A 106117-nucleotide genomic window follows, 5' to 3' on the forward strand; every position below is an offset into this window, starting at 1 on the left:
GGACAAATTTCTTGAAAAATACAAATTATGAAAATTGACTCAAGAAGGAAAGGAAAATCGAAATAGCCCCATACTTAATAATGAAATTATATTTGTTATCAGACTATTTCCTCAAAGAAAACTCCAAGGTCAGAGGGATCCAATGGTACATTCTACCAAATATTTATTGGAAGAAGAAAAAATAGCAATTATACAAATTCTTTTAGAACAGAGAAGGAGGGAACACTTGCCAATTCATTTTATGAGGTCAGCAGAACCCTGATACCGACTTGAAAAGATTACAAGAAAAGAAAATTATAGACTAATATCCCACATGAACACAGGTACAAAAATCTGGATACCCTTTGAATCAGCAATTCCACATCTACGAATCTATTCTAAAGAAGCCCTCCTAGAGCTGTACAAAGATAGAGCCACAGGTTTCTATCACATTATGATTTTTTTTCACATCATGATTTTTAATAGCAAAAATTGGAAACTTAAATGTTCCATAAAATTTAATCCGTTAAATAAACCACGGTACATTTATATTATGAGTATGTAGCCATTAAAATAAGGTACAAGTGTTTATTGACATGGGAAAATTCATGATATATTATTTACTTGAAAAACAGATTACAAAATAGTATTATCACATGACCTACTTTTTAAAAAAGACTGAAAGGAAATAAGTCAAAAGTGGTTAATCTTCGGATGATGAGAATATGGGTAATTTTTATTTAATTCTTTTTGTTTAATTTCACCCCCAATCTCAAACATACCCTCCCTAGAGACATTTTTTCCCAATTTCGACTCCTGGATCCACGATGGCCTTGTCCAATCTTCTGTACTCCAATAGATGAAGCAGTATGAGCTTTCTCATTGACCTATGTGACTTTTGGCAAGATCCTTCCCTAAGTAGGGCCCCAGTTTTCTACTCTTCAAATTCAGGAGTTAGAATCAATGATCTTCAAGGTCGCTTCCTGATGAAGAGGAAAGAAGAGAGACTTAGAACCAGAGAATCTTTTAGGAAAATATACCTTATCAATCTGTGTTTCTCCAGCCAGATAAGCACCTCCGAGCATTGGCCTGGTGTTGCATCTCATTCTGGTTCTGGTCTAGGACTGGGCACAGAATATACTCAGAACATATGCTTCCGTCTCCTAAAAAACCCACAATAGGTTTTCTAGTCTTTTTAAATCAGTGGGTACCGCTGATTGCGATATGAAGCACAAGGTCGTTTTTAAGTACCGGAGCACAATATAAACTTCTTTTTCGGAGGTTATCGGTGCAGTGCTCTATTCTAACAATTTACCAAGCAGAGTGAACTCTGAGAGCCTCTCCTACGGCAGCTACGTTCGAGTTCTGGGTGGGGACGGCCAAAGTCTGGGCTGCCAGGTTTAGGAAACTCATTCCCGCAGGTGCCCAGGTTTCCGGAACGGGATCTGACCTTATGTGTCATTTCAGGGAAGGACCCACACTGCCGCAGAGTAACCGTGTGACCTTGGACAAGTCCCTTCCATTTTCAGACACGTTGTAATGGGCCTGTCTCCTCCCAGGACTGCTATGCGGACGGTCAAGGGATCTGGAAAACACTGACTTTTAAAAGTTTATTTATCTCCAGTGACAAGCGCGTGGGAACCCCTCAGGATAAGGGATTCAAGAGTTGCGGCGCGGGAGCTTCCAACACTGACCCTCAGCTGTCGCGAGATCTCCACCCTGCGCTTCGCGGCGTCATTCTCTCAGCGGCCGTGGCTGCGACGGCGACGGGGCGTAAGAACCTCACTGGGACGGCCCGTATCCCTCCGCCGCCAGCGCGGCCCGGCCCTCCCACCCCTGGCCCGCCAATCCCAGCGTCTCCCGACCTGCCCCTCGGTCTGGGACCACCCCGCGCTCCCGCGGCCCCACCCCGGCGGCGCCGCCCGCGCGCCCGCCCGCCCGCCCGCGCCTTCCTCGGTCCACCTGCAGCGGGCAGGAAGGCAGGCAGTTTCTCCGGCTGTCCGACTGAGAGGCGTTGGCCGAGCCTGCGGCTTGCTCTTGCTCTCCGGCGGAGGGATCCGCAGTGGCTGAGGGGGCGGCGGTGAACCTTGGAGGAAGAGGCAGCTACGGCGGCGGCGGCGGCGGCACGGAGGGCAGCACATAAAGAGGCCGCCGCGGGGTGATGCGGTGACCGCTGCGGCAGGCCCAGGAGCCGAGTGGGCCCCGGCCCTCAGCCCGTCCCGCCGGGCCTTCGCTGCCGAACACTCCGTCTTCTCCGGCCGATCCGCAATCGCCAAGGCGACCTCGTGTCCCCTCGCCCCTTCCCCGTCCCTCCCCCACCCCTGTCCCCGCCCCGGGGGCCGCCGCCACCCGCCTCCCACGATGGCTCTGAAGAGAATCCACAAGGTAAGCGGCCGGAGGTAGGCTGCAGGGACGCGCCGCAGGGTGGGAGGGGGGAGGGTCGGCCGAGCAGACCTGGGCCTGTTCTTCCCGCCGTGGCCTCCGCTGTTCTCGCGGCCCCTTTGGATCCTTCTGCCGGCGATACCCGCGCCGGGCAGCCTTCATACCCCACTCCCAGTGATGGCGCCCGAGAAGGCCCCGGCACGCAGCCTGCTCCTAGGCCGGAGATGCAGAGTCTCCCTCTCAGCCTTCTTTGGTTGCCTTGCTAGGCCCCGCATGATTTGGCCTCTTCCCGGCCTGGGAGTTGAGGGCTATTGTCCGACCAGGTCGGGGAGGGGGAGCCGGGGCTTTGGGCGGTTTCATTGGTAAAGGTCAGAAAAGCTCCTCGCCCCGTATCTTTGCCCCCACTCTGGGCATACACTGGTTCTCTCCCCATCCCTTTGAGTTTGGGGCCCATATTTCGGGCCGAGGAAGCAGTTTTGGGCCGTCCACAAGTGTTTCATGAGTTATATGAAACCTGCATGGTTAGGGTTTACCTTGGTCGTCCAGAAACTGGGTAGCAAGTTCAGAAGGAAAAACACTGACCCTTCTGAGGGGCAAGGGGGGAGTAGAGGAGAAACGTTTTATTCATTGAAGATGCCCTGTTAGTCAGAAATTAACACTAACGTTTTGCAGGAATGGATCTAGTAGAAAAGCTGTTAAATTGACACTGGTAGAAATAGAAACATGAACATTGAAAACCACTGGACAAATTATGTAAAGCCTTATTTCATAGTCCTTTCAACTAGATTTTAACGCTAAAATTAGGTGATATGTTCTGGGAGACGCTTTTAATTTAGAAGGAGTTTTGCTAGGTTATTTGTAAGAAACAGTTTTTTGGCTCTTTAAAATTGAGGGCTTTTCTTTTAGCTTTTGAAGAAGTTTTCCTAATACTACCATCTAGAGTATGGGCTTGGTTTAAAATTTAGGTTTTTTCCCCTCTAATATTGTAACCTCTAGGTTCCACGTACTAGCATGATTTTTCATAGAAATGGGAAAGCATTATTGGTGATTTTGTTTGGTGTCTTTCTTGGCCACGCAGAGAGGTTGTATAAATCTCTAGCTACTTAGTAAGAAGTAGGGCCTGGGATTATCATCCTGAAGGAAAAGTTGAAATTCAAGAAGAGATACAGTTTTCACCTTGCCTTAAACTTGGTCAAAATTCAGATTGTTGAATGCTTTAAACTCTTCAACACAGCAGCTGGTCCTCATTTCATTCTTGATCAAAGACCTTTAATGTGTAAATAATCACAACGGTTACTGTAAATTAAGTTAGATAATTTTCCAAGTTGGACTTGATTTCTAACAAATGAAATTTGTACTAAAATAATGCAGTATATTTGTTAAAAGAAGCTTGAACCATAAGCAGAGGAAGGAACCGTTTAAAGGACAGAAGCATACTGTGGAATAGCCATCAAAGTAAAATATACATGTATTTTAAGGCTTTCAGGAGCTACTAGTTCTTTAAAAATCTCATTGGGAAGTTATTAACTTGACAGTGCCACTTTTTCCTATAGAAGATCGTGCTCTTATTTTTACAGAGGCGAGAGTGAGTATAATGTGTGATGACTAATAATAGATCAAGAAATCTGCTGTTTAATCTCTACATCTATATGTGTATTATAGAGACTTCTGAGAAGAAATAGCACTTTGACTCAAAACGTACATTTTAATCTTCTAATGACACTTGACCCTATAGTAAGGTTTCTTATGAATTGTTACGTGAATTGTTCGTAGAATATAATTTCTTTAAAATATATTTTAAGAAGTTAGTAAGGAAAATCTAGTTTAGACAATGATAATTTGAACTTTTAAAAGTTCAATATTAAATTCTTTTTTTCTGGGTTTGTAACCCCTAGGCTTCTGCAACTTATGAGACTGCCAGTGATTAGAAAAATGAGATTATTTTTGGTATGCCAGACAATAAGATTGTGAAAACAAAATAGAGATCAGATTTTTTTTCAAACTTCATGTTGTATGACACCGATTTAAAATTGAATGGCAAACCTACTTTAGGTATGGGTAAGACCAGATGAATCATTATCCTCAGCCCTAGTAATTTATCTATAATGGGATCCCCAAAAAACTTTGTTAGTGTATATAATTGATCTTGGTCTTGAACTTTCCCAACTATCATTACTTTGTAAATGCAACTTTAGATACCATGAAATACAGCATCGGGTTCTAATAGAATTTTACTAAGAACAGACATTTACATTGGACACTGTGGCATCTTCAAGAATTCATTATCTTGTTTCTTGGACAGAGGAATATAATGTTCTATGAATTTAGCAGTCCTTTAAATGCCATGTTTTTTTTTGTTACATATGTGTTTTTTAAAGTTTTTGATGTATTTCATTTTGAAATGCATCTCAAGAGTCTCCTGACCTATACTTTAAGCAGAATGTACTAAAGAGGGTCATTATGAGCACCAAGTGTAAGTTCTGGACAGGATTGGAGGTTATCCTCTGGGATTGTTTGTATCTATATCAAATGGCCCCAATCTCCTATACTTTGAGGTTTTCTGCTACTTTTATAGGATTTCAGATTTGATTGTGATGCTTTGAGTGCCTACTGCCTCTGCAGCACCATCCCCAACCCCTTTCCAGCTGGCTGCCGTCTAATTTGTTGTGGGCTGGGAAACCAGATCACTAAGCCTGTTAAATTGTGTTTAAAATAAGATCCACTAGGCTCTCACCAGAGAAGCTTCAGGTGTTCTGTGAACTGTGTAGCCTCTTTGGCTGATAAGAGACTTATTTTGACTTCCTGTTAGTCTTTACTTTTGTTACACAGTTGCAACAGACTCTTGTGTTTTTAGGGTGCCACAATATAGAAATACAGGGTTAATTTGTGTATTGGGAGGGGTGAAAGGCTGAATATTTTGATTCCTTGAGGAGTTGAAGACAGACCAAAGTTTTAGGATGCTGAAAACTCCTTTCTTAACAGTAATAGCTAGCACTTTGTCTTTTATTTTTATTTATTTATTTATTTATTTATTTACTTTTTTTACATGGGCAGGCACCGGGAATCGAACCCGGGTTCTCGGGCTTGGCAGGCAAGCATTCTTACCTGCTGAGCCACCGTGGCCTGCCCACCTTGTCTATTTTAATGGATTTCTTCTTGTGTACATACATAGTTTTAAAACAAAGCAATGTTAGGATTATCACTTGACCAGTTCTTTGATATTTTTATGGCTAACTTCTTTTGAGGGGCTTCAAGACACCAAAACAAAATAAAAATCTCAGTAAGATAAACTCTTAATGGCTACAGAGGTCAGACAGGTAACCAAAGTGAGTGAAGAGAATTAGGGCAACTAGAAAATGCATGTCCTCTTAGAAGAGGGCAAGTACTATCCAGCTCCCTCCACATATTGCCACTATGTGTGGGCCCAGTGTTGTCAGATCTTTTTTTTTTTTAAGGAAACTATCAATCCAGATTTTTGGCAACCAATTCAAATGAAAATACACACACTTTGGAAGGTTAAGTAGCCACCACTGTAATGTGTGAATTAAAAATAATAGAAGATTCAGGATTCAGTAAATAGGCAGGAGAATAAGAAAATTAAATGATCATTTTTTTAAGTATAAAAATATCACTTTATATTAATGAGCAGGATTAAGTAGTTTTTGGTAAAATTCTAATTAACTTCCTTGATGAGGTTTTATATGCTTATGTGTGAAGTCATAAGGAAAATTACTTTGATACACTGATCCCATAGTGGAAGTTAGCATCTCTTAACTTCAACATGATCTGATTTATGTTATGAATCGTATTTCTGTAGACTATACACTTTCAAAATTTACAAGATTGGGAGGTTACCAAAGGTTACTTAAGGTTAAGGGAAGCAATTGTAACTCTGTGATAGTACAAAATTTTTAAAAAATTTTGTTTTAAATGTGTAGTATCTTATCTTAAAGATACTACCAGGTGGCTAGCTATTAGATGTAAGGACTGAGTGAATTATTCCTGTCAAAATGATGAAATCTATTAGCAAATAATCCTGTGCAGTACTGGCGAATTTAATATAAGTGGTTGGCTGAAGGAGGTTAAATAATTTCTATCTCGGAAGACAGGCATACCTTCATATTTAAAAAGATAAGCTTGAAATAGGTATCTGGGAGGATTTGGGTGGGGGTGGGGGTGGGGGCATTAGAAAGGTATTCTTTGCTTTACAAAGTTTCATTAAACTGAGTAACTTTCTTTGGCTTTACCAGGTGGCTAGCTATTTAAGTGTAATTTAAACAGCCATCGTTGAGGGCTAACGTGTTAATAATAAATCTAAATTTTTCTTGAAAATCTCCCAGTGTGTAGAAGTGTACTACAGATTGACGAAGTCCATTTCTGGGTATTTTGGTCCTGAGAGAGATGGTTGCTTAAATAACCTCGGCAGTTTCCAGGATGGGAATACCTGACTCATGCCTGATGCTGGCAGGAATCTCTGCAACCTCATCCCAGAAATGCAAGAGTGCACTTGCTTTTTCTTTCGAAATAAAGTTTTGGTGGTTATGTTCCCAGACTAACCTTCAAAATCATATTGATCTATAACAGGGAAATAAAGTACCATTTGTTCTGTGTCCAGATTCAAGTGAGATTTCAAGTAAAAGAATCACAAAATGTTAGCTTTGCAGCCTGTCTTAAAGCTGCTATATGAAATGGCCTTGTGACTTGCCAGCTAAGACTAGGGCTGTATTAAGAACGCAGATTTCTTGACTGTGTCCAGCATTTCTGGCAGGCCCTCTGTTACCCTTACATGGCTGGTAGGTATCTAAGTCCAGAGGATGCGGTTCTTTTCATTTATTGAAACTATTGTGGTTTTAAATTATGCCCTGGAACCTGAAGATCTTTTCCTTAATGTCCCTTTATATTGTTAGGGGAGTGTCTATGAACCACATGAAGCTGTATGCAAATTTTTGGATATTCTCCTCCATATATCACTAATAAAAATTTTTAATAGCTTTATTGAGATATAATTCACAAACCATACATTTCAACAGATTTGGGGGGGGAGGGGAAGGGGGATACATGGTCCGAGAATCGAACCCGAGTCTCCCGCATGAAAGGCGAGCATTCTACCGCTAAACCACCCATGCACCAAACAAATGGGTTTTTAATCTTCACAGTATTAAGAACCACTGTCCTACCTCCTTAAACCTCAGTTTTAATCTCGGCAGATGACCCTGTTGCCCATTCTACAGAGAAAATAGGAATCTTATCTGTGAGTTCTTTCAGATTTACTGAGGCATTAAAAAACAACCAAAAAACCCCCAGCAACCATTTTTATAGTATTCACTGTGTTAGACATTATTGAATCTTTTCAAAATTCTTGTGAGAATTCTCTTCTCCCTAGGTTAGATGAGAAAATGGAGACTTGAAAGATGTAAACATGCCTGCCCAAGATTATATGGTTAGGATAGGAAAAACCAGGATTTAGATGCAGGCAGTCTTGGCTATAGAGGCAGTGCTTCTCCGAGTTTACTTGCCTTAGTTCTCCCTCTCCTTTCTTGTCTCTGGAGAAACTGTACTTTTCCCATTGCCAAGCTAACTTGCTTTCCTACCTTTTCTTTCCTTTTGCCACATCTTTGCTTTTTAATAATTGTCCCTGCTCTCAAGAACCTGAATTTTCTTCTCTAACAACTTCTTTACCAACTACCTTCAGCATCTAAACTTACCCTAAGTTTTCCCCTATCCAAAACAAACAAAAACTTTTTAACTTGCTCTCTTTCCCCCACTAGAGCTTTACTTCCTTCCTCTTCTTTATCCCTACCATCTCTGACATTTCAGTGTCAAAATTCTTGAAAGAATATTCTATTTACTGTTGTGGGTCTGTTTAGGAAGGTCACATTGATGATTACTTAATTGCTAGATCCCCTGCATCCCTGTTTTGGGTTAACTTGTAAGGTTTACTTGGTTGAGCTCTCTTTTCCCTTTATTTCTGATGTGCTTTCTGTTCTTCATAGCTAGTTTTCCCCAACTTTATTTAAAACACTTTTCAAGCTAATATTATGGAAAGCAAACAAGCTCGCGAAATGCACGCTTGGATTAAAATTGACAGCACAAATGGTCTCAGATAATTTAAGTATATATAATCAAAATGTAACTCCTGTGTTTTTTACATATCACAAGCAGAAAAAAATATTTTAAACAGTAAATCAAGGTGAAACTTGTTTCATTTTCATTTTGTAATAAAATAACATCTTAAGAAGAGTGTTTCTTACATAATAAAGATTGGTCCTCATAAGATGTTGCATTAAATGTGTTAATGTATATTGTTTTTACTATAGTATAATACTAAAATGTTTTTCAGAACAGTTGCCTTGTATCAAAAGAAAGAATACAAACTGTATTTTACAATATCCATGTTTGCAATATTAAGGCGGTTAGGCTACTGCCAACCTTATTAATTATTTTGTCATGGTCAGGTCCCTAATTTTTTTTTTTTTTTTTTACATGGGCAGGCAAGCGTTCTTGCCTGCTGAGCCACCGTGGCCCACCCAGGTCCCTAATTTTTTAAAAACAGAAGTCTGTGCTTCCTGTTTACTTTAGAATATATTGACTTCTTGGCTTAAGAATCAAAGGATTCTGCTTTCATTTTAAATTTCCTTATTTTAGCCATAGGTTCACTTGGGATGGTTTAGTATAGCAAAAATATTTAATATACAATAAACTTCGACTACATAACTTCAAATATGCATTGAATTGTGAGAAGATACAGGATAGGTCAGTGATGGTCAAATAGACAGTAATGCCTATCGTTAAATGCTGTTTGTATCTCAGAATACAAATGGAAAATCACGTGTGGGCATCATTTGCTGTTGGTGTGCAAGTTTTGTTTTTGGCAGGGGTGCGGGTGTGTGTGGGGGGGGTGTTGCATGGTCCTGGAATCCAGCCTGGGTCTCCTGCAGGGCAGGTGAGCATTCTACCACTGAACCACCTATGTACCCTTAGTGTGCAAGTTTCTTGAGACAAATTATTGCATTAAAACTGCAATATATGTATTAAAACGTATTAAAATTTTTAAAAATATTAAAAGTGGATAAAATTTTTAAAACAAAAAATATTTCCACCTTTTTTCCTATAATACATATTAGTATCTCATGGGAAGTACTGTGGTAATTAAAATAATTCTAGTTGATCCTTCTCAGAATCTTTTTCTTTTGGCTCTGAGTGCTTTTCCTTAAACAGAGCAGAGAATGTCTTCCCATGTATAGTAGTAGGTTCAGGTGTCAACTTGGCCAGGTGATGGTACCCACTTCTGGTGCTGTGACTTAAATCATCAGCATATGAAATTCATCTGTGGCTGATTGCATTGCAGTCAGCTAAGGAGAGTGCCTTCCTCAATGAGTGATGTTTAGTTTAATTAGCTGGAGGGCTAACAGGAGAAGTCAGAAGAGAGTTCAGCAGCTCACAGCCCATCACACCTCAGCTCAGAGCTTAGAGCCAGCTCAAAGTGGCCTCAGAACCAGACGTCTGGAGAAGCAGAAAAGACGTATGTTGGGGAAAGCTGTTTGAACCCAGAAGCCGAGAGAGAGGTCCAGTGTACATTGCTGTGTACCTTACCATATGATAGAGAAAGCCAGAGGGAAGTTACCTGCCTTTCCTCTGAGGAACAGTAGATTTGTCACTAAATAAATCCCCTTTATAAAAACAGATCCATATATGGTGTATTGCATTCTGGCAGCCTTAGCAAACTAAAGCACCGTCCCACCCCCACCTCCTACGTTCTTTATTCATTTTTGGAGACCTAACAGAAATGGTTTCTCTGAGAAGCATCCCCAGGCATGCAGATTGTCTGGGTTCCATTATAGAACTTTTTCTTATTATGTAGATATGACTGATCATTCCTCTGTTTAGACTGAGCTTCCCAGGGCGAAGTCCCTGTCTTATTCCTTGTGTGTACCTGACACATAGTAGGCATTTAGCATTCAGATGCATGCCAACAGCAAATGGTGTGATAGAATATTGTAGCAGCATGTCTGTTAAGTCCTGTTCTAACCCTCAAGCAAATCACTTTGTGGTAGTTAGATTCAGTTGTCAACTTGATCAGGTGAAGATGCCTAGTTATATTGCTGTGGACATGAGCCAGTGGTACATGAACCTCTACTGTTACTCATTACATCTGCAGTCAGCTAAGAGGTGTGCCTGCTGTAATGAATGATGTTTGATTTAATTGGTTGGTGCTTAAAGAGAGTTCAAAGGTAGCACAGCTCAGGTACCTCAGCATACCTCGTCTCAGCACTCACACCTCAGCCCAGGCCTTTGGAGATGTAGAAAGAAATCACCCTGGGGAAAGTTGTTGGAACCCAGAGGCCTGGAGAGAAGGCCAGCAGAGATCACCCTGTGCCTTCCCACTTAAGAAAGAACCTCAGTTGAAGGTTAGCTAGCTGCCTTTCCTCTGAAGAACTAACAAAATTAATTCCCTTTTATTAAAAGCCAATCCATCTCTGGTGTGTTGCATTCCGGCAGCTAGCAAACTAAATACACTTCATTAATTTTCTTGAGCCTCAGGTTCCTTTTCTATAGAATGGATATAGTGTCAAATACCCCACAAGCCTGTGGGAGAGGATTAGAAAGAACGGATTTGAAATGCTTGATACTTGTAGATGACAGAAAAGTTTTAAATATTAACACTGTGACTTGCTAATAATAATGTTGGTTCTTGGAATTGCTAAAATCTTGAAATCTTAGAATTAATTGTTTAGCATTTCACTTCTTTGCTCCCCCAACTGAAAAAGGAAGAAAATACAACAAAAATCTTGTTGTTATGAAGAATAATGAAGTTTTAAATATTTCTAAGCTGAAAAAGGAACCAAATCCCATATTTCTTCAACAGATTTCAAAATGCTGTCACCTTAATATGTTTCTAATAAATTGTAGTGGTGTTTTTGTAGCTCTAGAAGTGAGAACATTTCTCTTAGCATTATCTTGTAACAGGGTTTTCTGCTGCTGTTCTTTGAGCACTTTCCCTTACCACCTTTACCACTTTGTGCCAATATAAGTGATAGCATTCTCTGCCAGTTTCTTAAAAACTTGTATCAGGTAAACTTTTTGAAATCAAAGTTGAGTTCTATAGAAGCCTCAGTGACATCAGTTTAAGAATGATTTTCTTAAAATAATAGTAAATTAATGGGAGCGGGTGATTTTCTGTAGATGAAATGTCCTCTACTGTATACTGTCTGTTAGTTTCCTAAAGTGACTCTCACTTCTGGAGAACAGAAGTCTTAAAGTCAATGCCATATTCTCTTTGGAGGCTCTGGAGGGAGAATCCGTCCTTGGCTTGTGGTCACATCACTCCAGTTTTGCCTCCATCTTCATTCCTCTCTGCCTTCTCCTCTGTGTGTATTTTCTCTCTTTAAGGGCACTTGTCACTAGGTTTAGGGCCTGTCTGGGTAATCCAGGATGATCTCATCTTGAGATCCTTAACTTAATTATTCACAAACGCAAAGACTGTTTTTCCAAACAAGGTAACATTCACAGGCTTCAGGAATTAGGATGTGGAGTAATCTGTTTTTTGGGGGGTGGGGTGGGGGGAAGCATTCAACCCACACATCATATATATATAATCACCAAATTCTAATAAAGTGACTGCTGGAATAGCATTTGGGTTTTTTCAGTTATTATTTTTATTTTCTAAAATTTTGAAACTAAGTAAAATTTTGGAACAATCTCACACCTACAAAAAAGTTGCAAGTGAGTACCAGGAACATTTTTAATTGTTTGAGTAGAGGTTGCCAACATGAGGTTATAAAAACCCCTAATTAATGTGTATTTCTTATGATATTATCCTATAAAATGACAATACAACCATCCAAATTAGAAAATTTCTATTGATGTATTACTGCTATCTAACCCTCAGACCACATTCTATGAAGTTTTGCTAATTTTCCTAATAATGTCCTTGATGGTGAGGGATCCAGTTCAGAGTTATTCAAGACTTACTCATTTTACTTAGTTATGCCTCTTTAGTCTCCTTCCATCTGGAATAGTTCTTGTCTTTCCTTTATGTCGTGGTCTTGACACTTGTGAAGATTACAATCCAGTTATTTTGTAGAATGCCTTTCAGTTTGGGCTTGTTTGTTGTTTCCATGTGGTTAGATTTAGAATATACATCTTTGAAGGGAATATCTATCAGGTGATATGCAGTTTCAGTTTGACTCATTGTGAGAATTTTCACTTTGATAACTGGATTAAGGTGATATATGCCAGACTTCTCTAGTATAGAGTTATTCAATTTTCCTTTACAATTAAATAATTAGTTGAGAGACAGTCTGAGAATATGTACTTAATCCTGTTTGTATTAGTTACCTAATGCTGCATTAGAAGGTATTCTGAAATTTAGCAGCATAAAACAACATTTATTATATCACACAGTTTCTGAAGGTCAGGAATCTGAGTATGGCTTATAACCAAGTGGTTCTGACTTGGGGACTATTGAAGTTGTAGCTCAGCTGTCACCATGGCTGTGGTCGTCTGAAAGCTGGAGGATCTTTTACCAAGTTCACCCATATGATTGTTGTCAGGCCTCCATTCCTTGCTGGTTGTTGGACTAAGGGCATCACTTCTTCACCACGTGGGTCTCTCCAAAGGGCTACTTCAGTGTGTGCAAGATGTGTCAGCTGGCTTTGCTCAGAGTGGGTGACCCAAGAGAGAGAAACCAAGTAGAATGCTACAGTGTTTTTTATAACTTAATCTCCAAAGTGATATGCCATCACTTCTACCATATTCTGTTGGTCTCACAGACTAACCTTGGTACACTGTGGGAGAGTAGGACCATATAAGGGAACAGTAGGAGGTAGGAATCTTTAGGGGCCATCTTGGAGGCTGATCACTCATTTAAAATTTTATGTTTTTATGGACTCATAACTTTCTGTTTTATTCAATGGGTTATAATCCATTTATTCAATGGGTTATTAATTTATTATAATCACTGTTTTTGATGCTCAAATTGTCCCAGATTTGTACTTTTTAATAATTTTTTTATTAATTAAAAAAATTAACAAACAAAACATTAAGATATCATTCCATTCTACATATACAGTCAGTAATTCTTAATATCATCACATAGTTGCATATTCATCATTTCTTAGAACATTTGCATCGATTTAGAAAAAGAAATAAAAAGACAACAGAAAAAGAAATAAAACCATAACAGAAAAAAAAGATTATACATACCATACTCCTTACTCCTCGCTTTCATTTACCACCAGCATTTCAAACTAAATTTATTTTAACATTTGTTCCCCCTATTATTTATTTTTATTCCATATGTTCTACTCTTCTGTTGATATAGTAGCTAAAAGGAGCATCAGACGCAAGGTTTTCACAATCACAGAGTCTCATTGTGAAAGCTATATCATTGTTCAGTCGTCATCAAGAAACATGGCTACTCAAACACAGCTCTACATTTTCAGGCAGTTCCCTCCAGCCTCTCCGCTACAGCTTGAACAACAAGGTGATAGCTACTTAATGCATAAGAATAACCTCCAGGATAACCTCTCAACTCTGTTTGGAATCTCTCAGCCATTGACACTTAGTCTCATTTCACTCTTCCGCCTTTGGTCGAGAAGGTTCTCAATCCCTTGATGATAATTCTCAGCTCATTCTAGGATTTTTCTCAGTCCCTTGATGCTGAGTCTCAGCTCATTCCAGGATCTCTGTCCCACATTGCCAGGAAGGTCCACACCCCTGGGAGTCATGTCCCATGCAGAGAGAGGGAGGGTGGTGAGACTGCTTGTCATGATGGCTGGAGAGAGAGGCCACATCTGAGCAACAAAAGAGGCTCTCTTGGGGGTGACTCTTAGGCCTAAATTTTAAGTAGACACGACCTATCCTTTGTGGGGTTAAGGTTCATATGAACAAACCCTAAGACTGGGGGGCTCAGCCTATAGCTTTGGTTGTCCACACTGCTTGTGAGAATATCAAGAATTCAACTTGAGAAAGTTGGATTTCTCCCCACACTCACCATTCCCCGAAGGGGGTTTGCAAATAATTTTCCAGTCACTGATCAAATCACTCTGGAATTCATCGGGGCATCACTCTGGACAAACCAACAAACAGATTTGTACTTTTGTCCCTGTTATTTGAACACTTCCTTACTTTCTGACATAAAATGATTTCTTTTCTACTTCTCCTGTTCCATCTTTTTTTCCAAGGAGACCTGGTTTCTTTTAGTGGGGAATGATATTTAGAAACCCAACATCTGTATGCTGGGTGTGCTTACTGCCCCCAAGTGCTTTGTCAATGTAATAGTGGATGTAGCTAGGAAATATGAATATGTATTTGTATATATTTTTCCATCTGTACTTTTATCTCTGTATTGGAAACAGTGAGATCACAGTGCTACTTCCAATTCTAGTCCAGTACCATAGAATTCATTCATTATTTCTTGACTCTTTCTCCCCTGAAGATGCCCTTCTCACTCTACCCTGTCTTGGACATCCCTGCACGAACTCGTGCCCCTTCCCTCATGGATACCCTCCTCACTGTACTTAGGCTCAGACAGCTTGTGCCTGGATAGTAGATGCCCTCATTATTTTAAAAAAAAGAAAAAAAGTAATAAAGGACAATTTGACAAATACTTAGATACAAACTATTTAAAATAATAGCACTAGCCATGTAAAACATTAGTTAAAATAGATTTAAGAAGTCCAATCCAATTGTTGTGTCCATGTAATACTTTTTCCCAGGATGTATGGCATATTCTATAGCCCATTTTATTGGAGTGTTGTTATTTTGAGACAATATATTTTTTATTTAATAACTCTAGTAACCTGAATAAACTAGACCCCATTCTTTGAAATAGTTGGAAACAACTATAATTAAGAATTCTGAAATTTGTCTTTTATTATGAAATATTTTACATAGAAACAAAGTTTTAAACACTGATATGACCAATATCTGCACTCACTACCTGGCTTAAGATTCAGACTTTGACTTTAGTGTTTAAGTTTAGTTGAGATCAATAGCTTTTGTTGGTGTTTTATGAACTCTTTGCCTCTTTGCATATTTAGAAATATTACTCTTGTTTTGTTAGGGGCATTTTGTTGTCAACGATGGAAAATGATTTATGAAACTCCTCCCCTACTTCTGTAGGAGCATATGTTGTCACTGTGTTTAGTAGTGGGCCAGATTCTATCCATTGAAAAATTGTGTCTTTAAGTCTTGTGCTTCACTATTGTTAACTAGAAATGGTAATAAATTCTACTTTGAAGTGCTGAACTTTCCAGAAGCAGTAGTATACATAGTTGCAAGCTCTTTTTTAACATTGTGAATTGCTGTGATATTTAATAGATTATTTCAAAGGTTGGCTTATAATTATTTCCCACACGTTTAAAATATTCTTTAAATTGATTAGAAAGTACTTTAATTTGTTTTCAGAAGGAAAATAGTTATACCTTTTATTTTCATCACTACAGGACAGATCTCCTCTGTTTAATATCTGTTTAACTCACAATGGCAATCCAAAATATGCTCATATAGTAAATTTTTTTTAAGTATATGTCTTATTTTTGTTCCTCCAGTGTTGAACCTGTAATTTGATGTGGAAATTAAGTTGTTTAGGATCACAATGCAACATTATTTCAAGGTTAAAATATTGTTCAGAACTACCATAAAGGAACAGCTTTAAGTTAACAGTGTTTATTGTCATTTGGAAAGGAGCTTGTAATTTCTTAGGCAAGCTAAGAAGACCTTGAAGATGATAGAGCCTGTGGTAGGACCCACCAATTATGGAACTCTTTCCACTTGTGTGTTAAATATTCTCATCTTCTACCCTCTAGAACTGCTGTTGATTAAGTTGGAAACTATTTTGATTACATATGTATGTGGCCAGTTTTCTTTCTAAAAACTTGTAATTATTTTTTGTCTTCAGTGTTGTGAAATTTCCTGATGGGTGGGGGTGGCAATAAATCTTCATCTATTTTGCTACATAATTGGTTGATCTTCCTAAGCCAGAAATTCATTCCTTAAGTTCTGGGAAATCTTGTATCATTTTATTCATTTTGTTGATAGTTTCGTTACCTCCGTTTTCTCTTTTTTAATATTTATTATTGTATGTTGGGCTTCATGAACTGATCCTCTGTATTTCCCCCTTAGTCAAATAAAATTCCTCATTAGTCAGATTATATCAGACTTGCCTATTGCTTCATCTTCAGTTCCTTAAGCTCTTGAAGAGCACAGCTATTAAATATTTTCACTTATCACATTCCTCAGAGCAGATATTCTAGGTCCCCCCCCACTCTTGAGTCCCCCCATCCTCCTCACTCCTACCTGTTCCTCCTTAGTGATCATCCTCAGTAAGTGTCTAACTTTCTGAGAAGTTGGTTGCATCTAAGTAATTGTCCCAACTTCTTTTTTTCCTACCTTCGTATCTTTCTGTATTTTTCCTTGTCTTTGCTTTGACTTGATCCTATTCCCTCCAACTTTTTCCATGATCTTGCTCTTCAGTGATCTTCTTTGTCAACAGTTTATCCCAATCCACCCAAAACTTAGGTCCCTCCCATCCTAATATCCATTCAGTTGCATCAGCTACCATTTTCCCTCTCTTTCATCCTTAATGGCTTGTGGTTTGCTATCACACTGTCAGCCCTCAGTTTGTATATGTCCCATAAGATTTCTAAAACTCTCCAACAGTTTCCAGTGAATTCTTTTTTTTTTCATTTTCTCCCAAATTAAAAAAAAATTGTGGTAACATATATAACTCAAATTTGTCATTTTGACTATTTTTAAGTGTACAATTTAGTGGCAATAATTATATTTAAAATGTTGTTAATTACCATCATCCATTACTAAACCTTTTTTGTCACCACAAAAAAAAACTATACCCATTACCCATTAAGCAATAATTCCCCATTTCCCCCTCCTCTAGCCCTTGATAACCTCTAATCTATTTATTCCCTGAGTTGCTTATTCTGTGCATTTTATGTAAGTGGAATCATAATATTTGTCCTTTTGTTTCAGCTTTATTTCACTTAACATATTTTCAAGGTTCATCTATGTTGTGACATGTAGCAGAACTTCATTTCTTTTTTTTTTCATTCCTTTTTATGACTAATACTTCATTATATACAGATTACATTTTGCTTATCCATTCATCTGTTGATAGACACTTGGGTTACTTCCACCTTTTGCCTATTGTGATTAATGCTGCGATGAATATTGGTGTAATTGGTATATACAAGTATCTGAGTCTGTCTTCGGTTCTTTGGAATATATATACCTAGAAGTGGAGTTGCCTGTGTTTAACTTTTTGAGGAACCACCAAGCTGTTTTCCAAAGCAGTTGTACCATTTTTATATCCCCATTAGCAATTTTAATTTCTCTAACCCTTGATGTTTACCTTTTTTGTTCTTGTATTTTTTTATTTTTTGTTTTTTTAAACATAACATACAAAACTGACCATTTTTACCATATGATCATTCCATTCTTGATATATAATCAATAATTCACAATATCATCACATAGTTGTATATTCATCACCATGATCATTTCTTAAAACATTTGCATCAATTCAGAAAAAGAAATGAAAAAAGGAAAAAACCTCATATACCATACTCCTTACCCCTTCCTCTCACTGATTGCTAGTATTTCTATCTACCCAATATATTTTAGCCTTTGTTTCTCCTATTTTTTTCCTATACCCCTTATCACTCCCTTTCGTTGATCACTAACATTTCGGTTCACTAGAATTTAACATTTGTTCCCCCATTGTTTATTTTTGATTGTTTTACTCATCTGTCCATACTGTAGATAAAAGGAGCATCAGACACAAAGTTTTCACAATCACACAGTCATTGTGAAAGCTGTATCATTATACAATCATCTTCAAAGGAACATGGCTACTGGAACACAGCTGTACCGTTTCAGGCAGTTCCCTCCAGCTTTTCCAGTATACCTTAACTAAAAAGGTGTTATCTATGAAAGGTGTATATGACCTCCAGGATAACCTCTCGACTCTGAAATCTCTCAGCCATTGACACTTCATTTTATCTCATTTCTCTCTTCCCCCTTTTGGTCTAGAAGATTTTCTCAATCCCTTGATGCTGAGTCCCAGCTCATTCTAGGATTTCTGTCCCATGTTGCCAGGAAGATTTATACCCCTGAGAGTCATGATGTCTCATGTTTACCTTTTTTAAATCATAGTCATCCTAGTGAATGTGAAGTGGTGTCGTGATTTTTTAAAATTTTTTAAAAATTTTGTATTTTGTAATAATTTCAAACTTAAGACAGTGACAAAAATACCCATACCTAGAATTCCAACTTACCTCCATCCAGATGCCTGGATTTGTCACGTTTGTGACATCATTCTGTCTTTTCGTCTTTTTGTTCATTCATCTATTTCATTGTGGTGTGATTTGCATTTCCCTGACTAGTGATGTTGAACTTATTTTCATGTGTTTATTGCCATTTGTATATCTTCTTTGGAGAAATGTCTGTTCAAGGTCTTTGCTCGTTTTTTTATTGAATTTGTCTTGTTGAATTGTAAGATTTCTTTTATGTATTCTGGATACTAAATCCTTATCAGATACATGATTTACAAAATTTTTCTCCCATTCTGTAGGTCATCTTTTTCCCTTTTCTTGAGCTAGTATTGAGGTTTGTGATCTATTTTTTTTACAGAAATTTTATTGAGATATAATCACAAACTATACACAATCCATCCGAGGTCTATACTCAGTGACTCACAGTATCATCATTATGCATTCATCACCATGATCAATTTTCAGACATTTTTATTACTACAGAAAACGAATAACAATAAAAAAAAAAACTCAAAACATTCCATGTCCCTTATCCCACCCTATTATTGACCCGTAGTAATGGTGTGGTATATTTATTACTATTGATGAAAAAATATTAAGATATTACTGTTAGCTACAGTCCATAGTTTACAATAGTAGATTTTTTCCGTATGTTCCTCTTATTAACTCTTTGTGATGTCATGCATTTCTTCTACTTCATGGAAGAATTTTTAAATATTTCTACAGTTAGTCACACTCAATGTCTACCACACAAGTTAGTGTGTTACATATTCCCATGCTTTAACCTCACATGACTCTAAACTTCCCCTTTCTGCATTCACTCACAGTTCAGCGCTGTTAATTATACCAGTAATGTGCTGCTGTCACTGATATCCATTTCCAAATGTTTAAGTTTGCCCTAGTTAAAGATTGTCTATACGTACTTAGCAACTGCTCCCCATTCTCCAGCCTCACTCTATATCCTGGTAACCTATTCTAGATTATATGTCTATGAGTTTACATTTTATAATTAATGAGTTCATAGTATTGAGCTCAAATAATATTTTTCCTTTTTTATCTGGTTTATTTCACTTAGCATACTGCCCTCAAAGTTCTTTTTGATAAATTTTTAGTATGTGGTGTGAGGTAGGCATCCATGTTCCTTCTTTTGCATGTGAGTATCCAATTGAAAAGATAGTTCTTTCCCCCACTGAATGGTCTTAGCAATTGTGTCAGAAATAAATTGACTGTAGAGATATGGGTTTATTTCTAGACTCTTAAATTCTAGTCTGTTAATCTATAGAGGTCTCTTCTTATGCCAGTACCACACTGTCTTGAATATGGTAACTTTGCAGTAAGTTTTGCAGTTGGGAAGTGTGAGTCCAACTTTGTTCTTTATTTTCTGGATTGTTGTCTACTCAGAGTCCCTTGCATTTCCATGGGAATTTTTAGGATCAGATTGTCCATTTCTGCAAAAAAAAAAAAAGAAAAGAAAAGGCATTGAGAAACTTGATAGATTGCATTGAATCTGTAGATCAGTTTGGAAAGTATCTGGGGGCTGTTGTTCTTATGTTGTTATCTTTTCTATTTTCTTTGTCTTTTTGCTCTGCCCTCTGGAAGATTTTCTCAACTTTGTCTTCCAACTTTTAAGTTGAGCTCTTCTTTCTTGGAATATTCTGCTTGTTTGTTTTAAGCATCCTGCATTTGTTTTATGGAAACAGCAGTTTCTTTTACCTTTAAGGATAGACATGATAGTTTTTCTTTTTCTATGATTTTTTTCTTCTCTCTGCATAATCTTTGTTTTCTCCTGATTGCTTTTTTTTCCTTCAGAATATTTTAGTCTTTTGCCTTTCATGTTGAAGATAAATAAATCATTAGGTGGCCATTTTCATTGTCAGTTGTCTATCCTTTTTTAAGAGCAGGGCACTTAAAAAGCCAGGTGAAAGTTCTGAACATGTGGTGTAAGGTATGTGTGTGTGTGTGTATATATATACATATATATATATATATATATCAGTGTGAACCACTGATATTAGTATGTTATATAGCTGTTTATTGTGTGTTGGTCAAATTTCCCTGAGAAGGATCCTCAAATCTCCTTTTTGGATGGTCCGAGCCAAACTACCCATGTTTTCTGGGAACAAAGTATGTATGTAAATGTTTACTTAATCTTCCTTTTCCATATATTCATGCTCTTAACTGTTCCTTAATTTCTTTTTCAGTACAGAGAACTTCTGTTTTATCCTCTGTAGAAAACAAACCTTACGCCTCTTCCTTGGGTGGGGAGGAGCATTCACTGGTGGAGTCCAGAGAAGGGGGAAGGGGAAGGTATCTGTGGCATGAAATTAATTAATTTTAAAAGACTTTATCATAACCAGCATTGTTTTGGATGTTGTCGAAATTTACATAAGTGTTACAAAAATGTATACAGTTTATTAACAGCCATTTAATTCAGTACAAACATACCAATATTAATTCATTCTGTGATGGACTTTTGTTTGCAGTTATTTGCTACTATAAATTCTGAAGGATCAGTAACCATATATGTGTATCTTGATCCACATAGGTGAGGGTTTCTTCTAATAATATGGAATTAATTGGTATAGAGGGTGAACCGTTTTAGTTTTAGAAGATATTGCCAAATTGATTTCCAAAATTGTTAAGCTAAATTTAGAATTCCGACAGGATATGAGTTTCTAGCTAACTTTTTATTTTGTCAAAGAACTACTTTCCCATTTGCTGTCTCCTCTGTGTTGATCTTAAAAATGTTCTCAGAATCCTCAAGTAGCACCACTGTAATGATTGTATGAATTAAACATTCCCTGTAGGTTAATTGATCAGATCTCCTGTATTAACAACTGCCAAGGAGCTATATTATACTTTGTTTTGATATCAGGAATTATAAAATTTTGGGGGATAGATAATACTTGTTGGTACTAAACCTTTCCTCAGTTTAGCTATGAACTTGAATTTTCTCTATGACCCTCCTTCAATCCTTGCTGCATATAAAATGGAAGTCCTTTTAGGTTGTAAATTCCATCATAGGAAAACAGAAACTGTTCATTTTTCTTATTGTTGTGATACTGTAATATCTTCCCCTAAGGCAGTAATAAATGCCTCTATTGCAGTATAGGAGATACTTGATTAGATGGCATCTCAAGTGCTTTCAATGTGGACAAAAGGCCTCCCATCTCTAAGCTTACATAAAATGTAATTTTAAAAAGACAATTCTTCAGAAGTATCTATTCATTAATATTGTGTAGTTATAGAGGCTGGACTGTGCAGGGAGATACAAAAATCTTTCTGTCAGTTGGTGTTTTGAATAATTGTTCTAAAATATAATTCCAGGCTTGACACTTGGTCCTGGCCTCCATTTTTTTTAAACTTGGATCATATTTACTGCTCTTTGTTTCATGGCATGAGATAGCTTTGTAAATATGTGGCCAATCTGACAGCAAAGTAAAAATGAACAGCTTGACTGTTGGTCTACCCACCATATATTATAGAGATTATCATTCTGTTAAAAGACTGACTTAATCATTTCAGGTTGTCTTTTTTAATCTCTCTAGATCAGTGTTGGAAAATTTGTGAAACTGAAACTAACCTTACTGTTCTTTGGAACAATGAAGAGATTCTGCATTACTTTAAGTTATAAGGATTTACAGTTCTAGGTTAACAGTTTTTTTATATTTTTAAACACTGACATACTAACTTGCACATATACTGCTTACTTAAAATAGTGTATGCAGGTATTTTTGGGCGGTGGTAGGCATAGTTGTACAGGTTATAATGTAATACCTGTAGGGTGTCATTTTTACCTCATTTTTAAGTCCCTATTATCCTGCCACTTTAAGCAGAAAACAATAATACTAGTTATGTGTTCCCCGCCCCCCCTCAAGTTTAGAACTGTGGTACATGGTGATTAGTGTTATAGAGGAGTATGTCAGTGACCGCTGATGAAATAAATTCTTTAGTTTTTTAAGTTTTCTGTGTAGTTGTTGTTAACTAAGTTGAAATTCAGCTGGTGGAGGCCTGTCACCCAAATGCATTTTAGTGAGTGGTGACATTTTTTGGCATAGAAGCTTCACCAAGCTTCGCCTGGCTTTGCGCTACCTTCACTGTATATGTAGAGCAATGCAGCACAGAGATACTGCTTCGTTCACTGAAAGTAAAGCGAATTTCAGATCTAGACAGGGAGCAGGTTATTAAACTTGCTCTGACCACTCAGCTCACTGCTGCTGCTCACGAACAGCTGACTGCCTACTTTGCTTTTGTTACCATGTGTACTTCCTAAACTTTTGTCTTCCTCATTACTGCATAAATTTAGTCTTAACTGGAAGAGTTATGATTTTTCATATCCTGTCTGTCGTCTACTTCTACTTTGGCCCTGGTTGCCAGAAATTCTAAACTTGTATTTTATGCAGTATACGATCTGGTGACTGTAGTATCTAGGAATGAGAAGGTTATTGCCTAAGTACTTTACTTCATTACTCTAAGATCTCATTGACTGAAAGATGACACAAAGTACATCACAGAGGACTATGTACCACAAAGATGCACATAAGACATACTACAAGTAGAGAAAAATACGTTCAACTAACCTAACATACTGTTGACTGTAATAGTGCAGTCTGATTTCAGTTAAGTTAAAATGTGAAAAAAGTAATGTCTTACAATGAATGGAAGATAGTATTACCTTTTTCTAGGTACTTATAGTTACTGTACACTTACAGTTACAGTACAGTTACTATCTGTTCTTCAACATGTATTTACTGGGTACTTCCCATCGACCAGGCACTGTGCTAAAAGCTGGAGGTCATATCCCTGTTTGTCACTGAGTTGAGAGTCATTAAATAGTTACACAGATAAATATGAACTATGCTAAATTGTTAAAACAACTACCATTTTTCCACCATATATTTAACAGGAAATTGAATGGAAATGGAGGAGAGGGGCTTCTGGGAGCAATATTGTGAAGTGAAGTCCAAAGGTGCCTGGAGGGCTGGGGGTAAGGAGAGTATTCCAGGCAGAGTGTTACTGGAGACCTGGAGGTTGAAATTAAAAGGCTGACGAACTAAGGGGAAAAAAAGTTTTGAGATGAGTAAATGGTAGTTCAAATAGGTAAAATAACATTTAGGAAAGTTTCTTGATCTTCGTAATGAACAGAGAATATTGTCTTTCATTATAACAGAACATTTCCGTCTAAATGGTTTCTGCTAAAGCTTGTGTTCTGGTCTTACCCATTTTCACTGAAAAGCACCTTTCCCATTCAGGTTCAGTAATTAAATCTAATACATTTTCACTGCAGACTGACTTGCAGCTTCCTGACATGCTAGGTGACTGGGCTGAATGGACTGGACTTCCTCTTGGAAATTGTGTAGGTACTTTTGTTTAATTTACCATGTGCAAATGTTTGAGCACCAAGTCTTCTTGGTACTCTGTTAAGCATTCATCCACTCAGATACTTGAGTGCCTTTTATCTTATATTATAGGTTCTGGGGATGCAGTAAGGAATATGGTATATCTTGCTCTCACTCAAGGAGTTTTTAGTTAAGCATTCAAGGGGTGGTGGTGAGGATGTACAAAAGTTAACTTTCGATAGTTGGTGTGTTAATAAGCTGCTGGAATGTGATATACCAGAAACGGAGTGACTTTTAAGAAGGAGAATTTATTAAGATGCAAGTTTGCAGTTCTAAGGCTGTGAAAATGTCCAAATTAAGGCATCCAGGAAAAGATACCTTGGTTCAAGAAGGCTGATAATTTTCAGGGTTTCTCTCTCAGCTGGAAAGGCACATGGTGAAGTTTGCTAGCTTTCTCCACATTTCATAAGTCTTCTGCAGGGGCATTTTCCTTTTGCTCTAAAGGTCTCTGACTCTGTGGGTTCTATTGGTTCTAGTGGCTCTAAAGCTTTTTCCAAAATGGTTCCCTCTTAAAGGGTTCCAGTAAGCAACTCCAACTTGAATGGGTAGGGATGCATCTCCATAGAAGCTGTCTAATCAAAAGCCACCACCCACAATTGAGTGGGTCATATCTCCAGGGAAACAGTTAAAAAAGATTCTGCCCAGCAATATTGAATGAGGATTAAAGGACGTGGCTTTTCTGGAGTACCTAATAGCTTCACACTGGCTCAGTTGGTAATAAAAACTTCAACATGAATCATAACTTTATGGTATCATATAAGATATTATGAATCATATAGGTACTTGGAGAAAGAAGAAGGTCCATGAAAAAGTTAAGGTTTTTTTCATTCTTAAAAGTGGTTGTGAACACTAATCTTTTTGGTTTGAAATATTTGGTGTTGATGTGTTTTAAAACCATTAACACTGCTATTGGGAAATATACTGTTGTAAAAGTGAACTTGAGTCTAGCCTTTCAAAAAAAATTTTTTTTAACTTCAGTTCCATAATTGGGTTTATTACATGAATTGTGAAAGTTTTATATTGCTTTCTCCTTTGTGAAGCATAACACATACCAAGACGTATTATAACTCAAATGCAATTTATTTTATATAAATATTGAAGGTTTACAGAAATAAAAGCTCACTGAGGCCACCTTTTTTTTGTTTTTATTTTAGAATAATTTCAAACTTATAAGACAGTTGTAAAAATCATACAAAACCCAGAAAACGCCAACATACCCTCTACCCGGTTACCCAACTTTTAACGTTTTATCGCTTTTGCCATGTCATTCTATCTTATTCGTCTATTCATTTACTTTCTAAAGATTCAAAAGTAGGTTGTTTTGGTTTGCTTAAGCTCTACTATGCAATATACCAGAAATGGGTTGACTTTTTCAAAGAGGAATTGTTAGGTTACAAATTTATAGTTCTGAGGTCATAAAAATCTCCAAACTAAGGTATTAACAAGATGACACTTTCACTGAAGAAAGACTGAGGGCATCTGTGGTTCCTCTTTCACATGGGTAGGCACATGATGATGTTTGCTGGCTCTTCTCTCAGATTGGTTTTAGAATGGCTCTCTCAGCTTCTGTGGGTGCTTCTGGCTTTTCCTGGGGCGTTTTTAAAAATTAGCTTCTCAAAGGACCCTAGCAAATGGATTGAGATCCACCTTGAATGGGCGGCGTCATGTATCCTTGGAAACAACCTAATCAAAAGGTCCCACCCAACAATTGGTCTGTCCTCTACAAGATTGGATTAAAAGAACATAGGCTTTTCTGGGGTACATAACAGATTCAGAGCAGCACAGTTGTGAAGACAACACTCCTTGAACAATGTATTTCCATGTGCTTAAAAAAAAACTTTATTGTAGTAACATATACAACATAAAATTTCCCATTTTACCCACTTTGAAGTATATAATTTGTTCTCTCAACATTTGAGAGTAGGTTGCTGTTTTGGTTTGCTGAAGCTGCCAAATATAATATACCAGAAATGGGTTAGCTTTTTCTAGTATATCCATTACCCAGATACAGAAACTCTGTACCCATTCAGCAATAATTCCTCCCCACCCCCAGTAATCTATAGTTTACTATGTGTCCCTATGAAAATGCTTCTTCTAGATCTTTCATAAACACAAGATCATAAAATATTTGTCTTTTATATCTGGTTTATTTTACTCAGTATGTTCATACATGTTGTAATATGCATCAGAACTTTATTCCTTATTGATGAATACTATTCAGTTTGTCAGTGGATGAATAATACTCCGTTGTGTGTATATGCCACATTTGGTATGTTCTTTCATTTGTTGGTGGACACTTGTGCTCACTCTACCTTTTGGCTATTGTGAATTATGCTGCTGTCTACATTATTGTACAGATATGTTTGAGTTCTTGCTTTTAATTCTTTGGGGGTGTATATCAAGAACTGGAATTGCCAGAGGTTGTATGGTAATTCAATTTTCAACTTTTGTTAGTAACTGCTAAACTGATTTCTGCAGTGGCTGAACCAGTTTACAACACCACCAGCAATGTATAAGGATTCTTACTTCTCTGCATCCTTGTCAACACTTATTTTCTGTGGGTTTTTTTTTTTAATAGCCATTCTAATAGGTATGAAGTGGTAATTGTTGAGCATTTTTTCATGTTCTTTATTGGCCATTTGTACATCTTCTTTGGTGACATGACATTTTTATTCAAGTCCTTTGCCCATTTTTTAATTGGCTTATTTGTCTTTTTTATTGTTGAGTTGTAGCAGTCCTTTATATATTATGGTTATTAAGCCTTTATCGTATATGGTTAGTAGTTATTTTCTCATATTCTGTGGGTTGTTATTGCACTTTCTTGGTAATATCCTTTGATGTGCAAATATTTTTAACTTTGATGAAGTCCAAATTATCTAGTTTTTCCTTTGTTGCTTGTGCTTTTGGTGTCATAGCTAAGAAAGAGCTATCAATTCCGAGGTTATGAAGGTCTCCCCCTGTGCTTTCTACTAGTTTTATTGTTGTAACTCTTATATTTAGGTCCTTGGACCATTCTGAGTTGATTTTCATAGCTAATGTTAGATAGAGGTCCACCTTCATTCTTTTGGAAGTGGGTATCCAGTTTTCCCAGCGCATTTGTTGAAGTTACTGTTCTTTCCCCACTTAATGTATTTGGGACCCTTGTCCAAAATCAGTTGGCCTGTTAATGAATCGGAATACTAAATGTTAAGATGTCAGTTCTACACAAAGTGATACAACATTTCAGTGCAATTCCAATCAAAATTCTAAACCCACAGAGATGGAAAAACAAAATTATCAAATTCATATGGAAGGGCAAATGACCCAGAATAGCCAGTCCATCTTGAAAAAGAACAAATTTGGAGGACTCATACCCCTCCTGATTTTAAAGCTACAATGGGCAAAATAACATGGTACTGGCACAAGGATAAATATATAGACCACTGGAATCCAATTGAGAACTTAGAAATAGACCCTTATATCTTTGGCCGGTAGATCTTTTTTTTATTTTAAACTTTTTTTTATTGTGTAGTATAACATATATACAAAGCAAAGAAAGAAAAAAGCAATAGTTTTCAAAGCACTCTTCAACAAATGGTTACAGGACAGATCTCAGAGTTTGTTGCGGGCTACCATACCATCACCTCAGATTTTTCTTCTAGGCGCTCCAGAACATTGAAGGCTAGAAGGGATATTTTTTTTATTATCACAATCAACTTTTTTTTTCTTTTTTTGTGAAAAATAACATATATACAAAAAAATAAATTTCAAAGCACAGCATAACAATTAGTTGTAGAAAATATTCAGAGTTTGATATGGGTTACAGTTCCACAGTTTTAGGTTTTTATTTCTAGCTGCTCTGATACTGGAGACTAAAAGAAATACCAGTTTAATGATTCAGCAATCATATTCGTTTGTAATAAACCCTGCCTTCTCCGTATAACTCCACCATCACCTTTGATCTTTCTGTCCCACTCTTTAGGGGTCTTTGGGCTATGGCCAGTCTAACTTTTTCATGTTGGAAGTTGTTGTCAGTAATATGGGATAGGGAGATGAAACTAGCTGGTATTCTGGAGAGGCTGGGCCTTCTAGGTTTCAGGACTTACCTGGTCCAGGGACCCATCTGGAGGTTGTAGATTTCTGGAAAATTACCCTAGTGCATGGAACTTTTGTAGGATCTCATATGTTGCCCTAGGTGTTCTTTAGGATTGGCTGGGATGGTCTTGGTTAGGGTTTGGCATGTTATGATAGGTAGCAATGTCTAACTGAAGCTTATTTGAGAGTGACCTCCATAGTAGCCTCTTGATTCTATTTGAACTCTCTCTGCCACTGTGGTAGTTAGGTTCAGGTCTCAACTTGGTCAAGTGAAGGTGCCTAGTTCTGTGGCTGTGGACATAAGCCAATGGTGTGTGAACCTCATGTGTTGCTCGTTACATCTGCAGTCGTCTAGGAGGCGTGCCTGCTGCAATGAATGATGTTTGATTTAATTGGCTGGTGCCTAAATGAGAGAGCTCAACATAGCACAGACCAGGCAGCTCAGCATACCTCATCTCAGCACTCACAGCTCAGCCCAGGCCTTTGAAGATGCAGAAGGAAATCACCCTGGGGAGAGTTGTTGGAACCCAGAGGCCTGGAGAGAAGGCCAGCAGAGATCACCCTGTGCCTTTCCACATAAGAAAGAATCTCAGTTGAAAGTTAGCTGCCTTTCCTCTGAGGTACTATACATTAAATAAATCCCCTTTTGTTAAAAGCCAGTCTGTCTCTGGTGTGTTGCATTCCGGCAGCCAGCACACTGAAACAGCCACTGATAGCTTATTTGTTGTACTTCTTTTCCCCCTTTTGGTTAGGATGGAACTGTTGATCCCACTGTGCCAGACTCATCCTTGGGAGTCATCTCCCATGCTGCCTGGGAGACTTTCACCCCTGGATGTCATGCCCTGCGTAGGGGAGAGGGCAATGATTTCACTTACAGAGTTGAGATTAGAGAGATTGAGGCCACATCTGAGCAACAAAAGAGGTCCTTCAGAAGTATCTCTTAGGCTAAGCCTCTCCGCTACCTACAAAATGTGGTATATACGTACGATGGAATATGATGCAGCAGTAAGACGAAATGACATTTTGAAGCACATGAAGGGATGAATGAGCCTTGAGGACATAATGCTGAATGAAATAAGCCAGACACAAAAGGATACATACTGTATGATTCTACTTCATGACCATGGTAAAGGTAAAATCAGAGGCTTATAATAATAATACAGGAAATTTAGAGATACATAGAAGCTGGAGATGGGTGAATGGACCTTGTGTTAGGCAGTGCTTTCTTACTTTACATGAAAAGCAAAAGCAGCAGAAAAGAAAGATTGATAAATGAGGTTTCATCATTTAAAAACTTCAGTATGGAAAAGAATTTTTTTATTAATTAAAAAAATTAACAACAAACAAAACATTAAGATATCATTCCATTCTACATATACAATCAGTAATTCTTATTATATCACGTTGCATATTCATCATTTCCTAGAACATTTGTGTCGATTTAGAAAAAGAAATAAAAAGACAACAGAAAAAGCAATAAAACAATAACAGAGAAAAAAAGATTACACATACCATATCCCTTACCCCTTGCTTTCATTTACCACTAGCATTTCAAACTATATTTATTTTAACATTTGTTCCCCCTATTATTTATTTTGATTCCTATTTATCCCCCTATTATTTATTTATATATTATATATTAAATATAATATATTTATTATATGTTCTACTCTTCTGTTGATAAAGTAGATAAAAGGAGCATCAGACACAAGGTTTTCACATTCACAGAGTCTCATTGTGAAAGCTGTATCATTGTTCAATCATCCTCAAGAAACATGGCTACTGGAACACAACTCTACATCTTCAGGCAGTTCCCTCCAGCCTCTCCACTACATCTTGAATAACAAGGTGATATCTACTTAACGCGTAAGAATAACCTCCAGGATAACCTCTCGAATCTGTTTGGAATCTCTCAGCCATTGATGCTTAGTCTCATTTCACTCTTCCCCCTTTGGTCGAGAAGGTTCTCTCAGTCCCTTGATGCTGAGTCTCAACACATTCCAGGATCTCTGTCCCATTTTGCCAGGAAGGTCCACACCCCTGGGAGTCATATCCACGCAGAGAGGGGGAGGGTGGTGAGACTGCTCGTCGTGTTGGCTGGAGAGAGAGGCCACATCTGAGCAACAAAAGAGTCTCTCTTGGGGGTGACTCTTAGGCCTAAATTTTTATTTTTTTATATTTAATTACTTTTATTATAAATATTGTATAACTAAATTCCCTTCTAAAAAATTTAAACATTACTATGGGTGCATGAGTAGGTCCGGTGGTAGAATGCTTGCCTGGCATGAGGGAGACCTGGGTTTGATTCCTGACCCTGTTTCTAACTCCTGCTGGACTCTGTTACCAGTGACATATTGCAAGTTTATTCTCGAATGTTGGTTCACATCAGTGAGACCATACAATATTTGTCCTTTAGTTTTTAGCTAGACTCACTCAGCATAATGTTCTCTAGTTCCATCCATGTTACTACATGCTTCATAAGTTTATCCTGTCTTAAAGCTGCATAATATTCCATTGTATGTATATACCACAGTTTGTTTAGCCACTCGTCTGTTGATGGACATTTTGGCTGTTTCCATCTCTTTGCAATTGTAATTAGCGCTGCTATAAACATTGGTGTGCAAATGTCCGTTTGTGTCTTTGCCCTTAAGTCCTTTGAGTAGATATCCAGCAATGGTATTGCTGGGTCATGTGGCAATTGTATATTCAGCTTTTTGAGGAACCGCCAAACTGCCTTCCACAGTGGTTGCACCATTTGACATTCCCACCAACAGTGGATAAGTGTGCCTCTTTCTCTGCATCCTCTCCAGCACTGGTCATTTTCTGTTTTGTTGATAATGGCCATTCTGGTGGGTGTGAGATGATATCTCATTGTGGTTTTGATTTGCATTTCTCTAATGGCCAGGGACATTGAGCATCTGTTCATGTGCCTTTTGGCCATTTGTATTTCCTCTTCTGGTAGGTGTCTGTTCAAGTCTTTTTCCCATTTTGTAATTGGGTTGGATGTCTTTTTGTTGTTGAGTTGGACAATCTCTTCATAAATTCTGGATACTAGGCCTTTATCTGATATGTCATTTCCAAATATTGTCTCCCATTGTGTAGGCTGTCTTTCTACTTTCTTGATGAAGTTCCTTGATGCACAAAAGTGTTTAATTTTGAGGAGCTCCCATTTATTTATTTCCTTCTTCAGTGCTCTTGCTTTAGGTTTAAGGTCCATAAAACCGCCTCCAATTGTAAGTTTCATAAGATATCTCCCTACATTTTCCTCTAACTGTTTTATGGTCTTAGACCTAATGTTTAGATCTTTGATCCATTTTGAGTTAACTTTTGTATAGGGTGTGAGATATGGGTCTTCTTTCATTCTTTTGCATATGGATATCCAGTTCTCTAGGCAGCATTTATTGAAGAGACTGTTCTGTCCCAGGTGAGTTGGCTTGACTGCCTTATCAAAGATCAAATGCCCATAGATGAGAGGGTCTGTATCTGAGCACTCTGTTCGATTCCATTGGTCGATATATCTCTATCTTTATGCCAATACCATGCTGTTTTGACCACTGTGGCTTCATAATATGCCTTAAAGTCAGGCAGTGCAAGACCTCCAGCTTCGTTTTTTTTCCTCAAGATGTTTTTGGCAATTCGGGGCACCCTGCCCTTCCAGATAAATTTGCTTATTGATTTTTCTATTTCTGAAAAATAAGTTGTTGGGATTTTGATTGGTATTGCATTGAATATGTAAATCAATTTAGGTAGGATTGACATCTTAACTATATTTAGTCTTCCAATCCATGAACACGGTATGCCCTTCCATCTATTTAGGTCTTCTGTGATTTGTTTTAACAGTTTTTTGTAGTTTTCTTTGTATAGGTTTTTTGTCTCTTTAGTTAAATTTATTCCTAGGTATTTTATTCTTTTAGTTGCAATTGTAAATGGGATTCGTTTCTTGATTTCCCCCTCCGCTTGTTCATTACTAGTGTATAGAAATGCTACAGATTTTTGAATGTTGATCTTGTAACCTGCTACTTTGCTGTACTCATTTATTAGCTCTAGTAGTTTTGTTGTGGATTTTTCCGGGTTTTTGATGTATAGTATCATATTATCTGCAAACAGTGATAGTTTTACTTCTTTCTTTCCAATTTTGATTCCTTGTATTTCTTTTTCTTCTCTAATTGCTCTGGCTAGAACTTCTAACACAGTGTTGAATAATAGTGGTGATAGTGGACATCCTTGTCTTGTTCCTGATCTTAGGGGGAAAGTTTTCAATTTTTCCCCATTGAGGATGATATTAGCTGTGGGTTTTTCATATATTCCCTCTATCATTTTAAGGAAGTTCCCTTGTATTCCTATCTTTTGAAGTGTTTTCAACAGGAAAGGATGTTGAATCTTGTCAGATGCCTTCTCTGCATCAATTGAGATGATCATGTGGTTTTTCTGCTTTGATTTGTTGATGTGGTATATTACATTAATTGATTTTCTTATGTTGAACCATCCTTGCATACCTGGGATGAATCCTACTTGGTCATGATGTATAATTCTTTTAATGTGTTGTTGGATACGATTTGCTAGAATTTTATTGAGGATTTTTGCATCTATATTCATTAGAGAGATTGGTCTGTAGTTTTCTTTTTTTGTAATATCTTTGCCTGGTTTCGGTATGAGGGTGATGTTGGCTTCATAGAATGAATTAGGTAGTTTTCCCTCCACTTCGATTTTTTTGAAGAGTTTGAGGAGAGTTGGTACTAATTCTTTCTGGAATGTTTGATAGAATTCACCTGTGAAGCCGTCTGGTCCTGGACTTTTCTTTTTAGGAAGCTTTTGAATGACTGATTCAATTTCTTTACTTGTGATTGGTTTGTTGAGGTCATCTATGTCTTCTTGAGTCAAAGTTGGTTGTTCATGTCTTTCCAGGAACCCGTCCATTTCATCTAAATTGTTGTATTTATTAGCGTAAAGTTGTTCATAGTATCCTGTTATTACCTCCTTTATTTCTGTGAGGTCAGTAGTTACGTCTCCTCTTCCATTTCTGATCTTATTTATTTGCATCCTCACTCTTCTTCTTTTTGTCAGTCTTGATAAGGGCCCATCAATCTTATTGATTTTCTCATAGAACCAACTTCTGGTGTTATTGATTTTCTCTATTGTTTTCAATTTCATTTATTTCTGCTCTAATCTTTGTTATTTCTTTCCTTTTGCTTGCTTTGGGATTAGTTTGCTGTTCTTTCTCCAGTTCTTCCAAGTGGACAGTTAATTCCTGCGTTTTTGCCTTTTCTTCTTTTCTGATATAGGCATTTAGGGCAATAAATTTCCCTCTTAGCACTGCCTTTGCTACGTCCCATAAGTTTTGATATGTTGTGTTTTCGTTTTCATTCTCCTCGAGGTATTTGCTAATTTCTCTAGCAATTTCTTCTTTGACCCACTCGTTGTTTAAGAGTGTGTTGTTGAGCCTCCATGTATTTGTGAATTTTCTGGCACTCCGCCTATTATTGATTTCCAACTCCATTCCTTTATGATCCGAGAAAGTGTTGTGTATGATTTCAATCTTTTTAAATTTGTTAAGACTTACTTTGTGACCCAGCATATGGTCTGTCTTTGAGAATGATCCATGAGCACTTGAAAAAAAGGTGTATCCTGCTGTTGTGGGATGTAATGTCCTATAGATGTCTGTTAAGTCTAGCTCATTTATAGTAATATTCAGATTCTCTATTTCTTTATTGATCCTCTGTCTAGATGTTCTGTCCATTGATGAGAGTGGTGAATTGAAGTCTCCAACTATTATGGTATATGTGTCTATTTCCCTTTTCAGTGTTTGCAGTGTATTTCTCACGTATTTTGGGGCATTCTGGTTCGGTGCGTGAATATTTATGTTTGTTATGTCTTCTTGTTTAATTGTTCCTTTTATTAGTATATAGTATCCTTCTTTGTCTCTTTTAACTGTTTTACATTTGAAGTCTAATTTGTTGGATATTAGTATAGCCACTCCTGCTCTTTTCTGGTTGTTATTTGCATGAAATATCTTTTCCCAACCTTTCACTTTCAACCTATGTTTATCTTTGGGTCTAAGATGTGTTTCCTCTAGACAGCATATAGAAGGATCCTGTTTTTAAATCCCTTTTGCCAGTCTATGTCTTTTGATTGGGGAATTCAGTCCATTAACATTTAGTGTTATTACTGTTTGGATAATATTTTCCTCTACCATTTTGCCTTTTGTATTATATGTATCATATCTGATTTTCCTTCTTTCTATACTCTTCTCCATACCTCTCTGTTCTGTCTTTTCGTACCTGACTCTAGTGTTTCCTTTAGTGTTTCTTGCAGAGCTGGTCTCTTGGTCACAAATTCTCTCAGTGACTTTTTGTCTGAGAATGTTTTAATTTCTCCCTCATTTTTGAAGGACAATTTTGCTGGATATAGGAGTCTTGGTTGGCAGTTTTTCTCTTTTAGTAACTTAAATATATCATCCCACTGTCTTCTAGCTTCCATGGTTTCTGCTGAGAAATCTACACATAGTCTTATTGGGTTTCCCTTGTATGTGATGGATTGCTTCTCTCTCGCTGCTTTCAAGATCCTCTCTTTCTCTTTGACCTCTGACATTCTAACTAATAAGTGTCTTGGGAAACGCCTATTTGGGTCTAATCGCTTTGGGGTGCGCTGCACTTCTTGGATCTGTAATTTTAGGTCTTTCATAAGAGTTGGGAAATTTTCAGTGATAATTTCTTCCATTAGTTTTTCTCCTCCTTTTCCCTTCTCTTTTCCTTCTGGGATATGTCTTCTTCATGTCCTCCCTCAATTTATGGATTTCGCTTTTGAAGAGGTTTTCCATTTCTGTTCGTATGTTCAGCATTAGTTGTTTCAGCTCCTGTATCTCATTTGAACTATTGGTTTGTTCCTTTGACTGGGCCATATTTTCAAATTTCTGAGCGTGATCCGTGATCTTCTGCTGGCGTCTGGGCATTTAGTCAGATTTCCCTGGGTGTTGGATCCCACAGGTTTCAAGATTTTTCTGTGAAATCTGTGGGTTCTGTTTTTCTTATCCTGCCCATTAGGTGGCGCTCGTGGCACACGTTTGTCTGCGGGTCCCACCAGTAAAAGGACCTGTGGGTCCTTTAACTTTGGAAAACTCTCGCTGTGGGGGAGGTTCGCCAGCCGAAGCGGCTTGAAAGAGTGCCAGCCAGCCCGGGGTTCCGAACGCGGGGAGGGTCGCCGGCCATCGCCGCCCGTGAGAGCCCCCGTCCGAATTTCCTAGTTGGCCCGGGACACCAAGCGTGGCAGGAGGGAGCCAGCCACCGCGACCAGGGAGAGTGCACCGTTCCCAGCCAGACCGGGGAGTCACGTGTTTGGAAGGGACCATCCCGGTCATCGTTCTCCGCGGCCTGGGGATTTCTGATCCAATTCTCTCAGGTGTTTCGGGGGTCCGCGCATGGTGGGGGCGCCAGCCGCCGCGGTTTGAGGGGACCGCCTGCCCAGTTCTCCCAGGTGGCCCGAGAAGGAGGAAGGGAGGAACTCCAGCTGCTTGCTACCCCGCCCGGGGAAGCCTGCACCCCTCGGCGATTTCACTGGAGCGGGTTCTCTCAGCCAGTCAGCCATTCCAGGGGGGGTACGCTGTCTTCTTCATCTCTGTCGTGGCTCCGGGAGCTGTTCTGTATCGTTTCTACTCCCCTAGTAGCTGTTCTGGAGGAGGAACTAAGATCCGCGCATCTTACTAAGCCGCCATCTTCCTGTGAAACGTTTAAAACTTCATCGCTTCCCGCCGCGTTCTCGCGCTCGGGGCCGCTATCTCTTAGGCTTAAATTTTAAGTAAACTTGACCTATCCTTTGTGGGTTAAGTTTCATATGAACAAACCCCAAGACTGGGGGCTCAGCCTATAGCTTTAGTTGTCCACACTGCTTGTGAGAATATCAAGAATTCAATTTGGGGAAGTTGAATTTCTCCCCACTCTCACCATTCCCCGAGAGGGGCTTGCAAATATTTTTCCACTCACTGATCAAATCACTCTGGGATTCATCGGGGCATCACTCTGGACAAACCAACAAAATCTCATGTCATACCTGAGATTCCAAGTACTTATGCTGTTCAGTCAAACTGTCTACATGAGTTGTATTAGGAAATGTTCTAGTGAAAATATAAATTTTGTAGCAAACATTTTTTGCGTTAGTCTCACACATAAGGTGACATTTTAAAATATTAATTACCATCTATTTTCAGTATGCAAAAGAATTTTGTCAGGAAAATAAAAAGTCTGGAAATGGGAGTATTTGGAAACCATGTGACCAAGTGGGATTTATTTCAGGAATATAAGGATGATGCTCTAGTTGCCGGAATGCAATTCCCCTTTTAAAAGGGGGAATTTAATAAGTTCCAAGTTTACAGTTCTGAGTCGAAGAAAATGTCCCAATTAAAACAAGTCTATAGAAATGTTCAATCTAAAGCATCCAGGGAAAGATAGCTTGGTTCAAGAAGGCTGATGAAGCTCAAAGTTTCTCTCCCAAGTAAGGCACGTGGAAAACACAGTCAGGGTTTTTCTCTCATCTGGAAAGGCATGTGGCAAACATGGAGCTATCTGCTAGCTTTCTCTCCTGGCTTCCTATTTCCTGAAGCTCCCTGGGAGGTGTTTTCCTTCTTCATCTCCAAAGGTTGCTGACTGGGGGACTCTCTGCGTCCGTCTTGTGGCTGTGTCGTTCTCTGCTCTCTCAGAATCTCTCCTTTTCTCCAAAATGTTCCTCTTATAGAATTCCGGTGAACTAATCAGACCCACCTGAAATGGGTGGTGACACATCTCCACCTAATTCAGCTTAACAACCACTCTTGATTGAGTCACATCTCGAGGGAGGTGATCTAATTAAAGTGTCAAACATACAGTACTGAATAGGGATTAGAAAAAATGGCTACCTTTATACAAGGAGATTAGGATTAAAACATGGCTTTTCTAGGGTACATACATCCTTTCAAACTGACACAGATAGTTCAACATAAAATCAATTAAAGTAGTACATCACATTAATAGGTAGAAGGGATAAAACACAATTATCTGGATTGATGCAAAAAAAAGTATTTGACAAAATCCAACATTCTTTTATGATAAAAACACCCATAAAACTAGGAGTAGAAGGAAACTTTTTTCACATGATAAAAGGCATTTATTTAGAAAACCCATGACACCTCTCTCTCTAAGCCAACTCTGCAAAGAAAATTACCACCCCTCCATACATGACTTACAGGGGTGGAAATCTCCCTGGTAGCATGGGATAAGCCTGGCCCTGGCATGATAGAGAATTCTACCACTGAACTACCCATGTACCTCCTTGCCAATACTTTCTGATTTTCTACTTAATATACTCTGAGTTGTATCCAGGCATTTCGTTAAGCTGTACAGGATTGAAGGCCCTTATACTTATTCTGGGCTCACTGTGTTTGAGTTTTTTAATGCTCTATCCCAGACAAGTTGAATTAGATTATGTTACACAAAAGTTCCTGTAGTCGGTACAGAAGTCTACCTGCCCTTTATGCCATATTTATTCTCTTTGTTACATGTGTTTTCTTCAGTCATTCCACATTTTATTTCCTTAACAATTTGGATACATTGCTTTCAGAAAAAATTGAGTAGGGCGAAAGTGAGTAATTTGTGGTCACATTAAAAACTTACTAAGGGCGCGGCACCCACGCCCCGCAGCAGCCGACCCGCCCGCCCTCCTTCTCCCGCCTCTTTCTCCGCTGGCCCGCCGCGCGGCGCCCACGCCCCGCAGCAGCCGAACCGCCCGCCCTCCTTCTCCCCTCTCTTCCCCCTCCTGCTCCGACGGCTCTCCAACCACCACGGTGCCCTCTTCCCCCACCTTCACCAGATCCTCCGCCACCAGCCTCAATAACCTTGCCGCCCTCACCTTTCCTCCTCCAGAACAGCTACTGGGGGAGTGGAGACAATACAGAGCAGCTCTCGGAGCCACGACAGAGATCAAAGGGACAGCGTACCCCATCCTGGAACGGCTGACTGTCTGGGAGAACCAGCTCCGGTGAGAACACCGAGGGACACGGGCTTTCCTGGGCGGGACGGCAAGCGGCCGGAGTCCCTCCCTTCCTCCTTCCCAGGCCAGCTGGCAGAATTGGGCAGGCGGTCCCCTCAGGCCACGGCGGCTGGCGTCCCCACCACGCAAGGCCCCCGGACCAACTGAAAGAGTTGGGTCAGAAATCCCCAGACTGCGGAGAACGGTGACCAGGGGGTCCCTTCCAAACACGTGACTCCCCGGTCCGGCTGGGAACAGTGCACTCTCCTGGGCTGCAACAGCTGGCGCCCTTCCGCCACGCTTGGCGCCCCGGCCGACTAGGAAATTTGGTCGGGCGCTCTCACGTGCTGCGGCGGCCGGCACCCTCCCTGCGTTCGGACCCCGGGCTGGCTGAAACTCTTCCAAGACGCTTCGGCTGCCAAACCTCCCCTACGGCGAGAGTTTTCCAGAGTTAAAGGACCCACAGCAACTTTTACTGGTGGATCCCATAGACAAACATGTGCCACGAGCGCCACCTACTGGGCAGGATAAGAAAAACAGAACCCAGAGATTTCAAGAAAAATCTTACAACCTGTGGGGTCCAACAGTCAGGGAAATCTGACTAAATGCCCAGACGCCAGCAGAAGATAACGGATCACGCTCAGAAAATTGAAAATATGGCCCACTCAAAGGAACAAACCAATAGTTCAAATGAGATACAGGAGCTGAAACAACTAATGCTGAATATACGAACAGAAATGGAAAACCTCTTCAAAAACGAAATCGATAAATTGAGGGAGGACATGAAGAAGACATGGGCTGAACATGAAGAAATAGAAAAACTGAAAAAACAAATCACAGAGCTTATGGAAGTGAAGGATAAAGTAGAAAAGATGGAAAAAACAATGGATACCTACAATGATAGATTTAAAGAGACAGAAGATAGAATTAGTGATTTGGAGGATACAACATCTGAATTCCAAAAAGAAACAGAAACTATCCGGAAAAGAATGGAAAAATTTGAACAGGGTATCAGGGAACTCAAGGACAATATGAACCGCACAAATATACGTGTTGTGGGTGTCCCAGAAGGAGAAGAGAAGGGAAAAGGAGGAGAAAAACTAATGGAAGAAATTATCACTGAAAATTTCCCAACTCTTATGAAAGACCTAAAATTACAGATCCAAGATGTGCAGTGCACCCCAAAGAGATTAGACCCAAATAGGCGTTCCCCAAGACACTTATTGGTTAGAATGTCAGAGGTCAAAGAGAAAGAGAGGATCTTGAAAGCGGCGAGAGAGAAGCAATCCATCACATACAAGGGAAACCCTATAAGACTACGTGTAGATTTCTCAGCAGAAACCATGGAAGCTAGAAGACAGTGGGATGATATATTTAAGTTACTAAAAGAGAAAAACTGCCAACCAAGACTCCTATATCCAGCAAAATTGTCCTTCAAAAATGAGGGAGAAATTAAAACATTCTCAGACAAAAAGTCACTGAGAGAATTTGTGACCAAGAGACCAGCTCTGCAAGAAATACTAAAGGAAGCACTAGAGTCAGATACAAAAAGACAGAAGAGAGAGATATGGAGAAGAGTGTAGAAAGAAGGAAAGTTAGATATGATATATATAATACAAAAGACAAAATGGTAGAGGAAAATATTATCCAAACAGTAATAACTCTAAATGTTAATGGACTGAATTCCCCAATCAAAAGACATAGACTGGCAGAATGGATTAAAAAACAGGATCCTTCTATATGCTGTCTACAGGAAACACATCTTAGACCCAAAGATAAATATAGGTTGAAAGTGAGAGGTTGGGAAAAGATATTTCATGCAAATAACACCCAGAAAAGAGCAGGAGTGGCTATACTAATATCCAACAAATTAGACTTCAAATGTAAAACAGTTAAAAGAGACAAAGAAGGACACTATATACTAATAAAAGGAACAATTAAACAAGAAGACATAACAATCATAAATATTTATGCACCGAACCAGAATGCCCCAAAATACGTGAGGAATACACTGCAAACACTGAAAAGGGAAATAGACACATATACCATAATAGTTGGAGACTTCAATTCACCACTCTCATCAATGGACAGAACATCTAGACAGAGGATCAATAAAGAAATAGAGAATCTGAATATTACTATAAATGAGCTAGACTTAACAGACATCTATAGGACATTACATCCCACAACAGCAGGATACACCTTTTTTTCAAGTGCTCATGGATCATTCTCAAAGATAGACCATATGCTGGGTCACAAAACAATTTTTAACAAATTTAAAAAGATTGAAATCATACACAACACTTTCTCGGATCATAAAGGAATGAAGTTGGAAATCAATAATAGGCGGAGTGCCAGAAAATTCACAAATACATGGAGGCTCAACAACACACTCTTAAACAACAAGTGGGTCAAAGAAGAAATTGCAAGAGAAATTAGTAAATACCTAGAGGCGAATGAAAATGAAAACACAACATATCAAAACTTATGGGACGCAGCAAAGGCAGTGCTAAGAGGGAAATTTATTGCCCTAAATGCCTTTATCAGAAAAGAAGAAAAGGCAAAAATTCAGGCAAAAATTCAGGAATTAACTGTCCACTTGGAAGAACTGGAGAAAGAACAGCAAACTAATCCCAAAGCAAGCAAAAGGAAAGAAATAACAAAGATTAGAGCAGAAATAAATGAAATTGAAAACAATAGAGAAAATCAATAAGACCAGAAGTTGGTTCTATGAGAAAATCAATAAGATTGATGGGCCCTTAGCAAGATTGACAAAAAGAAGAAGAGAGAGGATGCAAATAAGATCAGAAATGGAAGAGGAGACATAACTATTGACCTCACAGAAATAAAGGAGGTAATAACAGGATACTATGAACAACTTTACGCTAATAAATACAACAATTTAGATGAAATGGACGGGTTCCTGGAAAGACATGAACAACCAACTTTGACTCAAGAAGAAATAGATGACCTCAACAAACCAATCACACGTAAAGAGATTGAATTAGTCATTCAAAAGCTCCCTAAAAAGAAAAGTCCAGGACCAGATGGCTTCACATGTGAATTCTATCAAACATTCCAGAAGGAATTAGTACCAACTCTCCTCAAACTCTTCAAAAAAATCGAAGTGGAGGGAAAACTACCTAATTCATTCTATGAAGTCAATATCACCCTCATACCAAAACCAGGCAAAGATATTACAAAAAAAGAAAACTACAGACCAATCTCTCTAATGAATATAGATGCAAAAATCCTCAATAAAATTCTAGCAAATCGTATCCAACAACACATTAAAAGAATTATACATCATGACCAAGTAGGATCATCCCAGGTATGCAAGGATGGTTCAACATAAGAAAATCAATTAATGTAATATACCACATCAACAAATCAAAGCAGAAAAATCAATGATCATCTCAATTGATGCAGAGAAGGCATTTGACAAGATTCAACATCCTTTCCTGTTGAAAACACTTCAAAAGATAGGAATACAAGGGAACTTCCTTAAAATGATAGAGGGAATATATGAAAAACCCACAGCTAATATCATCCTCAATGGGGAAAAATTGAAAACTTTCCCCCTAAGATCAGGAACAAGACAAGGATGTCCACTATCACCACTATTATTCAACATTGTGTTAGAAGTTCTAGCCCGAGCAGTTAGACAAGAAAGAGAAATACAAGGCATCAAAATTGGAAAGGAAGAAGTAAAACTATCACTGTTTGCAGACGATATACTATACGTCGAAAACCCGGAAAAATCCACAACAAAACTACTAGAGCTAATAAATGAGTACAGCAAAGTAGCAGGCTACAAGATCAACATTCAAAAATCTGTAACTTTTCTATACACTAGTAATGAACAAGCGGAGGGGGAAATCAAGAAACGAATCCCATTTACAATCGCAACTAAAAGAATAAAATACCTAGGAATAAATTTAACCAAAGAGACAAAGAACCTATATAAAGAAAACTACAAAAAACTGTTAAAAGAAATCACAGAAGACCTAAATAGATGGAAGGGCATACCGTGTTCATGGATTGGAAGACTAAATATAATTAAGATGTCAATCCTACCTAAACTGATCTACAGATTCAATGCAATACCAATCAAAATCCCAACAACTTATTTTTCAGAAATAGAAAAACCAATAAGCAAATTTGTCTGGAAGGGAAGGGTGCCCCGAATTGCTTAAAACATCTTGAGGGAAAAAAAACGAAGCTGGAGGTCTCGCGATGCCGGACTTTAAGGCATATTATGAAGCCACAGTGGTCAAAACAGCATGGTATTGGCATAAAGATAAATATATCGACCAATGGAATTGAATAGAGTGCTCAGATATAGACCCTCTCATCTATGGACATTTGATCTTTGATAAGGCAGTCAAGCCAACTCACCTGGGACAGAACAGTCTCTTCAATAAATGCTGCCTAGAGAACTGGATATCTATATGTAAAAGAATGAAAGAAGACCCGCATCTCACACCTTATACAAAAGTTAACTCAAAATGGATCAAAGATCTAAACATTAAGTCTAAGACCATAAAACAGTTAGAGGAAAATGTAGGGAGATATCTTATGAATCTTACAACTGGATATGGTTTTATGGACCTTAAACCTAAAACAAGAGCACTGTAGAAAGAAATAAATGGAGCTCCTCAAAATTAAACACTTTTGTGCATCAAAGAACTTCATCAAGAAAATAGAAAGACAGCCTACACAATGGGAGATAATATTTGGAAATGACATATCAGAGAAAGGTCTAGTATCCAGAATATATAAAGGAATTGTTCAACTCAACAACAAAAAGACAGCCAACCCAATTACAAAATGGGAAAAAGACTTGAACAGACACCTACCAGAAGAGGAAATACGGATGGCCAAGAGGCACATGAAGAAATGCTCAATGTCCCTGGCCATTAGAGAAATGCAAATCAAAACCACAATGAGATATCATCTCACACCCACCAGAATGGCCATTATTAACAAAACAGAAAATGACAAGTGCTGGAGAGGATGCGGAGAAAGAGGCACACTTATCCACTGTTGGTGGGAATGTCAAATGGTGCAACCACTGTGGAAGGCAGTTTGGCGGTTCCTCAAAAAGCTGAATATAGAATTACCATACGACCCAGCAATACCATTGCTAGGTATCTACTCAAAGGACTTAAGGACAAAGACACAAACAGACATTTGCACACCAATGTTTATAGCAGCGTTATTTACAGTTGCAAAGAGATGGAAACAGCCAAAATGTCCATCAACAGAATAATGGCTAAATCAACAGAATAATGGCTAAATAAACTGGTGTATACGTACGATGGAATATTATGCAGCTTTAAAACAAGATAAACTTATGAGGCGTGTAATAACATGGATGGACCTAGAGAATATTATGCTGAGTGAGTCCAGCCAAAAAGTTAGGGACAAGTACTGTATGGTCCCACTGCTGTGAACGGACATTCGAGAATAAACTTGAAATATGTCATTGGTAACAGAGTCCAGCAGGAGTTAGAAACAGGGTAAGATAATGGGTAATTGGAGCGGAAGGGATACAGACTGTGCAACAGGACTAGATACAAAAACTCAAAAATGGACAGCACAATAATACGTAATTGTAAAGTAATCATGTTAAAACACTGAATGAAGCTGCATCTGAGCTATAGGATTTTTTTGTTGTTGTTTTTTACTATCATTACTGCTTTTATTTCTTTTCTCTATATTAACATTTTATATCTTTTTCTGTTGTGTTGCTAGTTCCTCTAAACCGATGCAAATGTACTAAGAAACGATGATCATGCATCTGTGTGATGATGTTAAGAATTACTGAGTGCATATGTAGAACGGTATGATTTCTAAATGTTGTGTTAATTTCTTTTTTTATTTTTATTTTTTTTCTTTCCGTTAATAAAAAAATAAAAAATAAAAATAAAAATAAAAAAGGCTCTAGTTCTATTCTCTGTCCAGAAAAAGAAAACAACAACAAAAGTAAAAAAAAAAAAAAAAAAAAAACTTACTAAGGATGAAAAGGAGATGAGAAATTCCTTTATTTTGGTAGTTTTGAGCAAAAACACTTTTCAGTTGCTTAGACCTGTGCTTATTTTTCTTGGGAAAAGAAAAGAAAAATACATTTTTTTCTAAGGAATTTTGTTTTTATTTTGAAATAGTGAACTGCTGAGCTGAATATTGTACTGTAAAATAGGAAAACTTAATATTTATAAATGAACTGACTTGCAGACTAAAATTTCACAGGTAACATTGTGAGAATGGCATGAGAAGGTGAGATTTAAAAGTTTTTGCCATTATTCACCAGGTCAACTCCTGAGCGTTTGCTACAGAGCCAGAGCTCTGCACGCTTCAGTCTCAGACCCCTGAAAGGAGAAGCCAGGGAGAAACCAAGGGCCTTCATGGTGGTACTGACGTCTCAGTTCACAGATACGTGTCCCAGGCAGCCTTTCCTCTGAAGAACCAACAAAATAAATCCCCTTTTATTAAAAGCCAATCTGTCTCTGGTGTGTTGCATTCTGGCAGCTAGCAAACTAGAACATTATCCTTATCAGAAACATTAATATGATCTCATGACACTGTCTTTCTAAATTGTACTTAATGCATTATCAAACTTTTAAGGCTTTAGTGATAAATTGTTGTTATAAAACAATTGAAGTATGCATTCATTTACTTTATAATTACAGCAGTAATAATTCTGGTATGTTTTGCTTTTCTCTCCCAATAAATACTTCAGCTTTTTTTGTGTATGTGTGTGCCATCTTACCCCGGAATTGGTTTTGGATTTACTTGTTTGTTGATTTTTGGGGGGATTAAAATTTTTAAATGAAATATATATATATATATATATATATATATATATATATATATATATATATATATATGTTTGGCTCAATAATGTTTGATTAAAAATATCTAGTAACTGATCTCCAAAGAACCTAAGTAGAAAAGGAAATGGTAGTGAATGTTTAATCTGTTTATGGTTTTATTGCTAGGACTAATTTCAAGGACGTATTGTTCCTAAAATAAAGCTAATTCTTTGAAGGAAGTACATAAAAATTTAAGTACTTATAATTTTAATCAAAGATAACTGATAGTCTTTATAGACCCTTCTCTGTACATTTTTAACTGAAACCGTAATCTTTTTTTAAAAAAATAGTCTTTTTTTAATGGTAGTAAAATATACATACGTAACATAAAAATCATTTTAACCGTTTTAAGTGGACAATTCATTGATATTATATGTAACTTTTACCCTATCTATTTCCAGATGATTTTTATCACCCCAAACCAAAACTCATTCATTTAGCATCCCTTCCACCACCCCCATTAACCACTGTTTGCTTTCTGTTTCAGTGAATTTGCTTATTCTAAGTATTTCATATCGGAGAACTCATACAATATTTGTCTTTGTGTTTGGCTTATTTCACTTAACATAATGTCTTCAAGTTTCATCCATGTTGTAGCATGTGCCAACGTTTCACTTCTTATGGTCAAATAATATTCCATTGCATAGAAATAGCATATTTTGTTTTATCCATTCATCTGATGGACCCTTGGTATCTACTGGTCTAACCACTTTTTCTTTTACAGTTCAGTAATCATAAAAGAACTTCAACTTAATTCCTGGGCAACATGTATGTAGATTCCTGAGCATTTTTAAATTGTACGTTTTCATTATTTTAATTCTGGACTAAAGTTGCCAAGTCCTTATGCTGTTGTTTACTCACCGCATACCCTTGAGTTAGGTACTCTGTATCCTGTTTTGTTTTCTTTTAAATAAAACTGCAAAATAGGTCTAGGTGATCTCAACTGACTATGAAATTATAATTGTTAATCATATCCCTTTTTAAATCTTGTCTTATGCTGGTTATCATCACTAAAGACCTTGATTTGTATAGCAGTATTCAAAACTATTAAAACTTGATTTTAGAGCAGCTTTTCTAGAAAGGTGGTTATAATCTCTCACAGTTTCCCATCTTGTTCGTTTCACCTTATACATAGGGCGAAGACCCAAAATAGTGAAACAAATCTCTATTCCATGCCTTCTTTATTTTGTTTCAATTGTTAAGTTGGGGAGGGAAGGTCATTTAAAAAAAAAAAGGGCAAAGGAAGCATTAATTCTAACCACCTAATGACAAAACTTGAGTACTTCGGATACAGTGAAAGGAAATATACATAACCCTTGCAGAATTCCTCCCCCCCCCCCCCCCAAAAGTAGGAAGATTCCTTTTGTTGTGGTGTTGTAATACAGAAACATCTGAGGCTTTTGGACGTTTTGATGTTCTATTTTATTTAATGGTGATCCATTTTAAATAAGGGCTAATGCTTTGGAAAATTTGCTGTTCTTTTTTCTTTTTTTAAATTTATTTTATTAAACATACCAACATACACAAACATTCTTTTTTTTTTCAGTAAACTTCAGTCCTTTACAGTATATTTCATATTTACATCATTTTGAAAAGATACAAGAGAAGGAAAGAATGATAATGCAGAGAAGCACATTTTATTTCAAGAAACATTAACCTACTGAGCTGTCACTGATAACCAGTCCAGGCTGTCAGTTGCTGGTGGATTCTCTGGGGGTTCTTGTAGGTGGGAGGATCCGCAGTAACTGGGCCAAGTCCTGTAGAGGCCAGAGTGCCATGGAGGGAGTTAGCCTCTGTGGAGCTTGTGTTTTCCATGATCTTTGGAATCCTTTGAGTGTGTGTTATGGAGCTCCTGTACAATGACATCAGTCCAGCCCTCACATTTCACAGTCTCCAGTGACAGTCAAGAGTATGTCCACCTTTCATCAGCATTTGGGTGGGTCTCTTATTATTTAAACTCATGCAGTCTCCAAGATGATGACTTTATTTAAGACCTGAAAAGTAGCTTACAGACACAATGGGCGCCACAGAGTCTGACTCCTGTGTGCTGGCATTCTTCTGTCTTCACATCCTGGTCACTCAGCACATGTCTTGCATTGACAGTTTTACTTTTAATCACAGAATATTGGCCTTAAAGTGATTTATCCAGAAATGTGGGGCACTCTCTCTACAGAAAGTGAATAGTTCCTTTGTCTAAACCAAGGCTCTGCTACTTAAGAACTTATTGATATAACTATGAGACTACTTTAGGGCATGTTAAGTTCATAGATGTTTGCATTTATTTGTTTATGTATTCATATGTTCATATTTTTGTCCTCATCTGTTATATATACACACACACACACACACACACACACACTGGAAATAGTATATATTCCCAGTACATAAATAAATATAACTATTTACTGAAATACATATCATTTGAAGAATTTAAGAAAAAATTCATAGCTGGGAATCCAGATCTTTTTCTGAGGTACATTATACTTATAGAGAACTCTATATGATTTAATGTTTCATTTTAAGAATAAAAAGTACGGAAATTTAATTGATAAGTTCAAATGGAGGTGCTTTTATCACAGTTCCAGAATCCTATAATAGGAGTTTTCTCAGAATTAAGAAACCCTCTTGGACATATCAGGAAATGTCCACCACCCCAACCTCATCCTTTTTTAACTGACCAAGGGACAACCCTTACAGTAAAGCTGAGGAAACAGCAAGGATGTTATCTCCCAGGGGAGTATTAGACATCCCTAATATCCTAATATAAGTAAGCTGAGGAAAAAAAAAATGTCTCTGGTAGAGACCACAAACCAGAGATTACTCATGATGATGGGGGAAAGCAGAAATTCACACTCTGAGTATCGGTAGGTTCCACATAAGATGAAAGACTGACAAAGTAACATGATTTCTCCTCAAAACAGAAAAAGAACATAGGGTTTGGGCATTTGATATACCAGTGATGATGAGAAAGTCTGTGTCTGTGGAAAGCAGATGTTCTGAGGAGAAAAGATGAAAAGAAATGAAATTTGTACTATGTCAGGAGATGGCAGGGGTGATAAAATGTGCATTTTTTAACGCAAATATTCGTAAATTTTGATCATTCTGTTCTACGTGTATAATCAGTAATTCACAATATCATCACATAGTTGCATATTCATGGTCATGATCATTTCTTGGAACATTTGCTTCTATTCAGAAAAAGAAAAAGAAAACAAAAAAATTCATACATACCATATCTCCACCCCTCCCCCTCACTGATCACCAGCATTTCACTCTAAATTTACTTTAACATTTGTTCCCCCATTATTATTCATCTTTATTCCATATGTTTTACTCATCTGTTGATAAGGTAGATAAAAGGAGCATCAGACACAAGGTTTTCAATCACACAGTCACATTGTGAAAGTTATTATCATTATACAGTCATCTTCAAGAAACATGGCTACTGGAACACAGCTCCGCATTTTCAGGCAGTTCCCTCCAGCTTCACTACATCTTGACTAACAAGGTGATATCTATTTAATGCATAAGAATAACCTCCAGGATAATCCCTAGACTCTGTTTGGAATCTCTCAGCCACTGACACTTTATTTTGTCTCATTTCACTCTTCCCTCTTTTGGTCGAGAAGGTTTTCTCAATTCCCTGATGCTGAGTCTCAGCTCATTCTAGGGTTTTTCTCAGTCCCTTGATGCTGAGTCTCAGCTCATTCCAGGATTTCTGTCCCACGTTGCCAGGAAGGTCCACAACCCTGGGAATTCATGTCCCACGTAGACGGGGAGGGTGGTCAGTTTGCTTAAACACAAACATTCTTACCATATGATCATTCCATTCTACATATATAATCAGTAATTCACAATATCATCACATAGCTATATAGTCATCATCATGATCATTTCTTAGAACATTTGCGTCAATTCAGAAAAAGAAATGAAAACAAAAAATTCATACATACCATATCCCTTACCCCTCCCTTTCATTGATCACTAGCATTTCAATCTACTAAATTTATTTTACCATTTGTTCCCCATATTATTTATTTATTTTTAATCCATATGTTTAAATTTGCTATTCTTAAGGAATAGTGTAAGACACTGTTATTATCCTTACATATGACTGCATTGGAAGTGATATTCCAGAGCTAAAAAAAACTAGTTGGAAATGTATTTAAAAGTTTATAGCAAGTTTAACCTTACTTGAAAAATAATTAAAGTAATTGGTGCAAGATTTGGGAGGTATTTCAATAGATGGGCAATACTCAGGAAAGTTGCAGAGAATCAAAAATATTTATAATCTTTAATCTTAATATCACATAGTTGCATATTCATCATTTCTTAGAACATTTGCATCGATTTAGAAAAAGACAACAGAAAAAGAAATAAAACGATAACAGAAAAAAGATTATACATACCATACCCCTTACCCCTCGCTTTCATTTATCACTAACATTTCAAACTAACAAATTTTTAAATTGAGAGCTCTTGCTGAACAGTTTGCTGTCCAAATAAGATATTTATTTAAATTTTTGTTTAGATTAGAAAGAATATTAAATCATTTTAGAAGTTGAGGACTTTTACCTTAACTGTCCCTCTTTTTTCCCTAAATTTGATTATATATATTTTATTTCTTTATCACTCTTTTTTACAGAAAAGATGCTTTTAAATAAACAAAGTAATTCCTTGGATTTAGGTTTTGTCCTAGCCTTAGTAGTATATAATTTACTATATAATGTATGAGGTTATTCTGAATACAGTTTTTCTTAGAATAGAAACTATAGGTGCACAGCCAAATGATAAAGCTAACTGTTAAAACTTTTTTATCCACACACCATACAATCCATCCAAAGTGAACAATCAGTGGCTCTTGATAAAATCACATAATTAAGCATTCACCACCACAATTTGAGAACTAATCCTGTTTTTTTTTCCAAAACAGCCTGATATGTTAGAGTACATTTTCTGCACAAGTGTTCTGTGTAGATCGGTGTCTTTGTTAAATTTTAAGACTCAGTATCAGTTTTCATCATGATGTAGAGTCATCAGTTTTTTAGGTTATGTGTTTATTCAGGCCAACTGGGTTTTCGCTATTTAGATTACCCTCCAGATGGTGATAGCTTCTAATAGCTATTTTATTTTAATCCAGATTTACAGACAGTAATTTATTTTTTCACATAGGCAATGCATACACTTGTTATAAAATTCATAAGGAATAAGAGGAATATATATAGTTTGCATCCTCACCCTCAAAACGATCTTTCTTTTCTGGAGGCAACTGTTCGTAGCTAGTTTATTGTTTTTGCAGGGATATTTTATGCTTATATGAAGAGGAGTAGATATATGCTTTCTTAAATAAACAGCTGTATTGACATGTATTATTAAAACTTCACCAAGTTCAAGTATACGGTTTGAGTTTTGATAAATGTATGCACAGTCATGCGAGCTGTAAGAAAAAATATATAACATTTCCTTTGCCTCACCACTACTACCAATTTTTCTTATATCCCATTGTATTTGTCAGGATTCTCTAGAGAAACAGAACCAACAGGCAATATCTGTAAATATAAGCTTTATATAAGGATCTCATGCAACTCTGGGAGTGTAGGAGTCCCAAATCTGAATGGCAGGCTGCAAGGCTGGCTAATGAAGGGTCTTGACGAACTCTGCCAGGGAGGCTCACTGGCTGAAGAAGCAGTGAAAATTCTCTTTTCCTTAAAAGTCTCCAACTGAATGGATTATCTCATTTGTGGGAGACACTCCCTTAGGTGATGATGGTAGAGGTGACCAGCCACAGCTACATTCAGCTGACTGATGATTTAATGTGTCAGCCATGAAATATCCTTGCACTAACAGGCCAGTGCTTGCCTGACCAGACAACTGGGCACCATCACCTGGCAAGTTGACACCAGAACCTGTCATACCCATTGTAGCCAGTCCCCTCCAATTCCCTCCAGTCCATATTTGTGCCTTGCACAATGAAGTGTTGAAACTGTGTGTTAAATGTCTATTAGCTTAAGTTTGGGTTAGGTTTTTAAAATTCATTGTATCATACTGGCTCATGAACTCGACTGACGAATCTTATCTTCAGTTTAGATAAATCTTAGCTTTCAAATGGCATGGGGAAAAGTAACTCAATTTGAAAGGTGTAAAAGATTAAGGATAATTCACAAGTAAAATTCCATTTATTGAACATGGCGGGACTTAAGAATAACTTGTTAAATTATATGTATATATAAGAAATATATATGGTATATGTTTTTGTTTTTTGACATGGGCAGGCCCCGGGAATCAGACCTGGGTCTTCAGCATGGTAGGCAAAAACTCTGCCACTGAACCACCGTTGTCTGCCCTAAAGTATATTTTAATAGCAACTTACTGGGATAGCAGTAAAAAAGAATAGATAACTTTTCCATTTTAATCAAGCAAGTGTTTTTAGATATACTGACCTGTATTACAAATGGCATTTGGGAATGGGAATTATACAGTGGACCATTATTTTTTTCTTGAGATGAGCAGAGAATCTCTGTTATACGGAGACACAAAATCTAAAATTTGAGGTACTTGAGAAAGTAAATATTATTTAATCTTCATTATACCTGAGTATTTGAGGTACATGAGAAAGTAAATATTATTTAATCTTCATCATCCCTGAGTTTTTTCTTCCTCTTTTTAGTTTTCTTAAAAAATATTTTTATTGAAAAATATCCACACAGAGTCCAACCATATTATACAATCACCGGCTCACAGTATCATCACATAGTTGTGTATTCTGCACCATGTTCATTTTTAGAACGTTTGCATCACTCCAGAAAAATAAATTTAAAAAACAAACAAAAATCCCTCATACATCCCATAGCCATTGACCCACAGTATTTCTATCTACCCAGTTTTTACCCTTTATCTCCCCGTTACTTGTTTTTTAGCCTTTTTTTTTTAACTCCATCTGTCTATACCCAGGGTAAAAGGAGCATCAGACACAAGGTTTTTCACATTTCACGTTGTCACATTGTAAAAGCTGTATCGTTGTACAGTCATCTTCAAGAATCAGGAATACTGGAACCCAGCTCAGCAAATTCAGGTACTTCCCTTCAGCCACTCCATAAAATAAAAAGGAATATCTATATAATGTATATAACCTCCAGGATAACCTCTGGATTCTGTTTGAAATCTCTTAGCCACTGAGGCTTTATTTTGTCTCATTTCTCTCTTTCCCCAGAAAACTTTCTCAATCCCATGATGCTGGGTCCCGGCTCATTCTAGGAGTCCTGTCCCACATTGCCAGGGAGTCATGCCCTATGTAGGGGAAAGGCAGTGAGTTCACCTGCCAAGTTGGCTTGGAGAGGCTACATCTGAGCAACAAATGAGGTTCTTTGGGGGGAAGGGATGTGATTCTTAGGCATAATTATTAGTAGGCTTAACTTCCTCTTTATAGGAATAAGCTTCATAAGGGCAAGCCCCAAGATTGAGGGCTCAGCCTTTTAAATTAGTTGTCCCTACTGCTTTTGAGAAGATCAGGAATCCCCTAGATTGGGGAAGTTGAATATTTCCTCCGTTCTCCCAGTCCCCCAAGGTGACTTTACAAATAGTTTTTTATTCATGGACCGCATTATTCTGGGATATATCAGGGCATCACCTAACCTGTACAAACCAACAAGATCTCACTCCTAGTCAAGATTCCATGTAATTAATGGTGTTCAAATAAAATGACCATACAAGTAAAATTAGATTATGTGCTACTGAAAAAATATATTAACTTTTTTATTGTGTATTATAACATATATACTAAGCAAAGAAAGAAAAAAGCAATAGTTTTCAAAGCAGAGTTTGTCATGGGCTACCATACCATCATTTCAGATGTTTCCTTCTAGCTGTTCCAGAATTGAAGGCTAGAAAGAATAAATATTTTTTTTATCATCACAATTGACTTTTCTTTTTTGTGAAAAATAACATATATATAAAACAATAAATTTCAAAGCACAGTGCAACAATTAGTTGTAGAACAGATTTCAGAGTTTGGTATGGGTTACAGTTCCACAGTTTTAGGTTTTTATTTCTAGCTGCTCTGATACTGGAGACTAAAATACCAGTTTAATGATTCAGCAATCATATTTGTTTGTTATAAACCCTACCTTCTCTGTATAACTCCACCATCACCTTTGATCTTTCTGTCCCACTCTTTAGGGTCTTTGGGCTATGGCCAGTCTAACTTTTTCATGTTGGAAGTTGTTGTCAATAATATGGGATAGGGAGATGAAACTAGCTGATATTCTGGAGAGGATGGGCCTTCTAGGTTTCAGGAGTTACCTGGTCCAGGGACCCATCTGGAGGTTGTAGATTTCTGGAAAATTACCCTAGTGTATGGAACTTTTGTAGGATCTTATATATTGCCCTAGGTGTTCTTTAGGATTGGCTGAATTAGTTTTGGTTAGGGTTTGGCAAGTTATGATAGGTAGCAATGTCTAACTGAAGCTTGTTTGAGAGTGACCTCCATAGTAGCCTCTTGATTCTATTTGAACTCTCTCGGCCACTCATGGCTTATTTGTTACCCTTCTTTTCCCCCTTTTGGTCAGGATGGAATTGTTGATCCCACTGTGCCAGGGCCAGACTCATCCTTGGGAGTCATCTCCCATGCTACAAGGTAGACTTTCACCCCTGGATGTCATGTCCTATGCAGGGGGGAGGGCAATGATTTCGCTTACAGAGTTGGGATTAGAGAGAGTGAGTCCATATCTGAGCAAGAAAAGAGGTCCTCCAGAAGCAACTAGCATACGTATAGGTAGGCTAAGCTTCTCCGCTACCTACATGAGCTTCACAAGAGTAATTCTCAAGATCAAGGGCTTGGCCTATTGATTTGGGTGTCCGTAATGTTTGACACAGTATCGGGATTCCCTGATGGTAAGGTTTAATAGTTACATATTTTTTCTACCATCCCTCAAGGGACTTTGTCAGTACTTTTTGATTATCTGCTTAACTATATTCTAGGATGTATCCAGGCATTACATTAAACAATACAGGATTAAAGGACCTCATTCTTATTCTGGACTCCCTGTGTTTTGATTGTTTAAATGAGCTATCCGGACAGTTAAGTTAGATTAAATTTAGTTTCCGGACAAAATAAACCTTTCTTCCTTTGGTCTGAAATAGTAGGTGAAGTTCTAAAATATAAACAATGTATTCCGTACCCCTGTGTTCTGAATTACTTTGCTTCTGATCAGCTTCATTCTTATCAAAAATATAAATTTTGTACCAAATAAACATCTGTCCCTTTGGTCTCGCACAGAGGTTGAAGTTTAAAAATATGGGCCGTGTCATCCTTTACAAGTATTCTGATTTACCTTAGTCCTGTCCTGATCAGTTTCACTCATAATCTCTAGAAATCTGATCACTTTTCCAGCTTTTTTTTTTTAACAGTTGCTGAATGGGGCAACACAAGACTTTCATAGCTTTGGTGCTCTTACTCTGAGTCTCAGGTGTCACATAATTACCCGAAGTTTTAGAAAATGACCAGGTTATATAGAAATAGCTCAGTATCTCTAAATTTATATCAGTTACAACTCCTGAATATATGTGACTGCTGTAAGAATTTATAATCTAGGTACCTTTACACTAGGCCCTACCTGATAACCTGTGCTCTTTTTTTTTTTTAACCCATGCTCTTAAATTCAGTTCTCTATTGGTATATTAATAGTTAGTCCATATGAGTGAGACATGATAATATTTGTTTTTGTTTATGACATTTCATTTAGCATACTGTCCTTAAGATTTATTCAACTGGTTGCATGCCTCACAACTTCATTCCTTCTTGCAGCCAGTCTGTAGTCCATTGTATGTATACACCACACACAGTTTCCCCCACCTTTCCTGAGTCATTGAACACTTAGGCCACCTCCATCCACCTCGAATCCCAACACTGCCACCATAAACACCAGTGTGCAAATGTCCATTCCTCTCCCCACTTTCAGTTCCTCCAGGTATATACCTGGCAATGGGGTTGCAATATCATATGACAACCCCACCCCTGGCCTCCTGTGAAACTACCACACTGCCCTCCTGAGGGGTTTCCTTACCAACAGTAAATAAGTACATTCCTGAGCCTTTTTTTTTAAAAAAAAGCTTTGATGCTGTACTTTATGCCCTGTACTTCAAGTTTACAAATGGCTAAAACAGTATAATTGATGACCCAAAATGGGTGGTTGAATAGAATAACTTTAAGAAACTGGCTTATAGAACAAATATATGCTACAGATTAAAAAACATAGTATTTGGAATAGTACCTTTTTATAATTCAATAGAATTCTTAAAAGCTTTTATTGTACTTTTAAGGTATTAGATTTTACTGTTTTTGCTGTTGTAGTTTTTAAATATAACTTAGTATCAGTCCTTTCCCTAAGCCTGCTGAAGGGAAAGGAAATATTACATGATTTCCTATCTTGTGGGAAATCAGGCATCCCTACCCAATAACAAATCTCAGGTTTGTGGGCTTTTAGTTAAGCTTAAAATGGCTAAGGAAACTGGCATCTTGTTGTAGAGCATTGCTATAGGTAGATCAGTCTCTGATTATAAAACTTTATGATGAATTTTGTATACTTTAGTCAGCTTTTTAAATATACATTTATATATTTAGTTCTTCCTGCTATCATTAGAACCCTGGTAGTGACATCAATTGAAAACATATCGGTATCTTGTCAGGTGGTCCCAATGTAATATGGAACATTTATAACTTGAAGAGCTCGTCCTAAATCTAGCCTAATCATTTTGAGGTACAAAAATTGGCCTTGAATCTTTTTTGAAAAAATAATAAATATAATTTTTATTTTAAGACCATCTGTGTGGCTCTGTATTATATAATACCTTTTTACATTCCTTACCTTATTTATCTATTGAACTTTTTTTTTTTGGTATGCTATATGGTTGGTGGTCACATTTCATTCTTTTTCCAAGTGAGTATCCCATTATTGTAGCACCATTTATTAACATTTGGGGGGATGGGGGGTTGAGAGGCAGGGAAGTGCACAGGTCGGGAGTTGAACACGGATTTCCTGCATGGCAGGCGAATATTCTACCACCGAACTACGCTTGTACCCCCTACCTATTGAACTTTGAACAAAGCAAAATATTTGCTTTTTGAACCATACGCTGGCATTCAAGGATCTGAAATAATTTAAAATTTCACCAACCTACTTCACTTACTTTGAACAAGTACTTTTTTTTTTTTCCTTTGAACAAGTACTTTTAAAAGAGTTTCCCTGGAAAACAGAGAATAACAACATTAATGGATAAAAGTTACATTTATTTTGAATAAATTTATTTTCTTCCTTCTTTCTTAAGGAATTGAATGATCTGGCACGGGACCCCCCAGCACAGTGTTCAGCTGGTCCTGTTGGAGATGATAGTAAGTATTTAAAAGGAATGATGAAGCCAAACCGTCTGTCTCTGGAGAACAATGGGACAGATGAATATATATCTCTTAAGGTTATTTTGTGTGCAGAGATAATTTTGCTGAAGGGAAGAGGCTGTGTTTGCCCTTCCTTGCCCATGAAAGATACAGTTCTGTGTGTATCTCATTATTTTCTGGGTGTATTACATTTTAAGCCTCTTTAGCTAGACATTGTTTGTGTTGTGTCTTGGTCCTTTCTACCTGTCCTTCATACCCTTCTGGGTATTTTCCTGAGGGTGAAATATTTGAGCTTTTTCCTACAATAGCTGTTGTCCTTGAAGTAAGATAATACTGAAGATGATGGTGTGTGTGTGCTTTTTGTGTGTATGTATGTCTGCATTTCCATTGGTTCATCCTTGCAAGGAAGATATAATTTATTTTTAATATCTACCTCATCTGCTTAATCCTGCCTAAAATAATTTATTAGATGATCTTATTACACAAGTTGGATAATAGTTTTCTTTTTATTCCATTTTGTCTCAACACAGGTTTCTCCCCATACCCCCTTTTCCTAGCTTTTTTTTTTTTTTTTTTGACATGGGCAGGCACCAGGAAATGAACCCAGGTCTCTGGCATGGCAGGCAAGAATTCTGCCACAGAGCCCCCCGTTGCACTGCCCTCCGCATTTTATAGAGAGGATATTTTAATAAGACTGCTAAATGACAACAAAACTAATTCACAAAAAATTGTAACAGCAAATAGGTAAAAAGCATACTTAGCAATATTTGTGTAAGGGAAGTTAAAAAATAAGTATGAGGTTGTATTATAGCTAATAAAATTTTAATTTCTAATAAAATTATTTCTTCCTGTTTTTTTCTTAAGAATGTTATGCTTTTGGTTTGCTAAATCCTTAAGAATAAAGTAAGGCCCTTTTCAAAGAGTAGCTTTACAAATAAAGCAGATAGATACTGGAAATAAATGCGATGGGAAAAACAATTGACATTATTATATTTAACCTGTCCAATATGAGTAACTAACTATAGTATTATGGTACCAAACAAGATAAGGCGAGTACTTAAACCATAGAAAGTGGTATATGTGCGTATACATTATTATTCATTTAAGCCTCACAACTCTTTTACTGTGTGGTGTAGAAATTTTAAACTCTATTATGGAGAAGAGTCCATCCAATGAGAGGCTAAAGGAAGTTCTCAAAGGGGACCCATATTCAGGCTTGCTGATTCTAGTGCTTTTCTGGCTCTAATTTTGTTATCCCCACCATAGCATATGGTCCACCTGTGTCAGTATTTCCATTTAGTTGATAATGTGGTTTTGTTTTAGGTAAATTCTTTAAATTTGAAAGTGGACTGAAAATCTTAAACCTAATTAAAGGTGTTTGATTTCTAGCATTATATTTCATTTTTGCAATTATCTTTAGTAAGCTAAAGCAGTTTGCCTTTACTTTGCTTCCACCATATTCCTTTCTTAAATAGTAAAATTGCTATCCTGGAGACTTAAAATAAAACTACCCCCAAAACCCAGGCAATAAAAGAAACAAATAGGGGCGGTTCATGGTGGCTCAGCAGGCAGAGTTCTCGCCTGCCATGCCGGAAACCCAGGTTTGATTCTTGGGGCCTGCCCATGCAAAAAAGAAACAAGTAGGTAAATTGAATTCCATCAGAATTAAAATCTGTTTATCAAAGGGACTCTATCAAGAACGTGAAAAGACAGCTCACAAAATGGGAGAAAGTTCTTGCAAATTATGTATTTGATAGAGGAGATGTGTATTGAGAATATATAAAGAACTCTTAAAACACCACAACAAAAAGACGACCCAATTAAAACATGGTCAAAGAATCCAAGTAGAGATTTCTTCAAAGAGAAATGACCAGGAAACATGAAGAGATTTTCATAGTCATTAATCATCAAGGACAGGCAAATGAAAACCACAATGAGATACCGCTTTTGACACTCACTAGGATAGTTATAAATAAAAAGACAGATAGCAAGAGTTGTTAATGATGTGGAGAAATTGAAATCCTCATGCATTGCTGGTAACAATGGGAAATGGAGAACTTGGCTGTGGAAAACATTTTAGCAGTTTCTCAAATGGTTAAGTATGGAGTGACCATATAATCCAGCACTTCTTAAATGTATACCCAAGAGAAATGAAAATATTCACACAAAAATTTGTGAACGAATGTTCAAAGAAGCATTGTTCATAATAGCGAAAAAATGCAAACAAGTCAGATATCTATCAACTGATGGATGTGAAATGAAACTGTGGTATATTAGCACAATGAAATTTTTACCAATGAAAAGAAATATGAGGTATTGCTATATGCTGTAGCATGATGAACCTTCAAAAACATGTTAAGTGAAAGAAGGCAGATAAAAAAAGACCACATATTGTATAATTATATGAAATATGTAGAATAGGAAAATCCGTAGATAGACAGTAGATTAATTATTGCATCATGCTGAGGAGTTTAGGGGGAATGGAGAATAACTGCTAATGGTTACAGGATTTTTGCTGGCATGATGGTTGCCCAGCTTTATGGCTATATTAAAAATATTGAATAGTTTGGTATGTGAATCATATCTTTAAAAAAAAAAAAAGTAACTTCTCCCTAATTTCTAGTCTTCTGATTCATCTTCAGAGTATCTTTGGCTAGATGGCTACTAAACTGTCAATACAGTATTACCTTCTCAAAGAAAATAAAGGTAGTCTGTTCCTTAGAGGCAGTATAACTTCAAAAAACATTTTTAAAAAAATTTTTACACAAAGAAAAGGCAGAAAAGCAATAATTTTCAAAATACACTTTAGCAAGTAGTTACAGAGCAGATTTTCAGAGTTTACTATGGGTTACTGTTCCAGTATTTCAGATTCTTCTCTCTAGCTGCTCCAAAACATTGGAGGTTAGAAGAACCAAGAACATAGTGATTCAGCAGCCATGCTCATTCGTTAAATCCTATTTTCTGTTATAACTCCTCCTCTGATCCTTCTCCCTGTCTGTAAGAATCTTTAGGCAATGCCTGTTCAGATGTTTTCATGTTGCGAAGATATGTTGACACCAAAGGGTGGAGGGATGTAATTGGTTGATAATCTTGGAGAGACTGGTCCTTTTGGGTTTCTGTATTTATCTGGCCCTCTGGAGACTATAGCTTCCATGAAAGCAAACTCAGTCTATAAAACTTTTTTATAGAGTCTCAGTTTGAGCCCTAAGTGTTCCCAAGAGTCACAGGAGTGATGTCCTTTGGGGTCTAGAAAACAATGGCAATTAGTGCTATCCAACTGAAACTTGCATAACAGTAGCCTCCAGAATAGCCTCTCTTGACTGTTTGATCTCTCTTAGCCACTGATGCCTTATTTTATTATACTTGTTTTCCCTCTTTTGCTCAGAAGTTGTTGATCCCATCATGGGGCCAGGGCCAGAGTCATTCCTGGGAGTTACACTCCACGTTGTCAGGGAAACTTTCTCCCGTGAATGTCAAGTCCCACAATAGAGGTCAGGGTGATGTTTTTCCTTTCAGAGAAAGAGATTTTCCTTGTTCAGAAAGAGAGAGGCTACATCTGAGCAACAAAAGAGGTTTTCTGGAAGCAGCTCTTAGGCCTTGTTATAGGTAATCTTAACTTATTACTATAGGAATAAGTTTCATAAGGGCAAGCCTCAAAATCAAGGGCTTGGTCTATTTTCTTGAGAATCCCCGATAGTTGAGAAGGGTACCTGGAGCTTTCCAGATGGGAAAGTTTAATAGTTCCATATATTTTCTTTGGATCCTCAAAGGACTCTACCAATACTTTTCTTTTTTTTTTTAATGATTTTTTTAAACATATAGCAAAGTAAAAAGCAATGATTTTCAAAGCACACTTCAAGTAGTTATAGGACAGATCCCAGAGTTTATCATGGGCCACCATTCTACCATAACAGATTTTTCCTTTTAGCTGCTCCAGAACACTGGAAGCTAGATGGAATATTAATAAAGTGATTCCGCAGCCATACTCGTTGCTAGATCCCATTTTCTCTCTTATACCTCCTCCTCCTCCTTTAATCCTTCTCCCACCTATTGTGATCTTCAGGCAGTGTCCATTCTGACTTTTTCATGTTGTGAAGGGGTGTCCACACTAAAGGATAGGGGTATGAATTAATTGATAATCTGGAGAGGGTTTTTACCCTTTTACCCTTTTACCAATTTTTTTTTTGTCCTTTAAAAAATAATTTATTATATTTTTTTAGCAAAGCTGATTATAAAATTTTTAGAGATTTCATAAATGTACAAAAGTTGAATAAAAACTACCTAGAAATAACCAGGCTTAAATGTTGTCTGTCTTCCCAATCTTTTTCTGTCAGACATATATGTATACGTTATTATTCCCCCAAATCAAATCAGCCTGCTATAGTCTGAGATGTATCCAGGTATTACCTTAATTCTGTTCTAGAATCAGAAGGCCTTGCTCCCATTATGGATTCCAGGAGTTTGGTTTGTTTAAATGAGCTATCCTGAGAGGTTAATTTAGATTGTATGGTATAGAGAATTTAGATTCTAGACATAATAAACCTCTCTGCCTTTGGTCTCATATGGTAAGTGAAGGTCTAGAGTGCATACACTATTATCTTTTACCCTGTATTCTGATTCATCTTAGTCCCAGCCAGATTGGCTTTGTTTTTATCTCTAATTGAGGCCTAATCTCTTTTTCGGTTCCTTGAACTGTTACTATATATAGCTATGATAACTTTCAGGGCTGCAGCACTACATTTCTGGGTCTTGGGTGTCAGAGTTATTCAAAGTACCAGGGAATACCAGCTGATACACATATAGTTCCGTGTCTCAGAATCTGCATATATACTTAAAACTTCAAACTAAATGTGTTCCTGTAAAGGCTTCCAATCTTAGGCTCCAATTTTCTTATAAATATTCTCTGAGAGAGACCTTTTTTTCTTTCTGGCTTATTTTGAGCAACACATTGTCTCCAAGGTTTATTCAGTACTTGTTGCATGCCTCTTGATGTTCTTCCTTTTTGTAGCTGCACCATATTCCAGCATATAAATTTTTCCCAGTTTGCCATTATGCTTCTCAGTCATTGTACCCTTTGGCTCCCTTCATCTATTGGACATCATGGATAATGTCAAAAAGAAACAAACCATGTCTTAAAGTATTTTCACTTGGTGTACGAACAGCGGTATGCTCAATTTTAGACAATTTTCATTGGTCCATAGGCTGACAAACATAGCCTCACCAACTATCAAATGAAAACTACCCTCTTGTCACTTGCTCCCCACCCCCTTAGATGCCCCAGTAGTGCTGTGGTATTGTTGATTTCTTCCTGTTACCTTTTGGCCATAATGTACATTTTTAACTTTCCCCCTATACTTCTCTACTATTGACTCTTTGTTCAGTTTCAAACATTTGAAATAGTTCATGCAAGAACTTATTTATAATTATAGATTTAATCAGTGGGATATATGGCACTGTGCATCCCCTTTCATCATATTCACCTTCAATATGGTAATGTTACTTAAAATCCCACTAATTAGTTATTATCACTTCTATCCATTCCCTTACATTTAAGTTCAGCTTCATTGGGTAGTCTTTCCCCCTTCCCTAGCATCTGTGTACCTTTAGGTCTGCTGTGTATCTACAGTGTAACCTCTGAGATTTTCTTTACCAGAATCCTGGTGGAATCATACAGTATCTGTCCTCTTGTGTCTGACTTATATCACTCAACATTATGTCCTCAAGATTCATCCATGTCATATATTTAGGGACCTCATTTCGTCTTACTGCTGCAAATTTGTTTTTCCACTCGTTTGTTGATGGGCACCTGAATTTTTTGCACCCTTTGGTAACTTTGAGTAGTGCTGCTATGAACATCTGTTTGCAAATGTCTGTTCCTGTCACTGCTTTCAGCTCTTCTGGGTATATACCGAGTATTGGTATTGCCAAGTCATAGGGTAACTCAATATTTAGTTTTCTGAGGAGTCACCAAACTGTCTTCCACAACAGCTGCACCATTATACATTCCCACCAATAGTAAGTGTTCCAGTTTACCTACATTCTCTCCAATATTTGTAGTTTTCTGTTTGTGTAATAGCAGCCATTGTTAAACAGGTGTGAGGTCATACCTCATTATGTCATCTTGCTTTATGTTTCCCTTATAGCTAATGAAAATGAGCATCTCTTCATGTACTTTTTAGCCATCTGTATTTGTTCTTCAGAAAATTATTTATTCATATCCTCTACCTATTTTATAAAAGGGTGGGTTCTTTTCTTGTTGAACTGTATAATTTCTTTATGTACACAGGTTATCAAGCCTTGATCCATAAGAAATGTGGTTTCCAAATATTTTCTCCCGTTGAATTGGCTGACTCTTCAGTTTAAGAAACTATTACCTATACTAGATCTTGAATGTATTTCCATACATTTTCTTCTAGAAGTTTTATGGTACTGGCTGTTACATTTAGGTCTTTAATCCATTTTGAATTAATTTTTGTCTAGGATATAAAATAGGCATCCTCCTTCATTCTTTTGGCTATTGTTATCCAATTCTTCCAGTCCATTTATTGAAAAGAGTCGTCTTTCCCAGTTCAGTGGATTTGGGGGCCTGATGGAAGATCAGTTCTGCATAGATTTGGTGGTCTGTTGCCGTACTCTTGATTTGATTCACGTTTGTCTTTGTGCCAGTACCATGCTGTTTTGGTCATTGTGACTTTATAGTAAACTTTAAAGACAGGAGTGTTAGTCTTCCACTTTGCTTTTTTTGGGGGGATACCTTTAGCTGTTGGTGTCTCTTTCCGTTTCAAATGAATTTGATAACTAGCTTTCCCAAGTCTTCATTCATAGAAGGTTGTAGTGATTTTTATTGGTTTTGCATTGTATCTGTAGATTAATTTGGGTAGAATTGACATTTAAAAAAAATTTTTAGTAACAAAATCAACATACAATATGAACATTCTTTTTTTATCACATAGTTGTATATTCATCATGATCATTTCTTAGAACATTTGCATCAATTCAGAAAAAGAAATAAAAAGAAAACAAGAGAAAAAATTGATACATACCATACCCCTTACCCCTCCCTTTCATTGATAACTAGCATTTCAATCTACTAAATTTATTTTAACATTTGTTCCCCCTATTATTTATTTTTATGCCATATGTTTTACTCGTATGTTGTTAAGGTAGATAAAAGGAGCATCAGACACAAGGTTTTCACAATCACACCGTCACATTGCAAAAGCTATATCATTATACAGTCATCTTCAAGAAACATGGCTACTGGAACACAGCTCTATATTTTCAGGCAATTCCCTCCAGCCTCTCTGTAACACCTTAACTAAAAAGGTGATATGTATTTAATGCATAAGAGTAACCTCTCAACTCTGTTTGGAATTTCTCAGCCATTGACACTTAATTTTGTCTCATTTCTCTCTTCCCCCTTTTGATCGAAATGGTTTTCTCAGTCTCTTAGTGCCGAGTCCCAGCTCATTCTAGGATTTCTGTCCCACATTGCCAGGAAGGTCCACACCCTGGGAGTCATGTCCCACGTAGAGAAGAGGGAGGGCAGTGAGTTTGCTTGTCGTGTTGACTGAGAGAGAGAAAGGCCATTTCTGAGCAACAAAAGAGGTCCTCTTGGGGGTGACTCTTGGGCCTAATTTTAAGTAGGCTTAGCCTACCCTTTGCAGGGTTAAGTTTCATATGAACAAACCCCAAGATTGGGGGCTCAGACTATTTCTTCGGTTGTCCCCACTGCTTGTGAGAATATCAAGAATTCTCCAGTTGGGGAAGTTGAATTTTCCCCCTTTCTCACCATTCCCCCAAGGGGACTTTGTAGAATTGACATTTTAATGGCATCTTCCTATGCATAAGCATGGAATGTCTTTCCATCTGTTTAGGTCATTTTACAGTGTTCTGTAGTTTTTTGTGTACACGTCCATTTTAGTCTTATTCCTGATACCCGATTGTTCTGGTTACTGTTCTGAATGGATTTTTTTCCTCAGTTATCTCCGCAGATAGGTCATTATTTGTGTATAGAGTACTGATTTTTGTACACATTAATCTTGTATCCTGCCATTTTGCTGAATTTATTAGATCAGGTAGCTCAGTCATAGATTTCTCATAGTTTTCCAAGTATAGGTTCATATCATCTGCAGATAATCGCAGTTTTACTTCTTTATTTCCTATTTGGATGCCTTTTCTTTCTCCCGTCTAATCACTCCGGTAAGACACTAGTACAGTGTTGAATGATAGTGGTGACAGTGGGCATTCTTGTCTCGTTCCAGTCTTAGGGGGAATGCTTTCAGTTTCTCACCTTTAAGTATGATGATGGCAATGGGTTTTTTTATATGTCCTTTCTGATATTGAGGAATTTTCTTTTTCTTTTTTTTTAATTTAAGAAAACAAACAATAGGAAGTTTCTTCTGATTCCTACATTCTGTAGTGTTTTTATCAGGAAAGGATGCTGAATTTTGTTTAATGCTTTTTCAGCATCAATCGATGTGATCTTGTGATTTTTTCCCTTTTGATTTGTTAAAGTGCTGTATTATGTTGATTGATTTTCTTGTATTGAACCATCCTTGTGTTCCTGGTATAAACTCCACTTGGTTATGATGTATAATTCTTATAATGTGTCACTGGATTCAATTTTCAAGTATTTTGTTGAGAATTTTTGCATCTATGTTTGTTAGGGAGATTAGTCTGTAGTTTTCCTTTCTTATAGTATCTTTGTCTGTTTTTTTTATATTAGAGTGATTTTAGCTTCATAAAATGATTAGTAACATTATTTTTTCCTCAATTTTTTGAAGAGTGAGTAGAATTGGTATTCTTTTGGGAATGTTTGATAAAATTCACCTGTGAAACCTTCTGTTCCTGGGCTTTTCTTTGTGGGAAGATTTTTGATGACTGACTGAATCTCTTTATTTGTAATTGGTTTGTTGTTATCTTCTATTTCCTCATGAGTCATTATAGGAAGTTAATGTGTTTTTTAGGAATTTGTTCATTTCATCTAAGTTTCTGTTTGTTGACATATAATTCATATTATTCCTTTTTTTAAATTTCTTCAGGATCCATGGTAACAATCTCCCTCTCATTTCTTGAGTTTTTAAATCTGTGTCCTCTTTCTTTTTCTTTGTCAGTCTAGCTAGGGGTCCATCAATTTTATTGATTTTTCTCAGAGAATCAGTTTTTTGTTTTGCTGATTCTTTCTATTGATGTTCGCCAATTCATATACTTCTTAATTTAATCTTTGTTGTTTCTCTTCTTTTATGTGCTTTGGAGTTAGTTTGCTGTTCTTTCTCTAATTTCTAGAGGTGAGCAATTAAGTCCTTGGTTTTTGCTCATTCTTATTTTTTAATATAGGCATTTAGAGCAATAGATTTCACTCTAAGCACTGCCTTTGCTGCTCCCCAGAAGTTCTGATATGCTGTATTCTCATTATTATTTGTCTCCAGATATTTACTGATTTCTCAAGCAGTGTCTTCTTTGACCTACTGATTATTTAAGAGTGTGTTTTTCACTCTCCTTATATTTGGTGAAAGCTTTCTTTGGTGATTATTAATTTCCAGCTTCATTCTGTTGTGGTCAGATAAACTGCTTTGGATAATTCCAATCTTATTAAATTTATAAAGATTCATTTCCGTGTCCCAGCATAGCTCTATCCTGGAGAATGTTCCATGTACACTAGAGAAAAATGCGTACCCCTTTTCTTTGGGATATAATGATCTATATATGTCTATTAGGTCTAATTCATTTATCATGTTGTTTAGGTTCTCTATTTCCTTGTTCATCCTCTACTAGTTTAACTATAGTACAGAGCAGTGTGTGAAGTCTTCCTACTATTATTGTTGAACTGTCTATTGCTCCCTTCGGTTTTGCCAGTGTTTGCCTCATGTACTTTGGACCTCCTTGATTAGGAGCATAAGCATTTATGATTGTTATTTCCTCTTGTTGAATTGTCCCTTTATTAATATGTTGTATCCTTCTTTGTCTCATATGACATCTTTACATTTAAAGTCTTTTTTTTATATGTATATTCGTATAGCTACTCGTGCTTTCTTTTGGTTACATCTTTGCATAGAACATCTATTTACATTCTTTCACCGTCAATCTATTTGCGTCCTTGGGTCTAAGATATGTCTCTAGTAAGCAGCAGATAGATGGATAATGTTTTTTAGTCCATTCTGCCAATCTGTATCTTTTAGCTGGTAAATTTAGTCCATTAACTTTCAAAGTTATTACTTTGAAAGCAGTTCTTGAATCTACCATCTTACCTTAGTTTTTAGTTGTCAGATCTATATATCCTTTTCCCAATTTCTCCTTTTATCTTTTAAATTACCCTTATTGGTACTCAGAATTGGTATTCTGTGCCCTCCTCTAGACCGCTCTCTCCTGTGTTTTTTCAGCTGACAGGACTCCCTTTAGTATTTCTTATAGGACAGGTCTCTTGTTGACTAGTTCTCTCAGTCTTTGCTTGCCTTTGAAGATTTTAATCTCTCCCTCCATTTTGAAGGACATCTTGGCTGGATGAAGAATTCTTGGCTAGGAGCCTTTCTTGTTCAGGATCCTAAATATATCATACCATTGCCTTACCTTTACTGTGCCTATAGAGTAGTCAGAATTCAGTCTTATGTTTTCTGAGGTGTTAGTGGATCGCTTTTCTTGTGCTGCTCTCAGGACTTTTTGCTTCTCTTTAGCATTTGATTGTTTTATTGATACGTATTTTGGAGTAGGCCTATTTTGATTTATTCTATTTGGGGTTCATTGAGCCTCTTTGATTTACATATTTCTGTCTTTTATAATAGTTGCAAAGTTTTCCCCAATTATATCTTTAACCTTTTCAGCTCTTTACTCCTCTTCTTGAAGGACACCAGTGACTCTTATATTTATGCCCCTTTTGTTGTCCATCATTTCCCTAAGATCCAGTTCCATTTCTTCCATCTTTCTTGCCATTTCTTCTTTGGTGTGTTCTCCTTCACTTGTTCTGTCTTCTAACTCGCTTTTTCTTCCTTTTTTGAATCCACTATCATGTATCTCTAGTATATTTCTAATTTGGTCTACTGTATCTTTCATCACTGTGGAAACTGCCATTTTTATGTTTAATCTTTCTAATTCCTGTTTATGCTCTTCTAGTGTCCTCCTGATATCCTTTATTTCTTTATAATATCCTTGAGTAGTAGTTCTGTATTCTCTGTCCCCTCAAGTGTTTTGATTTGTTCATTTGGCTAGGCCATTTCTGCCTGGATCTTCATGTGTTTTGTGATTTTCTGTTGTGTTCGGGGCATGTGTTTGTCCTAATGTTATTTTGCAAGTTAGTTTCTTTCCCTCATCTAAAGTTTTGTATTTACTTGGTTTTGCCTTGAAGATTCCCCTTTGCACTTGGTTTATGTAATTCCCTACCAAATCAAGACCGGATCTCATGTAGGAGATATAATTCTCCTTGAGGGTCTATTAAAAGCTAGGTGGGGGTGCCTGGGAGTCCTGGACTTGATTCCTGGTGTATGCACACAGAAGAAAATAGTAATATAATAGTAAAATAATAAAAATAAAATGTTTTTTAAAAACACACCTCAGCAGTAATAGGCCCTGGAGTGAGGAGATAAGATAATATATTAGGAATGAACTCAGACTCGTGCCCATGGAAGGGAGAGAAAATTAAACATAAGAAATACGAAATAAAAAATCAAATAGAAATAGGAATTAAAATAATTTTTTAAATATAGGGAAAATATGTTTCCTATATTTTCCTATATTCCAGAATATCAGATAGTTCCATCTCCCTACCCATATTAATGACAGACCCTTCCAATATGAAAAATTTAAAATGGGCATAGCCCAAACACCCCTAAGGAGAGGGATGGAAAGATCAAAGGTGATGGTGGAGTTAAGTAGGACTTAACAAGTGGATATGAATGCTGAATCATTAAATTGATAACTCTTTTAGCCTCCGGTATCTTAAAGCAGCTAGAAGTAAAAACCTAAAATTGTGAAATTGTAACCATGTCAAATTCTGAAATATGTTCTGTAGCTAATTGTGGTGCTGTGCTTTGAAATTTATACCTTTTTGTATATATGTTATTTTTCACAAAAAAAGAAGGGAAATAGTCTATTGTGATGATAAAAAAAATATTTAAGCCCTCTAGCTTCCTGTATTTTGGAGCAGCTAGAAGGAAAAATATGAGAGGATTATGTAGTTGCTCGTGACAAACTCTGGGATCTGTCTTGTAACTACTTATTGAAGAGTGCTTTGAAAACTATAGCTTTTTTATTTCTTTGCTTTGTGTATATGTTACTATATGATGTATAGGAATTGGCACAGGTGGGGGGGTTTTCATAACTTTTTGAAACACCATTGTATCAATATATTTATACCGTACAATCCATCAGAGTATATAATCAGTGGCTGACATTATCGTCACATAGTTGTGCATTCATCACCACAATAAATCAATTTTAGAATGCAGTATAACTTCTTTAAACATGGTCATCTATATATTATTTATTTGTAAGAATTACGTTTAATGTTTGTGGATGTTTGAGCCCATTTGAGTATGCTTTGATAAATTACTGTCAAGTAATTTTGGTCATATTTTCCTGATGAGTAAGGATAAAACATTGTTATTGGGTGGCTAAATACACTTTCATCTTACTTTTATTATATGGAGGCAGGATTTAATCTTAGGAGGAAGAGAGAAACTTGAGTAAAATAAAACTTTTTGAACTGTTTTTGGCTATCCAAGCACTCAAATCCCTCAGCAGCACATGTTTTTGTTTCTTAAATTTTTATTGTGGTAACATATATACACTTTTCCATTATACCCTTTTTTTCTTTTCTTTTTTTTTTTGCATGGGCAGGCACTGGGAATCGAACCTGGGTCTCCAGCATAGCAGGCAAGAACTCTGCCTGCTAAGTCACCATGACCGTCTACCCATTTTTAAATATACAATTCATTGGCATCAATTGCAGTCATATTGTCATGCTACTGTCACTACCATCCATCACCAGTACTTTATCATGACCCCAAACAGAAACTCTGCTGTATTAAGCAGTAATAAACATTCCCACCCAAGATGTGTAAGGGTTTCTATTCTGCCACATCCTCATCAGCACTTTTTTTTTTTTTTAACATGGGCAGTCACCTGGAACCAAACCCAGGTCCTCGGGCATGGCAGGTAAGCACTCTTACCTGCTGAGCCACCGTGGCCCGCCCCATCAGCACTTGTTATTTTACATTTTAAAAAATAATAGCCATCCTGGTGGGTGTGAAGTAGTTCTCACAGTGGATTTGTGTTTCATTTCCCTTGTGGCTAATGATACCGAGCGTCTTTTCATGTGTTTATTGGCTTTTTGTACACTTTCCTTGAAGAGACATCTGTATAGATATTTTGCCCAGTTTGAAATTGGGATATTTGCCTTTTTGTTGTTGTAGGAATTATTTAATATAATCTGGATATTAAACCCTTAACAGATACATAATTTCCAAATATTTTCTTCCGTTCTGTAGGTCATGTTTTCTGCTTTTTTGATAATATCCTTTCCACAGAAAATTTTAATTTGATAAAGTCCAATTTACTTTTTCTTTTGTTGCTCGTGCTTTTGGTGTCATATCTAAGAAATCCAGGACTTGAGATATGTCCCTTGTTTTCTTCTGTATGTTTTATGATTTTAGTTCTTATAAGTGGGTCCTTGGTCTATTTTGAGTAAAATTCTGTGTATCGTTTATGTGACCACTTTAGTTCTTTTACATGCAGATAGTTATTTTTTCCAACATTATTTATTGAAGGCTCTGCTTTTTCTCCATTTAATTTACACTTTACACCCTTGTCAAAAATGAGTTGACCTCAGAAGGTGAGAAACTTGTGTTTTATTTATAAATTGTCCAGATTTTAATGTACCACTAAAACTTTTTCCACTTTTTTGCAAAAGTTTGGTAAGCAGGAAAAAGTATACTTCCTGAAGGAAGTAAGCTGAAGGCTTCTTGATTATATTATCTAATTCTTTTCTCTTATTTTGAAGATTTGGGGACTGTGACTCTCTAGAGATCTATACATTCAAATAGAGGTCTCCTGAGATTCATTCTCAACCTGTAACAAATGTACTCCCTTCCCTTTTAACCTCAAGACTTCATCTAGAATGTTAAAGAATACTATGAGCTGTGGAACTTCATATTTAAATTCTCATAAAAATAAGTTGTAGCTTTCAGTTTATGCAAGGATGGTTGGTAGTGGTTGCTGTTGTGTTTTCCTTTTTTTTTTTTTAATTATCAAAACAACTTTCAGTTCTGTACCATGAATTTTTATTTTGGACAGTTACAAATATCAATTTTTGAAATAAAAGGATTTTTTATAGCAGTATTTTATGCTATGGTCAAGTATTTCATCCGGTAACTATTTCTGGAGTTCTTTCTCCTTGGAACCTCTAGTAATTCTTGAACTATTTACAGAACCATTGTAATTTTTTTAAAGCAGTTTTGTTGAGATAAATTTATGTCATGCAATCCATCTAAAGTATACATGAGTACACTGTCTTCTAGTGTACTCACAGAGTTGTGCATTTGTTACTACAGTCAATTCTAGAATATATTCATCCTCAAGAGGGTCCTATATTTCATCCTGTGGCTTACCTTCTAATGACATACACAGCCTTAAACTTTCCCTTTCAAACAGAATCATATCCACATATCACTGCTGTTAATTGTACATACTGTACTATGCTACCATCACCTCCATTTACAATCAACTCTTTTACATGTTCTGCACAAATTAAGCATCAGTTCCCCATTCTCTGCCTTTATTCTGTCTTGGTGACCTATATTCTTGATGTTAACACCATAAGCTTTCTAGTTATATTTAGTTCATATTAGTGAGATCATACAATATTATTCCTTTTGTGTCTATTTTCAGTTAACATAATGTCCTCAAGGTTCATCCATGTGTCATATGCACCATGACTTCCTTCTTTTTTTATGAATTTTTTATTTTTTAAAAGTGTAACAACAAACACAAATATTCTTAACTTTTGATCATTCCGTTCTACATATATAATCAGTAATTCACAATATCATCACATAATTGTATATTCATCATCATGATCATTTCTTAGAACATTTGTATAAATTCAGAAAAAGAAATAAAAAGAAAACGGAAAAAAATTCATACATACCATACCCCTTACCCCTCCCTTTCCTTGATCACTAGCATTTCAATCTACTAAATTTATTTTAACATTTGTTCCCCCTAGTATTTATTTTTAATCCATGTTTTACTTTTCTGTCGTTAAGGTAGATAAAAGGAGCATCAGACACAAGGTTTTCACAATCACACAGTCACATTGCAAAAGCTGTATCATTATACAGTCACCTTCAAGAAACATAGCTACTGGAACACAGCTCTACATTTTCAGGCAGTTCCCTCCAGCCTCTCCATTACATCTTGACTAGCAAGGTGATATCTGTTTAATGCGTAAGAATAACCTCCAAGATAACCTCTTGACTCTGTTTGGAATCTCAGCCATTGACATTTTATTTTGTCTCATTTTGCTCTTCCCCCTTTTGGTTGAGGAGGTTTTCTCAGTCCCTTGATGCTGAGTCTCAGCTCATTTTAGGATTTCTGTCCCACGTTGCCAGGAAAGTCCACACCCCTGGGAGTCATGTCCCACATAGACAGGGAGAGGGTGGTGAGTTTGCTTGTTGTGTTGGCTGAAGAGAGAGGCCACATCTGAGTAACAAAAGAGATTCTTACGGGGGTTGGCTCTTGGGTCTAAAACTTCATTCCTTCTTAGAGCTGCACAATACTCCATCGTATGTATATACCGCATTTTGTTATCCATTGATTGATGGACATCTGGGTTGTTTCCATCCTTTGGCAATTGGGAATAATGACACTGTGAACATTGGTGTGCAAATGTCTAGAAACGTCGTTATTTGAGGCTGGTTAGATATTCTCTCACTGTCTTCTTCCCTCCTTATATACTTTCAGTCAGGAGAGTTAAAGAGTCAAGGAGGGTCCCAAAGGAAGACCTAAGTTGGTGACTCCAATTCTTATATTTAAACAGCATGTTAAAATATTCAAGTAGAGATTTAAGTGATGATTTTTTGAATGGTTTAGTTAATTAAATTCACCTTGATGTGTTTTCAGTTTATTTCTAGATCATTTTATAAGAGATATAAATATCATTGGTTTCTGTTGCCTTACATTAGTAATTTCCTTCCTTTTATCTCTCTTAGCTTTTATATGTTCGTTCATTTTTCTGGTGACAGAATTTGGCTATTTATCACAGTGAAAACAAATAACTTAAAGTGTTAGCAGTTCAGTGGTAATGGGTTTTTATTTAGAGCTTTAAATGCCAAAGGTTTACGTATATTTCATTGTATTGGTGAATGTTAATCAAATTAAGAATTACTAACTGATACAAATTGCATTTAAGTAAACTGTAGGTGTTGTTTGTAAGAGATCTCAATAACATAAGAATCTTACTTAAACACACTAGGATTTCTTTAACTTTCTGGAGCACTAGATGTAAGAGAGATTGTAGTAGTAGTTGAGGATATTGCTCTTTCCTTGTGTTTGATTATGAAGGGTATCCTTTTCAGAATTATAAATGTTCTAGTTGTCAGCTTGTCAGCTTTGTTGCTCCAAGGCTCTTGAGTGTTCAAGGTTGTCCAGTTTTAGATAGGTTCTAATATACATCTGTTCTAGTTTCCTAGCTGTCAGAATGCAACACACCAGAGATGAATTGGCTTTTAATAAAAGGTAATTTATTTCGTTAGTTCTTCCGAGGAAAGGCAACTAACTTTCAACTGAGGTTCTTTTGTACGTGGGAAGGCACAGGGTGATCTCTGCTGGCCTTCTCTCCAGGCCTCTGGGTTCCAACAACTTTCCCCAGGGTGATTTCTTTCTGCATCTCCAAAGGCCTGATCTGAGCTGCAAGTGCTGAGATGAGGTGTGCTGAGTTGCTTTGGCTGTGCTATGTTGAACTCTCTCATTTCAGCCCCAGCCAATTAAGTCAAACATCATTCATTGCGGCAGGCACACCTCCTAGCCAACGGCAGATGTAATGAGCAACAAATGAGGTTCATGTACCATTGGCTCATGTCCACAGCAATAGATCTAGGCACCTTCATCTGGCCAGTTGACAACTGAATCTAAACTACCACAACAGCATAACGCATGATTTGTTTCCTGTTAGAAGAATAAGCAGTGATGGTGAAAGAAGTGTTTTACCTTTAGCCAGCAGTTCTGATTAAATTTTCCTAATAACTTCTTTTAAAAGGGTTAATCTTAAAAAGATTAGAAGGAAAAAGCAATTAGGACTTAAAATAGTTAATGGGGAACGTTTAGGATCCTGCATGTCACTAAAAGGAAAACCAGAGAATGAAACATGGGACCGTATAACCTAGTGAACCCTACTGAGGGTGAAAATGTTTGAGAAGTGATTGTGGTGACGAATGTACAACTCTGTGATTTTGCTAGAAGACACTGATTGTACACTTTAGATGGATTATATGGTATGTTAATTTATCTCAACAAAATTGCTTTTTAAAAAAGGCAAAATAAAAACATTTACATTTTTATGGCATACTATCTGACCTGGCTGGTCAATTTAGACAGTCTAATTCAGCTTTATTTGACATAGAACCTAGAATAGGAAATGAGAGCCTAGTATTCTGAACAAGTTAATGTAATACCCTGATTCATTTCAGAGTGTTTGGGGTATGAAACAAAAAAATATTTGCAAGGAGGGGGGAAAGCTAGCATAGAATTATGAATTTCTTGTTATTTTACCAAGCAATAGGGGCTCCTATTTTACTAACACTGTAATCGAAGAATTTTGCAAAGTCTAAATCTAAGATTCATTCCTTTTTTATAAAACATATATCATTCCCATTTAAACTTATAACAAGGACATCTATGAAAATAAAGTCTGAAATATTTAAACCCTGTCTAATAAGAAATATACGAGCAGCTAGAAGGAAAAATACGAACTAGTGGAATGGTAACCCATAACAAACTCTGAAATCTGTTCTGTATCTACTTGTTCGAGTATGCTTTGAAAAATCACTGCTTTTTCTTTCTGTATATGTTATATTTAACAATAAAAATGTTTAAGAAAAAGAAAAAAAATAGTTAATGATTCAGTATTTCTATATATCTACTTCTAATTATCTTATATGATTTGATCAGAAATGCAGGTGTAGTTATAGTCTCCCATTTACAGCTGCTCAGAAATTTAAGTAATATAAAAGGGTCAAGTAGAAGGCTAGACTTAAAGCCTTGACCTGTAGCTTGATCATCTTTTTTTTCTAATAGTATTATTGTCCTTGTTATGGGGATTGTTTACTCCATTTAGCTGTATGTTTTTGGTCTGGTCCAGTTGTCAGAAGGTAAGGTTTATGATAAAATTTAGAGTAAGACTTTAATTTTTTCTTTCCAAACAAGACCTTAGGACATTAGGGGCTTTTTTTAGGACCTTTGTTGAGAGATTAGACCAATCTTAGTTGCTCAAATTGGCTTTCTCCTTAGCTACTTAATCCATAGAAAATTGTATGGTAGAAAGTATGAAGAATTTTTAAAGTATTGATGATGAGTAATTTAGGAAGGGGATTCTCAGCGGTACCTACTTTAACCTTTTAATTCTGAATAAACAGGCTACTTTTTGGAGCTTCAGACCCCAGTGAGGGGTGAATCAACAATAGGGAGAGTTCCATATGCAGGAATTGAGAAGGAGCTTTAGAACTCGGACTGATATCTGGTGGATTTTCATATGACTTTACATGTGTTGCTTTGGGACAGAAATTAACTGGTCTGCATTATTCAGATCTGACCTCAGTGACAGCTTCTCTTGATATGCCCGGATCTCAGCATGAATGCTGATCTGAATGATTCACTTATTAATATGATTAGCACATACTAATAAGTGAATACTCTGAGTTTTTTATCTCTGTGCTATCTTTGTGGCACAAACTATAGCACCATATTCTATATGGAACATGCACCATATTCTGTAGTTTAAGAGAAGATATCTGTATTTAAAAAGTTTATAACTTGGATTTTCCCTAGAGTTTGTAATAAAGCCTGGGCTTTCAGCTGATACTTTCTTTTTTTTATTGAAGGGCTAATAATTCTAAGTACCTATGCATGAGAACTGTTAGAAATTGCACACACATAATAATATCTTTATATAACCTAGAAATCAATCTTTCCTCGTTCAAGTATTGTCTGTCTTGAAGTTGCAGTTCTGTATACCACCAGCATTGTAAAAGAAAGTGTAGAATATAATTGTATTGGGGTAATGATATAATACAACAGACTTGAATCTTTTGGTTCTATTTTTACCCTTTGAGGTAAGGAAATGCTTTTTTATTTTATAAATGGACCTTTGGGCTTTGTCAAAAAGTTTGTCTCCTGCACATAATTTTTCAGGATTTTTTAAGCCACAAATACTCTTCCACTGGGTTGCTTATCAAAGTTGTAGATCATATTAGTCTTCTCTCTCTCTCTCTCTCTGTCTTTCTTTCTCTTCAGACTTACACTTGATTTAGGATTTTCATCTTGCCTTGGAATCATTATAAATTTACGGGGTTTATATGGAGAGTAGTGATTTGATGTTATGATTTAAAGGTACAGTGTGAATACTGCTATATGGTGACTTTTTGTTGTTGCTCTTTTTCAGTGTTCCATTGGCAAGCTACAATAATGGGTCCAGTAAGTATTCAGATTAATTTCTGAATAAGTATTTATGTAATTTACTCACTTTAACCCTACTTTTCTTGTCATCAACAGAATGACAGTCCCTACCAGGGTGGAGTATTTTTCTTGACAATTCATTTCCCAACAGATTATCCCTTCAAACCACCTAAGGTAATTGAGATGTGGCAATTCTCTTTCTTTTTCTTCATTATTTAGAGAATACTTTGTTAGTTTCTGTAATCAAGCCCATGTACGTAAGACCTTACATATTTATTACAGTGCATTACCCCTGTACAAATGGAAAAAAATTAAGTTTAATGTTTCTAGACCAATATGGCTGTTAATTTCTGTACAGTGCCAGCTCAACATGGTACAGCTGGGATATTTTTTCCAAAGTTGACAGCAAAGCTAAAGGGGAATTGTTTTTTATATAATTTTTATGATAGTAATACACCAGCTTACAAAAAGTTCTCTTTTCTGTAGGTTGCATTTACAACAAGAATTTACCATCCAAATATTAACAGTAATGGCAGCATTTGTCTTGATATCCTACGGTCACAGTGGTCTCCAGCACTAACTATTTCAAAAGGTAATCAAATGGGTTGGTTTGTTTGTTTTTAATTAATTAATTAATTAATTAATTAAACATAGCATCATACAAACACAAACATTCTTACCATATGATCATTCCATTCTTGGTATATAATCAATAACTCACAATATCATCACATAGTTGTATATTCATCATCATGATCATTAGAATGGGTTTTTGATGCCAAGATAAAGCAACTTTGGTTTGTGTCTCTCTTTTTTAAATCATTATATTTATGCATTTTCCTTTTATATCCTATAGGAAGTTACAAATCAAAAATATAATAGTGCCAGAATTTATTTTACCAATGTCATTAACTTTACTGCAGATATTTACTTTTTCATGTGGCTTCAGTCAGTTGTCTTGTATTCTTTCTCTTCAACTTTCAGAACTCCCTTGAGCATCTCTTGTAGGGGCAGTCTAGTTGTGACAAAGTCCCTCAGCTATTTATTACCTGGGATTGTCTCCCTCATTTTTGAAAGACAGCTTTGCCAGATGCAAGGATCTTGGTTGACAGTTGTTTCCTTTCAGCTGTTTAAATAGGTCTTCCCAATGTCTTCTTGATTTCGTGGTTTCCAGTGAGGAATTGGTACTGTCGTATTGAAGTTGCCTCGTACATGACATGTAGCTTATGTCTTGAGGCTTTCAGAATTCTCTCTTTATCTGTGGCATTTGACAGTTAGATCATAATATGACATGGTATGGGTCTATTTGGTTTTATTCTGTTTGGAGTTTGTAGAGCATCTTGAATGGTCGTGTCTGCCATTAAATTTGGGATTTTCGGTCACTATTTGAGTATTCTCCCATGCCCCCTTTCTCTCTTTCTTATCCTTCTAGGACTCCCACAATCTGTATATTGGTATACTTGGTGTTCCATAAGGTTCCTCAGGCTCTGTTCAGTTTTCTTCATTATTTTTGTTTCTGCTACTCAAACAGGATGATTTTAATTGTCCTGTCTTCAACTTAACTGATTATTTCTTCTGCCAGCTCCAATCTACTATTGAACCTTCTAGGGCATTTTAAATTTATGTTACTATGGTCTTCATTTCTGTTTTGTTTCTTCTCATAATTTCCACTTCTTTGTTGATATTCTCTTGTGTTTAATCTGTTGTTTTCCTCACTTCCTTTAGTATCTTTGTCCTGGAATGTCCCAGGTCTGATTCTCCTCATTGATGGATTCTGAAACTTTAATCTTCTTTGCATAGGCCATCACTTCCTATTTTGATTTTCTAAGGCAACCAGAATGCAATACACCAAGAGATGGTCTGGCTTTTATAAAGGGGATTTATTTAGGTTACAGAATTATAGTTCCTTGGAGGAAAGTTTTCATCTAGGTTCCTCTGTGATGAGAGGTATGTGGATGTCTCCTAACATCTGGGTCTGTGTCAGTACTGAGCTGTAGTGTGCTGAGCTACTTCTCTCCTGACTCTTCCTTTAAGACCCCAATTTATTAAATCAAATGTCACCCATTGGGGAAGACACTCCCCCCAGCTGATCACAGATGCAATCAGCCATAGATGATTTCACTTGCTGATATTAAGTCCACAGCAACAGAACAATTGGGCACTATCACCTGGCCAAATTGACACCTGAACCTAATTATTACACTTACTGTTTCTTTATATTGTATTTGGTTGAAACATGAATATTTTGATATTTTAATGTGAGTCCCCTCTCCCCCTTTTAAAGTAATAATTCTATAGGGTGTGAAGTGGTATCTCATTGTAGTTACAATTTGAATTTCTCTGATGTCTGATGTTGAGTATCTTTTCACGTACTCAATGGGCATTTTTGTATCTTCTTTGGAGAAATATCTATTCACATCCTTTGCCCATTTTTAAATTGGATTGTATGTCTTTTTTTTTGTTAAGTAGTAGGAGTTATTTATATATTCTATATATTAAATTATCAGATATATAGTTTTCCATATATTTTCTCCGATCCATTGGTTGTCTTTTTACTTTCTTGCTAATGTCTTGGGTGCACAGAAGTTTTTAATTTTGATGAGGTCCCATTTATCTGTTTTTTCTTTTGTTGTTCATGCTTTAGGTGTAAAGCCTAAGAATCTATTGCCTAATACAAGGCTCTGAAGATAGCTCCCTATGTTTTCTTCTAGGAGTCTTATAGTTTTAGCTCTTATATAGGTCATTGATCCTCTTGATTTAATTTTTGTGCGGTATGAGGTAGGGGTCCACTTTTTTTTCTTTTGCATGTGGATTTCCTGTTGTCCTAGCACTATTTGTGTAAGACTGTTCTTTCCCCATTGAGTGAACTTGGCACCCTTGTCAAAAGTCATTTAACCATAGATATGAGGGTTTACTTTTGAACCCTCATTTCTCTTTCATTGAGATATATGTATGCTCTTGTGCTCATACCACACTGTTTTGGTTACTGTAGTTTTGTAATAAGTTTTTTAGTTGGGAAGTGTGAGTGTTCCAGCTTTGTTCTTTTTCAAAATGATTTTGGCTATTCTGGGTCCCTTGTCCTTCTTTATGTATTTGATGATTAGCTTTTCCATTTCTGCAAAGAAGCTGTTGGAATTTTTATTGAGATTGTGTTGAATCTGTAAATTGTTTTAGGCAGTATTGACATCTTAATGCTATTGAGTCTTCTGATTCATAAACATGGAATATCTTTCCATTTAGTTTGTTTTATGTCTTTTTGAGGTTATCCTTTGTTTTTAAAGGTTTTTCATTTTTGAAAAGACTATTATGTTCTTTTTAAGAGGAGGTAACAGTTCATCGTATTCTTGAATAGAATTTGAGCTGCTGGAGACAGTTGGACTTTCAAGCATAGGTCTTCCTTGGTGTGGTGACTAGTCTGTCCACAGTACCAGTCAAGCATAGGTTGGAAGATGACCATTTGTCCTGAAAGTGTTTTAGAGCAGTTAATGTCTTTTCAGCCATGAGATCCATGAACAGAAAGGATAGACACAGTTCCGGAATAGGAAATAATAGTCCTTTTAGAAAAAGCTTGTGCTATTAAACACAGATAGTAGGTTCTTGGAGAACAACATATGTAGGTCATTTCATACACAGACTGTTAGAGGTTTCACCTGTCTTTAAATTTCTGTCAGGAACAGATGTATTCTTTAAGGTGGTCAACTTAGTAAATTTTTTTCTTTTTAATTAGAGACGTTGTGGATTTACAGAACAATCATGCATCATCATTTAAATTTTTATTTGCGCATCTTAACTGTCTTTGATATAGTCTTGGGTCTTTGTGTGTGTCCATTTGGAAATGTAAAAGAAGTTTGCAGTGAAAAATTCAGCAGCTCATTACTTTATATGAGTAGGTTAGATATTTTTTTAATATCAGTAAATTGAGGTATGTAGTTAATTAACCTTGGCTTATGTGTTAATTTGAAATTTTACAGTCCCTCAACATTATATCCACGTGAATTCACAAAAGGATTGAAACTCAAAGCATAATTTACAGAAGAAAACAAAAGCAAATATTTATCAAATTTCAGTTTTCTAATCTGAAGTGATGAAAAAAGAGATCACTAGAGGTAGTTTCATAAAAACTTAAGGCAATTGTTTAAAAGAAGAAGTTACCAAAATATAAATATGGAAAAAGACTACAAATATGATAATGGATTAGTATGAGTAAAATATGAAGAACATATACCAGTCGGTAAGAGAAAAAAAAAATCCAAATTCCAATGTTAAATGGACAAAAAGGGAACCAAATACTCAATGAAATGAAAATTAAAATGAGTTCCCATTCTTCACCTTTTTAATTAACAAAGGCACATTTGACATGACCGCTTGTACTATATGTAAAAGTGTACATCAACCTGCCAGTATGTATTAAGAGACTTAATCATCCGTACCTTTTGATCCAGTAAGTCTAAGTTTCGTTCATGTGTCCTAAGAAAATAGTCCCAAATGCTGAAAAAACTTTTTATGCCAGTGCATTTGTGACATTATTTATGAAAATTAGAAATTACTTTCCTATCCAATAGTAAGGGAAGAAATAAATCAGTTCTACCACATGCATGTAGTACAGTATTGTTCTTTACAAATTTTGTGAATGGGAAATACTGTATCTGAAAAAAGAGTATAAAATTTGTATACGTTGTTAACTTGAGTTATGTAGAAAAGCATGTTAAAATAACTAGAGAGATAGAAAATGTTGGTTTTGGTATTTGGATGGTTTGTAAAAAGTTTTTATTTTCTATTTATATTTTACCATTTCTTTTAATGCATACATGTAGACAGGCCACATTGCTTCATGGTAATGAACAGATATTCTGGATCCAGCTGCCTGTGTTTAGATCTCAGCTCTACCTCTTACTAAATAAAACTGGATACATTAACAATTCTCTTTGTTCTTCAGGTTTTATGTTTGTAGAATAGGGATGATAACTATTTTATTGTAATTGTGACAATTAAAGAAGCAAAATGCATAGTTTACTGTTTACTTGTTATCAATTAAATAACTGAGGTAAAGTCACTATTATAAAAAGTTTTAGATATTTGTCCATCTATGACTTACATAAGATACATACTAACTCATTTTTTATTTATTAATTTAAAAAAATTTAACAAATGAACTAAAACATTAACATGTGATCATTCCATTCTACATATATAATCAGTAATTCACAATATCATCACTTAGTTGCATATTCATCATTTCTTAGAACATTTGCATCAATTCAGAAAAAGAAAGAAATAAAACAAAAACAAAAAAAAAGATTACACATACCATACATCTTACCCCTCGCTTTCATTGATCACTAGCATTTCAAACTAAATTTACTTTAACATTTGTTCCCCCTATTATTTATTTTTATTCCATATGTTCTACTCGTCTGTTGACAAGGTAGATAAAAGGAGCATCAGACACAAGGTTTTCACAATCACACAGTCACATTGTGAAAACTCTATCATTATTCAGTCATCCTCAAGAAACATGGCTACTGGAACGCAGCTCTACATTTTCAGAGAGTTCCCTCCAGCCTCTCCATTACATCTCGACTAACAAGGTGATATCTACTTAATGCATAAGAATAACCTCCAGGATAACCTCTGGACTCTGTTTGGAATCTCTCAGCCATTGGCACTTTGTTTCATTTCACTTTTCCCCCTTTTGGTCGAGAAGGTTATCTCAATCCCTTGATGCTGAGTCTCAGCCCATTCTAGGATTTCTGTCCCATGTTGCCAGGAAGGTCTACACCCCAGGGAGTCATGTCCCACGTAGACAGGGGGAAGGTGGTGAGATTGCTTGTTGTGTTGGCTGGAGAAAGAGGCCACATCTGAGCAACAAAAGAGGTTCTCTTGGGGGTGACTCTTAGGCCTAAATTTTAACTAGGCTTGACCTATCCTTTGTGGGGTTAAGTTTCATATGAACAAACCCCAAGACTGGGGGCTCAACCTGTAGCTTTGGTTGTCCACACTGCTTGTGAGAATATCAAGAATTCAACTTGGGAAAGTTGAATTTCTCCCCATTCTCACCATTCCCCAAAGGGGACTTTGCAAATATTTTTCCACTCACTGATCGAATCACTCTGGGATTCATCGGGGCATCACTCTGGACAAACCAACAAAATCTCATGTCCTACCCAAGATTCCAAGTACTTATGGTGTTCAATCAAGCTGTCTACATAAGTTATATTTGGAAATGCACTAGTCAAAATATAAATTTTGTACCAAATAAACATTTTTTGCTTTAGTCTCACACATAAGGTGAAATTTTAAACTATTAATTACCATCTATTTTCAGCACCCTGTAGTAATGACATTCCTTTGTTCTTCCTCATGCAAAAACATTTTTAAGATTTGTACATTTTTACTAACTCATTTTTAAAGGAAACACAAAACAAAAAGCAGAAAACCTTGTGGATCATTAAAGCAATTTCTGGGGATGCTAGGAACTCCCCCCTCCCCCCCAAAAAAAAAGTTTTCTGAAGAACTGGTCCCCCTCTGTAAGTTCAAGAGCTTCTTGAGAAAGCGTTCATATATCTGTTGTCCTTACGATTTCCTAGTCTGTTGAAGATCTTATTGGTTGCTATTCCCTCTCCAGGTAGCAGTGGAAATATAATATCTAGAATGAGACTTAAAGAAGGAAAAATTGGGATTGGGAAGCATGCCTGGATAGCTAGAAATTATTGTAAATAGTGTTCTTCCTTCCTCTTTTTGTGCCTTGAGTTGATTTTTCAGGTGTTTTAAATTATTAGGGCTATTAGAAATTTCTCTCTGGATCAATATTTTTAAAAAGAATTGTGCTTTTGTGTTGAATTTGATTGTTACCAACTTACATAGGTTTAATGTTTTAATGACTCCTTTTTGGTAAATTGAATGTGTGGGCAAGCAGTTTGTGAAAGGTCTGAATAGGAAATGCTATGTGTGGTTATTATCTGGTATTTGTCATCCCTTTAAATGTATAGTCTGTTTAAAGGACACTGATTTCGACCGGAATTTCCCTCCACTTTGAAAATATGTCAGGGATTTAAATTTACAGAAAACTTAAAGGAACCAGATATTTGTGCCCATAAAGTCACTTGATTATATGTTTGTAAAATTGGGAGTGTCTGTGGGTTATCACACTGAGTGTATTATTATATCGATGATGAATGTATATACTTGGAAGTCTTGTCATTTCAGTGAAGAGCCTATCCACATTATAGAAATAGGAGTACATTAAAAGGCAAAATAAATTTTATAGGAATTAAAAGAACTTTTCACCATGTCCAGATAACTACTACTACCCCTTCTTTTCCTGGGAAGAAAGTCAGAGAAGCTGTTTCTTTAAAATTTATGTTTTCAAAGTTTTCTTGTTAGTATAATTAGAAGAATAAGTAAAGGGAGGTTGTGTTAAATATAATTTGGCAGTATGGCTAGGTGAAAAATCCTTATACTCGTGCCAACTTGATAGGCCAGAATAGATTTCTTCTTTCCTTAGTGAACAATTTCACAAGCATTCAAAAATCTCTAACTCACTGTAACAATCTAGAACTCCTCTGTTTCTCAGGAAATGCATGAAATCTTTCCAAATTGCTGTTAGAATGTTCTGTGCTTGAAGAGGGCATCAGGTGATGGCACCTGACACTGGGAAGACAAGATGTTCTCGGAATGTCATCTGCCAGAATTGTGGGCAACAGGAATGAAGTCAGAAAACATCTTTTCCTGATGTTTTTATTTCCGTATATTTGTAAGGGAAGAAAATAGCTTTTTTGTTACCAAACTGAATGGTGAAGGGCATGCCAACTTCTTCACCCCTTGGTCTTTATAGAATAGATTTGGTAGGAAAATGAGTCAGTCTTTTTTCCTGCTGAATTTGATATTTTGGGAGTAGTCTGGGGTCCAGAGTCCTTCATTGCTTCTTGCCACAGAGCATTATATGGAAATAAGATAGTCAAGTACTGTTGGCATCTGAATAGAAGAATTGGAATTTCAGTGTGTCAGAAACTATTGAAATAATCCGTGACCATGGCTCCATCTTTGTATTCAATAAAGAATATATAAGTTAATAAATTAGAGCAGAGGAAATTGTACTGTTGACATTTGCCTTCATAGTCTGCTACATGTCACTAAGGAAATGGCTTAGATGAGATTCTAAGTCATCACTGAAAAGAATTTGAAACCTCAGTTAGAAGTATGTTCTGTAATAGTTATGTTGCCAGCCCCAGTTGGGTACAATTGTGGCCTTTATATTCTTAGACTGAATTGTTTTTCACTAGAAATGAAGTAACTCCATTACATCTGAATATGGTACCTGCTACTGAGAAAGCAGTGATTGTTGGGTTTCATGGTTGTCATTTCTGACTAAGAGCACTAATAGAATGTGACTCTGAAATTTTGAAAGGCATTTATCCCTGAACATGGGCTTCTAAAAATTTGAGCTTCACGCACTGTGAAAAGTGCCCCTGACTTAGGATTTGGAAGACCTGGGTTCTAATTATACTCTATTTACTTACCAGCCAGTGACATTGGGCAGTCACTTCACCTTCCTGAGCCAGCTTAGCAATTGAGACAGAGATTGAGAGACAGTTATATCAACTCTTCTTACATTGTGATATTATTGGGAAACATTTAAGCAAAGGAGTTTATATTCTAATACCTGAGTGACCAAGATGTCGTTTCACATTAATTTTCTTCTTCTTTTTTTTAATGACTGAGTCTAAAATCTGTTTAGGCTTCTTAAAATTTTTGTTGATTACTGTTAATATTAAACTAGGAAGACCTCACAGAGCTGCTAGGCACTACAGTATAGAATAGGTTCTCAGAATTTTGTCATGTGTTGTCATCTCATATTTCTCCTAACCCTTTGATTTTACCCTCTACCAATTTTTTCTCCTTTTTTTCTTTCTAGTACTCTTGTCCATCTGTTCTCTGTTGTGTGATCCCAATCCAGATGATCCTTTAGTGCCTGAGATTGCTCGGATCTACAAAACAGATAGAGAAAAGTAAGTATAGTAAGATAGAAAAGTGTCCATGGTGGGGTACACATGTATGTGTCTCATATCTCTCTTAACTAAGGGCTAGAGATGGGCCAGGTTTTAGAAATGAAACCTTAATACTCTGCTAGGGCAGAAAAGGAGTATTTGTACTGAGTTTCATTGTAAGTAGATGATATAATTCTATATCATTGTAAGTAGATTCATTGTAAGTAGATAATTCTGGTCTAATCCCAGATTGTTTCATATGACTCTTACTCTCTAGAAAAACTTTTCTGCAGAGTGCTATCCACTAGCTTTATGTCTTATGCTTGGATTTTGACATAAAGCATTTTGTATTAAGTGGGCCCATATGTCTTAGATAGGTGATAGGTATTTGTAAATTAATGAGGAAAAGGAATTGATTTTCAATCAATTGGCATAATCTAAAGGAAGGAGGTGAATAAATACTGCAAGATACAAAGGCCCCAAATTTCTTGTAAAAACAAAAACTTCAAGCAGATTTTAGATATTTTATAATTGTATTATGAATTATTGCAGAGTAGTCAGGATGTCAAAAGGGGCATAACTTAAAAGTATTCTAACCTTTTTTTGTATTATTCAGTGAGATTATAGAAGAAACTAGATGGAAGAGATGGAATAGTTCTCTAAAGTTAAAATATAAAAGGTTAAGAAATTATTTGAAATCTATTGGACTGGAGAGTTATAGATAAAGTCTTTCTTAATGGAGCTACATTGAGAGTGGGTGATTCTTAGTTTAGTTTTGTTTATGTTTAGGTCTGAGTAGTAGTATATCTGGCTGTATTCCAAATAAAATTACAACATGCCTTTTTTCTATTTATGATTTTATATTTTACATTTTTAATTGAAAAATAATTTAATCCAATATCTACAATTGTGCTCATGAATGCCTACCAGAAGGTACTTCCTGAATCATTCTGATAGCAATGTTTAACCATATTTTCCTGCATCCCTTTTTTCATAGAATTGTGACACCTTTTTCCTGCTTATTTTACTACTGGGATGCTGTTTTGAAGCAGTAAACCTAGATATATTTAGTCAACCAAATTGTTGAAATAAGTTCTGCCAAACAAGTTGTTTTATTCATTATAATGGAAAGTATTGTCTCAATTTAAGCACTTAGTTTATAATTTTAGGAAGTATGTAATATAGAATTATATCATTTCAAGAACCCCAAATAAATGAATCAAGAGCTGAAGCCTTTCTTAGAAACAGGCCAAGTATAGAATAAGGTATAGGCTAGCAAATGCTGAAATTTAATCAAAAGCCTCTAGGTAACATTTATAGGAAATTGTTTTGCACTTCACAGCTCTTCCACTAATTTGATTAAATGCTTATTGGAAATTTGGGCTAGAAAGGTGGTTTTGCCTGAATGTCATAAAAGTTATTACCCTTAAGTTACTAGATGGGATAATGAATTAAATCTCTTGGTTACTCACTGATGCTTCACCCCTGTTAAGTCAAGCTTCTCTTTGTGTGCACAGGTACAACAGAATAGCTCGGGAATGGACTCAGAAGTATGCGATGTAATTAAAGAAATTATTGGATAACCTCTACAAATAAAGATAGGGGAACTCTGAAAGAGAAAGTCCTTTTGATTTCCATTTGACTGCTTTCTATGAGCCCACGCCTCATCTTCCCCTGTGCACATGTTTACCTGATACAGCAGTGCTGCGTGTTATACATACTTGGAACAACAAACTAGAAATACTGTACTCCTGTACCAACATTGCCTCCTAGCAGAAAAGTGTGTGTGTGGCAAGCCAGTTCTCCAGGCGTAACCTAGGTGTGAGACTAAAAGCTTTCCTTATTGACTTTAATTTGGATAACAACAAGGTGAGGGGTGGTAGGTATAGTGTGTGCTTGGATGGGGAAGAACAGCTCCACTGACCTGTAGGAGATTGTTTTTAAGTGGAGTCCTTTTAAACTCAAAACAGTTATGAAAAGCAAAGTGAAGAACATGAAGCTGTTCCTTTATTCATTTTACTCTGAAGGACCTACGTCTTAGGTGAAAGTTACGACCAACCAGATTAAAACTGTACTTGCATCCTGTATTTTAAGGTCTAAGTTTAACTGGTCAATATTTAAATGGATTGGAGCTATTAGTGCATAAAGTGTGATGGGCTTTGTTCCCAACTCTTTTACATCTCCCCACTCCTTCGGTCTTTATCCTTTCAGCCCCTCTTTCTCTTCTCCATATTTTTTGGTTTGTATGTGGTTTCTCAGTTAATACATAGCTAATAGCTCTTATTTTTCTTATGTTTTTAACTGCTTAGGTCTATCTGGATGTAAGGGTGAAAATTCATTTGATGGAAATACTTGTGTATATTTAAAGACCCAATTGCTCCTCTGGAGCTCGTACGTTAAGAATGATTAATCTGTGTAATAAACTGATTACTACAGTCATTACATATAATTTTGTGTGAATAGGCTTTTTGATTTTGTGGTGGATATTTCCCCACCCCTGAATGTTTTCATTTATACTGGGTACATTTCAAAATCATGAAACAATTCCAGTTTACAAAGTAAAAAGTACATCTTGAGAGTGATTTTACTGAACAAGATAGGGGCCTAAGCTTAAAAGTGTTTTCCTAAAACTTAGTTATGCAGCATTCCAGGAACATGACTGTTAAATTCAAAATTTGCTTAATTAATGAAAACTAAGCTGCATTTCAACAAAACTTTGTGCATTGCCTTGGTATATAGAACATAAAACACAAAGCATCACTATTTGGTAAGTTAAGCCTCTGTGGTTGTAGTTATTAAAGAAACCTGGGAAACATGAGCACAATCTTGTATTAGAGAGTCTACATGATTACTTTGCACTAACATTTGCAAGTTGTTCATCCAATTTTAAAATTGTACTGTATGTGGCGTTTTTGAAGTCTTCCCTTGACTCTAGTAAAATGTAGTTTGAAACTTGTGAACAGCTGTGTTTGCCAGAAACATCGTTCATGTGAACTAGGCAAGTTACCTTTTTTTCTTCCCTTCTCCTAATCTAATTGTACACCGGGCCAGCCTGAAGGCCATAGCTGTTGCTCTCTAGCCATCAGGTTCTTTCAAATGCATCCTTACACTCTTGCACAAAAATTGAGGAATAAATGTCCACTGCTTTTTGTTTTAAACTTGTTCACCTTGTCTCATCTCTCAGTGTCAATGCTTCTCCATCTCAGAACTAAAGTGTGATAGAACATGAAACCTCTTGAAGTGCAACATTTTATTTAGCTGCTATTATTTATTCATATTTCCAGTGTCCATGACATGGCAGAACAGGTTTGTCTGTTAACAGTTGTGGGGAAAGGAGTTAGAATTGACCTTGAATCTAAAATCACCCTGTATTCCCAGTATCGTGGGCAGGTGGGAATTAATCATCTTTTGACTTGCTATTAACTATACTATCAACTGTGAGTCATTCACACAGATCCGACAAGACGATCCTAGAGAGCAGCCAGCTTATTACCACTTGGTAGGTCATAATATGGATATTTGAGTGCTCTGCACTCCTTTGTAGGTGTCAATTGAAAGGGTTTGGGTGATCACAAACAACATCTAGGTCCTTGAATGCAGTTTGATCTCGTCAATTTAAATATAGAGTGTGTTTAGTTCAGTCTGTATACTTGTGCCCGTGGCCAGAACAAAGGCTCAGTGAGGAAAGTCAGTTTCTCCACTCACAAAAAACTAGTATCACTCAGGCAAGTTCTTACTTGGGACCACGTTGCTCTTTACAGGAGTTTCTCTGGCTTTAGCACGTGTAAAAATTAGTCTGCAACAACCTTGATTGAGGCAGTGGGTTACAAGGGAATCCCAAGTGAATGGATTCCTTTTCCTTTGCTTCTTAATCTCTTTTGGTAAAACTAAATTATTTCAGATACTTGCATGCTTTGTTACTGGCTAGTGATCAGAAATACCATTGTCCTGCCAGTTTCTACACTTTCAGGTAGTACAAAGACTTGAAAGGTAGGCTGCTGGGACAGGGTGGGGCAGGGAAGTCTGTAGAAAGGAGGAAAAGGTGATCAGAGAGGGCCTCACATTCTCTGCCGTGATTTACCATTAGGGGTATTCCTTTTCCACTTCCAAATGCTGTAATATTACACTTTTGAGTCATTCCTCTTTGCCTCAACAACTTATTTTGAGCCCTAGGAGGCTTGTCAGGAGAAATAGATTATTTTTAAATAATAGTTGGGATGCCTGTAAACTGTCCCTTGTCTGTGATTCAAGTGAAACTCGAGCTTTCATCTCAGTCTGCATCCCTTAACACCCAATAGCTAGGTTTTAATAGAAGAGCTTTCTTTAGTTCCTGGGTCTTTTAAGATAGAAATACACCTTTCCTTCCTTTAAAATCAGGTATAAGCATCTTTATTAACCCTCACCAAATTGACGTTAATATTAAGGGCCTATTTCCTTTTGATTTCTCATTTTGCCATTGTAAAACACTTTTTTTTCAAGTGATGGGTTATTTTGGGAGCTGTGATGTTATGCAAGAAAAACATTTTAATATGAAAATAACTGAAGGTAGCAAACTGTCTGAGCTATGCATCTAAGACGAAAAAATAGACTTCCTTTTGGGACAGTCCTGGAACCTGTTCGCTATTTAATTTTTCCTTATGTTGCAAATGCATTATATGTTGTGAATGCTCTCTACCCCACCAAAACCTTCCTTTTTAAAAGCTTTTCTCTGGCACTATAACCTTTGTTGACCAAGTCTCTGGTGCAAGTGGTTGTTTTTTAAGTCCCTCTGAATATTTCCAGACAGTTTCCTCCACTGGGCTTAGAAATAGGAAAACTGGCCAGGGGATCACTACCTTTAGCCCTTTGTCGGACTTAATCTTCATGAAACAAACATGTTCCTCCTTTGTTGCCATATCTTAACCTTAGTCAGTTTAAGTGAGGAAGCTCAAAGGTTAGGAACGATAAGCCTTTTAAGGCCTTTGTATATGTGAATGTGTAATACTGTCGCCAACCAGCTTTGCCGTTTCTCTGTACCTAGGTTGGTTGAAGCAGAGTGAGACCGTTTTTGTGATGAATGATTACTTTCCATCTTTGAACTATTTCTGGAGCTCTATCTGATCAGAGACAAAGTATAATCTACCTCTTAGCTGATGTGAAATTAAATGAACACCTTAATGTCAAGTCAGCAGCTTAATAGTTTTTGATTGAGTGATTTTTTTTTGTTTTTGTAAATTTGTTTACCTCCTGAAATGGTTAATGTAAGTTGTTACTGGAAGAGTGGCCTTTTAAACCAGGGCTTGGGGCACCTCATTGCCCCATAGTGTACTCTGAAAGCGTATAGTTGATCATATTTGGAAAAAACAAGAGGAAGCCACTGGGTGCCCAGACCAGATATCCTATGAATGCTGCACAGGGAAGAGCAGCACAATCCTTGGTGAATGGGCTGGGTTCCTTTTCAGACTTCTCCTAAGGTTATGAAGGGTAACAACTGTCATTTTCCCAGACACCTCTCTCCCTGCCCTGAGCCTCTTGTTCTCTATAGTTCTCCTGTTTGAACTTCATCCTAATAACTTAAAAATCTTGAATTTTTAAAAAGTAGCTCCCTGTCCCAAATTGTAGTATCTAGAAAACCTGAGTGAGTGGGGCAGGGGATTAGTTCTCAGGAACAGGTGCTCCCCAGATTGCCAGCTTCTTCAGGTTTCAATTTCTCCATAGGAAATGTGGGCAGCTTTGGAACTCCTTTGTGGCCCCTGATTTGGAGATTCCTAGAAACAGCCCACAAATATAATCTGACATTTGGAGCTGTAGAGCCAGCACTGTCTCAGGAGTGAGAGAGATGTTCCAGACTTAACATAGTTGACAAAAGCTAGGCTACCTAGCTGGCAGCAGGGGCAACTGGAGCTTCCTCCAGCCAGTTAGGGGGCAGTGCTGGTTAGGTCCTCCTGGACAATCACCCCACTTTCCCACAGCCATATTTTGAAGTTTCAGGTGTGTATGTTTGGGGCAGGGGGAAGAATTATAATTTCTCCCTGATACACTGTCTCCCAGGTTGTTCCCTGCTTTTCTTGCCCCCTACTAGCCTTCTTGACTCATGGGAGTGGTTTTCTGTGCCCACAGATGAAAGAGGGGCCCAAAGTGTGCTTACCTGGGTGTGAAAAGTGAATGATGGCCAGTGTCTGATTGGGTGCTAGTGCCTATGTGACCAGCAGAGGGCAGTGGTGACCCACAGCTCTAACAACCCTGAGGTGTGTGGTCAGTGAATATGCGTGGACATAATCTGAGAGGGTCTTTTGTTGGGGTGGGTAGGCCTGGTTTGGGCTTGGCTTTGTTCATAATTTGTCCAAAAGTGGATGATCCAATGCTTAGTTCAGTCAAAGTCTGCCAGAGGGAACAGGTTAGCTACTTGTTTTCTAGCCCAAGACCTGCCAGAAGTGTCAAGCCACTAGCTCTCCTCTCCTCTCCCCATTACTGTAGTGGCCAGTAGGTAGACAGGTTCAGTAGGGTCCAGGCCTTTAACCACCTGGCTGCATTATGCATGGGGGCAAAGGTCTGTCCACCGCTTCACATGAACAAGCGGATATTTCCCATATTTCTGACAGCTGTCTGTTTGGTGCCCACTGTTGCATTTCCCCAGAGGCAGGAATCCCTGTTCCCCCAGTCAGCTAACCCAGTCTCACCTGCCCATCCACTGTGGGCAACTAGGACTTAGCTCTTCAGGCTCTAAGGCATGGAGCCGTGGGACAGGAGAGGCAGATCTGGAACTTAGTGATCGGGCCTGGGAAATGTTCTTCCCTTGTCCTTTTCAGTCTATCCTGTTTGGGGGCCCAGACTCCCCAGTTCCAGCCCAACAGCTGTGAGCCTCCAGGGCCACCACCCGGAAGCCAGCTGCCTCTTCACAGGAAATTCTTTGAAATTCCAGGCTTGGCCATCTGGGTATGCAAATATCTCCAGATTTGCTGAGCCCACCAAGTGACTGCACCCCAGTCAGAGCTGTGAGAATTAACTGCCACAATCCCCAGATGGGAAAGCTGCCTAGGGGTCGTTGGTGCCTGGAACCCAGGCTTTCTTCTGCTGAGAGACTCTTAGGGAGGGCTTTTGTGGTTCTCAGGTCCTGCAATAGTCCCTAACCATGGGAGGGCTTCAGCATCCAGTGGGTATGTTCGGAGACCTCTGGGGGCCCTTACTGGGGTGCAACGGTCTGCACTTAAGGAAGCTGCTGGAGTAGGGAGGTAAGCCTTTGTTCTAGCCATTCTAGAAGGGTGGGGACTGCCTGCAGGGAAAGTTCCTGACATCCTACCAAGCCAGACCCAGGCAACAGACTTGGGGTTTAGGCAGCCCAGAGTAGACCAACAACCTGGCCCCCAGAATGCCTTGCTCTCCTCAGGCCTCCCCCCTGGGGCTGGTTATCTGGCTGCAACCAGAGGAATGCCTGCTCTGAGTGGGGAAGGGGGAGTCAGGGTCAGGGCGGAAACCTGGGAATGTAGACTCCAGGCCTGCCCCTGTCCCTGTTGGAGGGAGGGAGCCATGGAAAATGTGGCTGACAGGCCCCAGGCGTGGGAGAGTGTCAGCCTGCCTGTGTGTGTGTTTGCAGGAGGGGACTGGCCATGTGTGCAGGACCTTGTGAGAGTGTGGGAGAATAGTGATCATGAACATTCCTTAGTGTTTATGCACATGGGTGTGAGCGCAAGGCTCTTTAACCTTTGAAGAACAAGAGCCAGATCTGGGTTTGAATCCCAATTGTATATTCTTGGGCAACTATCTGCTTTTTGCTTTGACTTAATATCAAGGAAATGGGCATTTGCCCTCCCCCACCACACCTGGCCTGGGCTGGCCCAGCCCATAGACGATGAATGCTAGGCGAAAGATGGGTGTTAACCACCTTAAAGCGTTCTGACTGTACATGCTTATGGATTCCAGGAGGTAGGTATGGACAGTGGGACATCTTTTCTGGATTCTTGTATAAGCCAGAGATTTCTTCCTCTGAACAGGACCAGCTCCTGGGACTCACAGGAACCTGAGGCAGGCTGTCACTCAATTTCCCACTGGGCAAGGCCTGCAGTGTATGTCCACAAACAGGTTGGGTAGGCAGATAGATGGACATGCCTGGCTGGCCCGCGTGTCCCTATCTAGCATCTGTTCCTCTGTTTCTGCTTTTTGTGGGGAGCAAAAGGGGAGTACAGTTACTTCTCATGGTAAATAAGTCTGGAGGAGGGTGGCAGGAGTTGTCTCTGCCCAGACCACCCCCAGCTGTCTCCCAACTCCACCTGAAAGGTGGGAATGCGTCACGAGTGATTTTTGCTCTCTCCACTACCTAGGATACTTACTCCATACTCTCAGGTCGCCGTCCCACAACTCTACCTAGTTAAGGAGGGCCTGGGTGTGGGGTGAGAATGGGATTGAGGGCTTGGAGCAGGGGGCAGAATTTGGGCTCTAGGCACAGAGAGGCTGGGAAGTTAAGCAAGGTTACACGGCCAGGGAATATAGGATAATGTTGGGAGTTGTTCCAGGGGGGCCCTTTAGGGGGAGTTCTCTGGCTGCAAGGGATTCCTGAAAGCCCAAGAGGGCCCAGGCCTGATCAGGAGGAAGTGAGGGCTACAGCCCAGCTGGCCCTGCACTGGAACCACAGGACCAGCCTATGAGGGTGTGTTGAAGGAATGACGGATCTTGGCCCCGGTCCCATGCACATGCACTGCTGGGAATGGCCGTGGTGGTGGTGGTGGAGACTGCTGAAATCTGGGGCCAGCCCTGCTTCCTGCTTTGGATTCAGAATGGGGATGGCCTTTCTGGGGTTTCTGCAGCCATTGTCTCAATTTCTCTAGGGGAAAATGGATGAATGGAAACTTCATCCATCTGGGGCTGACCAGGGAGGGTCCTTGAGTTTGTGGGTGAGGCTCTGGAACCCTATGTAACTGGGGGGATACCTATGGTGTGTGTGCTTTGTGTTTTCCTGTGAGTGGCAAGAAATAGGGCCAGTAGCAGTGCACTAGTTGAATCACACCTGATGGGACATAGGCTGGCAGGGTAGAGGTGCGATTCACCACCAGGGTCCCAGAGAGTTCGTCAGCATGTTCACATCACTGGGAAAATGATGTGCTGTGGCCACTACATATGTGGTTCTTGGCTAGCTAGGTACAACACTGGTGACTCGTTTGTGACGTTTGAATTGTTTCCCAGGTGTGTGTAATGGTAGGATGAGTTGTAAGGCTGGGGTGAATCAGGTTCCTGGAGAGAAATGGACCAACCTAGAGTGAGTGATGCCATTAAGTAGTGATTGTTACTATATTGATGTGGCTTATTAATATACAACAATTAATGATCTCAAGATACCCTACCCCACTCCATCCCAATTCTTTGAGCACTTAGCATGTGACTGACCCAGTGCTAATCTCACCTGCCATAGCTCTTTTCATCCTGTCAGAACCTTGTGAGTTAACTCTGATTTGCTTGCCACCGGATTTATTGTGCCTTGTTGGGTGAGGCACAGTTTATTCATGTTGAGGGGAATGTTACAGCTGCATCTGTGTTTTAGTTGCTGGGGCAGCAACTTATGTCATCACATGGCCCTGCTGTATACCTGGAATCTTGGTCCCATTGTGTTGTTGCAGAGTTTGAGACCCAAATTAACAGTGTTCTTAGAGGTGGTGGTGAAGTATTTGGCTGTATGACTTTTTTTGCTTTGTTATGTGATTTTTTGTGCAGCCAAGTCGTGTGGCTCCCTACTGTTGTGTGGTTGAAATCAGCTAGTCGAATGTATGAGCCATTTTGTGCCCTGGTGATCAGTTGTGGGTGTCTAGTATAGGGTCATTACCAGTCATGGTGGTTTGAGGCCCTGTTGTGGGATAAGTTGGTTGTGGTACAGTGTAACTGATTGTCTAGTTATGTATCTGTAACCCTGTTGTGTGTCCATGGGAACCAGTCCTTTGACCCTCTTGAGTAGTGACTTATGTTTAAGACTGTTGTGGTGTGGTGTAATTCCACATAGTGACTGTGCCACCTCTGTGGTGTTGGTGCATGGTGGTGCTTCGCTGTAAAGAGTCTGTTACCCGCCGTGCCACTGTGCCCCTCTGCGGGTCTGTGTGTTGTTTGACCTCCGCGCCAGTGCCCCAGCCCCGCCCGCCTCGCCGCCCCTCCCCCGCGCCATCCACCCGCGCCGCGCGGCGATCGATCGCCATTGATTGTCCCTGACGAGCTGCTCCACTTTCCAGCCAATGTCAGGAGGGGGGATCTCCGCCGCCCTGGCGGTGTCATTTCCACACACTCCCTGGGCCGCCGCCAGCGCGGGCGCCGCCAAGATCTGGCCTGGATCGCCCGGAGCGCAGGCAGGACCTCCCCCACGGTACGAGGACGCCCCCCAACGGCGCAGCGTGGCCCGAGCCTGGCCTGTCGGACCTACACCCATGCCTCTCCTTCCCCAGGCGTACTGGTGTTGTTGCCACACACATCAAAGCTGGGCCACGAGAGAGGGGCTCAGACGCATGCACCTTTGCACCAGGGTTGGGGCGCGGGGGCCGTTTCGGGGGCGGGGGGGGGCGTGGAGAGGCCGGCTGGCCAACTCTGCTGCGGTCCAAACAGATGCTAATGATTTTCCGGGAGGCGCCGGTTATCTCTGGTCCCAGCCGGCCATGCACAGGGTGGGCCTAGCACTCAACCATCACCACCTCTGTGGGCCCTGGACAGTGGGGAACTCGTGCAGTCTGGCACTTCCTGAACTGTGGATTGTCCTAATGTTTGCCTCCTTTTCCTGAGTCTCTCCTCAAAGCCCCTCCCCCAGCAGGGGAAACTGAGGCTAAGACAAGCCCAGTCCAAGGTCATGCCAACCCAGTGCTTGCTTGGCTGAGTGGGTCATTCCTTCTGTGAGCCACCCTGCTGGGGACCCGCAGCCCCCCTCATCCCTCTTCGCCCCAGGGCCAGAGCCAGTTTCCAGACTCCCCTGTGGAAGTGCTGACGTGGCTCTGGGCAGCTGTCTGGGGCCGGGAAGCGGGGCAGATGTCACAGAGCCCAGGAGAGGAGGTGGCTCTGTGGGGAGGGCCAGCAGGGCCTCTAGCTTGGCCAGACACGCCTCCTCCCCCCGCTGCTCTGGCTCTGTCCGCCTGGGGCTGGGGCACAGGCAGGCCACATTGCCCAGCGTGTGAGTCCGACTGCAGCTCCACTGTGTGGTTGTTGACTAGTGCTGCAACCTCTCTGGGCTTGGTTTTGCCCTGTCAGAGGAGTGTAACAATAGTAACAGCTTTGGGATGGGTGTGGGCCTCAAATGAGAAGAGGCATGTAAAGCCCCCAGCCGGCTACTGGAGCAAATGGTTCCTGCTCAATAAATGTCGACAGTTATTATTGTTGTCTTTACAAGCGGGAACTTCGTGTGTCCAAAGGCAAGACTGAGTCCTTAGGGTGCCAGCTGGTTTCTTCAGAGGTCATTCCAGCTAGCCTCTGCCTCGATGCCCCTGGCTCTCTGCTTTTCTCATGCCTGTCTAGCTTTGTGCTTCTCACTGCAGTGTCAGCCCCTCTCAGCTCTGCCTGCTGCCAAGCTGCCCCCCTCTTCTCTATGTGGTTTCCTCCTATCTGGCCGCCACATTGGGTCCCTCGAGCGGCACAGCCCCCCGGGAACAGCAATCGATGGGGCGGAACAGTCTCTCTGACAGATGGACCCACGGAGGCTGGGCTGCTTCAGCAGAGCTCCCTAGGAAACCGGAGACAGGAGCTGAGCCACCATGGCTGCCTCCTAAATAGAAACGGGAGGGGGCAGGGAGAGGAGGAGGAGGCCAGAGCTTGGAAGCAGCCCAGGCTGGGCCAGCCCTGTGGGGATGGGCCTGCAGAGTTAGGGCAAACCCCCACCTTTTTTCACAGGCCTCAGATCCTCTTGTGGCTCTGTAGAGCTTATCTGCTAGGTGGGAGGTGTCTGTCCCTCTCCATGGGCAGGTGAAGAGCTTTGTCAGGTCTGCCATCATGGGTACTCTTTCAAACAGGCCCAGAGACTGGTGGGTGGGTAGGCTGGTGGGCAGGCAGGTGGGCAGACAGGCAGATTACCAAATTCCTTAGGCCACAAGGGGCCTTTGAAACCAGAGTGGCAGGAGAGGCCTCTTTGCTGGTGGGGGTGGGAGATAAAGAGACTTAGCCCGTGGGTGTGGGTGTGGGTGTGTGTTGGGTAGGGGTGAGGAGGATGCCTCCAGCATTCTACCAGATCTCATTTTAGCCAGGGAAGTTCTTCCCAGGGTTTAACCTAGAGTTTCTCCAGCTAAACACTATTGATATTTTGGATCAGGGAATTCTTTGTCCTGTACATTATAGGATGTTTAGCATATCCCTGGCTCCCCCTACCCACTATGTACCAGTAGCAGAGCAGTTGTGACCATCAAAAATGCCTCCAGACATTGCAAAATATTCCTAGGAGACACATCAGCTCTGGTTGAGAACCACTGGTCTAACTTCAGGACCAGCCCCCCTGGAGAACCAGGACCTCATGGGGATGCCAAGGATCCTCTACAATAGTGGGGAACTGGGCTGGGGTGGGAAGGGAAGGCCAGTTCCAAAATGGCCCTGTCACCAGCTGTCTTGGGTCCAGAAGGGTGGGAGGCCCAGCTCCGCCACCATGGCCCTGACTGACAGGTTGGAGCAAACCATGCTGCCTGAGATGGCAAGGCTGTTGGCGTCACTGCTCAGCTGTGCCAGGCTTGGTGCCAATACCTCACTGCTGAGGCTACGCAGCATGGAGGTGGGGGAGCAAGAAGGGTCATCAGGGAACTTGGGCTGCCTGGGCAGCCTTCCGTCCAGCCAGTTTGGGGTGGGTGAGGGGAACCAGCATGGATGATCAGCCTCCTCACTTACCTAGGTGCTCTGGCAGTATCTCTGCTGCCTCCCCTAGGCCTGTGTTGGGCTGGGGGATGGGGCAGTCAGGCTTCAGAGCCAGTGGAGGCTATTGCCGGAAGAGGAGGATGATTGTGAGCACAAGTCCAGTGGACCCAGCCAGCTGACAGCTGGGCCACCTGAGTTCCGAGCTGATGGCTGGCCCCGGCAGGAAGGCAGGAAGGCAGCAAGCACTGTGGACTGGTAAATGGTGCTAGGTTACCCCAACCCTTGGGATTGGAGAAGGAACTCCCCCTGGAGTAATTTCCTTCCTCTTCCTGCTGAGGCAGGCAGACAACCAGTGAAGGGAGGGAAGGCTTTCCAGTGCACAGAATCACCACCAGGAAGTCCTACTGCTGTGTGACCTGCTTCCTTTCCTTCTACAACATCAGTTCTATCCTGGCCTAAATGCTCCAGCCCCTGCAGAATCACAGCCCAGTATTTCAGGCTGTCCGGGCAGGGGTGTACCCTCATTCCTGGAGAAGAAAATTCTCATTCTTGCGAGGGAATCCCAGAAAACAGGTCAACAGAGCCCTTTGTGGGTAGAGGGAGGGGAGCTTCTAAGTGGTCTAGGCAAGGGGAATGAAGATGGGCATTGATGTCACTGACAGACCAAAGCCCACAGTGAGCAGGAGAGCCCCAAGACACATTGAACCCAGCAACCAGCCAAGGGATTACCAGGATGAGGCGGGAGTGGTTGGGAGGTGAGCAGTGCTCTATAACCAGAGATGCTCTGGACAGGCTGAGGAGGCAGCTTGGGGCTAGAGTTTAAAATAGTGCCGCTGTCTGGCCAAGATCAGGTTTGGGCCACCAACAAGGCAGCGTGGCCACCACCACCATTTGGCTCTTTTTTTTTCACCTTCCCCAATTTGGCTGTAGAGAGGGGGCTACTGGGCTAATGGCCCTACGGAAAATGTACCAATGCTGCAGCTTCTGACCAAGCCCTGGCTTGTTGCCCTTCACTCCCCCACGCCCATGGGACAGACATGCCCCGGCTACATCCTGATGTCCTCCCTCCTCTTCAGTAAGCATTTATTTACCACCAACTGGGATTCATGGAGATGAGTAAGCCTTGTCCCTGCCCAGGCCCCTATGAGAGCATGGAGGGGAAGGGGGGTCAGTCCTCAGGAGAGACTCTGCCCCTCTACGTGTCACTGATGTCCCTGTCTCACCCTGAAAATCCTAGGCTTGGGGAAAGCAAAGGGCAGAAAGGCCCCCACAGCCTGCGGCACAGGAGAGGAGGTCTTACTTAGACTCAAGTAAGCCATTCACTGGGAAACAGAGATACTGCAGTGGGGAGGGTGGAAATATCTTCTGAAAAGCTGGTGATCTTTCCTGAAAACTTGCTCCAAGGACATTACTCCCCAGAATGAGAATGCACATTGAGGCCATTCTGTGAGACCCAGTGTCTGAGTTGGATGTCCACTTCTTCAGGCAGAATCAAAGAAGAAGAAAAAAGGTCAGGGAATCTGAAGGGAGAGACACTCTCCAGTTCTTCAAGGGTAGTTCTTGCCCTGCCACACTCCCTTATGCTTTTGGAAAGGGAGAAAGTTACTTTGAACAATAAGACCATCTAACCATGGTCTTACTCCATTCTTCCTGGCTAGAGAGCCTTTGGGCCCCTGGAGGTAATGGTAACCCCCTGTGAGGGGCGGTGGTGGTGCATATGGCACAGGAAACCAAATGTGCTCATCCTGGTCCCTTCTTCCTAATTCTGGAACAATGGCCAGCCCTCCTCATGGAGCGCACATATCTCTAAAAAAGCATCTTGTATATCTTAATGATTTCTCAACAGCCCCTGATTGAAGCATGCCCAATTTAGCCGTGCCGTAAGTAACTTTTTATATTTCCTTGGAGAATCATTTCGCTTATGAATCTTTTTCGAATCTGCAATTTCGATTAAAAGTTGATGTTGTTTTTTCTCATATCCTCAGCTTCTGAGATTCCTCCCTAGTGAAAAGGGCAGTAGCCCCATCAATCCTCCCTCATTAGACTGTCTGGGTCAGTAGAATTCTTCCCAATTCTTCCCGGGGGTTGAGGGGGGGACAGCAGCCGAGCCCTTCCTAAGGTAGCACCTGAGGGGGGGGGTGAGTGACCTGGGGGGAGTTGACTGCAGAGCATGCTCACAGCGATGGTGGTGGTGGGCATTGCCTGTTTCATGCTCACATGCCTTCCCCCTGCTTGTCCTCGTATCAGAGGTCCCACAACAACATTACATGGTTGGGGGAAGAGGGGAGCTTGCCCAACCCGTTCTTCTGCATTGGGGAATTTGAGGAGGTGGGCTGAACAAAATAAGGCCCCAGGGCTCAGGACGGGAGCACAAAACTGATTCAAATCTTGGCCCTGTTCCTGTATAGCTGCCACCACCTGGGTAGATCACTAATCTTTGAGCCTCAGTTTCTTTATTTACAAAATGGGAATGCAGTTACTAAACAGATTACCAAGCGGGGGTAAGAGGTTTACTTAGCACAGTGATTCCACTGAGGCAGCCTTTATCATTTCCCCTGGGGGACCCCAGCACCAGGAAGCAGGATTGGAAGAATATAGAGGATCCTGATCCTGAACAGTAGCTAGTCATTTTCCTTGCCTCATTCATTATCTGGTCCTAGTGACCCCCCTTGAGGTGTAGTGGGTGGGACTGGCATATTTGTCCCTATGAGGTGAATATGGCTCTGGAAGGGTCAGGACTTTCCCACGGGCTGGCCCAGCAGGACCACTTAGACTCCTGATTCCCCTAGGAGCCAAAGCGCGAAGGCTGAAGGGTAGACTTGGGTGAGAAGCTTTCTGAACCTAGAGAGAAAGAGGGTCCCCAAAGAACCCCCTGCACCCCAGTCTCCCAATAGGGATGTGCCCAGGTACTGGGATGCCTGGCTCTCTGCTCTGACTTCTGGCCTGGTGGTGGGTGCTCAGAGCCAGAATCACAACTGGGGGTGGAGCTTTGGGGATCTGGCCGGTGGCAGCTCAGTTTGTTAACGATTTACGAGGGGCCCCTTCCCATGGCCTCCCTCTTCCCAGGCCCAGCGGGCAACCCGTGACTGCCGGGCGGGGAGACACAGAACCAGTCCCTCCAGTTCAAAGAGCAGTTCATCCTTAGCCTACCCCCAGGCACTGCCTGAGCGCCCCATTCTCTGGAGTCTGAATGGGGAAACAGACTAGGGGTTGGTGGGTGGAGACTTGAGGGATCACTAGTCTGAAGAGAGAAGCTGGGCCTTGTTTTCAGAAGTCCAGGTGAGGTGCTCCGTCCTCTGAGCCCCACCCTTCTACCTCCCATTAGCCTCCCCCATACCACCCCACTCTGGCCTGCAAGCCTTGGGTAGGGCATTTCCAGACCAGGATCACTGCTCAGGCCCCACGATATCCCTCCCTTTGGGACTAGCCTGGGGTCTCCAAATTTGGGCCTCTATGCCTCCCCACTCCTCCCTTGCCTCTCCCAGCTATCTCCCCTCCCCTCTACCTGATGCCGAGGGCCCTGGAGCCACAGCTTTGGCCTCGGGGAGCACCCAGTCCCAACACCATAAAGGAGATCGCTGAGCCATAGTTATACCCGCTTACTGTAAAGAGCATGAAGCCCCCCAAATTCTCCCCACCCTGCATACTGGCCGAGTTTCCTGTGCTTGTCAGAGAAGGCAGCTATGTCCATCTGTGAATATATACCTGAGCAAGGGGAAATGCGGAATTTGTGTGTGTATATGTGTGTGTGTTCTGGTCTCTGCTTTCTCCTGCCCTCTGACCCTAAGGTTGTTTTGTCCTGGGTCTGGAGGACTAGAACCCCTCTCTGCCCACCTCCCCTCCTGCTGTTTACACAGTTCAGGGCCAGGCTTGAGCCACCAAACAGACTTCTCAAGGGTGGGCCTTGGCCACTTGAGAAGCAAACCTAGCTTTTCTAAATATTCCCTCAAGTTTCATAGCTCTCTCACCCCTTCAAAGGTCAGTGGGGGTGGGGGCGGGAGCCAGCCTAATGTCCAGTGGTCAATGTGGGGGGGCAGAGACCCCAAAGGCCTGGGCCCACAGCCTGAGGCAGTCAAGCCCTTCCCTGCCCACATTTGTTCTCCAAGGTTGCCCTGAGATTTTGGCTGAAAGTCACAATGCCATGTGACTGCCCTCTAGGGGAGTCTGACACTGACATGCTGGCCACCGTTTGGGCCTGTGACCCTCCCTTGTACCCTGCCCCAGGCCTCCAAACACCCTTGCTCCCATCCTTTGTGACATGAGAGAAAGATGGGTAGGGTTTTAGGATGGGCCGCAGTCTGACTCTCCATGCAGACATTTCCTAGTCACTGGATGTATAATTAATGACTAATATTAGGCGATAAATGGCAGTCATGGAAAAGGCAGATCCTTCAGACAAGGCATGTATTTAAATGCTACCTTGGCTACTTTGTGACCTTGGGAAGGTAGCTGAGCCTCATCTTACTCTTATGCATAGAGTAATAATAATTGCTTTAAGGATCAAATAAGCAAATGCCCTGAAAGCAATTAGTATGGTGCATGACACATGTAAATGCTCAGAAAGACGTTGGCTACAATTATTATTACTGGTACCTACTTAGTGCGAAGCTTCAGGCCCAGGGCTGAAGATGCAAAGTGTAGGAGACTCTCCCTTACCCTCAAAGAACTTTCATGGTGGCGGTAGTGGGGGTTGCAGGGACAGGTGAGCAAATAAAAGCTTTTTCTGTGCAGTGTGGTCACTGTGGCCAGAGGAGGGGACAGATGAGGGGCCTGAAGCCAGGCCACAGAGCACAGTTGTGCACTGCACAAAAGTACTTGGTAAACAGCACTTAGAACGCTGACAGAGGTCCATGTTGAATATCTAGTCTGCCAACAAACGCTAATTTTTCTAATGTGCACAAAAGCTGGAAGTGGCACGGTAGATATGGGCCAAACTGAGACTGGGAGTGGCAGTTCAAGAAGGTTCCCGCTGGAGGTGATACACATTCTTAATCTTTCAATGAGTTTACTAGGTGAGCAAGATGAATGTGCTTCTGGGCGGAGGGAACAGTACATGCAAAGCAGGAGAAAATGAAGGGGCCTCTCAGTGCATCTAAGCACTGGGGTTGGGTAGTGTTGGTGGGCAGGACTCAGGGGTTGCAGGATAGTGTAGGAGCAATGAAGGAAGCAAGACTGGGTGGGGTAGAGGGTTTGGGTTGATCCTAGGGAGTCTGGTGAGCCACTGTAGGGTGTGAATCAGGTGAGCCCTACATCAGATTTGCATATAAAGAGCCTGACTATGGCGGCGAATCTCCTCATCTGAAAAATGATTGGTTCTACTACTGGGGCTGATATGAGAATTAAATGAGATAAGGCACCCTAATTAAACAACGCCAGGCTCAAGGTAAGTGCTTCATAAATGCCAGCCATGGATATTTTCACCAGGAGCCAGGAAAGGGGATGGTGGCCTGATTCAGAGCACTGGCTTTTGCCACCCCTCCCCATAAAAGGAGGTACAGCCCCCGCCCCCACCCCCACAAGGCACAAACATGCTGGAAACTTAAGGAACTTGCTTCCTGCTTCGAAGCTGATTGATTGGTTGAGGGACCTCAGCAAAGTTGAATAACAATGTGAGACTTAAATATTCCTTGTTGGAGGCAGAGAAGGCTAAGGGAATGGTGAGGTAGAGAGGCCTCCCTTCTTCCTGAGGCAGGGGCTGGGGCAGGGGTGGTCTCCTCAGGGTCAGAGACTCCCCGTACAGCGTTCCTGGGTAGCCCCCACTGGTCATCCACGGCACAGAGTTCTGTATGGTTTGTTTGCACACGACATTTCTGGTTCGTATTGTAATTTCCACATGAACAACCCTGCTCCTTTCCTCCCCGCTTTGCACCTAGACTCAAAGGTGGGGTTGGGGATCCCCACCCTGCCGCCCAGTTCTTAGTTTCCAGAGCATGAAGACTCTAAGATCCACCCAACCCACCCTCTAAATAGGGCCAGGCACATGCCAGCACGTGCACACACACCCTTCCCCTGGAAGCTGTCCCTATTGGGGTCACCTGGTCTTGGCCCTTCTGTGTTGGGGAAGAGGGTGGGGAGGCCCACCCCAAAGTGGATTAATAGTCGGCCATTCCCTAGGTTGTGGATCCCAGCATGAAGTATTTTGGGGGTATTTGGGGCCTGATGCAGCACAGACCCTGGGATTCAGGAGCCCTGCAACGTTGTTTCACTTCTTGGGTTCTCTTCCTCCCAGCCCTGCCCTAAATTCCAGGGAACAGGTCCCTCCTCATAGTCTGTGCCTCAGCTTCTCCAGCAAAGTTGGATGGAGGTGGTTTAAGTGCTTGGAGATCCTGAAGCACCTAAACCTGGGATTGTGCCTTGTTTTCCTTTGCATGATCAGTACCCAGCACAGTACCTGGCACTCAGGGGAGACATCTAATTTTAAGCATTTTAGGAGTGATAATCTGGAAGGTGCACTCTTGTCTCAAAAAGTGTCTTTCCATGGAACTATCCTGTTTTTGCTTACATAGTATCTTTGATTAGAGTAGCTTTGAAGAGAGCTGCTGGACATCAACAGAAAGGCTAAATGCCCCCACTCAGGGAGCCATTTCTTCACACAGTGGGTAAGGGAGGGCACTTTCAACTGTTGTGGAAGGGAAAAATTTGCTGGGACGGGATGTCCACGATATCCGGGGAGGCGTCACTCCCTGTAACCTGGAGGTCAGAAGGGGGAGGCAGCGCATTCCAGATGAGCTCTGCCCTTTGACCCCTTTCCTTCCCCCTCCCCCACCCCACCCTCCCACCCGGGTCAAGGCCCTAAGGCCGCACATAGAAGACTTGGAGATGGCGCCAGCAACTGGCCCCTAGGAGACCCAAGCCCCAAGGCCCTGGTGCCTGCCTCGGGGGCAGTCAGGCTACGCAGAGGGGGGAAGCAGCGAGACGAGGCTGGAGACGGTTTCGCTTCTCCCATCGAGGCCGCGCCTGTGGCTGGAGGCGCCCGGTCGCCGCGGTTAACTCTCTGTTATCTGGGCCCCAATCGATCGCTGACTGTAACGTTTAACTCGAGGCGGACTTCCCCAACCGCTCTGCCCCTCCCCCGCTCGGGTTTCGGGTCTGGGGGCTGTGCTTTTTCCGCCTAGAGGAAGAAGGACTGCCTTGCTACACAAATCTATCCCCACAAGTTCCAGAGAATTGAAGAAACCTTCCGCTTTGGAATTATCTGCAATCTGGTATTAGGTGAGCTTGGGGCTCGCCCTCTGGGCCCCGAAGTGGCAAAAGGAAGACATCTGCAGCCGCAGGATTAGCCCAAGCTAGGCAGATGGAGGGAACACTGAATGAGGGCGAGGATATGCGGCCCCAAATCTGCCCCTACTGGATGCCTACTCAGGCACGGTTAGGCTTTCGTTCTATCAGCCAGTCTCTTTTGAGCGCCGTCCTGTGCCACGCACTGTTTCAGGTTCTGAGCTCCTCTGCCACGGTCTCACCGAATCTTGTCGCCTTAGCCCCAGGACTCGGAGCTTGGGCTAGCACCTGCTTAGGAACCAAACCTTCAGTTTCTTCATCTGTGAAGTGGGGACAGGAAACTCTGCCCCTCTTCTCCCAGGGACCTAGTGCCCACTGAGGCCGAGAAGGCGCTCTGGGAAGGGTGGGGTCTTTGAGCCAGAGTCTAGATCCCAGTCCCTAGCGCGTACCTGGGCTGGGGGGCGCGACCAAGCCCTCCCTCTGGGGCCCCGTAGCTTTGCGCCCCATCAGAGAGGGGGCAAAGAGACGGCGGTTATCCCCAGAAGGTGCGTCTCCAAACCCAGCCACCCCTCACAAAACGGGGGAGGTCCTCTTGTTTTTTTGTAAAGTTGCGGAAAAAGAGGTGAAGACCGGACGCGCTGGGGAGCCGAGCCCGGGCCAATATCATCAGGGCGCCGGGAGCTGGAGGAGCAGCGGCTGCGGCTCCGGCTCGGGCTCCGGCCTCAGAGCCTGCGGCGTCCAAGTGGCCAGAGCTGCACTGGGAGGGAGGCGAAGGGAGGAGGGAGGGGAGCCGAGGTGGAGGGGGGTGGGGGGAAAAGGAGGGAGCGGCGAGTCCGGTCCGGGTTTTGCCGGCAGCCCCCGGGCAGCGTTCAGAGCTCCTGCCCGGGCGGGCGCGCGGCGGCGGCGGCAGAGGCGGCGGAGCCTGAGCCGGGATGTAGAGGTGGCGGCACTGGCGGCAGCAGAGGCGGCGGCGAGAGCAGGCGCCCGAGCTGAGCGAGAAGAGCCGCTGAACCTCGCGCCCCGAAGCCGGGCCCCGCGTCCCAACCCTGCCCAGCCTAGCCCAGTCCGCGTCCGGCCATGCGCGCCGCCTGCTGAGTTC

At 39.4% G+C, this 106117-nt stretch overlaps 1 protein-coding gene and 1 long non-coding RNA gene across 10 annotated transcripts; one reads left to right on the forward strand and one right to left on the reverse strand.

The window, feature by feature from the left end:
• Nucleotides 1-688: 688 nt before the first annotated feature.
• Nucleotides 689-2278, reverse strand: LOC143665046 (uncharacterized). 2 transcript variants are annotated; one of them, XR_013166723.1, is made up of 4 exons: nucleotides 1942-2278; nucleotides 1674-1734; nucleotides 1430-1564; nucleotides 689-962 (listed from the first exon to the last, which is right to left on the reverse strand). It is a non-coding gene; the product is annotated as an uncharacterized LOC143665046 (long non-coding RNA). The 2 variants fall into 2 exon arrangements; XR_013166722.1 differs by lacking the exons at nucleotides 1674-1734; nucleotides 1942-2278 and having other exon boundaries at nucleotides 1430-1667.
• UBE2D2 (ubiquitin conjugating enzyme E2 D2) lies at nucleotides 1918-92457 on the forward strand. 8 transcript variants are annotated; one of them, XM_077138636.1, is made up of 8 exons: nucleotides 2326-2364; nucleotides 23941-24009; nucleotides 56317-56380; nucleotides 76032-76063; nucleotides 76142-76219; nucleotides 76532-76637; nucleotides 84960-85053; nucleotides 86550-92457. In XM_077138636.1, exons 1-8 carry the CDS (start codon nucleotides 2341-2343, stop codon nucleotides 86593-86595), a joined length of 513 nt encoding a protein of 170 aa, XP_076994751.1. In that variant the 5' UTR covers nucleotides 2326-2340; the 3' UTR covers nucleotides 86596-92457. The 8 variants fall into 8 exon arrangements, with proteins under 8 accessions (XP_076994752.1, XP_076994751.1, XP_076994753.1 ...); XM_077138637.1 differs by lacking the exon at nucleotides 23941-24009 and having other exon boundaries at nucleotides 1918-2364; XM_077138638.1 differs by lacking the exon at nucleotides 23941-24009 and having other exon boundaries at nucleotides 2345-2378.
• Nucleotides 92458-106117: the final 13660 nt, after the last annotated feature.

Source organism: Tamandua tetradactyla, chromosome 20 (assembly GCF_023851605.1).
Source record: "Tamandua tetradactyla isolate mTamTet1 chromosome 20, mTamTet1.pri, whole genome shotgun sequence".
Classification (NCBI taxonomy): domain Eukaryota; kingdom Metazoa; phylum Chordata; class Mammalia; order Pilosa; family Myrmecophagidae; genus Tamandua; species Tamandua tetradactyla.

What these genes read in the sequence shown, in the direction of transcription:
- UBE2D2 (XM_077138635.1), top strand. Translation starts at nt 23,839, where the DNA reads ATGGTTTCTGCTAAAGCTTGTGTTCTGGTCTTACCCATTTTCACTGAA. An exon ending in ATCCCTTCAAACCACCTAAG is followed by an intron (nt 76,220 to 76,531) that starts GTAATTGAGATG and finishes TCTTTTCTGTAG; the next exon opens with GTTGCATTTACAACAAGAAT. An exon ending in TACAAAACAGATAGAGAAAA is followed by an intron (nt 85,054 to 86,549) that starts GTAAGTATAGTA and finishes TTGTGTGCACAG; the next exon opens with GTACAACAGAATAGCTCGGG.